The 144179-nt window shown below is 43.3% G+C and overlaps 1 protein-coding gene across 2 annotated transcripts; it reads right to left on the bottom strand.

Annotated features, from left to right (window-relative positions):
* Positions 1–76780: 76780 nt before the first annotated feature.
* LOC149322522 (nuclear receptor subfamily 4 group A member 1-like) lies at positions 76781–127183 on the bottom strand. 2 transcript variants are annotated; one of them, XM_089479088.1, is made up of 7 exons: positions 127083–127183; positions 91090–91925; positions 84507–84636; positions 82547–82698; positions 80060–80262; positions 78662–78840; positions 76781–78251 (listed from the first exon to the last, which is right to left on the bottom strand). In XM_089479088.1, the coding sequence occupies exons 2-7, from the start codon at positions 91921–91923 to the stop codon at positions 77995–77997; spliced, it is 1755 nt and encodes a 584-aa protein (XP_089335214.1). In that variant the 5' UTR covers positions 91924–91925; positions 127083–127183; the 3' UTR covers positions 76781–77994. The 2 variants fall into 2 exon arrangements, with proteins under 2 accessions (XP_089335214.1, XP_089335222.1); XM_089479096.1 differs by lacking the exon at positions 127083–127183 and adding an exon at positions 103979–104085.
* Between the last annotated feature and the right edge of the window lie 16996 nt (positions 127184–144179).

Here is a 144179-nt window from a genome sequence, read left to right as displayed (position 1 = left end):
GAAGACTAGGAATGGGAAGGGTAGCTATGAAAGAAGTAGACAACATCCTAAAGGGTATAGATACACAACTGAGCACTAAATTTAGAATCATCCAAGCCATTGTGTTGCTCATCACTGTGTATGGATATAAGAGCTGCACAGTAAAAAAAGCAGATAAGGAGAAGATCAACTCATTTAAGAATCTGTCCTGGATAAGAGTGCTGAAGATAACATGAACAACAAAAAGATAAACAAATGGGTCATTGAACAGATCAATCCTAAAATCTCTTTGAAAGTCAAGATGATGAATTGAGGCTGTCGTAATTTGACCACATCATGAGACAGTATGGATAATTGGAAAAGACAATAATACTAGGAAAGTTGGAGGGAAGCAGAAAGAGAGGAAGACCACATGCCATATGGATAAACTGAATCAGAGAGGTCATAGGCAACTTTGTTCAAGAGGATGTGCATTGGACTGCTTTAAGACTGCCTTGAACGGGCACTGTGCGGTGCGGCGGTGCTCCATTTCCCTCTTCTCCTCCTCCTCCTGCTTCCCCTGCCGGCTGTCTTCCCTTACCCGGGCCTCGCTCAATTCAGCCATGGCAGAGGGGAGAGGGACTCCCAAGGGTCCCCAAAAGATCCCTGCCATGGCTGGATCGAGCGAGGCCCGGGTAAGGGAAGACAGCTGGCAGGGGAAGCAGGAGGACGAGGAGAAGATGGCAACAGTGCCGGTTCAAAGCACACTCTCTGGCCAAGTCTCAGTCTCTCAGCCGGGGGGGGGGAGGAGGAGGGCCAAGGACTGTTCTGCCCAGGGCGGGGAGGAGCCAGGTGCCTAGAGAAGGAGCTGAGGGGTTCCCTCCCTGGAGCATGTAGCATTCGCATAATCTGTCAAAATGACAGAATAGGTGAACATTCCCGCTAGATTTTTTTTAAAAAGGAGGGAGGAAAGCACTCATGCCTGGAGCATGTAGTATTTGCATAATCTGTCAAAACAAATTACCGGGGGGGGGGGGGAAGCCGTGTGAGAGTGGAGGAACGTTCCGCCCACTGCCCACCCCCTGACCTTTAGCCCTCCCCCTGAACTTGACCCAATCATGATCGATCGGGGCCAAGTTCACATTCATTTGCACCAGGTTTTCCAAAGAGAAATGGGGAATAACCCACTTTCAGAAAACTGGCGCTGAGGGGGATTTGCCCTGGATCTGGTGTGCAAAATCTCGATCCGAGTGTGCAAAACCCAGCGCCAGTGGGAACTTCCCACTTTTAAACCGGGTTGCAGTTCAGTGCAAAATGTAGTCTGAATGGCCCCTTAGAGTTGTATAAATATCTGCATACAGTCGGCCCTTCTTATACACGGATTTTTTATACACGGATTCAAGCATACACGGTTTGAAAATGTTACAAAAAAGTATAAATTTACCTTGATTTTCCATTTTTTATAAGGGACACCATTTTGCTATGTCATTATATGTAATGGGACTTGAGCATACACGGATTTTGCTATACACGGGAGATCTTGGAACCAAACCCCAGCATATAACAAGGGTCCATCGTATGGAGATATGCTGTGCCAGCACTATGCAATGCCTGTGCAGAATAGCAGCATTCATTGCACAATCCTTATCATTGACTGGATGTTGATGCACAATAATGTGCAGTGTACAGTTGCAATACACAATCCACAACTGCAGTGTACAGATGCAACCAGAATGTAAAATGCACAACCACAATGCACAACTGCAATGCATTGTATGTATGCATGCACAGTTCTGCTTCTGCTGTTGGCAGCAGAATATGTCTGTTGTGTTATGACAAATAATTCACCCTGCATGCTTAGCATGTCTTATGCAGGCATATGTGAGGTTGGGCTAGTAACTGGTTGTTGCAGAAAGCCTTTTAATGGTAAATGTGTGCTGTAACTTTATTCTCAGTGTTCTGTTTTAAATGCTTTTCAACTATTTTGTATTAGTGCTGTTTTGGTAGGTTATTTTAAAAAACAACAACCAACAACACACATTTTAAATTGTGACCATTAAAAAAATTTCTATATTATCTCAACATGTGCTGGTAGGTACTTTTAGTTCCTTGTTAGAAGAAAGGTGGGATGTTTAAGAAATAAATAATGGAGAAAATCCAAAAGTAAGATTAACACCATTCTATCAAATACAGTCGGCCCTTCTTATACACGGATTTTTATACACGTATTCAAGCATCCACAGTTTGAAAATGTTCAAAGAAAGTATACATTTCAAATATCAAACCTTGATTTTCCATTTTTAATAAGGGACACCATTTTGCTATGTCATTATATTTAATGGGACTTGAACATCCACGGATTTTGTTATATACAGGGGATCTTGGAACCAAACCCCAGCGTATAAAAAAAGGTTCACTGTAATCCACTTTCTGAATTGCTCTGTTGTCCAGTAGGAGCCACTAAATCAACTGAGCTCAAAGGAACTGAGTTCAAAGGGAGATTAAAATTTGCAAGAATTTTAAAAAACTGGAGCAGCTCATTCTGTTGCAGAAAATAAAGGCACATGCTTCATATCTAAAGTACCTCATTGCTTGATATGTATACAAAGAGACAGGCCCGTTGAACAACTGTGTAGAAACAAACATTTTGGTAACAAGGGCAGCTTTTTGTTCCCATGCATCATTCTGACAGGATTAGCTTGCCCTTGCCTGAATTCCCTGTTCTTCACAAGAGTTAAATAGACAGACGCCTTGTCCTCTTTTGTATCTGGTTACCCAGGCTTTCCACATCTACAATGAGACAATTTCATGCTTTTGTGTGTTTCCTTTAGGCTAGGAAGAAGGAACCCATCATGGCTATCATCTGTCCAACAGAGGGAGCCAGCAGTTCAGGCTTCTGGTGTGTCTTCTCAGCTGTTGGCAAGCAAGGATGAACTATATGAGAATTGATCACAGTCATCCCATTACGCCCTCCTGGCTCAACTATTTTAGGGAGACTTGTAATGCAGGATGGTGGTGGTTTGTTTTGCTAGCTAAGTGGCATTTGTTTCAGATCACTTGTTTCAAACCATGCAGGGAGTGAGTTAGAAAGTTTATGAAAAAGCTTCAAAGGATCAGGCTGGTTCTTCCTATTCCCTGTTAAAAGTTAAGAGGACTCTTTATTGGTTTAACATAATCTGAGGTGTTATGAAGTGGTTTCAAGTGAGTTGTTTCAGGATTCCCCATGCATACAATGTGTGCGCATGTGTGTGCATGTGTCCACATACATGCATGCTGTAACACTCAAAAAATTTATTTGTATGGGCTTGTTGCTGTTGATAACCACCATTGAGTCAATCTCGACTCATGGCAACCCCATGAATTAGATATCTCCAAGACTCCCTGCCCTCCACTCTTCTTCTAAGCTCTTGCAGATTCATACTCGTGACCTGCTTAATTGGGTCCATCGATCATTTGGTGAGAACAAGGGAGAGGGCCTTCTCAGTGGCTGTTCCCAGGCTCTGGAAATCTCTCCCTAGAGAGACCAGGATAGCCCCATATCTGCTCTCCTGTAGGCAGCAGGTAAAAATATTTTTGTGCCGTCAGGCCTTTTCAGACTGATGAGGCTTGGCTTTTAAATGCTATGCAATTCAGATGTCAAGGTTTCTATGTAGTTTTTAATACATTTTAATATTTAAATGCGTAATACTTTTAACTTTTAAAATTGTTTGTTATTTATAATCTCTCTCTCTCCACTTTGAATTGTTTTTTTCTCCACTTTATATTTTTAATTTGTATTGCTTTATTGTTTTATATTTGTATTTGTTATTAGCCACCCTGAGTCCCTATATCAGGAGAAAGGTAGGATAATAGGAAAAAGAATAAGAGTAACAATAGAAGTATTGAAGAGCGTCAGTCCAGGACAAAATCCTGTGGCACTCCAGTTGAGACTACCTTCCAGCTTGAAGTACAGCCACTGATGACAACTCTTTAGACATGGTTTTCCAACCAATTATGGACCCATCTGATGGTGTTTTTATCTGTTCCACATTTAGTCAGATTGCTAATAAAAATATGGGGGACTTTATCAAATGCTTTGCAGAAATCTGTTGGAAAATTTCAGTATTCTTTCTCACCTCCCTCTCTTGTTGTTAGAGCAATTGGGGGTTTAGATAGGACACAGTTTCCAGCATGTGAAATCCCTCTGTTTGTTTTTTCTCCTCCTTTGTTCTTCCTATCCTTTGAAATGCATGGTCATAAATACCTTTTTTGGTATCCAAGTAACGAGTTCATGTGACCTATGAATCTTCCTAGGGTCATTAGTCATATAAAGATCCCCCCCTTCTCAGTCTCACTGGTTTCCATTATTTCTTCATTATTCGGATCTCTCAACAAGATGGCGTATTAAATACTGAAGCTCTTTCTTTTATCTAATCGTTTCATTAGCTAGTTAGGATGTAGGCTCTTCACATGCATATGTAAATGGAAAAGCCAGTAGTAAACTTTTAAAAGTTTGTAACTTAAAACTGCCTGCCTTGTTTATTTTCAGTTCAGGGGAAGCAGTGTAAGATTCAGGCATGCATTATCTGCTGCTCTGATAAAAGAAAGATGATTCCTAATAGTTTTAGCTTTGATCCCCCCCCCCCTCCAAACTAGGGCTCACAGTGTGAAGTCGAAGACTTTCATGGCCAGCATCCATAGTTTTTTGTAGGTTTTTCAGGCTATGTGGCCATGTTCTAGAAGAGTTTCTTCCTGACGTTTTGCCAGCATCTGTGGCTGGCATCTTCAGAGAATGCTTGCCTGGAAAAAGTTGGTGTGTATACACACACACACACACACACACACACACAGAGTGTGTGAGCCTGGGAATGCAGGAGTGGTTTGCATATGTATTGTTCTGTGCTGATGGCAGGCCTCAGGCTGGGAGACTAATGCAAAAAAGGATTAGTGTCTGCTAACTGCTGGGAAAGCCCCTGCAAATGGGAAACCACTCAGAGTCAGGGCTCACAGCATGGGAAACTCTTGTTCAAAACACATCCAGATAAATGACATCCATAGCATTCCCACCTTCTACTAAACTGGTGACCTGGTCAAAAAAAGATATAAGGTTAATTGGGCAGGATTTGTTCTTAACAAATTCATGTTGGCTTCTTCTAATCACTGCATTATCATCAAGGTAATTATAGATGGATTCCTTATAATCCATTCTAATTTTTTTTCTGGCATTGAGGTCAGGCTGACTGGCTGGTAGTGTCCTGGATCATCATCTTCTCCCCACTCCTTTTTTTTTTTAAAGAGATGGATAACGTTGACTCACCTCCAGTCCTCTGACATCTCACCATCAAAATACCTTTGTCCCATCACTGCACAGAATTTTCACTGCCACTAAGTCATTAAAACCAATGTAAATATTATTCATTTCTTATTTTTTTTCTAAATAAATAGGATTAATGTACCAGATGAGTGAATTCTGGACAGTTTTCAGTCACTGATCTTGCATGTTTCAGATGAACCTCTTAAGTTTTCTAGAGTTCTTTGATTCATGCTGACATTTTGAGTGCAAAACGGTTGCAGGGGAGAATGGAAGCACAGGCAAGTAGAGCCCCTGGTTGCACTAAGCATGGAAGGAGGCCCTTGCTACTGGCAAATTTAAAGACCCCAGATAATTATCATAGAAGATACATGAGCAAATAACCTGTTCTTAACTTTCAAGTTTTTAAGCCTATCAGAGACAGATGCCAGTGGGTTTGTGTGATAAAAATAATTTCAGAATTCTGGATATTTTAAAAAGAAATAGTGTTACGTTTCTGAAACTGTAACTACCGCTTCAAATTAAAATATCTTTATCATGATTATATGTTGGAATAAACATATATGATGACAAATGTATGTTAAATTGCCTTTTTAGATGGCATAGTACAGTTGAACCTTGCCTTATGCGAGGGATCCGTTTCGGACCCCCCCACATAAGGTGAATTCCACCTATGCTGGAGCCCCATTCATTTGCATTTGCATGACGCCGTGGTGGCATGCGCGCAGCGGCGTAACAGCACATATGTGCCATGGCCGTGTGCCCCATTCATTAGAATGAGATGCACTGCCCCTTCTGCCCTGTGTGCTCCTGCATGGCTTGAGCGCATACGCTCAAGACTGCGTATAGCACACCCGCGTATAACACGGGTGCACTGTAGTGCTTTACTGATGTTATTTCCTTGGGTGAAAATTGATAGTTTGAAAAAGGTTCTGTGTCGCCCCCTTTTTTGCTCAGGAAGTTTAGTTTTTAAACCCATTCCATGCTTAAAGCTTCAGAGCCCTCAGCACATGCTTAAAATGATATTGTTGCTAACTGCCCTGGAGTTAATCTCGACTCCTGGCGACCCTATGGATGAGACATCTCCAAGACCCCCTGTCCTCCCCTGCTCTGCTTAATTCCTGCGATCTCCTTAATAGAGTCCATCCATCTGGCATGTGGCCTTTCTTTCTTCCTACTTTCCTCCACCTTTCCCAACATTATTGTCTTTTCCAATGAGTCCTTCCTTCTCCTGATGTGTGCGATCATCATGATCTTCTGATTTCCTGACTGCAGTCCCCATTTCTATCAAGTTTGATCCCAGGTATGGGATTTTTTTTTTTACTATTTCTATTTCTTCATTGTCTAGGTTGAACTTGTGAAGGTCCTCGGTGATCATTATTTTTGTTTTCTTTATGTTCAACATTAAGCCTGCCTTTGCACTTTGTTCTTTGATCTTCCTTAGTAGGTGTTCCAGGTCTGTGAGGTTTTCTGCCAGTACTATGGTGTCATCTGTATATCTTAGATTGTTCATATTGTGAAGTCGAAGGCTTTCATGGCCAGCATCCATAGTTTTTAATGGTTTTTTTGGGGCTATGTGGCCATGTTCTAGAAGAGTTTGTTACTGACATTTCGCCAGCAAGCAAAACCATACTCAAAATACCAGCCACAGATGCTGGCAAAATGTCAGGAACAAACTCTTCTAGCCCAAAAAACCCACAAAAAACTATTGTTGATATCCCTTCCTCCTATTTTCACTCCTTCTTCTTCTGTGTCCAAGCCTGCTTTTCTTATAATATGTTCTGCATACAAGTTGAACTGATAGGGTGAAAAGATACAGCTTTGTCTGACCCCTTTGCCAATTGGAAATCATTCTGTTTCTCTATGTTCTATTCTCACAGAAGCCTCTTGTCCTGAGTACAGATTCCTCATCAGGACTATCAGATGTGTTGGCACTTTCATGTCTTTAAGGGCATTCCATAGCCTTTCATGATTTATGCAGTCAAAGGCTGTGCTATAGTCTATAAAGCACATGCTGATTTTCTTTTGGAATTCCCTGATGTACTCCATTAGCCATTGTATGTTTGCAGTGTGGTCCCTAATGCCTTTTCTTTTCCTAAATCCCATTTGAACCTTTGGGATATCTCTCCCAATGTATGGTTGGAATCTATGTTGCAAAATTTTGAGCATGATTTTGCTTGCATGGGAGATCAGTGCTATGGTTCTATAGTTGCTGCAGTCTCTTGTGCCTTCCTTTTTGTGGATGGGGGTATGTACTGATCGCTTCCAATCTGCTGACCATCGTTTTATTTTCTATATCTGTTGACATATGTTGGTTAGCACTAGAGTTGACTCTGTCAATGTAGATTGCAGCAGTTCAATTGGAATATCATCTGTTCCTGGTGATTTATTTTTCGCTATTTCTCTTATTGCAATTTCCACCTCACTTTATAGAATTTGGAGTTCATCTTCATATGGCTCTTCGTTCCATGTGTCCTTCATTTTGTCATCTGTTTTGTATAATTCTTCTGTATATTGTTTCCAATTTTTTTTTATTCTCTCCTGGTCTTGACTTATGTTACTTCTATTGTCATAGAGCATCCCAGGCCTTGGTTTGTCCCTTGATTTCCTGGTTCTTGTGAAATAGATCTCTTGTTCTTCCCTTTTGTTGTTGTCTTCTATTTCTCTGCATTGCTCATTGTAGTAATTATCTTTCTGCACAAGCCATTGCACTGTTGCATTCATAATTCTTAGTTTGTTCCTATCTCCATTTTGTTTTTCTTCTCTTCTTTTCTTTATTGCATGTAGTGTTTTTTCTGTCATCCATGCTTTTTCTTTCTTTTTGTTTACTGAAAATGTCTGTCTGCATTCTTATTTTATTGTGTCCCTGACTTCAGACCATAGTACAGTCTTCTCAAAATTTAATCAAATTCCCAGTGTTTGGGATCTACTGAGATATATGAAGTTTATGCCAGTGAAGCTGCCATTCCAGGTTACAAGTGCCAAATGACAACTAAAATAGACCACATAAGATTCACCATGATCATCATCGGTGTCTGGCTGACACATTTGAGAGCTGGTTTCATCTGTACTACTGTGCCTTCCCCAGCTGAGGAAGATGGCATACATCAGTGCATCTTTCTCATGTGGGGGACAGGCATTTATTGTCTTAATGTGCCAAGGGTAGCATATTGGCTGCAATTGTTTCTTTTTTTCCTGGAAGTTCACCAGGCACCAGCTGAGAATGGCTTGTGGACTGGTCCATGGGCCATCATTTTGAGCAGTAGTGGTGCCAACAGAGACCTGTGTGATTTATCTGGCTCAAGGGAGCTGTAGCTCAGTAAGGAGCTGGCTTTGCCTGCATCGCATCCTTGATGGAGGCAGATGGAGGATGCAATGGAGTGACATGCTTAATGAATGCTCCTTGATCCACACAGCTCAGTCATGAATCAGGTTCAGTCCCCTCTAAGGCACCATTCCTAACTGGGAAGTTTAAGGAGAGAAGGGAAATATGGTGAGGTTGCAAATTCCATCATTATTGCTCATCACTGAGCAGAGTTAACATGGAGGATTAACCTGTATGCTCCTTCCCCTCTTGATTTGGTAGGCGTGCAAACTGGGGAGGTGCTTTCCATGCCAGAGTCCAGGGCTGAGGGATGGACTTCTCTAGATCCTTTGCAACCCAATGGGGAGCTTCAATTTGCCACCCTTAGTCTTGGAGGCCTGGTGGGTCCTCATTCCTGCCATTGGCTCAAGGTCATCATTTGCTACCATCTCAAATATATACTGTAGATATGTTATTTGATTTATTGGTGGAGGGGCACAGAGATAGATACCCAGCTCTGAAAGTGGAGGAAGTTAGATTGATACTCCCTGTGTGGCATACCTCACTATAAATAGCTATGGCAGGACTGGGTGTGAAATCTAGATTTCAGACATGTGCCAAGGGGATGGGTTTTCACTTGCCCTGTGCCAAAGACTCAAAGAGTGAGAAAAATGCGAGTGGGGATGGTGCCTGTCTTCATCACAGAGCTAGGGCAGAAGTACTCAAACTCTGAAATGATAAGGAGACACCACTTTGTCATCGTTTGTCAGCCTTTGCTCATGACTCAGTGGCCTCCCTTATGCTGCCCTAGTTCTCCTGGGAGAGTGAGGTGCCATCCCAAGCCACATTTTTCTCCCTCTTTGGCAATGAGTGAGTGAAAGCCATCCCTTTGGCACAGGTCTGAAAGCTAGGTTTCAGTCCTAGGGGAATTGCCATGGCTATTTATAATGTGCTGTGTCCAGAAGCCACTGATGGAGGAGAAGACTTGAGGATGAGACAAAGATTTAAACTAAATATAAGAAGAACTACTTCTTCATACTTTATCCTTGAACCCAGTCAAAGAATTTTAAAAATATATACTCAAATGTTTAAAAGGTGGATGCATTTCAAAATGCCAGTGAAATTTAGGCCCCATACAGACAGGCCAAAATAAAGCTGCTCCGGGTCACTTTGGAAGTATGCTGTTTAAATGATGCATGCGTCCTAAGAGTATTGAAGCTGCACCAAAGCTGCGCTTCAGTCCTTAGGACTGGAGCACAGCTTTGGCGTGGCTTCTGGGCTCTTGGGATGCACACATCATTTAAACAGCATACCTCCAAAGTGATCAGAAGCAGCTTTATTTTGGCCTGTCTATATGGGGCCTTAGTTTCAGTTGTCAGCAACCAGCTCGCTTAACAGATGCCCTGGAACTACAGAGAAAACGCACCATTCCAACCAATGGGGGGCAACATTTCTCTCCCATTGGTGTGATTTGGGCACTGCCCCTTGCTGTTATATACAGCACAAGGAGTGGGGGAGATGCAAGGAAGGGGAGCACTATAGTTTCTAGAGTTCTGTGGCAATTCTATAGAAAATGCTGCATACCATGTGCTTCAACTGATGCAAGAAATATGGTACTTTCTGCTCCAAGGCGTGGAAGTGTTTCTTTCAGAACTAAAAGGGACCCCTTGATGGAATCCAATTGAAACCTCTCAGCCAGAGTTTGGAAGTAATGTGTCACATATGACACTGTTACTTGCAACAAATTACCTTGCAGATTGGCAGGGGGGCGGGGTGTAACAGGAACATAGATATTTAGTTTAATTGTATTGCAGCTGTTGTCTTAACAGTTTTAAAATTGTATTGTGTTTTTGAAATGTTGTATGCCACTTTGTATCCTGTATTTGCCGAAAGGTGGTGTATAAATAAAATCATACATACATAAGATAACATACGCTTGAGCAGATGAAAATAAGGGTGCATGAGGCCAAACAATATCAGAGTGTGATCAAGTTGGCAAAAGTTATTAATGAGGAAGAACACACAAGCTAGATGTTACAGCAGTTTGCTTTTGCCTGAGCTTCCTAGGAAGGGCAAGACTCAGCCCCCCTCTTCTACTCTTCCTGCTGCTGAATTAATAGGGTGCAAACTACTTTTGCACTTAGAACTCTTTTGCATCAACTGAGGTAACTGAGGAGAAAGTGAGAGGAGGAGAGACAACCAGAACATTTTAAAAGCACCTGATATACTGAGATGACAGAGGATTAATCTGGACTCTCCCTACCAAATTGGGACAGTTGGAGGGCATGCAATACATTTTTGGGGAAAAATTCTGAAAATTTAACTCATATCTATTCTAGGTATATATTTTCAAAGCTGCTGAGAGAATCAGATAGCAGGAAATTAATTGGGACTGCTCAGTCAGGATATTTGAAGGATACAAAGGGCCCGAACAGACAGGCCAAAACAAAGCTACTTGAGGTCACTTTGGAGGTATGCTGTTTAAATGACACACACATCTTAAGAGGCCAGAAGCTGTGCTAAAGCGGCATTCCAGTCCTTATAACTGGAGTGTGACTTTGGCATGGCTACCTGCCTCTTAGGATGCATGCATCATTTAAACAGCATGCCTCCAAAGTGACCCGAAACAGCTTTATTCTGGCCTGTCTGTTTAGGCCCAAAGACATGTTTCTGCTGCAGTATGATGTAATGATTTTTCTTTCTGGAATACTACTATTTATTATTACTTGTTTTGGAGGTGGATAAAAGTGTTACCATCTTACACAACTGTATCAGGTGGTCAGAGTTGTTTCCCATCTATGGTTTTCTGAAACGACAGGTCTCATATTGCTCAGAGAAGCTCAGGACCCTGTCTCCTGCTGGCCTGGGAGGGACGTCTAGGGCAGGGGTAGGCAATCTTTTTGAGCCAGGGGCTGGGTTGCTGTCCCTCGGACAACTGGGGGGCCGAAGCCAATAAATAAATAAATAAATAAATAAATTTTAAAAAATTTAAATAAATAAATAAACCGGGACAAATGTAGGACAACATTTTCAAATGGTGGACACTTTTTTAAAAAAAGTGGAGGACACGCAAAAAAATTGCTGATTTTTTAAAAAATGTTAATATAAATGCATGTTTCTGAGGTGTCTATAGACAATTGCCCCCCTTGCCCCTGCGTGCGAGAGGCCAAAGGCCCCGGCGGCAATCGGCGGCAGGACCGGGCTGGGGCCAGTCCCAAGGCCTCGCCGGGCCGCATCCGGCCCGCGGGCCGCAGGTTGCCTACCCCTGGTCTAGGGTCATTCAGTCTGAATCTTTGGCCACTCTAGTAAGTCCTGAAGGGAACCAGCAACACTTCTAGAGTGGCTGGAGGGTTGCATCATTGTAAGCTGTATTTCTGAGTGATGCAACAAGCAACAGACAGGACTCTGAGCTGATCTACATGTATCAGCAGCACCCTTGCTTTCAAGTGAACCGTAAAGAATGACCCTTTGCCCACCGCATGTAAATAAGCCACATAGCAACGTCCCTCTCCCTGCTCCAATAGTAAGAAAAAGAATGGCAATGCAGGTTACTTCTAAACTCTCCCCAAATAGTAACATTGGAGAACTGTGCTTTTAGACTTACAATGGACAACAGAATTAAATGCATTTTAAATGTAATTTTCCAAGCTCTGATCTCAGCAAGGTTCTGATCTTCCCCCAGGTTCTGCTGACTCAGGTGGGCTTGGCATTACATCTGATAGTATGGTTTACACGGATAAAACATTGGACTAAAGCTGTTATCACCTCTGCGCATAGTACGGCTCATTGCCCGGCAGGGTAAAGCAATACCATGATTGATTAATCTGTCGGGCCCAAAATAATAACTTGCTGATTGCATCACTTTTGAACATGAGATGCTTCTGTTATGCCACCCTTCAGAGGTCACCTTCAGCCTTGGGGCCAGGAGCCAAAGAGTACAAGACTGTTTTGGGATTTGTAGCCTGGGGAGGATCATACAGTCTGCGTGTGGCCACCATCAAATTTGGTGGTAGTTTATCACACTTAAAAAGGTAAAAAGGTTTCCCCTTTGACAAGATTGTCTAGTCATGTCCGAGTGCAGGGGACGGTGCTCATCTCTGTTACTAAGCCGAGGGAGGCAGCATTGTCAAAGACAACTCCATGGTTTTATGGCCAGCATGACTGAATGCTGAGGCACACTTAATGCTGTTATCTTTCCACCAAAGTCGTACCTATTTATCTACTTGCACTTCTGTATGTTTTTGAACTGCTAGGTTGGTAGAAGCTGGGACTAGTGATGGGAGCTCACTCCGTCATGTAGTGCTTGGGCCTTGAACTCCAGACTTTGCGATCATCAGTCAGCATCTTAACTACTATTCCACTGCATCACATTTACAGCACCTTAAAACCATTACTTCACTTTGTCTTAGGACATTACCAAACAAGTCCTGCTCTCGTAGCAATCACTCCAGTTTTTTTAAAAAATGCAAACATACCACTTTCAGAGCAGCTGTCATTGCCCATCTTCTCAACTACGCAACTGGGTCTTTTGCCCCATCATGCTCTCTTCCTAACTCACCCTTAACTCCTGGTCCTATTTCCTACCCAGCATACCTTTTGTTTATTTCCCCCCCACCTTTTTCACATAATTCTGGAGCTCTGCTACTGTGAGTTACTGTATATACTTGAATATAAGTTGGCCTCATATATAAGTCAAGGACAAGTTGTGGGGCCAAAATTATGGATTTTGATATGACCCGTGGATAAGTCGAGGGTAAAACTTAGGGGCATGTAATGAAGGATGTAAAGGACGAAGTAAAGGAAAACAATGGCAAAGAACTTACAAGATTCCAGCAAGCATAACTATTTGTGCACATACAAAAGGATGGATGGATGAGAGAGTAGAAGGGGGTCAGTGCTTCCAGGGCAGATTAAACTCTTGCCTTTCACCATGCATTAAAATACAGTATTTACATTGAACTGTGGATAAGTCAACTCAGGGTTGTTGTTTTTTTGGGTCAATTTTTAACCTAAATTTCTAGACTTATACATGAATATATACAGTAATTTTTTTAAAAAGTAAAGGAATAGAATAGAATAGAATAGAATAGAATAGAAGAGAAGAGAAGAGAAGAGAAGAGAAGAGAATAAAGGGAACCAGGCTGCTTGGGAACAGCTCGGGGCAGGGGACAGGAAGACACTGGCACCATTTCCCTGCCAATATCATAACTGCCCTGGCAATGATGTTTAACACTGGGGGACTAGTGCAATTGCAAGGTTATTGATGGGCTTCCATCCTCAGTGAAAAGAGATGCAGTTGCTACAGGTCAAGGACAGAGCAGCTATGTGTCAGAGACATTTTCATGCAATAAGTATTGCCAAAGCCACATTTTTCTAGTCTAATCAGGGTTTAAAAGCCACTTGTAATTATCTCCTTAGAAAGAAAGCAGTAGTAAAGCCTTAATTCCCCCACCCTCATACATTTACAGACATGGAGTTTCTGCAGTGCATCATAGTACCTCCTTGCTTCTCAGTAGCTCCATTTTAGTTGTGGACCCTGGAAAAAAAGGGGCTCAACACCCCACCCCACCCAGTCTAGGCTGGAAGTACTGATCTCTACCTGAAATGATCCAGCACAATGGACTACCAAGACTCCTATTTAGTTAAGATTCCCCAGGCATTATCGGTCTGAAGGGTACTAAAATTATCAAGCACTAAGGAATATAAAGATAGCTATTGTCATTGAGCCTTCCCAGAAATAGTAAAGGCTGCTTAGTCTGTGCCCACCTACTGGAGGGCAAACTCCACTGAACACCTGGAAGGGCATTTCTTAAGTGTGCATTGTGCTTGTAAGAGTCTTCATATTTAAGGATATTTGAATAATAATGGATGTGGAAAGTAATTCACCCTCCAAAATTAACTCACTTGTTAAAGTGGAGCCCCTACCACCCTAAAAATAATTTCAAAGATCCAGGTTTTGATCACAGTTTGGGAAGTTCTCACCATCTGAGCTTGGTGTTAGTGTGGGCCCTTGGTATCCACTGGTGTTTGGTTCCAGGAGCCCCCTGTGGATACCAAAATCTATGGCTGCTCATGCCCCATTATATACAACGACATATAAAAATGATGCCCCTTATGGCTGGCATGCCTACTTGTTCTATGATAAGGAAAGAGTGAACCGTGATTTTAATAACCACTTTGTGACACAATCTTTAATGAAAGTCTGGAAGAAATATAAGAGGAGAATCTGTTCCAAAATTCCCCTATGGGCTTTTTCCCCATGAGGCTTTTTTTAAAACAAAGCTTTCAAATGGAAGGAAATTGGATTTTGTATCAAGATTTGTTAGTCCTAGTCCTAGAAGGCTTGGATTATAGAATGAAATCGCAAGAAGAACTTAGAGAGGAAGGTTATGATATCTCTTGGTTCCTCTGTAGACAATTGAGAGAACGTTACTTGATGGATAAAAAACAGGAAGGTATTGGGAAGGAGAATTCAGACTTAGAGAAAGAAATAATGTCAAATAAAGAAGCATTATTATCAAGACTGTATAGGTGCGCCTTGAAATTTTTTACAGAGGAGGAGGTAATCAAAGATAATATGATTAAATGGGCCCAAAATTTTGGATTTGTGATAGATTTGGACCAATGGGAAATAACATGGAGGAAAAGACTGAAATACACCTGTTGTCAAAATGTTAAGGAAAATTACTACACAGTTTTTTTCATTGGTATTTAACTCCTGACAAATTAAGCAAAATGTATAAGGATTGTAGTAACTTGTGCTGGAAGTGTGCTAAAGAGAGAGGAACTATCTATCACATGTGGTGGACTTGTGAGAAAGCAGTTAAGTTTTGGAAACAAATTTATTTTGAAATTAGAAAAGTTATAAAACTTAAGAATTTTAGGCTCTCTCCTGAAATATGATTACTTAACATAGTGGATGATTTAACTGAACGGAAATACGGTAAAATTTTGTTTTAATGTTAGCAGCCGTGAGAATAGTCCACGCCAAAACATGGAAGAAGAAGGAGATACCTTGGGTAGAGACTTGGGCCCTCAAATTACTGGATTTGCTCGAAATGGACCAATTATTGAAAGGAATCAAAAATGATCCCTCGGATGTCTACAAAGAAGATTGGAAAGAAATAATAGAATACTTGTCAGATAAATTGGGGAAAATCAGTACTTTAGGAATGGAATTAGACTAATCTGACCGAATCTGTCATTCCAGAAACAGAATTCAAATTACTTGCTAGGTTGTGTAAATGTTTAAATATACAAATTTATGTAATGTACTTAATCAATCGGCATATTCAGTATATTCCAGTGAAGCCTATTCTATTAAAGTGGATCTAATGGATTAACCAAAAGAATATATAGTGGAAAAAACTTTTTTTTATTGAATAACAGAAATGGATGTCATTATTTATGTTATGTAAATTATGGAAAAAATAATTGGATTAATTACTTGTTTAGGAATACATTCCAGTCTGGCAACAAGGAAGTAATGTGAGTGGTGTGATAGAGAATTATGTTATTTATGTAGGTAGATTCACAGTGTTACTGGTATTCTGGTTGTTACCTTTTACCTTGTTGTTACCTATTGTCTTATTTTGTTATGTATGTTTTGTTGTTTTGTTAATGTAGTTAATGTTTTCAATGTAGTTAATGTTTGAATGAGATGTATGAATGTCCAATTTTATATATGTGATAGATTTTAAAAATCCAATAAAAGTTGTATTAAAAAAATGATGCCCCTTATATAAAATAGCAAAATCAGGGTTTGCTTTTTGGATTTAAAAACAACAACACATTTTCAAGCTGTGATGGGCATAATTCATGGTACTGAGGGCTGACTGTATTATAGGACAAGACAACAGAGAACAAAATGGAGTAGTAGATATTGCTTCCTAACAGGAGTGACATTAATCAATTTTTGCAAGAGAAGCCTATAGAGAAGTGCCTGGGTGTATAGTGTCCAAACAGAGAAGGATTTGAGGAACTTGAACCATTTCCCCCCCTTCCCAGGACTCATTCTCACTTACATTCAAACTGGTTTGCAATTTGCCTTCGCTCCATGTTGGTAATTTGATCGCAAAAAGTCTGTCATTCCCATTATGAAAGCGGATCTTTTCATTATTCCCTTGTAATCACTTCTTTTTTGGCATGATTGTCATCCCCACTAGTTTGCCCCACTTCAAAATGCATGTCAATCATTTGTGCATCATCAGTGATGTAAGCAGCAGCCAGGCTTGGGAACTATATATATATATATATATATATATATATATATATATAGAGAGAGAGAGAGAGAGAGAGAGAGAGTTCCCAAGCTGGGCTGCCCCTTACATCACTGGTGATGCTAAAAGAAAAACTGGGGCCACATTCCCACTATGACTGTCCCGAGTTGGGGGCAGGAATCATTACATCAACGCTATGGATGGCAACAATGCCCTTCCTCATTCTGGGAAAATGTTCCTGACAAATTTCACACCCACTCCTGTTAACCCCAGTTTTACTGCTTTTTTAAAAAAGTGGGCTTTAAAGGGCATTTTATTTACATCTGTGTTTTTGATTAAATGAGTGGTAGATTTCTAAACAATCATTTCTCTCTGCTTTAAATTGTAATATAAGGCCTGGTACAGACGGACAGCTCCGTGCTCCCGTTTTTCCGCCTCATCAGTGACGTAGGAGCTGCATTGCGCAGCCAAAAAGAAGCTGCTCTAAGCAGCTTCTATTTTGTGGTGCTATAAAGGGAAAAGGGCGCCGCCATGATGCCTCTTCCAGGAAGTGACGTCCAGATGCCGCATGGCGGTGATGTCATCATGGCGGCCACCGTGTGTTCAGGAGGCCGCCATGATGACGGAGTCTGTACGGACTAGGGGTCCAGAGCATGCAGTTGGTGTGCCCTCCGGAACCCTAGAATTGGCACAGGCATGCCGCTCCCTGCCCGTCTGTGCTGGGCCAAACGTTTGTTGGTCTGAATGAAAATGGTGTTTTATTGCAATTTTAAAAAGATACTCATAAACCAGCTTGAAAAATCCTTTTGTTGTGAATGGCAGCATACCAATCCCTACACAAATAGAAGGATTGAAATAAATAATAGTTAAATTAAATAATAACAGGGTGATAAAGAGTTAGGACCATAGTAAGAGTGGACAGCGGGATACATCTGATTTGGGGAAATGCAAGGCTTGTTCTGACTACCATTTCAGTGAATAGTGGTTGCCAGTACATGCCTGGTTGTTGGCATCTGAGGTGCTGGCTGGGTGTTGCTCTTGGTTCTAGGGTTGCAAACTTTTCAGTTTGCCCTTATAGCCGTGCTTTTGATAACAGCTTGTCACACAAATCTTAGCTATGGATAAACTGACCATTTATTTTGAAACACCTGCAGTTTGAAACACCAGAGCCAGCTAGCTGGTTCTTTTTGCTGGCCTACTTTTGAACACATGAAATGGGCTGCACAAATCTAAACCATGACTGCATTCAAGTTTGAAAATTTGACTTAGGCTGCTGCTGCACTGTAGAATTAATGTAGTTTGATACCGCTTTAAATGTCATGGTGCCATCATATGGAATCCTGGGATTTGTAGTTTGTTATTGCACCAGAACTAGGGTTGCCATATTCCGCCTGGGGGCGGGACTTTCCTGGTTTGGGGTGGGTCCACACGGTCCCGCCCTGGTTTGCCCCCGCCCTGGGATTCCCCCCCCCCGCGACGGACGCCAGGCAGGGAAAGGAGCCTCGCCTCAGCGAGGCCCGTTCCCTGCTTGGCCTCCTCCGCCAGTGACGGAGGCGCCCAGGCAGGGGAAAAGGGCCTCGCCTCAGCGAGGCCTCCTTTCCCTTCCTTGCCGCCTCCTCCGCCGACGAGGGAGGCGGCCAGGCAGGGGAAAAGGGTTTCGCCTCAGCGAGGCCCCCTTTCCCTGCCTTGCCCCCTCCTCCGCTGGTGATGGAGGCGGCCAGACAGGGGAAAGAGCCTTTCCTCTTCTTTCTCCTCCTCCTCTTCTTCTGCCTCCTCTCCTCCTCCTCTTCTTCTTCCTCCTCCTCCTCCTCTTCTTCTCCACCTCATCCTCTTCTTCCCCTCTTCCTCCTCCTCTTCTTCCTGCTTTTCTTCTTCTCCTCTTCCTCCTCCTGTGCTTCTTCCACTCTTCCTCCTCTTCTTCTGGTTTTTGGCCAGAAAGGGAAGCACATTTCTGCCATCTGTCTAGGAATAATGCCAAATGTCCTCCATTTTGATCATGGCTAAGAAACATGCATTTATATGAATTTTTTAAAAAAAATCATCAATTTTTTTGCATGTCCTCCATTTTTTTAAAAAATGTGCCCTACATTTGAAAATTTTGTCCTACATGTGTCCTACATATGTCCCGGTTTGGAGGTCCTGACTTATGGCAACCCTAACCAGAACTCTCTGACAGACAAGGCTAAATGCCTCACAAAACTACAAATCCCAGAATTCCACAGCATTGAGTCATGGCAATTTAAGTGGTGTCAGGCTGCCTTTAAGTGGTGTCAGCCCTGGTGGCGCAGTGGTTAAATGCCTGTACTGCAGCCATTCACTCAAAACCACAAGGTTGCGAGTTCAAGACCAGCAAAAGGGCCCAAGCTCAACTCAGGCTTGCATCCTTCCGAGGTCGTTAAATGAGTACCCAGACTGTTGGGGGCAAATTAGCTTACTTGCTAATTAGCTTACTTGCTGTTCACCGCTATGATCTTTGGTATATAAATAAAACAAATTATTATTATTATTATTATTAATTCTGCAGTGTAGATGCAGCCCTAGTTTCTCTTTCAATTTTTTAAAAAAATTATATTATTTTCCCCCTTTTCCCACTGATGCTGATAATTCTGGAAAAAAACTAATATTAATTTTGAGAATGTAAATGTTTTACCATTCAGTTTATATTTTGACCATACTGAACACTAATCCTCTTTTTGACTGGAGGAGGTGAACAAGCAGGGAAGTCACTACAAGTAGCTTTTAATACAGTTTTGTCAGACCTTCTGTCACCTCTTTTACCACTCATCTTCAGCTCCTCTCTTCTTTCAGCCACCGCTCATGATTTCAAAGAATTACTGCTTATAATTCAAAAAAAGCAAGAGCAGTGAGCCTTCAAAGCAAAAATAAAATATATTCTAACTATGCTGAAAACTAGTTTTTGAGTTTTAAATGAAAATAATTAAACCTACCTGTGCTAGCTCCCCTAAATTCCTACCACCATCCATCTGCACCCATTCTTCTTGTCTCTCACCTATGAAAGTGCTCTTGCTGAAATTAAGGTTATTTCTGACTTTGCAGATGTCTAGCCTTGATATATGGTCCAACTGAGCCTGACGTCCGGGGCTTGTGGAAAGGAGACATTTTTAAACCTGACTGAGAGGTCAGACTTTTCTCTGGGTCATTTGAGTACCTCAGCTGCAGCAAAACCCTGTGAATGTTTTATGTCAAAGGAGTTTCAGGGGCAGTTTTCTCTCTCTTGTATGCAAAGCTATCTTTCATAGTGTTATATGTGGCTGTTAAGCAACTCCAAAAGCAGAACTATGTTTCCCAAGTTTCTTTGGTGGGAGTAGCTGTGCTTTAAGCCACTCTTACTTATGCAGTGTAATACATGCTCATCTCTAAGACCCACCATTTTAAGCTCCCACTGTGGGCACTTGGTTCCACCAAAACAAAATGCTTCCGCATCCTCAGTCTGTGATTCTTTCAGAAGTCAATTGCACTGTGATCTATAAAACCTTTTCGCTCATAAGTTTGAAACATTAAATGTCATCCGTTTCAATGATATCACTAAACATGGACTTCAAGCATTGCCACTCATGGACACCGGACTTATTTGACTTATTCACTGAAGGCCGTTCATAAATTCCTTTATGGGGATCAGAGAGCTCTCCTAGAGGTGTTGTGGAAGATCAGGGAATCCTGCAGTTCTCTTTTAACTCCCAAAATAGGTGTGTTAGTGTGCTACTCTGACCAGGGAAGAAGCAGCAGCAGCAGCAGCAGCAGCAGCGGATCACTATGGGGCAGTGGTATCACTGGGGGAGGTGACACTCCAAGACGGGGTGACATATCACTGCTCCTCAAACATCTGCCTTTTGGCAGAAATGGGCTGTGGCATTCGCCCATGTCCAATTAAAATGCTGCAGAGATGGGGTGAGTGGGGTGAGGCTGAGTGGGAGGAGAAAGGAGAGCTCCCAGATTTATTTTTAAATTAAAATTTCAAGTTTCAATTTTTTTAAATTAAAAAAAATATTTCTAAAACATCAGATTTTACCGAATTTTCATTTTAAGCACATGAAACTATGTATATGTAAATACATTTAGGCTGTGTGTATGACATTGTAATTTAAAAATACAATTTTAATTTGTGCTGGTTGTTTATGTCACAACTATTACCATTACATTCAGTGAGATATGGGAATTATGATTTATCAGTAACATTACTGTAGTATAAAAAACATGACTAAGGGTTATGTATGGTGTGGTATAGGAGGAGGGTGACACCAAACCATAGGGACACCACTGACTAGGGGGAGTGCAGGAGATGCCGATCACACCATGTGACACCCCAAGGGTGTGTGAAACACCAAACATAGAATCATAGAGTTGGAAGAGACCACAGTGGACATCCAGTCCAACCCCCTGCCATGTAGGAACCGACAATTAAAACACCCCCGATAGATTGCTATCCAGCCTCTGTTTAAAGACCTCCAAAGAAGGAGACTCCACCACTCTTCAAAGGAGTGTGTTCTACTGTTGAACAGCCCTTACTGTCAGGAAATTCCTCCTAATGTTGAAGTGGAATCTCTTTTCCTGTAGCTTGCATCCATTGCTCTGGGTCCTGTTCGCTAGAGCAGCAGAAAACAAGCTTGTTCCCTCCTCAGTATGACATCCCTTCAAATATTTAAACAGGGCTATCATATTACCTCTTAACCTTCTTTTCTCCAGGCTAAACATAAACAGCTCCCTAAGTCTATCCTCGTAGGGCAAGTTTTCCAGACCCTTCTTTCAAAACACAACATCTTACCAAATTTTCACTTTAATCATATGAAACCATGTAAATGTCAATTCATTTAAGCTGTGCTTATGTTATTGTAATTTAAAGGTATAATTTTAATTTTTCGAGTGACGCCACAACTATAGCCATTACATTCAGTGATATACAGGAATTGTGATTTACAAAAAACATTAGTACAAAAAACATGACTAAGGCTTCTGTATGGTGTGGTATGGGAGGAGGTCAGTGGAGGGGTGACACCATGAGTTACTGCAGAGGTGATGCCAATCGTAGTGACCCCACTAAGCAGCCGGGGAGGAGGTGTTTAATCCTGTCTCCTTTTGTTATTTTCACAATCTAAATTTCATCTCTTTCCTAACTGCTATTAATTCCAGAAGGGAAAAAGAATAATAATAATAATAATAATAATAATAATAATAAATTTTATTTCTACCCCGCCCTTCCAAGAAATGATCACCCTCTCCTCTCAGCAGTAGTAATAATAAGTGGAGATGGGAGGTTTTTCAGTAAGTTACATGGAGAGAAGAAGGGTTAAATAGCCTTCCCACTGCCCCACAATATTTTCCCCAATGAAGTTAGTAGCTCCATATGGTTGCTCTTCTCTGAAATAAACATGAAAACACAAACAAGATTGTGATCAGAGATTTCCCATATTATGTCTACTGCAACCTTGAGTTCAGGACATCATGTTCCCAGATGGACTCCAGCAGACCAAGGATAACTGTGAACTGGGATTTCCAAATTGCTAGGTGAGTCCCTTAGTTATTCTGTCATTCATCTTCTAGCAGCTTGGAAAAACACTATTGAGAGGCTTCACTCTCTGTGTATGTATGTGCACCTAACTGGTGATACAGACCAATATAGAAACTGCAACAGTCAAAACTCATTCCTTTGTTAATATGTTTTATTGAATTATAATTAATGTTGCAAAATATAAATAGTGTGAAGCCAACAGAAAAGTTCTTTCTAAATTTTTTGTTATATTTATGATCATATTTTGATTTATTATATCGCATTCTTTTACTCACAACATGACTTCTGTTGTTGTTGTTGTTAAGTGTCTTCAAGTTATTTCCAACTTATTACAACCCTAAGGTGAACATATCATAGGGGTTTCTTGGCAAGATTTGTTTAGAAGGGGGTCGTCTTTGCCTTCCTCTGAGGCTGAGTAAGTCAGATGTGCCCCAGTTCACTGTGGTTGCATCCACACTGCAGAAATACTGCCGTTCAACACCATTTTAACTGCTGTGGCTCAATGCTATAGAATTCTGGGATCTGTAGTTTGTTGTGGCACCAGAGCTCTCTAATAGAAAAGACTAAATAGCTTACAAAATCACAAAACCCAGAATTCCATAGCATTGAGCCATGGGGGTTAAAGTTGTATCAAACTGCATTATTTCTAAAGTGCAGATGCAGCCTATGTGAATTTTCATGGTTGAGTGGGGATTCAAACCCTGGTAATGAAAAATTGACAAACCACAATATAAAGTTTTAACTGAATAGCTGTGACTTGCTTGTTGGTCTATATAGCTATATATCTATAACTATACGGCTGGTGCAAGGTGCTTCAAAGTAGACTGTTATCAAGAGTATAGAGTGGGCCCTAGGTATCCAGGACCCCCTGTGGATACCAAAATCTGTAGCGGCTGAAGACCCATTAAATATAATGACACAGTAAAATGGTGTCTCTTATATAAAATGACAAAATCAGGCTTTGCTATATTTTATTTGGAATATGTTCAAACTGTGGATGCTTGAATTCATCGATAAAGAATCCGTGGATATGGAACCTTGTACATCCAGTGCTTAATTTATTTGTCCAGGGGTGTATCTACACTGTAGGAATAATGCAGTTTGATACCATTTTAACTGCCATGGCTTATCCTACAGTATATTGGGATTTGTCGTTTTGTGAGGCACCAACGCTCTTTGGCAGAGAAGGCTAAAGACCTTGTAAAACTACAAATTGCAGGATTCTATAGGATTGAACTATAGCACTGAAAGTGGTATCAGACTGCATCTACAGTGCAGATGTACCCTAGGTGCAGTGGCATCACTAGCAGAGTGTAGAGTGCGTGAACCATACTGGGTGACAGAAGAGGGGTGACACCCAGCTAAGTGGACCCCCCACTTCCGTGCTGCATGCCATCTTACAAGGAGGCAGGGATGGCGGGGCCAAAAGGGTGTGCCCTCGCCTTCCTGTCCCTTCCTGTTGGAGCAGACTCCCTCATGAGTAAAGCAGCGCATGGCAGGAAGTGAGGGTGTGCCCTTTTGGCCCTGCCCCTGAAGCCCCATCCCCTGCACCAGGTGACGCCCAGGGCTGGGATGCCACTGTCTAGCTGAGCTTTAGAAGTGTAGAATATAAAGCTTTGTTCCTAATTCCCTGCTGCAGCTGTCTCTTGCTGTCAGTACAGCAAAACAGGCTAAGGGAAGCATGTGGTAGTTTATGTTGCAGCCTCCCTGAAATAAAGAAGTCAACTAAGGCTCCCCTACCAAGGTTACTCAGCAATGTCATCATCATTGCTCCTGCTGATAAATTTAGCCTTGACTGGCTTATAAATTAATATAAGCTGCAGCTGTAGGATGAGGAAAGTCTTGAAGGCTGCTCCTCCAGAGTGTAAGAAGAGGAAGATGTGCCCTTTCCTCAACACATACTGTCCTAGTGAAAACTGCTACTCTCAGCTGCTTCTAGACCATCACCAAAAAAGGCTGATCCTTTGCTCATAGATTTGAGTAAGAGCCCATGAGATTGAGCAAAACTCCTGTCCCACATACCCTCCAACATTTTGCTGATGAAAACAGGGACATGTGTGGCCCAGCAACATCAGAGTATGTTTAAGATGGCGAACTTAATTAAGGAGGAAGAACACACAAGGTGGGAAGAACCTGTATCAGTTTGCTTTTGCTTGAGTGTACTGGGAAGGGCAAGATGCTGCTCCTCCTTTGCTGAGTTAAGTGTAAACTTTTCACTTTGAATTCAGCAATTGCACCAGTTGAAGTACAGTGGGCCCTCAATATCCCCTGGGGTATGGTTCCAGGAGCCCCTGTGGATACCTACATTTGTGGACGCTCAGGTCCCATTATATATGGGTATAATGTAGTTGCTTATACAAAACAGAAAAATCAAGGTTTGCTTTTTGGAATATATGTATTTCTGGAATATTTTCAAGCCATGCATAGTTGAATCCATGGAGAAAGCACCTGTGGATATGGAGGGCAGATGTAAGCTGAAGACAAGGGGCTAAGTGAGAGTAGGAGGGAGACAATGGGGCCTTCTAAAAGCAGCTGGCAAAGTAGGATGATAGAAGATTATTTGGGATATCCTTGTCAAATTGAGACAGTTGGAGGGCAAGGACCCATAGAACATCTCACAGGAGTATATCACATGGGGCTTTTTGCAGGTCAGATCTGGGGTGACTCCTGGTTCAGCTATGCGAATTCATGTTGTAACGTGAATGTTTTATCACACCTGGTTGCCCTTCCGAATCGAGGGGGAATCGAATCCAAGGCAAGTCATGTGATGTGGATTCATGCAAAGCAGAGTGAGTACAAATTGTATTACCACACCAGTACATACCAAGCGGATTCAACTATTCGAATTGGGACCCTAGCGCATGCTCAGTGGGGGTCTGGACGCTGTCCTCCTTCCCTGCCTCCCCCTTAGCTGTCATCCTTCATTAGACTGAAGGAGCAGTCAGGGGATGATGGGATAGTTCACAGGGGGTCACTGGAGCCAGGATTTGGAAGTAGGAGCAGACAGGGGATGATGGGATAGGTTGCAGGTGGTCACTGGAGCCAGGATCGGACTGAAGGAGCAGTCAAGGGATGATGGGATAGGTCGCAGGGGGTCACTGGAGCCAGGATTCGGATGCAGGAGCAGGCAGGGGATGATGGGATAGGTCGCAGGGGGTCACTGGAGCCTGGATTCGGATGCAGGAGCAGGCAGGGGATGATGGGATAGGTCGCAGGGGGTCACTGTAGCCAGGATTTGGATGCAGGAGCAGGTAGTGGATGATGGGACAGGTGGCAGGGTGGCAGAGAGGACGAGATGGCATGAAAGAGCAGGACGCAGGGGGCCAGGGGGACGACATTGGAGTGATCTTCCACACCAGACCAATTCGAAGTGAAATCAAAGTGAGCTTGAAAGCAAATTCTGTGAATTCACTTTTTTCCCGATTTTACCAAAATGAGGGGTCACTTTGGAAACACTGTGGAAGTGCCACGGAAGGAGCAACCATAAGAAAGGAATCTCATCTGATAACACATTCACGTTATGACGTGAATTCGCATTGTGGACCCACAGTCACCCCAGATCTGAGCTCCAAAAATCTCCAAAAACCTCAGTGTGATAAATGCCACAGTAAAAGTGCAGAAAATGCTGGTGGGATTTTTCTGTGCATCATATTCATTTAGATTAACTGGGTGCCTATGCCGCAACAATTCCTATGTATATAAGATGAGGAAATTCTTATTTTACAGTGCTTTTTAACCACTCCCTAAATAGAGACAATCAGGATCTATTGGTACTTGCCTCCTTTTCTCTCTTTCATTCTTTCTGCTTTTAAAAAGTTGCCTTGTTAATGTTGTTAATCTGATTTGTCATTTGGTAAGATTCAAACCCTTATCTCCCCAACCTCCCAGGGTAGGTACCTCTCATCAATATTGACCCCAGACATATAGATGATTTTTATTTGTTGCATTTGAATCACACCTTTTCTCTTTAAAAAACCAACTAATAAAATTAAAAGCAGAGCAAATTAAGGAATAAAGAATTCAAAACAAATTAAGCAATAAAACCATTACGTCACTTCCAGAAAGCTGGCTGTTATCACAGCTGCCACCTGAGGCTCCAAAGAGAGCACAGAATCAAGGAGTTCTCTCATAGTAAGAATTTGATATTTCAGGATAGAAGATGATCCCTTCCAGAGCAAGTTGAATCCAGATTGCCAAATTGGACTTTCTGCTAATGGGCAGCATCTGTATTGCCAGTTTATTTTCAGCCCTTATCAAGAGCACTATCATTTAAAGGTATTGATTGCCTCATAAGCACATAACCTCACTCCAGAGTTTCAGCCCCAAGTGCTCCATGTACAAATTGAATAACATGGAGGAGAGAAGAGAACTCTGGCCATGCTGTTGAACCCAGCAGCATCTCCTGGGTATGACTCAACAGGAAGGATTGGGACCATAGCAATACAGTGTGTTCACTTCCTAATCCAGGCAGGGGATCCAGAGAGTCCATGCAAGGGTGCAGCTATAGGGATGGGAATTGAGAGATTTCTTCTTCACAAATAAGAACATTGCCCTCAATGACATTTCCTTTTAATCTCCAAATTTCTAGTGCTGAATATCTGAGCATTTGGAAACACAGTTTAGGCATTCAAGGGAAAGGGGCAGGCACAATGACCAAGGGAATGTCAACACAGCAAGAGTAAGAATTCTAGGTATGAACAATTTTTCCTGTTTCACTTTCTCAAATGCTAGAAATCTGGAAATTGAAGGAAAAATTTATTGGGCAGCAGAATTCTTATTTGAGAGGGTGATGTCCTCACCCTTGGGCCCATGAAAATTAATAGGGGCATGCCCCCCTCCAGTCCTCAGTGTGGGTCACTCACCAAGGTGACCAAAACAGTTATGGTCTCCTGACCCAGCCTAAAGCTTGGCAGAAATCAGTCAAGATAATCATGGTGATCCAGGAACATTTGGTGTTGCAGTCCTCTCGCCAAGAGGTTAATCTGAGACTGGTCTTTAGTTGGTCAAGACTTCTAAGCCAACAACAGGTTTTGCTTTGTTGTTGTCACTGTGTACCTTCAAGTTGTTTCCGACTTATGGCGACCCTAAGGGTCATTGTATCCACTTTATCTTGTATCTTGGGGTTTTCTGGGACTGAGTGTGTGTGTGACTTGCTCAATGTCACTTTCCATGGCTGAGTGGAAAATCAAACCCCAATCTCTAGAATCAGACGCTCAAGCTACTACACCATGCTTGGCTTTTAGTCCAAATCCTCCAGCCACCATGGCCACTAGGCTAGCAAGCTCACAGACCATAGGAAAGGAGTGGGCAATTATAGAAGACTAGGGAGCCACTTTAGCCCTCCTGAAGACCTTGGAGGGCTGCACCCTCCACCACACCTGCTCCCACCTGCTCCCCTGGAGACAAAAAAGCATGGTTTTGATCTTCTTGGGCCCTTAGAGGGTGGTTTGAGGCAACTTCCCTCTTTTTGGAAAATTATGCAAAGTTTTGTTTTGATCAGAGGGTGGAGTGTCTAAGGGGATTCCAAATATGGTGGAAATACCCTCCAATTCCCAATCATCTGGGGTCATTTTAGAGCCACAAAAATGGTCCTAGAAAGACCACATTTTGCCCACTCCTGCCATAAGACAACTAATGTCTTAGTCCATTTGCAAGGAATTGACTCTATATCTCCAGAGGGGGCTGGCAAGACTGGGGAGTTTATCACACGGGAGGAATTTCTCTTAATTTCGAATGAAAAGAAAGTGGGGCCAGAACACATTCACATGAATTCGCTAGTTCAGAGAATTTACATGAATTTGAATTGCGTTCGAACTGACTTCCCATTGCCCGAAAATAGCTTGCCATTGCCTGAAATTGCGTGTGGCAGTCTATCACGCAATAACGTTAAACCCTATGATTGTGTTCAGATTGCCATTGGATTATTTTCTCTTGTCTGATAAACTCCAAAGAAAAAGCTAATCTAGTGCTAATAAGATGAGAAGTGGATGCAGGTGGAAGATAGGAGTTCCGTAGCTTTCTTTAGAAAAGGAAGCTTTGGGCAGGTGCATCCTTTCTTATCCCAGTATCATCCTAATGATGACAGGCTTTGCCTGCCAAAATTTCCCCTCACCTGCACAACTAGGAAAGCTGCAGGAGCTCTGTTCTCCTCTGCATTTTGAATTCTAGAAATGCTGCCAGATTAAGGCCTGTTACAGACTGCCAAAATAAAGCTGCTTCGGGTCTCTTTGGAGATATGCTATTTAAATGATGCATGGGTCCTAAGAGTCCAGAGGTTGCACCAAAGCCACACTCCATTCCTAAGCACTGCAGCATCTGAATGAATCTTTTGCAACAATTGAGCCCTCTACAGTCAGCCTGTATTGCCTTTCACACACCCCAAATTGATGCCTTCTCTATGGCGGGATACAGACCACCCCATTCCCCAATGGATCGGGTCCTGAGCTGCTACAGCGGCAGCTCTGGAGGCCCCAATCCGCCGCTGTTCCAGGCCTTGGGGAAGCAGCAAAACGCCGCTTCCCTGTGGCCTGGAAAGGGGTGTCCTTGAGGCTTTATGCCCCAAGGACACCCCGACAGCGGCGGGGAGGCAGAGAAAGGGGCCACTTGGTCCCTTTCTCTTCAGTATCACTGGCGCACCTGTGTAAAGCCCATGCCAGCGATACGTGGCGCAAGAGGAGCTCCGTTTTGGAGCTCCTTTGGGCGCCACTGAAAAGGCGCCACAAGCGCCCTTCAACAGCGCCAGGACGTAATGGCTGCGCTGTGCCATTTGGACGCAATGCAGACGGTATGTCAAAATGGTGGCGCCTGTGTGTACAGGGTGCTGCCATTTTGATGCCCCCGTCATGTGCTAGGGGTGAGGCTGGTATGCACGCTGCATCCTTGGCCAACCCCTAGCACGTGATGGGGGTGCACTATCTGCCGGTACGTACAGCGCCTATGTTCCTTCAGAAAAGTACCAGCGGTGCTAGAAGCGGGATTGTGGGTTTGTCAGGAATAAAAACCAGACTGTAGAAAGTAGCCCACAGAATCAGTAGCACTTGGGTTGGTTCTTTTCTAAAGTAATTTATTGCTGCTTGGTCTGCTAAAACACAACAACGATCAATTCCCATTAACACTGCTCCTTTTTTTAAAACAGGTAATCCATTAATATTGGATCCCAAGAAGGGTTACTTTATGGCTATTAATGGAATCCAAATTTTACTGTCCTTTGTCTTAGTCCGCACATGGCCAACAAAAGTGTGGTCTCTGCCTCCACTGAGATCCCTCCAGACCAAATGAACGGCAGCAGGCAACATCTGATACAAAATGTAGGCATGTGACTCCAACATCGATATTTTTTTCTTCCTTCTGCATTATTTTGTTCACATCTTTTGCCTATGAAGAAGTTACTAGAACATCAAGAGTTTATATAATTTTTTATTTATTTATTTATTTTGCATTTTGACTGGCAATAAATGTATCACTCTTTTGTGGATTTTGTATTTTATTTTACTGTATGGCAGGCGTGACTACTCCTGAATATGTTTCCATTAGTTTTGTGTTTCATTACTTTTTATTATTTGAAACAATACATTTAAAAATCGGAAATCCCACAAAAGTAGTTTTAGGAGTAACAGAGCCAGTGTGGTGTAGTGGTTTGAGTGTTGGACTACAACTCTGGAGACCAGGGTTCAATTCCCTGCTTGGATGTCCTGCTTCCCTTTGTGAGGGAAGCACAGCAGGAGAATATGCACAGGAGTATTCCAGAGTCCAGTCCAAGGGTCACACAATGCCAGTCAATTAGTCATAGCAAAGGGCAGAAGCAAGAGCATGGTCACAAGGAAAGTCCAGAGGTCAGATAACTTGAATCCAAGAACAAGGAAGACAGGAGCTGCAAGACCAGTTGTTGGCTGCAAAGAACCTCTGCAGCTGGAGGTCTTTTAAAAGGCCTCTGTTTCTCTCATCTGAAACCCATTAGCTCGACTCTTGGCTTCTAGCCCAGAAGACCTCCTCAAGGACTCCTTGACCTGCCTTCTCTCCACAGGCCCTAGCACCTGCAGCCTAGAGCTTGTTTCTCCCCCTGCAGCTTCCTGAGCCTACTCAGGGACTGCTGATCCAAGCAGCCCCAAATCTGCCTCTGTCTCAGCCTCCTCCATGTCTTCAGAGTCTCAGTCCCCTGACTGTGCCTCTAAGTCAGGCCCAGGGCAGTCCATGACATTGGCCATGGAAACCCACTGGGTGATCTTGTGTGAGCCATACACTCTCAGCCCCAGAAAAGCCTGTGACAGGGTTACCTTAGGGTTGCCATAAGCTGCAAAAGACTTGAAGATTTAAACAACAACAACAGCAACAACAACAACTGTAAACAATATTTTCCATCATGACCAAAAATTAATGATGCTATCAGTCATTCTGTTATTTTGCAAAAATAACATTGTTGTCTTCTAGTTATTCCCTAAATTCATATGTTTCAGGTAGCATTGTTACTTTGTCATGTGTTATTCCAAAATTCTGACAATGGATTATTACTAGAGCAGTGGATTAACAGTAGGGATGTCAATGCCTGGAAAAAAAATCGGGAAAATTTGGAAAAGCCTACTTTCCCCATATTTTCCTCTCTGTGTGTGTGCATAGAATCCTATAAGGGAAAGTTTTGTGTTTTTCCCCTGGGTTTTCATGTCTCTAATTATCACTGGAAAGTACCTGCACAAAATAAAAGTGAATATGGAGTAGTGGCAGAACTTAGTGAGACCTGGTCTTAAAGAAATCACTGCCATGGTAAAATAAAATGTGATACAAACATGTGCCAGCAGCTGAATCAGTTCAGTGTATTATACTCTCAAGTCAGTATGCATAGGCTTGCACTACTAGAATTTAAACCAGACCAGAAGCCCATTTTCAACAGAAATGAAAACTTATAAGTAAATTGAGAATTTGTGCAGCCATTCTAATTAATTGAAAATGTGTGATATCTTTGAGCAAAATATACAATATTCAAGAAGGATTTTGTGTCACATACTTTTGACTCATAAACAGGTTTATGATCATGTAAAGTAGAATTGTGCTATCACGCAACATCTGTAGTCTCAAGAGGAGAATGGAGATGTAACTATGTCCCCAGTAGTGTGACCCCAGGAGTGTAACCATTGTGCAATAGCAACGTCTCCTTGTGCTTGGCATGTCCCAATGAACAATGTGTGATGTTGTGCAATGAGAGCCCCTATGTGCAGTGCCTTGTTTTGCATCATCATAATTTACTAGCATGGTGGTGTATTGTGCCAGTAATGTAGCTTTGTCATCATAAAGCTATACATTGTAGCCTCTGACACAGGATCTTTGCCCAGATCTTTTCTACCCAGTGGTTTAAATGTTGGTCTCCAGAATCGCAGTCCAGCTCTCAAACCATTACATTATCCTGGCTTTCTTAACTTGGATTTAAAAAACTCACAGTTTTCTCTTGAGTTTGCTTGCAGGAAATCTTGCCAGTTCTTGTAGTGTGGACAATGGATCCACCTTGGATTCAGGACAGGCATGGAAAGGCAGGACAGATCACTGCCTGGCAGATGCCCCATCTACCTCAATGTCCAGCCCAGCCCAGCATGGTTACAGGAGGGTATGTCCCTCCCTAGCCCCTTTGCCATTAGTACACAATTGCTTGCTCTGAGGTCAGAGACCAAGCACCCAGGTCACAGCAGTTCCAAGGAGCAAAAAACATTTTGTAATCTCACCGAGCTGGGAACTGGCCTGGATATTGAGGTAAATGTCAGTGCTTGCCATGCAGTGAACTGTCTTGGCTCTGCCAGGGAGCTGATGCAGGAACGGCAATAGAAAATGCAGCAGCAGTGGGATCTGACAGAAAAGGCAGCAGCGATGGACCAAAGCAACATCTGGATGCAGGGAAACATGCAGACATCTTCCCAATGTCCATGTGGAGAAACAGGTAACGGGGTGTCTCCAGTGTGGGTCCCAGGCAGAATAGGTTGGGAAGTCATTTGGACTTTGCCCCTTTGTGTAGACTAGCCCCAAGAAAACCCCATGACATCTTAGGGGCACCATATATCCAAAATGACTTGATGGCATGCAACAACAACAACAAATAAACATCTAGTCATAGTACATGGTAACATCTCAGTTTCAAACATAGTAACATTTCTCCCTGAGCTCACTCCACATTCTCAGCTTCCCAAATCCTGTTCTGATCTTGCCAGTTTCTTTCTTCCTGATAGCCTGGACTCTATTTCTGACTTGCCCTAACTCTCTTACAGATTAGCCTCTAGGCCCACAGCTCGACCCCTCAGCATTTAATGAGCTGTGATTGGCTTGCCCAGCTTCTTGCTACACAGCAGTATTATTAGGGAGAGGTTTTCATAATGATATAGATTGTGTTTCCTACCAACATATGCAAGCCAATTTTCTCCTTTGCTTGATTTTGTAGTTTTCTACCCATTGTGTCTATCTAGGATAAGTCTTCAATAAGCAGCAGCAAATTTGCCACTTTTATGGTTTCGTTTGTGAGACTGAATTGTTTTATTTTTGGATCACATTCACATTAGTGTACCACAATTCTCCTAAGACTTTGTTCAACAAAGATTCTTTTTCTTCTTGTGATGGTGATTCTGAATATGCCCAATTTACCCCTTCTCTTTAAACATCTGCCTCCCATGTGCCCATCCTGGAAGGATTTTGAAGTCCACGTACACAAAACTCTATAAATATAACTGGATTTTCCATGGAAGATTTTGACCTGGCAGACCTGATGATGGGAGCTGAAGTTGATGTATCCTTGTGCCCAGGAACAGTTTATAAATCAAGTGCAGATGTCATGGAACACGCATAAGATGCCCAAATGGTAGTATAATAGCAGAACACTCAGATCCCACACTGGGTCTGTGACAGAGATAGTTGAAAATCTATGTGGGAAAGATGGCTGTTGCTAATATTACTGTTAAGAATCGTGTGAGAGGTATCTGTGCAAAAGCTGTTGCAGGAGATTTGTGAAGCACTTTAAAGAACAAAAATGGAAATCGTGACACTGCCCCCCCACCCTTATGTTGTTGAACTGAAATTCCCCAGCAGCCTTAGCCAGCATAGCCAAATGTGTGGCATGCTGAAAGTTGCAATCTAGAGGGTTTAAATATTTCCACTCCTGGCTTAGAGGGTCACTCTTACTCCAGAGCACATGTAGGAGATGGAGCACAGCACTCCTTACCAACCGAGACCCCTCCATTTCATTGATCAACAGACTGTTGCCAAATGAGTTTTTATGGACCAGAATCCACATCATCATACATAAGGTTTATGTGTTTATACGTTTATATTTCACTTGTTGACATATGTGGTTTTATTGTAGCATTAGTTATTGGTGGTTTTAGGGAAGTTGCCATCTGTCCTGGCCATCCTGTGTGGAACCGGTACAATATTATTACAATATTATTATTATTTATTATTTATTATTATTTATACAGTGGACCCTTGGTATCTGCTGGTATTTAGTTCCAGGACAATCCCCCTGTGGATAGCAAAATCCATGGATGCTCAAGTCCCATTAAATACAATGGTGTAGTAAAATAGTGTCCCTTATATAAAATAGGAAGATAAGGTTTCCTTTTTGGAATTTATACATATTTTAAAAATATTTTCAATTCATGGATGCTTGAATCTGTGGGTATGGAGGACCAGCTGTAAATCAATATGTGTGTATGTGTAAACATGGGGACAATGGCCTGATTTTCCTGTCTTTCTATAAGAGTTTGTGCATATACCAAAGCTGGGATGATTACACTATTCTCATCAATCTATGAATGGTTCTACAAGCACCTGGACAACTTCAACAGGAAAAATGAAACCATTAAAGTTAGCAAAGTTTGGCTACCAGTTCTGAAAAACATTAAATCAAGACCCAGCAAATGCAAATGAAAACCACCCAGGGTCAGGGGTGTTCCCAGCAAAGAATGGATCTCTAATTAAACAGACACAAATCCTCTTTGCATATCCTCCCACCCTGAGGCCTTGCCATTCAACAACAGAACAATACACAGATTAACATGGAAATCACTCTTCCCAACCTAGGGTCACACAGTGGAGCATATATATGTGCCCCACTCACTTCCATGACAGTATTCTCTGAAGATGCCAGCCACAGATGCTGGTGAAACGTCAGGAACAAACTCTTCTAGTACATGGCCACATAACCCAAAAAACCCACAAAAAGCTATGAATAGTTATTTTGCTTCAGATAGAATTCTGAGAGACAGTAGGGTTTTTTGTGGGGGTTTTTTTGCATTTAATGATCCCATTTTCTCTCTCTACTTATCCACCCACCTTCCCACAGGGAGATAAGATAGGTAAATATGCCTGACAGTTAGGTATAATAAGATTTCCCCCCTAAATGACCTTGGAAATTTCACTGAAGGGCAATCTGCAATCTTTTAAAATAAACGACACAGTATATCTAACAAACAGATTTCTGGTCTGCAAAAGCTTATGCCACAATAAATCCATTACTCATGACTGCTTTTTCTATATCTTGCGATATTGTCCTAGTGAACATCTGAAACCACTTTTCCATCATGTATAGCCACACCACACTTTCCTAGGCAGTTGCTGTTTCTTTTCCTGAATATCTGCTTTGGTACTTGTATGTCTACAGATAAAGCGAAAGGCCTTTTCTGTGACTGCAGTGACAGTGAAGAAACCTCAGGAGATCCACTGTCTCCTGCTGCAGCCAAGTTAGAAGACTTTTTATATATTTCCAAGAACTAGAGGCAGTCTATAAATTTCTGTCATGATGATGATGGTTATATATATTTATTTTTCTTCTAGTGTTTTGCAATTGTATTACTTAGAAATATTTTATTTTATATGTGGTTTTATTTTCTATAGTAGAGAAAAATCATTCAAGAGCTTGGAAAGCTATTTCTTAAAAACAATTTATTTCTTTTAGTGATTAAAAGCTGTTACTAATTGGAAAAAAGAACAACAGCTCATTGTGACATTTGTTCCTTTTCAGTCAGTGTTTATTATTATTTGAACCTCAGGAATGATAAGGAAATACCATAAAATATAAAGACTGTCAAGGTTCTTCTAAAATACTTTAAATGCTGTTTTTAAAATTACTTTGAAATGTAACAGAATTGTTACTTATTACATTCATAAGCATAAATCCTGCTATTAGTCCTGAGTAGAGTAGACCCACTGAATAAATTACACTTACCTATGTGTTGACCCACCATTTGATTATGGATTCAATGGGTCTATTCTAGTTTGGACTAACCACTAGGATACCAGTCATAAACTGTTCCCATTTTTTTCTTATTACTTTTGAAATAAATTGCCAACATTATGACTATATGTGATGTTTCTTCTTCAAAAATAAACTGGTCCTTTTCTATTTGTTTTAATAAAGTGGAAAAAGTATATTACTTTGAAATTTAAATTATGGTGATCTTGTTACTGGAAAAAAAAAGCAACTTGCTCTGGATAACTGTTACTTGAACCAATTACTTTCAAATTCCAAATTTAGAAAAACAAATAGAAAGATATTGGAAAATAAGTGAGAAGCACATTTGGGAGACAATGTGCTGAATGCAAAGCTGAATTTATGAGGAAAGTGTGAACCATTGTGCTAAGTCATATGTTGTGAAGCAGCCCTCATCAGAGTTTTGTATGCATTTTTTTGAGCGTGGCTACGATGTCTAGGGCTTGGGATCTTCTTTAACTGTTACAGTGGTGCAACACACACAAACACAGTTTCCCAACAAAAGAACCCATGTTCTGGCCCAGCCAGGCGGGGGCGGGTTGTATAACAAGGCAAAAACACAAAAGGAGGCTGATGCATTGGGAACTCTGACAGATGCCTTGCAAGGAGGCCCTTGTCTTCTGGGTGACCAAGGATTTCCTAAACCCACACGGCCAAAAACGTGTGGCATCCAGGCCTGGGAAAAAAAGAAGAACAGTCTGGGATTCCATCCCTGCCTTTACGTCAAGATTCCCTTTTACTATTGTACAGCCTTGGAAATTAGCGATCAATATGGAACAGAAAGGCCGTTGTTCTGGAGAGGGCGGCCAGCCAGCTGTTTATCTCAGGGCATGTCAATGCCCCTCTTGTTAGCATAGTTATGGCCGTTCCCTACCCCACCCCCATCCTCGTCCTCAGTCCTCAAGAGCCACTTGCGAGGCAAAAGATGAAGGTCTGTGAAGTTTCGGATGGTGGGGAATATTCCCTGTAGAGATTACAGCCACCAACCAGCATAGGAGCCTTTTGGGGAAAGCAACAGCTTCAGCTGAAAGAACAAACTGAGAAGGGAGGCTTCAGGGGACTGGGAATGGAACTGAAATGAGTTCAACTCTTTGTCAGAGGCAGATTCACTAGGGGTACATCCACACTGCAGAAATAATATGTTTGGGGACCACTTTAACTGCCATGGCTCAATGCTATGGAATTCGGGGATGCATAGTTTCTTGTGGCACCAGAGCAGAGTACTGAGCCATGGCAGTTAAAGTGGAGTCAAACCGGATTATTTTTGCAGTGCAGATCAGCCTAGGAGATGGAAGAGTACAAACAAATTTAAACAGAGAGGAAGCAGAGGGTTTTTCCAATATTGCAATCCTCCCTTCAAAATATTTCTATCCATCTGTTGTGCGAGAACAGATATTCATTTACTTGGTGTTAGGCCATGGCAGAAATTCATAAGGCAGGGGCAGACAGATTTCAAGCTTATGAAATTTACTTGAATTTGTGATTGTTGTTTCTGACTAGGACCCCAAAATCCACTAATTGGAGCCAAGGGCAGACATTTGGAATTAAAGAATTCTAAATCCTGAATTTTGTTTTGATGTAGCTCAAATCGGCTTGCCAAGATTTGTGCCGAAAGACAGGGAACTAGGGTCATCAGAGTGAAAACTGGAGTGGGCTCCCATGCCTTAAATGGTTGTGTAGAAGAGGACACCACATGATGGTGTGAGCCCCCTTCATTAGTCCCAGTTTCTGTCAACCTAGCAGTTCTAAAGCATGTAAAAGTACACCAAGCCATGTTATTTTTGCCTCCTCCCATGCATGCACATCATCTTATGAACACACCACCCCAGACTGTCAGTTACCTTTCTCTTTTTGCCCAGCTGCCTTCCCATCGGATGCTCTGTGTGTCCAGCCACACAGTTGCACAAACGATACACCATCTGTACAATGCATCGGTGTGCCCAATGACACATTGGCAAAGCACAGTCATGGAGGGCCCCAGTAGTGTCACTAAGGCAGTGTGGTCTGCATTGAGTGACACCCCAGAAGGGGGTGTGACACCCCAGAAGAACGGGTAACACCCGGTCAGCCCACCCGCACCATACCCCCTGTTGTGTCTGGTGCAGCTGGTGACTCATGCACCCGCATGGTGAGGAATAGCACCAGCAGCTGGTGTCTTAACTACTAAGCCACCGCACCCCTAATAATTATATATTGCCCATTAGAACACTGACCATCCTGTGGAACAGCTTTCCAAGTCAAATTTATCACATCCTGACATTGTTGCAGCCATCTGCAGCCTGACACCCTCTAGATACCTTGGACTATAATTTCTACTATCCCAAGACAACTTGAACCATGATGTGGCATCTAGGCCTGGAAAAAGATTACTCTGACCCTGCTGACCTAAGATGATGGGAGTTGTAGTCTGACACATGAGAGAGAACAGAGGTTTAGAGGGCTGCTTTATTGCTTCAGGTGACTGGTGAAAACAAGTTTCTTGCATAAAATATTTTGACTCATGCCAGTCCTTCTGTTAGGTAGCGTAAGGCATGTGCCTTAGCTGGCAGACACTCATTAATGTGGTGGAAGTGGCACTGGCCAGTACCTTCCATTGGAGGACAGTGCTGGCTGTATGCTGAAGAAAAAATCAGCAGCCAGTCTGGTCACCTTGTGTAGGTGGCATAAGAAGGCAGCTACCTTGTCTTTGATTTAGGCAGCCAGTGCCCATGCTGGCTGGGGGATTCTGGGAGTTGTAGTTTAGGGCCAAGAGTTGGTTTTCTGACATATCTATGCCAGGAGTAAAAAAGAGATGGAAGCACGTTTATTTTCTGATGTGGCCTTCTCAGAGTCTTTAGCTTTGGGGACCGACCTGGAAGCCAGGCTCTGAAGAGACAGAATCCACCAGCATCCTCTACAGGTGACAAGAAGGCTTTCTCTACCTCCCCCTCTCCTGTCTTTGTACAGCCCTGAAAAAAATGTACTCCATTAACCTAACAGTTCTTTATTCCAGCATAGTGCACCAACAAGATCCCAGTCTTAAAAAGTATTTTTTCCCAATCCTGAAGAAGAAGAAGAAGAAGAAGAAGAAGAAGAAGAAGAAGAAGAAGAAGAAGAATGGTTAGCCACCTTTCCTTGTAATTTTGGAAACAAGCAAAGATATTTCTGGGTTGTTTTTATTTTTTAGACAAACGGTAGGAACCTGCTCACAAGGTTAATTGAATGAGATGGTTGTGTGGTTTTGCTTTTTCCTGCAGTAGCAGATGACCCTGTAGTAGGAATGGCTGGGGAAGCAGGGAGGGTAAAAGGACTAACAAACTAAAGCAGAAGCTGCCTTTCAAAACTTCTCATAAACTGGTAATGAGACTGTGCTCCCTGTTCCCACAGATGAACGACACAAGAGAGGTTGGTGCAATCTTCTAATTGTGCAGCATTTTACTTCTATTTACAAATTATCTGCTCCCTTGCATTGGCTTAATTCCCTTCAAATAAACATTCTCCTTTTTGGGGTGGTGGCAGTTTACGATTGGTACATGTTCTGCCTGACTGTTTCTAAATTTGGTTTTGTCTGGAACACCATGAAGCATAGCTGCTTATCCACCACTTAGTGCTTTCTGTCTAAGGAAGCTTGTGCCCAACATGCTGTTATGCGTTAGTGTGACCAAGAACCCAGAACCCAGGATGAGGCTGTGGTTTGATTCTTAATATCTGGGACAAATGAAGGTTGGGGGAGGAGGACGACAAGTAACAGATCTATTCTTCTCCCACAATAGCCCAGAGAGTATCAATTTACTGGTGTGCCTGTTCCTATTGGGAGGACACTTACTACTCCAATCAGGTTTCTATTCCTTTAAAGCTGTCACCCAGTTCTCTGGACAAGATATCACCAACCATTTATTTCAAACCATTTATATTGAGGTGGGTACCAAATAGGGTTGTCATAATTCTCTTCCACAAAACTGGGACAAAATTATATAGGACTGGATTGGGCCGCTTATCAACAATCCCCCAAAACACGCCCCCCCTTTTGACATTTAACATGGTTTTATTTCAGTTGTTGTTGTTATTTATTTATATATTGCTGTTAATTTATATTCTAGTTTGTTGTGGCACCAGAGCTCTCTGACAGAGGCTACACAGTTCACAAAACTACAGATCCCAAAATTAGCATTGAGCCATGGCAATTAAAGCAGTGTCAAACTGCATTATTTTTGCAGATTAAAGTTATGTCTCTGAATTCTGGAAGGAAATTTAGCAAAGGGGTGTTTTTTTCTCTTTTCACAATGTGTATGGAGAGAAGCTCCCAAGCAGCAACCAGGTCAAGAAGAACTCTCTTCTACTCTGGCAGCTACTTGGAAGAGAAGTACTTCCATCACCTGAAGCAGCATCACCATACAATTAACAGAACACAACACAAACCCTCCTTTGCTCGCCTCCTTTCTTTTCCCTTCCTACCTTCTGGGCTCTGGGTCTGGCACACCTGCACAGTACAACCCAGAGTCTCAGGCACAGGATGGTGAATCTTCTTGCAGTTTCATTCTTGCTTTTAGGAATCTGGGATCTGCTGTTTCAATTGGCCCAGTGGGCCAGGATATTTTTCAGACCCTTCAATCTGGGATTTTCCTGGTTTTCCATGACAAATGGCAAGCCTCACACCAAATGGCTGCTGGCCACATGTTTCCTCGCCTGTTTTGTGGCCTTCACAATTTCCTCTCTTACCACTGATGCTCTGCCACTGACAACATGAGATGTCATTTGTCTTGAAAAGTGGCTGTGTGGGGAGCACACGCTGTGCTTCAAACCAGCATCATACTCTCAGAGGCCTCCCAGAAATGTAGACCTGTTTTAAATTCTGCACATCTTGCATGTCTTGTTCCCAGAGGCCATCTTGTTTTGTTTTGCTGTCACCCTTGTTCTACTGAATTTCAGCAGCAGAGCAGAAGGAGCAAAGTGCGATTATCAGCAGGTCCAGGTGGGCAATTTGGCTTGCACTGGGGTTGTCATGGGCCAGGAGTTGGCTTCCCAGCTGAACAGCAGCCTTCAGTTTGGGAAAATGAAGTGGCTCCACCACTAACTAATTACTCCTCCAGGCCACAGAGGCGAAAGGTACTAATGAGAACCTGCTGGGTACAGCCCTTCTTAAGCAGGGCATGAGGTGGTCCTCAGTAACACCAGTAGTTACTAGCCTGGACCTTGTTCCTAGTATCCTTCATCTCAAACCCCTACCTTCTGTCTCCCTGGATTTCTTGATCCCTGGAATGTCAGACCCTTACATTTCTTGGACATCTGAAATTGTTTTGAATCGTGGAAATCACCCCACAGAGGCAAGCAGTTTCAAGACTGTTATCTGCTGCTGGATACGTTACTCTTTACTTTATTGTTGCCTGGCGACCGGACCTGGGAGGAGGGCTATAACAGTGGTGACTGATGGTTCCCATAGTAGATGGAGCAGTGAATTCACTCTAGGTTTTAATCCAAGCTTTAAATGATCTTTCAAGTGCTGAACCTTATTCCTAAATAAACAGGATGAAGAATGCCTTTAAATCTAGGCAAAAGAAGGAATAAATTCACTGCCCCACTGACATGGGATCCAACAACTGGCATTGGCCTGCAGATATTGCCCATACCCTTCCCAAAATAAATCACAGCTGCTTACAAGTTTAAACAGAATAATGAAACTGATGAGACTACAACTAATACTAGATATGCATACATACATAATAAACAAACAGCATAGTTAAACACACATAATAAACAAACAGCATAGTTAAACAATCATAAGATGGGAATCTGACATCAACTTCAGTTTTAAAAAAATGAAGCAAATAAGGAATTTATTTCCTTTCTTCTATCTTTGGAAAATTAGCAGGAGGGGTAAATTATAAACCTTTCTTGGAAGGGGGTTCTTCATTGTTGGGGGTAGCAACAGAAAATACCATGCTCTTGATGGGGACCACAGTAGAGTCACTAGGGGGGTGCGGACCGCGCCAGATGACACCTTAAGTTTGGCAGAAATGGGCTGTCGCATTCATCTGTATCTCTTTAAAATGGCTTAAGAGATGATGGCAGTGGAGTGAAGCTCAGTGGGAGGAGAAAAGAGAGCCCTCAGAATTTTTTTAAATTAAAATTTCAAATTTAAAAATTTTAACCTTTTTTAAAAATTGAAATTTTAAAATTCTCTTAAAATTTTCTTTAAAAACATCACATTTCAACCAAATCTTCACTATGTATATGTAAATACATTTTGGCTATGCATATGTTATTGTAATTTGAGGGTGTAATATTAATTTTGCTAATTGTTTTATGTCACAACTATTAGACTGAAACTACGTGTGAAAGGGATCTAGGAGTCTAAGTAGACCACAAGTTGAACATGAGTCAACAGTGTGATGCGGCAGCTAATAAGGCCAATGCGATTTTAGGCTGCAACAATAGCAGTATAATGTCTTGGTCAAGGGAAGTAATAGTGCCACTCTATTCTGCTTTGGTCAGGCCCCACCTGGAATACTGTGTCCAGTTCTGGGCACCACAATTTGAAAAGGATGTTGAGAAGCTGGAGTGTGTCCAAAGGAGGGCAACTAAAATGGTGAATGATCTGGAAACCATCCCCTATGAGGAATGCCTTAGGGAGCTGGGTATGTTTAGCCTGGAGAAGAGAAGGTTAAGAGGTGATATGATAGCCCTGTTTAAATACTTGAATGGATGTCATATTGAGGAGGGAGCAAGCTTGTTTTCTGTTGTTCCAGAGACTAGAATGCGGAACAATGGATGCAAGCTACAGGAAAAGAGATTCCACCTCAACATTAGGAGGAACTTCCTGACAGTAAGGGCTGTTCGACAGTGGAACACACTCCCTCAGAGTGTAGTGGAGTCTCCTTCCTTGGAGGTCTTTAAACAGAGGCTGGATGGCCATCTGTCAGGGATGCTTTGACTGAGAGTTCCTGCATGGCAGGGGGTTGGACTGGATGGCCCTTGTGGTCTCTTCCAACTCTATGATTCTATGATTAAATTCAGTGGTATATGGGAATTATGATTTATGAGTAATATTAGTGCAAAAAAAAAACATTACTAAGGATCCTGTATAGCAGTGGTTCCCAACCTGTGGGTCGGGACCCCTTTGGGGGTCGAATGAACCTTTCATGGGGGTCGCCCAAGACCATTGGAAAACATCTATTTCATTACAGTTATGAAGTAGCAATGAAAATAATTTCATGGGTTTGGGTCACCACAACATGAGGAACTGTATCAAAGGGTAACGGCATTAGGAAGGTTAGGAACCACTGCTGTATAGTGTGAAATGGGAGGAGGCCAGTAATGGGGGGGGGGGGGGGGGGTTGACACCATAAGTTCCCACACCAGGTGATACCAACCCTAGGGATGCCACTGGGGGGGGGGGACCTAGCTTGCCATCATGTAGACATCAGAATAATATGTATGCTGTTGTTGCTGTGTGTCTTCAAGTCATTTCTGATTTATAGCCAGACTAAGGCAAACATCATGTTTTTTTAGCATAATTTGTTCAGAGGGGGTTTGCCCTTGCCTTCCTCTGAGGCTGAGAAAGTGTGACTTGCCCAAGGTCATCCAATGAGATTCCATGGCTGAGTGGGGCTTCGAACCCGGGTCTCCCAGTGTTCCTATCCAACACTCAAACCACTACACCACACTGTATATGAGATTGTCTTAAATGCTGGGGAAGCTCATGCTGGGAGGAAATATTTCCTCAACTAAGCAAGGCACAAGACATTTCAGACGAGGGTGAGAAAGCTGTGGTTGAGAACCAAGTTTTTTTTGGCTGCACAGCTTCAAGAAGCCTCATAATACACTAACAAATTGGCCACCACCAATCAATACAATAGGCCCTGGCTAAGGATGCCACAAAGCATCCTGGGGTAGTCAAGGCGTCACCAAATATGAATAAATGTAGTAGAACCGAGTGCCAAAATGCACTACTGTTGATAACAAGCTCAGATAACACTGCAAACGCAATGTGGGAAGAGGAAATGGGAATGTTTTGCCACCATTGCTGGTACTGAGGATGCTCTAACATGACCTCTGATCTGTTGGATTTAGTCCAATTTTTCCTCTCTGCTCTTGTCATTCCAGCTGTCATCTCCCTGCTGTTTCACTGCCTGAAGCCCCTCATCATCACACCTTTAAATAAACATGTCAAGTGCCTGGGCCACCTCCCCATAGCCCAGCTCCCTTGGGTTATCACTGTTTCGTGCAGCCCCATCTCCATTGTTTAGAATTCAGAGACATAGCCATGTTAGTTTCAAATATCAATATGCAAAGGGATCTTTGAGACTAAAGAGATTACTACTCATGGCTTTTAAATCAAGTTTATAGCAATATAAAAGAAGCTTTGGCGATACTTATCACACACCTCTGCCTCTGATCCATAGCTTCTGTGTCCCCAAAAGCATCCCTTTTCATTGATGGGGGAAACCCATTAATGAGCTTCCAATCACATTAGTCCCCAGGTGCAAAACATTACTGCCAGGGCAGTTGCAATATTGGCAGTCATTTGGTGTCAGTGTCTCCTCCTCTTTCCTGGTCCACCCTTCTCCTGGCTATTCCCAAGAAGACTGATTGCCTTCATTTTTTTTCTCTTTCTCTTTCTCTTTCTCTTTCTTTTCTTTTCTTTTTTTTTTAAAAAAGAAAACTTAAATTGCAGTTTCAGAGCTCTGGAACTGGGTGAAAAAGTGTAAATAAAATTAAAAAGCCCAGAAGGCATGCTGGGTAGGGCATAGGGCAGGGAGGTGGGGTTAAATGGAAGTGCAGAAGACTGTATGATGGCAGAAGTAGCCCCAGTTGTGCTATTGTAGAGACATGCAATTTTGGCTTCCCTAAAACAGGTAGGTTTCCAGTTTTTTAAACTGCCGCAATTGTGGTGCGAATGGGGCTCAAGTAGTATGTTCTAACTAAGCCAGGGGTAGGCAACCTTTTTGAGCCGGGGGCCGGTTTGCTGTCCCTCAGGCGACTGGGGGGCCGAAGCCGGGGGTGGAGCTTCAACCCTCTGGGGCGGGGCCACGTGCCGGGGTGGAGCTTCCACCCTCCGGGGCAGGGCCGCGTGCTGGGGGTGGAGCTTCCACCCTCCGGGGCGGGGCCGTGTGCCGGGGGGGTGGAGCTTTCATCCTCCAGGGGCGGGGCCGCATGCCGGGGCGGAGCTTCCACCCTCCGGGGGCGAGGCCTCCCCATCTTTGCTGGCCCCTGACAGGGCCCCAGGCCCCGTCAGAGACCGGTAAAAAAGCTGGGGGGGCCGCCAGCGCTGGAGGGCCTCCTGGAGGGCCCCAGCGACGGCACCGGGCCTCCCAGGGGCCCCCTGCTGCCCTCGGAGCCCTCCTGGAGGGCCCTGGAGATGGCACCGGGCCCCCCAGAGGCCCCCTGCTGCCCTCGGAGCCCTCCTGTAGGGCCCCGGAGACGGCACCGGGCCCCCCAGAGGCCCCCTGCTGCCCTCGGAGCCCTCCTGGAGGCCCCAGAGACGGCAGCGGGCCTCCTAGAGGCCTGCCATCGCTGCGGCGGCTGCCGCAGCCGCCCATCACAGCTTTTTGCTGCTCTGGGCGCTGCCATTTTGGGCGGCAAAATGGCGGTGCCCATAGCCCCAGAGGCCGCTATGGGCACTGCCATTTTTCGCCCAAAATGGTGGCGCCCAGAGTAGCGAAAAGCCGTGATGGGCGGCCGCAGCGGCGGCGGCAGTGGCAACAGCAGCCAGGGCCCGGTCACCAGGCCTCCACGGGCCGCATCCGGCCCGCGGGCCGGAGGTTGCCAACCCCTGAACTAAGCGAACGAAGTTGTATCATAAACTTTCATAGATTTGGTCTACTTCCTCAGATGTGCAAAAGTTTATTCTACAATTTCTTTCACTCAGTCTCAAAGGTGCCAGAAGATCCCTCCGTATTCTGAAAATTTTATAATAATAAAAACCCTGAAAGCTAACAAAGGGGCTGTACACACAGCCCACGAGGGGCAGCCTCCAGCCACCCCTTTTTCAGCCAGATTTGGACCGTGGCAACTGCATGCTGCGGCCCCAATTTGGCCTTTTCAGGGTGCGAAAAGAAGCTGCAAAAAGCAATTCCTTTTTGCGCCCTGGAAAGGGAACAACAGCCGCGGTGCCATGGCTATATGGTGCTCCTTTGGCACTACGTCGTGTGGACACAGCGTTGGAGGAGCACCGCGATGCTGCTCGCCATGTGGTGTGGTGCATGGCATCATGGCACCTTGGGGCGGAGCTGGGGCATGCATCATGTAGACGCTACACCCTGACTCTGCCCCCAGGCCAGCCCAAAGTGCTGGTCTGCACAGAGCCTAAAACTGAAATGGATCCGTCATTGTGGAAGGTGAACTATACCAATAGATTCCCCCATAAATCCTTCCAGAGTTATGATTATTGTGTCTTTAAAACAGGGTTGTGAATCAAGCAGTACTACAGATGTTGTTGAATCATGCCACTCCTAACAGTCCTAGCCAGCATAGCCAAGGGTGAGGAATGCTAGGAATAGTAATGCAACAATCTCTGGAAAGCTGCATGGTTCCTATCCCTGACTGAAAGCATATGGCATGCTGCCTTTGATCTAGTAGCTTCTAGGGAGGTGAACAGCAAATTTAATACCAACTACTATTAGTGATAAAATACAGAGCAGGTTAAAGCATTTGACAAATTAAAAGCTAGAACAGCGGTTCTTAACCTGTAGTCTACAGATCACTGCAGGGCCACAGTGTCTTCATAGGAGGTCTGCAAAGTCTTGAAGAAATGTTATGAGGTTTTATACTTGGAAAAAAAGAAGGAAAGATACCTGAGTTAACTTTGTGCCAAATTTCAGCTTGTGTTCTCCATATTGTGGCACCACATTCTCAGAATGTCTATTATATCCTAGAATTCTGTACCTGTGTCAAGAATTTCTTAAAGAAATTCATGTATAAAAGGAATATTGTGTTTGTGAGGAGAGAGTTGGAGTCCATCAGTGTGAGTGTTTGTACAAATTTCAAAATGACTGTGGATTATTGAGAAAGATTGCATTTCTTGTTTGATTTCTGCAAATAAAAGCATTTGGCTATTGTTGGATAAAGTGACTTTTCAGTGCCATTGTGGTGAGTTTCATAACAGTACATTTTGGCTCACTTTGAAACACAAAAGTACTGATGATGTTGATGAGGATGCATCCTGTTCAAAGCAAAATGAAGCTTCTTCCAGTCATCTTAAAAAGTGCTGCTGTTATAGAAGGAATATCTTTTGACTGGCTTCACGCGTACAGGCCCAGTAGACAAACAACAACCACAGTGTGTGTTATGTTACAATGTATTGTCCAAAGAGGCTATGAAAACATTAAAACTGTGAAGACATCTTGATACCAAACACAAAGAACATGCCACAAAAAGCATTGCTTTTTTGTGGTCCCCCCAAAAAAATTAAGGAGCCAGAGCTTTGGGAAAGCAAGAACATGGTAAAAAGCAAGCAAACAAACAAAAACCCTGCAAGTGGTTGCAATAATATTGTATACAGTGAGGGCCTCCTAAGTTTGAATAATAGCAAAAATTGGAAAATTACATACAGTAGCTGAAGAACTTATATTACCTGCTGTAAAAACCATGGTTTCCGCATCAATCCTTCCAATAAAAACATTATAACAATAGTATGTGCATTTACTTATGTCTTCCTTCTCTCTGATTTTAAGACCTTTGATGAGTAACTTTAAATAACTATGTGATGTACTTTAGGGGTTTAAATCTTGAGTTAAGTCTTGATAGTCCATGGCAACAAGCTGTTTAATCGGGGTCCATGGTGAAGTAAAGGTTAAGAACCACTGGCCTAGAAAAATATAAAATATCTTATCTTGGGCTCGAACAGACAGGCCAAAATAATCATGGTTTTGATATTCATATTTAAACTGAGACTTAACCACAAGCAAAAAAAGTAACCCAGAACAATAAAGTGCTTTGTCTACATTAAGCCATAGTGAACCCATCAGCTGGCCAGATATGGAATGACTCAAGGAAGAAAAGCAATTACCCAACATACTCCAATTAATATGGGACCATTAGCCATATTTCACGCCTTTTGATATCTTCTGCTGCAGTTTCATTCCAAGTGTCTTAACTGAAGTACCTTGCTGTCATAAATAAAGCCCTCTCATTTATTGTTGTCTATGGGCTCGAACAGACAGGCCAAAATAAAGCTGCTTCGGGTCACTTTGGAGGTATGCTGTTTAAATGTTGCATGCGTCCTAAAAGGCCAGAAGCTGTGCCAAAGCTGCCCTCCAATCCTTAGGATGGAGCATGGCTTTGGTGCGGCTTCTGGCCTCTTAGGATGCATCCATCATTTGCAGCGCGGAGGAGCCCCAGCGTCCAAACCGCGAGGCTCCTCTGCGCTGCAAATAAGAAGTGCCAAAATGGCACTTTTCTTTGTGGCGCGGATATGACGCCATGAGGCACCAATGGTGCACTCGCAGCGTCATATGTGCTGTGCAACGTGTGGACGCAGCGCATCTGCTACGTAAAGCTGGCGGCCCCTGTGTGGAACGGGTGCCGCCATTTTGTATGGACTCGGTCCGTATTAGGGTTAGGGGCGTCCGGAAGTGATGCCCCTTTCCAATCCTAATACAGACCCAGTCCGTACTTTATGCCCGTTTGTAATGGGCCATTGCCTGCAGCACCTGGGATTTGCTGGTGCTCTCCCATCCAAGTACAAACCAGGACTGACCCTGTTTAGCTTCCAAGATCAGATGGGATCTAGTACCTTTAGGGTGTTTAGGAACTCTCAGTTCTGAGTCAAAACTTGCAGGAAATTAATTTGTTGGCCATAAATCCTTGCTTTTAACAATTATTTTTGAAGATGTTATTGTAATTATTATAATCCCAACAATTGAATTAATAGGCCCACTAATTATGAACATTTCCAGTCACTTTAAATTATTACTTTAGGAAAGGCAATTTTGGTAAATTTTGGGCCATTTGTAGTAGTTTTAATTGATTTTTAAAATATCAAATTATTATGTTATTAATGCATTACAGTACTAATGCTCTAATTTTTACTTAAAGTTTAAAAATTAACTTGCTTATATCAAATGTTTAACAAGCAGTTTGATTAACATTTTGAACTGATGTTAACATACTACTGTTCTGAGGGAACAAGAGGGAAAGAGGCATTATACCAGTATAATACATTAGAATAACCTATTTCGAGAGCCGGCATGGTGTAGTGCTTTAAGTGTTGGACTACAACTCTCGAGACCTAGGTTCGATTCCTCACTTGGGCATGAAACATACTGGGTGACCTTGGGCCAGTCACAATCTCTCAGCCTCTGGGGAAGCCAATGACAAACGTCCTCTGAACAAATCTGACCAAGAAAACCCTATGATAAAATGTCATAGGGTCGCCATAAGTCGGAAACAATTTGATGGCGCACAACAACAACCTATCTCACTTGCAATCATGGGGACTATTCCCCTAATGGAATTCCCATAGAACTGAATTGACCTCTTCCTGGTCAAGGGTAGCCACTTGGCAGGGTTAGGGGAAGGAAAAGTATCATCTGAGCATGCGCTGGATGAGAACAGGAATTATTCCTCCCTGCATGTTCTCATTGGAATCAGGTTTCTTCCAAGTACAGTATGTACAGTTTGTGCCAGACACACCCTTCATGAAAAAAGCATTCCAGCATCACCATGGCTCATTTTTCATTATCTCCCCACATCCCTTACTGCCAGGGTCACATATTAATGGAAATAAACAGGCATGCTGTAAGTGCAAGGGAGAGAGAGAAAGAGAGGATGGGGATGGCTATGGACTCTTCATTCTCTGCAGAGAGGAAGATGATAAGATCCTACTGTTGAAATCTTGAATCTGAATCAACAGTGCAGTGTTCGGGAGAACAACAAGCAAGTGCTATTTTGGGATGTGTTAACTTACCAGAAGAATTATGTGTAAGTCATGGGGAGCAGGAACAAATCTGCTTGGCTCAGCATTGCTCAGACCCTGGTTAGCAAAGGAGCGGCACACTTGATCCTCCCACCACACTTTTCATCATGGAAACAAAGGAAAGTGAACCTGACTTAGAGGGTGGGTTTCCCTTCCCTAATCCCCCACCCATGTTTCACTCTTTCTCAGAAGACCCAGATCTTTCCTTTTTAGGTCTTCTCCTCTATATTTAGCTATTGAGCTTTGTGTTTCCAGAGCCTTGTGTCAAAACAAAGGAGCGATGCCACACCATTGTGCTGGCAAGAACCTGCCTCATCCAGGGACCCAGGCTTTCTGGCACATCAGCACCAAAGAGCCCTGTGCGTGCGCGTCTGGATTTATGTCCCTTTCTGCCCACGCATTGTTCCACTGAGGTCTCAATGGTGCTACTGTCCAGAATGCAGTTACCAACCAACAGCCCGCCTGCAAAGTGTTCCCCCTTCCTGGCTCGGCTGCTGTGAAATGAGATGGAACGGAACATTCCACACCCACTAGGCTGAACACCCAAAGATGATTCAGGGCCCAGCAACAGAGATACACAAGAGACCCTTTGGGCGTGGAATGTGTTATGTTATATTGTCGCCAACTGGAAGGATGCAGCCGGTCTTGTGCCTTTTCCCAGTCATTCTCTGCCTTCTTACCATAGCGAAGTTGAGTAGAGTCACTGGAAGGCTGCTCTTGGAGGTCTCATGTTTGGGGGTCCTTTCTGCTCATTCTGTTGAGTGTATGATTAAATGTGCATCTACACTGAAGAAATAATTCACTTTGATATCACTTTAACTACTATGGCTCCATCCAACAGAATATTGTAGCTCCATCCTACAGAATCCTACATGAATCCTACAGAATCCTACATGGTGCCATCCTAAAAAAATCCTACAGAATTTTGTAATGCCCCAGTAAATTCTGTAATACCCCAGCACATTTTGGCTGAGAAAGTTAAAGACCTTATGAAATACAGATCCCAGAGATTCCATAGGATGGTCATACATCACTTAAAGTAATATCAATCTGCATTCTTTTTACACTGTAGATTAATGTTTCCCAAACTTTGGTCCTCCATATGTTTTGGACTTCAGCTCCCAGAAACCCTAGCCAGTTTAGCCAATAACCAGGAATTCTGGGAGCCGAAGTCCAAAACATCTGGAGGACCAAGGTTTGGGAAACACTGGGTAGATGCACCTTAGGTTTATGACTAATCATGACTAAGGCGGGATAGTGAATATAAAACAGTTACAGTTAGGTAACAGTTTCATATTCACAATCACTACTTAGTCACAATTTTGACACTATTGCCACGATCATAACTTCCTCCCTGCACCTATTTTAGCAGGAATCAGCTGCGTGGGGAGAAGGAGGTCTGTTCTGCTGAAAACCAGGGCACAGGTGAATGATATATCCATCAGGTTTGGAGGGATCTGGCAAGGATAAATTACTTATTTAAATATTTAATGAAGCATAAACTGATACAGGATTCTGGTCATTAACCACAAGTGTGCTTTCCTGCCACCACAGACATTGATGTACCTGACCTGATCACCAAGTATAAAAATCTAATAATTACATAGCAACCCAAGAGGCATGTTTGTGTATTACCAGTTTATTTATTACAGATGAATTTATCAAGTGACTCATGACTACCTAGTGTGTGGAAGCATGTTATTACAAATAACAATGGTGTCACTAGGGTTGGTGTCACCCACTGCAGTAACTCATGGTGTCACCCCACCATTGACCTCATCCCATACCACACTATACAGAATCCTTAGTAATGTTTTTGTATTAATGTTACTCATAAATTGTAATTCCCGTATATCACTGAATGTAATGGCAATAGTTCTGACATAAACAACTAGCAAAATTAAAAATTATACCTTTAAATTACAATATCACACACACAGCCTAAATTTATATGTACATAATAATAATAATAATAATAATAATAATAATAATATAATTTATTTATATTCCGCTTTTTCATAGACGAATCAAAGAGGATTACATCAGTTTAAGAATAAAACATCATACAGTTAAAAAAATTTCAAGTGAAAATTTTGTAAAATGTGATTTTTAAAAGAATAAATATTTAATTAAAAATTAAATTGTTGTTATTATTATTGTTTTTTTTTAAAACCCTCTCCTTTCTCTTCCCATTGAGCCATGCCACTCTTATACCATCTCTTCAGCCTGTTTCTTCTCAAAGGCAGATATTTAGGGAGCAGTGGTGTCAATTGATCATAAGGGTATCACCTGGTGTGGCTTTCATCCCCTGCATCCCCTAGTGATGCTCCTGACAAATAAGAGTTTGGCTTAATTGTTACAGTTTAAAATAATGCTATTTAGGGTATGCTAAGGGCAGGCCACACTCTCTGAGCCTCAGAGAATGGCAATGGCAAACCCTCTCTAAAGAAATCTGCCAAGAAAACCCCATGATAAGGTTACTTTAGGGTTGCTATAAATCAGAAATGACTTGAAGACACACCACCACCACAACAAATATCCTATCTCAACCATACTTCACAGATTACACTCACTGCCTTGACTCAGCTATTCTGAGTAAACCCAGCTGTACTGACTGCTATCCCTGCTCTATACCAGGGGTTCTCAGCCTTTGATCTTCCAGCTTCAAGTGTACTTTAGTGTCCAGAAACCTCCACCAGCAAGGCCAGTGATGATGCATTCTGGGAGCTGAAGTCCATTTGGAGGACCAAGGGTTGAGGACCATGGCTTTAACTTGACCTAGTCTTGCCACCCACTCAACTGACTTGCCACCCACTCAATTGGCTAACTACCCCACCATTCTCACACAGAAGCATCTTCACCCACGTTTAAAAACCCTCCCAAATCACCATTCACTTTCAACAACCCATACGATTACCCTAGAGATTCCTTACCTCACTCTGTCTCAGGGATGGGTAAGGTATGGCCCTTGGCATCCCCAAGTGTGGCCCCTGAATCCCCTCTAAAGCCCTCCCCAGATCCCAGACCCCCAATTTGGGGGCTTTTCTTGGCCTGAAAACCAACCACAAATATGTTGCTTAACTTCCCCAATCCCCTGAGCCCCCAACCCCCAGAAAAAAAACCCAACAAAAATTCTCCCAAATCATCCAGAATGGCAGCTGGAAGAGATGTGACATCATTTCCAGCACATCACCTGGGATTCCTCAATAATGGCTGGCTAGGGCTGCTGGGACTTGTAGTCCAACAAAATCGATACAATTTCCACTTATTCTTTCCATGCCTCAGCAATAGGAACTATCTGGCAGCATCTGTACCACTATCACAAAGGGGTAGTTGCTCTTGTTTACTCTTGTACTGTCTTATGGCAGCCTGCCTTTCCCACAGGATCTGATACTTATGTACCGCTTCCTTTGTTTCCCTGTCCCCAGAGGATACGGCTGTGCTTTCTTGTTCCAAGAGTGGCCGGATGTGACTGAATAACAAGCACCAGAATACTTCATTCCTGCCAAAAGTTATGAGCAGGGAAGGGAGCAAGCAGAGGACAGGGGAAAGCTTGGTGTTAACATTGCCAGTCACCTCTGACTAATATAAATTGAAGCACAGAACTGGCTCTACCATTAAGCAAAGTGAGATGACTGCCTCAGGAGGTGCCTGCTGACACCAGGGAGTCCTGGTGGCACCATGGTTAAATGCAGTTGCTGCAGTCCCAATGTTACACATTTGAACCCAGAGGGCTCCAGGCTGACTCAGCCTTTCATCCTTTTGTAGGTCGGTAAAATGAGGACCCAGCTTGTTGGGGGCAATTGGTTAACACATTGTAAACCAGTGGGTAGTTCACTATGAAGCAGTATAGAAATGTAAAGTGCTTGCTTGCATGCTGTTGATGGAGCAGGAGGAAGAGGATGGAGGAGAGAGTTGTAGGAACAACTCCACTTGTCCTTTCCTCCCTAAGCTGTGCTGCTACACTAGGGTGCAATGTGCAATGCTGTCCCCCCTACAAGTATTGAAGTAAGATTCAGCTATCCTGGTTGATGTCACTTTGGGCACAACTTATTTTCATCCAATCCTGTCCAGGTGAGATCTTCACAGAGACTAACAAGTTTTTGACCTAGTCAAAATCCTGTTAGACATTCTATGGGTGCATCTACATTGCAGAAATAATGCAGTTTGACACCACTTTAACTGCCATGGCTCAATGCTATATAATCCTGGGACTTGTAATTTTGTTAGATATTTCTCCTTCTCTGCCAGAGAGCTCTGGTGCCACAACAAACTATACATCCCTGGATTCCATAGCATTGAGCTATGGCATAGGTAGCCCAGCTCTTACATAGGTTTGATCAGGTGGACTGGTAGCTGACTGGCTGGGGAACTGGGAAGTTGATCTGGTCCCTTGAGGAAAGTCTTATTCTTTAAATGTTTCTATTGAGTTATTAACAATATGACATAGTGGCATATTATAACTATTTTTTAAACAGAACAAACAAGTAACCCACTGGGCCTTGCATATTACCTCCCCCTCCCATAAGATTAACAGTATTTATATGAAATCTTTGGTTCATAGGAGCACAGCATGAAAAAATAAATCACTATTCAACAACAGCATCACTACATAGGTCCAGATGTGATGGTGGTGGACGTATAAACTTCCCACTTTTGTTGATGAGATTAATAAAAAGAATCCATGTTGAAGAGAAGCTTAATTCTGGCTGCTCATTCCTATTACAGGATGAAATTTTATGTTGACCCTTGTGAATGGTTGAAGCTCAGATTCTCCTGGCTCATCATAACATCAAAGGCAACCTGGCATTTGAAGCTAGTTTGAATGCACTTTGAATGCACATGTTTTTCTTCAGGGAGTTATTGAGTGTCAGGACTGGTGGTGCTGAGGAAGGGAGAGAAAGGTCAACAGAAAGGGAAAAGCCCTGTAATTCTCCTGCTAACCATTTAGAGAAATCGCCCCAAACTGCTTCAATCACAGGGTGGTAGGTGTCCCAACCAGCTTGTTGCATCCTCACCCCAAGATTCATTTGAAAACCATATAACTAGGCTTTTCTTGCAGCCAGAATCCACTGATATACTTGAGAAAGCAAGGGCTGGGTGAAGAGGCAACAAATGTCAGAATCCACTGGCCATGCTGGCAGGACAATTCTGGAAGCTATAGTCCAAAAAAGGAAACTTTCTAAGCTCTGGCATGGAGAATTGATAATGTTCCAGCTTCCATGTGCACATGGCACCATCATTCACCCTTCAGACATTGCCTTGTCCTCAGGTCAGCTCACTGGGACCTCATGTAGTCCACCACGCTCTGCTCTGAGCCTCTGACTAGTAGCAGGTCTCCAGGTTTTCAGGCTGGGAGAGATCTTTCCCATCACCAGCTACTTGATCCTTTGACCTCGGATTGGACCTGGGATCTTTGGCATGTCAAGCTTGTGTTTTACCACCAAGCTGAGTCACTCAGCACATGACAGTGTGGCTAAATGTCAGCTGCAGGCAGCTTAATAAAAATGGTAAATCAGAAGGAGACAGGAGGGAACAGGTCTCCAGAGGTGGATCTGGATGCCTAATAAAGTGGGCCTGTGGATTGCATTGCAAATGCAAGCCTTGTTTGGTTTTGATTTTTATAGGAGTGAGATCCTATTTGCTCATGCTACATCCATCCCACCAGGCAACCCACTTATACCTCATATCTACAGTGAAGGTTACATTGGTTTTGCACCTCTTTAGTCATCATGACATCCAGCAAGGAAGCCTGAGATATGCAATCTGGAAAAAATGCTGACAGAGGTGTAAAGACTGGGAGTGGGTTTAAAATGAGGGTCCTTCCATGTTAGAATTCTGTCATCCCCAATAAATTTTTCCTTCAGTCCCCAAAATTCTAGCAATGCAGTAATGTCAGTTGAGCCTTTAGGAATACAGTTTAGGCATTCAAAGAAAAGAGGTAGAAAAAATTACCAAGGGGAATACAAACACAGCAAATAGAAGGTGTGAACAATTTTCAAGGGTACACTCTCTACAATGGTAGACATTTGGAGATTGAAGGAAAATTTCATGGAGGGGGCAGAATTCTTATTTGAGAGGAAATGTTATTATTTTGCAAAAACACACCACCTCAGTAGTGACACCTTTGACTGAAGGTTCTCTGAGCAGCTCTACCCCCTTTTTGTTAGGGAATTCTGACTTTCCTCTTGCAGAACCACCCCATCCCAGTTCCTTGGGAAATGAAGGGAATTAATGAGTGCTAAACCAATCATTGCACTTATTGTGCTTTACACATACATTACCTATCATACTCCTTTACCATGACTGTAAAGTGGGCTATGAGGAAGAGGGAGAGATGTACAGAAACCTTAAGAAGCAGAGCCCTCCCTCCAATCCATCTGCCTTGGTCCAGGCCTCAGAGGGAGAGATGAACTGCTGGACCTGATCCCCTTCCCCTTCTCCATCACCAATCCCTTCTCCTTTTGTGTCGTGTCTTTTTAGATTGTAAGCCTGAGGGCAGGGAACTGTCTAATTAAAATAATAATTGTAAGCCGCTCTGATAACCTTTAGGGCTGAAGGACGGGGTATAAATACCATAATAAATAAAAAATAAATAAAGACCAGTGCAAGATTGGAAAGAAGATATATCTGGATAGATCTCTGAATAATATGTGTTAAACTGATACGGTTTTCTGGTTCCCAGTTGTTCAGTAACAGCTAACAATATGGCCATTACCATAAATTATACTGTGGAGATCAAGGAGGTTTGAGGACATCTGGAGCACAATTTGTGCATTTGTTTGTTTTGCAGAAGGACTGTGAATTCCATACCCCAGACCAAATTTCTGGGCTTGGAATTCTCTCTACTTTTTGCTCCAGGCTCTGGTTGATGGTTCTAAGGACTTTATTACGTGGGCCTGCTATCCTGTCACAATCATGCTAGTTTAATAACAGAAGCATATTGGCTTTGCATCAAGCTTTATCACATCTTCTCTGTTATTAATGCTTTAGTGCTGCTTTGGTGATCCATGTCCGTGTTATTTGCTTTACACAATACGGCCATAATGCTGCCTTCTGACCCCTGCATGCCCTCTGAATCTACCAAAAACTACTGAGAGTTCCTTGTTAAACCTGCAGGGGAGCGAGAAGCTGGCTGTGTCCCTCCACTCATCAAAAAAGAAATGAGAAGACTATCATTTCTTCCTTGGTGGGGGGGGGGGGGTGGAGGGCAGAGAGAAATAAAATAAAACAACTCTGGAATAGTGAGTGGGGGGAAAAGAAACACTGATACCATGTGACTGCCCAGTACTGTAATTGCCTATTGCAGCTAAGGACACATGCTATAGCAGGGGATTTGGAAGCTTATTGATGGGTTTTCCCCATCAATGACAAAGTGCACTTTAACAGCGCTTGGAGGACGATGCATCAATGAAACAGTGATAGCATTGTGGGATAGGTATCGCCAAAGGGCTATTATCTACCTTTAATGGTGGTTTAAAAGCTGCGTGTGATAAAGTCCTTAGTGTTTTAGTGAAAAATAACATAGATCATATAAGCCTGAAGTCTGCCTACTTTGTGCATCATTCAAGAGTGGGCAACTGTGGTGGCTGCAGAGACTGTCAAAAATGCAATTTTTTAAAGAAAGTGAATACACATTTCTGGAGGCTCAGCCAAGAAAATCTACTGTTTTGCCTTGAGCAAGTCGCTCTGCCAGTCTCAGAGGACGGCAACGGCAAACTTCCTCTGAACAAATCTTGCCAATAAAAGCCTTGGATAGGGTCACTATAACCCAGAGTTGATTTGAAGGTACATAAGAATGGCAAATAGAAATTTTAATGGGAAGATCCATAATCCAATTTCTTCCATGCTACAGTGCTTTCCACAAAACAACCCTGTTCCACTCCAGCAGATTTCATCGTTCTTGTCACTCTATCCCCCTCTCCCTTGTCAACTGGAAAGGGATCAAGCGGGTGAGTCACATATTCCTCAGGAGACGGGACTCTCTCTGCTTCCTCTCTGTACTTAAACACCATTCTTTCAGCGACCTGATGAAACCCTTACCCAGAGAGAGAGAGAGAGAGAGAGAGAGAGAGAGATATCTGCAGCAGGCAGGGTGGACACTGGGTGCCTTTGATTCTGTGCCAAGTAGAGAATTATTCCTGCCAGCCGGGAGAAAAGTGGAGAGATCATGATGCCTGGCCTATTCTGGGGAGAACAAATCAACAGCACAACAGGTGTCCAGTCTCTCAGCTGCCGCTTGAGAGATATTACTTACTGTTCAAGGGCATCAGAGTTTCCACAGGGGCTCTCCGTCCGGCAGTCCCACCCACCTATTGGCATTGACTGAACTGCTGCCCCACTGTAAAGGCTTTTGAAGTGGAGGGTGAGTGGGCCTGGGGTGGGATGAGAGGCTAGATCTGTCTCACTTTGCATGGAAAATAGAGAATCCAGTGCAAGATTTTAAAAGGCAGGGGTTTAAATGAGGCAAGAGACCAGAACCTGGGACAAAAGTTCACTGCCAGCGTAGCCAGTCGTTTTGCTGGCTGAGAGGATTTGGGGAGTTGTAATCCAAAAACTAACTTTGTTAAGATATATAGGAGATGAACAGATGGTAGATATCCATGCACTGAAGGTAGTATTGGACTAATAGTTATTTTGTTCTAAACAAGGATCCATGTTCTATTTGTAGCCTCTCAAGAGGGCAACATGCAGCCTGCCAAAGGTTGAAGAGCCTGAGTTCAACTCCCTGAGTTAGATTAAACTCGGGAACTAGGCAGAAGGCAGCAAAATGGTATCTTCCACTCCTGGCTATTTGTTTCTAATAATAATAATAATAATAATAATAATAATAATAATAATAATAAAATTTATTTGTATCCTGCCCCTCTGAGAACAATCGGGGTGGCTAACAAGATTAAAAATACAAAACATATAAAATCCCTGATACCCTCCCTTGCTTTCTATTGTTGTTTTGCCTACCTATAACAAGCCCATAAGAGTATTTGAAGGGTGAGGGGATATCCTTGTGGTAACTGGATGTAGACTTGTCCACAGCTGCATGGTATGCGGTAAACTCCTGCGGCTGTGAGAGGGTCTCTCTGGTCCTTGGCTGCAGACAAGTCTACATAGGGGCCACCAAACGCAGTGTGCAAACAAGAATCAAGGAACACGAGAGACACTGCAGACTGGGTCAGCCAGAAAAATCAGCAGTAGCAGAACATGTTACAAACCATCCTGGACATAAAATACTGTTTGAAAACACTGAAATTCTGGATCATGCCAACAACTACCATGTCAGGATGCACAGGGAAGCCATTGAAATCCACAAACACCTGGGCAATTTCAACAGGAAAGAGGAAACCCTTAAAGTAAACAAGGTTTGGCTACCAGTCCTGAAAAATAGCTAGATAAAGACTCAACAAATGCAAATGCGAAATCTCCCAGGGTCAGGGGTTTCCCAGCAGACAATGAGCACTAATCAAGCAGACGTTAATCCTCTTGTGCAGACCCTCCCACCCTGAGGCCTGCCATTAGCAGCAGAACAAGACACATGCAAGTCACTCCTGCCTTCCCAGGTTACAGTACATATATACCCAACTCTTTTCCAGGCAAGCATTCTCTGAAGATGCCAGCCACAGATGCTGGCGAAACATCAGGAAGAAACTCTTCTCGAACATGGCCACATAGCCCGAAAAACCCACAAAAAACTATGGATGCCGGCCATGAAAGCCTTCGACTTCACATTTTGACACTAGCATCACTTGCTTTGCTTGCTTGTTAGCTCACTTGACAACTAGCTTTTTTGAAAGTTCACTCTAAGGAAAAAGGTTATCTAGGACCGGTACACACAGGCAGAGAAACACTGCCCCTCTTTGCTGCACAGCTGTGCAGCAGCATCTACATGTGGCTGCACAGCTGCACACTCAAAAAGGAGCTGCTCCAGGTGGCTCCTTTTTTGCACTGTTGTAAGGGCTGCGATGCAGCCCTATGATGCCGCTTTTGCTGACAGGCATCTGTATGGGGTGCCACAGCTGCGCAGCTGTGGTGCCTGCTGTGTGGATGGGTGTGCACACCTGTGATGTTACTAGGGCTGGGTGCATCTGGATGCCTAGCCCTATTGAGCCATAATATCGCCACAACGTGCCCGTCTGTACTGGGGCCCTAGTTTCTTCCATTTTTTAAAATTTGTTTTTCTTAATGGGATTTTTTGAAAGTTTTTATTGAAATATACATATAAAAAACACACAACATAAAACAGACATTACACATTTTAAAAAATTTGTAGTGGTTACATTGATATCTTGCTTGTTCTTCATTGAGCTCAAGGCAGCAAAATAGAGCTCTTTCTTCCCATTTTATTCTCAAAAGAACAGCTCTTTGAGATAAAGACAGGTTGACAGAGAGTGTGTGACTGGGCCTAAGGTCACCTGGTGAGTGTTCATGGCACTATGGGGGCTAGGACCTAGATCTCCCACATCCAATCATTATAGCATGCTGGCTATCTAACATGACTATCCCCTCCTTTTCCCAAGTGGGCTGTCAGGTGACGCTCCCATGAATTGCATGGATCGCATTGATGCTCCATCTAGTGGAACCCATCCCTCAACTTCCCACCATTGTCTTAGCCCAGATGTGAGAATTATATGGGTTTCCAAATGTTTGACTGCAAGTCCCAGTGGCCCTAGTCAAACATCTTTAGCATTGCATGTTTCCCTCTCTTGGTTTTGTCAGGTTTCTTAAAGAAAACACTATCTCGCTTCTGTTGTTAATCCCATCCAGCCAGTAATTCATTTTCAGGGATGTGTGTGTGTGTGTGTGTGTGTGTGTGTGTGTGGCTTCAAGTGACCTGTCAATGTATGGCAACCCTACACATTTTGTAAAGTTTTCTTAGGCAAGAGTTATTCAGATATGGTTTTTCCAGTTCCTTCTCTGAAATATAGCCTGTAGCACCTGGTATTTATTGGTGATCTCTCATCCAAGTACTAACCAGGGCTGACTCTGCTTAGCATCCAAATCAGACAGGAGCTGATGCCTACTGCCCCTCTATTTGAGGATGCCTTCTGGATTGGCTGATGGACAATGAAGCAGCACTACATAGGATGTAAATATTGGCCTCTATACCACCTGTTACTCCTACATAGGGACTATGTGTATAGAAGCAAATGTTCTACTATTAACACAGTATCAGCCACCCCTTCCCATACATGTCACCCTTTAGGAATGATGGAGGTTATCTGCTAATACATTAGGAGGACATCAGGCTGTGGATGGGTATAAAATCCACTGGTATCTGAAGGGCACTTTAGAACATACCCCTCTTCTATTTGGAGTTACTCCATTCATTAGCAAAGCAGTCCTTTGTAACGTCCCAGTTTTAGTACATTGATCCCTCTTGATAAAAAACTGCTATCAGGAACTGCAAATAGCAGATGCTGCACACATTTTGAAAGTACATTGGTAGATGGACAAGAATATTCTGTGTTCCACCTAGCATCTCTTTTACTCTGCAATTTCGTCTTATTATTTCACCTTACCTACTATGGCAACGTCCTGTAGAATCCTGAGATATTTTAGTTTGGACAAAGGCACCAGAGGAGCTCCCTGGCTGAGGATTCGAAGTATCTCCCTACCTAGCCAGTATGATGTTGTGGTCTGGGCATTGGACAAGATTCTGGGAGGCCAGGCTTCAAATCCCTACTCAGCCACATAGAAACTCACTGGTGATCTTGAGCAAGTTAGGAGGAAGGCTGTGGCAAACATCCTCTGAATGAAATTTGTTCGTCAAGAAAACACTATCATAGTGTTGCCACAACTTTGGGTTAACTTTAAGACATGCAATAAAAACAACAACAACAACAACAACCCCCAGGAGTCTGTAAGATTTTACCATGGCTGTTAAAGTGGAATCATACTGCTATAATTGCATAGTGTTTAAAGGCCTGTTGGTGGTGAATCTTTCATTTGAGCCTTCTCTGTTCCCCATTTTGAGAAGCCATGTGAGTTTGTAAATATAACCTGGTAACAAAACAGAAACTATGGCCCTATTCAGACTGACCTTTTTGCGCTGGAAGGAACTGGGAAGATTTGGTTCCCCCCGCCCGAATCCCTCCGGAAGCAAGTGCTCACTACCTCATCAGGGTAGTTTAACCCTGAATGCCCTCTCGGAGAAAAAATCGGGTTAAAATGAAGGCGCCTTGCTGTCAGTCAAATTTACTTCTGTGTTCGTCATATGTGATGTTTCCTGCACTCATTGGGCAATTGGAAGTGTGTTTCCCCCCTCCTTTTTTTAAAAAAAACAGGTGCCAGTATACGCATATTTTGTCAAATTTAAAAACCTCCTGTGTGTATGTTGTAGGTATTGTGGGTATTTGAGTTGTGGGTCAGTGCAGGTTATGGATCTTCCCTTGGCCCCGTTTTCAACCCCAAAATGCAAGCTGATGCCATCTCTGCATCCTGTATCCTCCCTCCTTGCCACTCCAGAATGCCTCATACACATGTAATAATAATGATGATGATAATAATAATAATAATAATAATAATAATAATAATAATAAATTAATTCCTCACCTCGGAATGCCAGAAAAGGATGCCATGCATTCTTTGCTTTCCATCAGCTACCACTGAATTCCTTAGAGACAGTAGCAAAAGCATTCTGTATCAGTTTGCCAAATTGGAAAGAGAAACATTGTAACATTCGCATTGTAGCATTTGCAAAGGAAAAAAGCCTCCTGCAAAGTGTCCTTTGCAGCATTTCCTTTGCTGGAAGCAAGAAAATGAAAGGGAAAGTGAACAGGCAGGCAGGCACATTCTATCTATATATCTGTCTACCTATTGCAATAAACATGCGCATCGTTTGTAAAAAATAATTTAAAAAAGGAGAGAAAGCTGCCTGGTGCGAGCTCCATCCTGTGCCCTCCCTCTGACCTGACCTGAATTGACCCTTCGTCCTGCTCCTTCCTTCTCCTCCTCCTGCTCCGTTACAGAATGCCCTCCATGGCCCCTTTCTTCCCCCTGGCTCCTTCATCCTCTTCCTTCCTCATCACTTTCCTCAGTTCCCCCCTCTGCCCTCCCTCTGACTGCCCTTTGCATCCCCCGTCAGTCACCCCGATTGCCCTTTTTGCAATCCTCTGGCTCCTTCCTCCTCCTCCTCCTCCTCCGATGAAGGGGAGGGAATGCTCTGCCCACTGCCCTCCCTCTGACCTAAATCCCTCCCCTGAACTTGCCCTGATCATGATCAGGGGCAAGTTCATATTTGCCAAACCTGTTTTTTTCCCAAAAGAGACGGCTTTTACCCTGATTCCAAATGACTAGCGCCAAGGGGCATTTGCCCCGAAACGGATGTGCACGCCTTGGATTCGATTATGAGAGATTCGGGGCCAATATGAACTTCACGTGCAAGATTCGATTCCTGATGCGGGGTAAAAGGTAGTCTGAATGGCCCCTATGCAAGAACAGCAGCTAGGTGATACAAGGCAGGTATTTAAGAAATGAACACAGGCACAAAAAGTGACGTTCAAAAATATGGAGAAAAAAGCAGTTAGCCATTTGAACCCACACTTATCTAAACTGACCTATCTGAATTGAGATTTCAGATTAGTTAAATCCAACACAAGGTTGTCAGAAGGCTTCCACAAATTCACATTAAAAATGTGGCAAATTCACACTAAAAATGTGGCAGAATAGACTAATCGGTGGTTTACCCATTTGTCATGTTCACAAAAGCAATATTGTCCAAATGCAAGAGAGTGGGCAAAGCCTGACAATGCAAGCATTCCCACCTGGAATACTGTGTCCAGTTCTGGGCACCACAATTCAAAAAGGATGTTGAGAAACTAGAGCATGTCCAAAGGAGGGCAACTAAAATGGTGAAGGGTCTGGAAACCATGTCCTATGAGAAATGACTTAGGGAGCTGGGGATGTTTAGCCTGGAGAAAAGAAGGTTAAAAGGTGATATGATAGCTCTGTTTAAATATTTGAAGTGATGTCATATTGAGGAGGGAGCAAGCTTGTTTTCTGCTGCCCCAGAGAACAGAGCCCAGAACAATGGATGCAAGCTATAGGAAAAGAGATTCCACCTAAACATTAGGAGGAACTTCCTGACAGTAAGGGCTGTTTGACAGTGGAACAAACTCCCTTGGAGTGTAGTGGAGTCTCCTTCTTTGGAGGTTTTTAAACAGAGGCTGGATGGCCATCTGTCAGAGATGCTTTGATTGAGAGTTTCTGCATGACAGGAGGTTGGACTGGATGGCCCTTATGGTCTTTTCAAGCTCTATGATTCTATGAAGCCGTTTGCTAGTTCCCAGGTGTTTGTTTGCATGAACTTGCATGAACAGCTCTAAACTTAATGATATTCTGCATTGTAAATGCAGAGCAATGATCCTCTTCAAGATAAATAAGAATTCTCTACAGCCAAATCTCTGCTTTTTGTTTTTTGTTTGGGAAAGCATCATAATATTTGATAAGGCCAGATGACAATTGCAGATACAGAGTGGGTGCAGTTGTATTGTCACAATATGCAAGTCAGTCACACCACATTAATCATACATCTGTACAATCAAGAATGTGTCCTGTTATCAAGTTGCATCTGACATCTTGTAATGTCAAGGCATTGTCAAGCACAGCAATACATGCTGAATTTATCTAAAATATTGCTGGATTTTGTACCTGCCTACAAACTGTGGGCCATACCGCAACATACATTTGCACCATTTAGGTGATTATATTCCAGGGCCAGAATTCTGGTGCTATCTTAGCCCTGAGTAGCAGTCTGTAGCACTGGCATTAGGCATGTTTTTGAGGAGCATTTAGCAGCAGTGGGGTGGGGCAGCAAAGAAAACTATTTCTGTTGCTGGAGAATATGGCTCTGCCAGCTCCGAATAGGAATGTAATTCTTTGCTAATTTTCTTCTCAAGGGAAGCAATGAGTAATTTTAGCAATTTTCTTTTCACTGCAAGAAACTATTTGGAAGCTGCACAGTGTTCAAATACTATTCACAGTTCAGTACTTATTCTGTACACACATACACACAGAGAGAGATCTCATGTGGTTGTTTTGCACACAAAACAACATTTTCTGTGCAAGGACCAGCATTTTCAGTGCTGAGCAGCATGTGCAAGAAATGCTGGACAAAATATTCACCTGAATCCTATATAACCCTTTGTATAATGTAGCTCTATGGCTGCATCTGCAGGGCAGAACTAATCTAGTTTACACCACTTTAATGCCATGGCTCAGTGCTATTGAATCCTGGGATTTGTAGTTTTGTGAGATATTTAAACTTCTCTGTCAGAGAGTTCAGGTGCCACAACAAACTACAAACCCCCAAATTCTATAGTACAGAGCTATGGCAGTTAAAGCAGTGTCAAACTGGATTATTTCTGCAGTGTGGGTGCAGCCTATGTAAACTTAGCTAAGTAGCAGAGGTGTTAAGAAACTATATATGCATTTATTAAAGAATGTTGTTGTTGTTGTTATTCACCACTCTCGAGGTGATATTGACCCATGGCAACTATGGAATGCCTTTAAAGATGTGGGAGTACCAATGTATTTGATAGTCCTGATGAGGAATCTGTATTCAGGACAAGAGGCTACTGTCTGAACAGAACATGGAGAAACAGAATGATTTCCAACTGGTAAAGGGGTCAGACAGGGCTGCATCTTACCACCCTCTCTGTTCAACTTATATGCAGAACATATTGTAAGAAAAGCAGACTTGGACACAGAAGGAGAAGGAGTGAATAGGAGGAAGGAATAACAATCTAAGATACACAGAGAACACTAGAATACTAGCAGAAAACGTCATAGATCTGGAACAACTACTGAGAAAGATCAAGGAAGAAAGTGCAATGGCAGGCTTACTGTTGAACATAAATAAAACAAAAATAATGACCATGAAGACTTACACAATTTCGAACTAGACAATGAGGAAATAGAAATAGTAAAAGAATTCTCATACCTGGGATCAAACATTGACATTCTGTAAATTTTATTTTGTTCTGTTAAATTTTGTTACGTAGTATTTCTTTCAGTTTTTTTTATAAAAACAAAAATCCCCTTGTTAATAAATCATGAAGATGCATATCGGGACACTGACAAGAGTGCCCAATGCACATTGGTGTGCTATGGGCATTAGTTTGCAATGCGCTGTGGTGCTTAATATGCATGAGGCACTTTGCTGGCTCTGCTATGCAGTAACATAACAATAGCCTTCTCCTGGATATAGATGTTACAAAACTGTCCAGTTTCAAATTTTTGCATATGTAAATCTACATAAAAAGACATAACTCCCGTGGAGGATCCTGATCATTGTTGTCTACTCAGAAAAATGCTGTTTTCTGCACAAAACAGCCATGTACAAATTTTGTATAGAATATGTCTCAAACTGCAAAGATTCTGGTCAGTCTAGAAATCAGAGGCTTTTGACATTTGGGAAACACATTTTTTTGAATACTTTGAAATATTTTCCCCGATCCTACTCCCTTTGGGACTCAACATAGCAGCTTTAACTCATGAAGAAGGTGGCTTTCCTTGTTGTCTCCATCCACCCCTTGGAGTCATGCCTCAGGACATTTTAATTCCTGCGTCCACCTAAATGGTTACACCCGAAAGCTTTCTGTACATGCAGAGAACTACCAAGCACAGCCATCAGCACGAAAAGTGCTCCAGCACCCGTAAAGCCTTGTCCTGCATAGGAGTTTATCACATGGGGTACAATTGAAGTATAAATGGTGATTAACTAATGATAATACCACAATTGTGATAATGGTTTTCACATGACGTTGTGTTCAAACCGCTGTTATCCCATGAATAACCCGTGATTATCCCGCAATTGTGCTAATGGTTTTCATATGATGTCAAGATGAAAGGTGATTAAAGTGCCATTATCCTGTGAATAAATAACCAAAAAAGAAACAGCAGCAAATCCCGTGAATGTCTTTCTGCTATTTATTGTCTTGTTATTCTCTGGTTATTCACGGGATAATGGCTCTTGTGTTAATTTCATTTTAACTGCATTTTAATGTCAATTGCATGATTTTCATGGGTTAATCACTGTTTAAACTCCACATTTTACCCTGTGCAATAAACTCCATAGCCACAATCAAGACTTAAAACATGATTCTTTTAATATCATTTAATATAGGTTTTTAACACTTCATACCAGCAATCCACTTACCCACTTTCTTAAGCAAGGGGATATCATCCTTTGGTCTAGATTGCAGCTCTGCATTGTTTTTGTTATTGTTTTGTGCTTTCATGTCATTTTGACTTGTGGAGACCCTAAGGCAACCCTATCATGGGCAGAATTTCTTTGGAGAATTTGTTTAGAGAGGATTTGTCCTCTGAGGCTGAGAGAGCGTAACTTGCCCAAGGTCACCTTGTGGGTTTCCATGGTTGAGCAGAGATTCGAATCCTTGTCTCCCAAGGTCCTAATCCACTCAAACCACCACATCACACAGCCAGTTTTTACATACCAGCTGTTACCATGTGCACAGAATCAGTGAGTTTGCAATGGATGTAGTTCTTCTTGAAGGCTAATCACATGTGGTCTGGGAAAGTTGACGCTGCTGCTGCTGGTGATGGTGTGTTTTCCCTGCAGCTTATCCTTTTTCTGTCTCTAGATATTATGCCTATATACACATTGGGGAGGGGAGAGAGAGAGAGAGAAAGTGGCTTTTTGGACACATCCCAAAATGCTGCCTGGGGGAGTCTAAATTTTGTTGTCCAGATAAAAGATACTTTTGCAAATGCTGCAGAGGGATCAGCCCAAAATGAGTAGGTGCTTTAGAGCTTATCCTAGAGACATCTCATGGTAAATAAAGTGTTTTGTGATCATTTCCAGAGGGGGGCCTCCTGATCCATACTCAAGCCCCCAATGAGCCATAAAATTCACAGGATGATCATTCTCAGTCTGACCTTCCTGATAGGGTTATTATGACCATAACATGAGCAGAAACAGGAAAGCCATGTATGCTGCTGAGAGCTTCTTGGAGGAATGGTGAGTTATAAATACAACTAATTTATACAGTATTTACATTCCACTTGGTGGAACCACTGGTGTTTCCTATGGAGGGGGCAGGCTAAAAAGAAATACATTTATAAATATAAATGATGAGGTATAAATACAACCAATCTATTAATTGAAAGCCAGCATGGCATAGCGGTTTGATTGTTGGACTATGATTCTGGAGATCAGGGTTCAATTTCCAGCCTGGCCATGAAACCCACTGGGTGATCTTGAGCAAGTCACACTCTCTCAGCCTCAGGGGAAGGCAATGACAAACCTCCTGTGAACAAATCTTGTCAACAAAATTCCATGATAGGTTCACCTTAGGGTCACCATAAGTTACAAATGACTTGAAGGTACATAGCAACAACAAATCAATCAATCAATCAATCAATCAATCAATCAGACTACTCAGTTTCCCCCTCCTTTGCAGATTTTCTGTGATAAGCAAAAAGATGGGTGAAGTAGAGGAAAGACTGTGAGTTGGGGTGTGTGTGCTCAAGCCCTTGTAAAAGTCAGCAAATGAGTTAGGGAATGATGTGATGAAAGCCTCTTCTGAAACTGCTACTGGTGCTGGGTGAGGGTGGAGAATATATTCCTGTTGAAGACAGTGAGAATCCACCCAGTTGGTATGCAATGAGGAACACAGGGATTGTTGCTGACAAGAGCATGCATACACAACAGGCCACATATCAACCAGTCTCTCCCTCTTTCTCTTCATCCCTGCAAGAGACAGACATCCAAACACACACATATATCAACTTCATTGTCCACTATGCACATGTACAATAGTGTGCATGCTCCCACCGATTCCCTCACATATAGACATTATGAGCTATTTCACACTACACAATGATAGCACCATGTTTCCTCTATAATTGTCATGACTGTCAGGAAATGACATTGGTGTGGCCATTAGGGGGAGCTGTTGTGCAGATAATTTACAGTTCCAGTGGAAGCTAATGTGTCAGCATTCAAACAGGGCATCATCGGAATGTTGATGCAACTGTCAACTGCCAGTTCTCAACTGTCACTGAGGGACAGAGAGACAGTTGGTGCCTGAGAGTGGGCTGTGTCTGTTACTGAGAGGCAGTGAGATGGTTGTGTGTTAATGTGGCTGCCTCAGAGGTTGTGTTATTGTTGGTTGGTGTAAATAGTGTGTATTAGAGACGGATGTCCAATACACTGTGTATATCTATGTTGTAAATACTGCAAAGGAAGATTAAAACCCTCGTTTAGAGTGAAGACTTGTAAGAGTCGTTATTAGTTGAAAACATCTTCACAGATTCCTTCTTCTTGGAGTCCTGTCGACGTGATTGAACTCTGCAGGTGGTCGTGGTGGACACTGCGCGTCATTTCCATAGGTCCCAACAAGGGTTATGGGCGCAGCACTCAGGCCACAACAATGACAGTGTCATATGGAATCCTAGGATTTAAGTTTAGGGACAGGCCTTTAGAATCCTCATCCAGAGAGCTCCTCTGGTACCCCTCATTAAACTACAAATCCCAGGATTTAATTGGAAACAGGTATGACAGTTATAGTGGAATCACTGTGCTGTAAATAATTATGCAGTATGAAAAGGCCCTATGGTGGAATCCTATCGGTTCATCCCAATTAGAGTTGATTTACTTGTTGAAGGGGGAGTCAACACTTCTCTAAATCCCATTGAATTAATGATTCTTCTCTAATCCTAAGAAATAGGATTCAGGAGTATGCCTAAATGGAGGATGGGATGCAGGGATAACATAAGAGAAGTTGCATGCATGTATTTCCAAGATACAATAGCTTCTCTACTGGAGGAATGGTATTGCATTTCGAGTAGTTTAGAGGAACTGACCCTCCATGCTGTGGAGGATGAAGTGAACGTGCTCCTCTCCCTCTATCAAGGACTGGAGCCATGGTGTGGTCTGGGATGCCAGGGTGGGTCCAGTGCCAAGCCCCCACTCTGAGCCATCTGTGTGAGGATTAAAGAGAGGCTATTTGGGTGGCAGAGATAAGCTTGGCATTTGTCAGTTCAGCAGCTCCCGCAAGGGAGGGGGGATTGTCCCCCTCCCTTTCCGACCATTGATAGCCAGGGCTCAGCCACCCAGACCTCCTCCCATAGGAAACACCAATGGTTCCACCAACTGGAATGTGCAGCCCACAAGACACAGAGAGACAGCTGTCCCAGAGCACACCAGTACTGTGCCATGTCCATTGGCTAGCCTGGGAGAAGGATCAGCACTAAAATGCTTTGGAAAGTTTTATCACAGTAGTGTCAGAATAGAACTTGCTACTTCCTGCTAACCAAACCCTCTGGGCAGATTAAGGTATTAAACAGACGGGAAGAGGATTCTCACACCTACGGGGAGAACATTCAATCTTTCATGTTTTGATGGGCTGTATAGTCCACAAAAGCATATGCCATAAGAAATTCTTTAGTCTTTAAAGGGACACCAGTTTGTCAGTTTGACATACTATATGCCCAGAAATAATTGTCATGGAAGTGTTTCAAATTAACAGCATGCTGTGGAAGAAGGCAAAACAAATACCTGGTATTGTTGTTGCTATATTAAATTTCACCAATTTAATACAGCAACAAGTCTGAAATACAAGGTTGCTATATTAAATTTCATTAGGTATCCTGATAGATTTCTCTTAGTTTTTAAGGTGCCAGAGGACTCTTTTTTATTTTTTCTGCTTATTCAGAAATAACTTTAATGGGAGAGAGTTTTAGATTAACTTTGCTGTAAAAAAGCAAATACCTTGTATTTCAAATCTGTTGCTATATTGAATTGAATTGTCTGTCTTTGTTGAACATGGACTTTTTTGTGCAGCCTCTGTGTGGATATGCTACCTGAGTAAGTGCTGAGTTTTAGAAGAAACTTCAGTGCTTCACAGCTTTGTAGCTGCATGCCTTTTGTGGGCCTTAACTATGAGATGGCTTAACATGGGACCTTATCACACGTGGGGGGGTTTGCAGCTCAGATCCGCAGTCACTCCTGTTCTAGCAATTTAAAGCGTGATGTTTTTTTCACATCAGATCCAGAGTCACTCCTGTCTAGCAATGTGAATTAAGGTTAAAACGTGATGTTTTATCACACCTGGTTGCCTTTCCGCTGCCCTTCCGAACTGAGGGGGAAGCGGAGTCAGTTCTATGCGGATTCAAGCAAAGCGGAGTGAGTGCACATTGTATTACCACACCTGAGGGTTCAACGATTCGAATCGGCACCCTTGCACATGCTCAGTGGGGCTCTGGATGCTGTCCTCCTTCCCTGCCCCCTCCTTAGCTGTCATCCTTCATCAGGGTGAAGAAGCAGGGGATGATGGGATAGATGACAGTTTGGCAGAGAGGGTGAGATGGGGATGCAGGAGCAATCGGGGGATGATGGGATGGATGGCAGGGAGTCACTGGGGCCAGGATTGGGATGCAGGAGAAGGCAGGGGTCGATGGGATAGGTCGCTGGGGGTCTCTGGGGCCAGGATTGGGATGCAGGAGAAGGTAGAGGCTGATGGGATAGCTTGCTGGGGTCCCTGGGGCCAGGATCGGGACGCAGGAGAAGGTAGAGACTGATGGGATAGCTTGCTGGGGGTCCCTGGGGCTAGGATTGGGATGCAGGAGAAGGCAGGGGACGATGGGATAGCTCGCTGGGGGTCCCTGGGGCCAGGATCGGGATGCAGGAGAAGGCAGGGGATGATGGGATAGCTCGCTGGGGGTTGCTGGGGCCAGGATCAGGATGCAGGAGAAGGCAGGGGATGATGGGATAGCTTGCTGGGGGTCCCTGGGGCCAGGATCGGAATGCAGGAGAAGGCAGGGGATGATGAGAATGATGGGATGGGTTGCAGGGTGGCAGAGAGGGCGAGATTTCATGAAGGAGGAGGAGGGGCATAATGGAGCAGGACGCAGGGGGCCAAGGGGGGTGACATCAGAGTGGTTTTCCACACCAGATCAATTTGCAGTGCAATCGAAGTGAGCTTGGAAGTGAATTCTGTGAAGTCACTTCTTTTTCGGTTTTACCAAAATGAGGGGTCACTTTGGAATCATTGCAGAAGCACCTTACAAGGATCTCCCATAGAAAAGAATGGCGTCTGATAACACATGCACATTCTGACGTGAATCTGCATCGTTGGAAGTGCAGTCACGTTGGAAGTGACCTGCAAAAGCTCTAAAAATCTCTGTGTGATAAACCTCATGCTCTATGCAACTGTAACTCACACCAGCTCACTGACAAAACATGTATCAGGTCTTGGGTTCAATCTCTAGCATTTATAGATAAGAAAAATGGGATAGAGTGTACAATGGGATGGAGTGGAGCTGTAGGCTGTCATTTTACTGTAGGAAACATGGAGCTAGACAGTCTTGAGCTGCACACAAGGCAAAACCTAAATACCTTGAAGGTCCCAGATCCCATCTGATCTTGGAAGTAAAGTCAAGCCTGGCTAGTACTTGGAAGGGAGGAAGACCACCGGGTGCTGTAGTTTATATTCAGAGGAAGGACATAGCAAACTGCCACTAACTATTCCTTATAACCCTACAAAATTAATGGGGGTCGGCATAAGTCAGTAGGTGATTTGAAGGGTGTATGCACACACACACACACACACACACACACACACGTATACATAAGTACATAAACATAGAGCTCCCACACTAAGCACTCGTGTTGTGGTAAAGCAGGGTAGGCTTTACTGTGCTATAAATAATTATGCAGTATGAAAAGGCCCTATGGGCCCTCCAGATGTTGGTCTGCAATTCCCCAACATTGGTTATGATGGCCAGGGATGCTAGGAGTTGCAGTCCATCATATTTGGAGGGCTATGTGACTGTGATAAAGTCACATTTTAAATTGCTTTGGTATCCTGCAAAATTAATTTCCCTTGGACATCTCATGAATGCAGGGCAAGGGATCATGTGCCTCTGGTGATGCTGTTGGATTGCAGTTCACAGATGCCTTAGCCAGCTTAGACTATGGTGAGCAATGCTGGGAGCTGCAGTCCACTGAGATTTAGGCTCAAGCACATGATTCCCACATGTGCTGTGGAGACAAACTACACCATAGTCTTTGCAGGGCATGCATTTTTGAATATGAAATATCCTAGTAGCATCCTTCTCCAATTTGGGGCTCTCCAGTTGTGTTGGACTATAACTCCCATAATCCCCTTTGCTGGCCAGGGATTAATAGGAATTTCAGTCCAAAACATTCAGAGGGTGTTAGTTTGGGGATGGCTGCCCTGTTTGTTTCATATTTTAGATAACTTAGATTGAACCCACATGGAAATCAAGGACCTAAGCTTGAGTTTTGTTGTTTTTTTCTTCATTAATGCTGCAGCACTTGTGGGCAGCCATGCAATGGTCTTACAAAAAGCAGATGTTTCAGTGTATGAAGACAAATGTGAAGCATGATGTCAGTGGAAAACCCATGAACCAAAAGGGCCACGGGCAGCTGTGAAACACAGGCATTCCAAGTGTCCCCTATTATGCATTGCAGGGCACATGTGACCCTGTGGAAGTGGTTCGACTGTAATTCCAAACATCCCTCCCTATTGGCTTGAGATGATAAGAACTGCAATACAAGCAGAACAACTGGAGAGCCACCTGTTCCTCATTCAAAACATATTATGTGCTTTCAAGTCAACTTTGGTTTATGGCGACCCTATCATAGGGTTTTCTTGGCAAGGTTTATTCAGAGGTTTGCCATTGCTTTCCTCTGAGGCTGAGAGAGCATGCCTTGCCCTAGAACACCAAATGGATTTCCATGCCTGAGTGGGGACTCATATTCTGAGCTCTCAGAATCCTAATTCAGTACTCAAACCACATAATGCTTACTTGGGTAATCTCAGAAGTTTTCATTTCATGAGCCATTCTAAATATCAGAGCAGTTCTGGAGGACATGTAGCCCTCCAGATTTTGTTAGTCCAAGCAGAAAAAGCAATGTCAAAGGGAGTTGTAGCTCAAAAAGTTTTGGCTTGTAATTTTTTTGTATTGTACAATTTCAAGATGAAAGGCAACGCATATGTATCATTTCCTGTATTGCTATGTATTTTATATGTATTATCCTACTATTTCTTAGATTGTACACCATAGGCAGGTTTACTCTTTTATATTTATTGTTTTTATGTACAGCGCTGTGCAAATCTACAGCGCTATATAAATAAAGAATAATAATAATAAATAATAATGTATGTGTAACTCCATCAAGTATACAATGCACCTCTATGGAGCAACCTTGCATATCATGGAGGATGATAGAAATCTGGGTGGGACTCATATGGTCTTTCTAATGCTGCTAGACAGCAGCTCCAAGCATCCCTTGTTACTGGGATGTTGGCCCAAGCTGCTGGAAACTACAATCCAACATTTTGAGGGCTGCAGAATCCCCCCCTTCCAGTCTAAATGTAGCCTCTCAGGTATGTGAGAATTTCTGTTTCTAGCCTGTTGTTGGAGGATTCCCATTTCTGATGCATATGCTCTTCTTACTTTGCTTCTAATGAAACAAGCTCTTGTAATTTCACAACAATGGAAGAAACCATTCTCTATATACCTTCTTTTTTTTAGTTTTTGAAAGTCTCATCTGTTTCTAGCCTTTACTGCACTGCCTGCTATTCAGTACCACTTTCTAAAGAGGCGCAACACAATTTGTAAAGCTTTTCTTAGGTTCAGCAAAGGGGGTGGTCTCTCGCTGAGCAGCTGTTGAAGCCCACACCTCCGCAAAGCGTTCATTATCACCATCACCTCCTGGTCCCATTTTTGCTTTTTCATTTTCACTACCTATTAGCCTGCCCTCACTGTGCAGACAAACAATGACAAGAGTGAGGAGACGTGCCCTGGGCTCTTCCCTGTGTGGTGTACACACTGGACCCAGTGAGCGAGTGTGTGCATGTGAGTGTGGAAATAGGGAGCAATGAGGAGAGGGATCCCCAGTGATGTAGCCTTGAGTCAACTCATTAGGAGTCAAGTCAGACTCAAGTTGCTTCAATGACTCCACTTGGACTCCACTTTGCAATAAATGTCATAATGACTTGGCCTAATTCAATTTACGAATTTTGCAGTTGGCCCTCCATTGACACAAGAGCTTCCAGCTTTGGGAGTGGGGTGCATGAAGAATCCAGGGAGTCTTTATCTTCCCAACTCCAAAAGTAGGAAGGAAGCTGCTGTCTCTCATTGGCCATCTTGATAAATACAATTAACAGCACAGCTTTAAATAAAGCCCTGTTGAAGTCGAAGGCTTTCACGGCCAAAATCAATAAATTTTGTCAGGAATAAACTTCCAGAACATGACAACATAGCCTGAAAACCCCACAAAAAGCTATGCTTATGATATTATTTTCCCTTACTTTGTGCACTTCTTGATTTTCTAGTTACTGAAACTCCAGCCCCTCACTTCCTTTTCTTCTGACTTGAGACTTGACAGTGTCTTGCAAGGACTAGAGTCTTAACTTGAGACTTGATCCCAGGAGACCACTTTGGGGACAAAAACCTAGCAAATCACTCCAATCCCTGAAACCAGAGTTTATTATATTTTGATTAAATCCTGTAAGGAACAATTCCTGTAGATTCCTTCTGCTTTTTATGATGTCAGGGAAGTTTTGACAGCTCTTCTGAAAATTCCATTTTGTCCAATAAGACTTGTCTCAAGAATATTTAACCCTGGGAATTCAAAGCTTCTGGGCTATATGTCTTGTCTCTAATCTCCTTATACCCCCCCTTTAATCACAAGCTCTTTTGAGACTCTGAGGAAAGCTATAGATTCTAGTCCCAGAAAAAAGCACTTGGACACAAATGTTCAAAGTAACAGGAAAAAAAACAAAAGGAGAAAAAATTGGGGAGTGCTCGGTTCACATGGCAAATTCATTTATAGCAGTTTCACTTACCTATGTCTGAAAAAATGTGCTCTCTCTAGGCATTTTCCAGGTCCTCCAGTGTGATTCTATGGCATGCTTTGTGCTGGAGGACCTAGAACTGACATGAGAAGCATTTCTCTCTAAGAATCGCCTCAGTGTGTCTCTACGGTCAATTTCTGCCAAAAGTCGTTCATTTCAATAGTTTGCTAATATCTGCTGTTTCATGCTTCCACAGTAAGCCTGGGAACATGTTCCCCATGGATACAGGGCCAAAATATACAAAATATATTCTGTGTATGTATATTATCTGTGTGATACTGAAACACTGCTTTGTGTTCTGAAATGTCCATGTTTAGTCCCTGTCACTTTCAGATAGGGAATACAAAAAGGAGTATATCATAATGCTTGAACTATTCAGAACATTATGATCCTGAATATTGTATTCATTGGTTTGCAATTGAAGGTGGGAAAAATTAGATTTCCCTTCCTCAACCTTTCTTCTTGTATTACTTCTTGTATAGTCCTGCATGGCAGGGGGTTGAGTAATTTGTTTTAGTACGTATGTGACCCCTTCCAACTCTATGATTCTATATCCAACTTGACTGAATGACAGATTTCAGTATTATAGGGAAGAAAACCACATCCCAGTCCACTTTCTCCACCCAATTTTGCACACCTTTGTAAAGTTCCTCCCCTTGGGTTTTTCTTCTGAGCTTAAGAACCTTAAACACAGTAAGAGTTCTGAAGTTTGGCTGTTTCTGGAGGAATGCTCCCCCCATTTTACGTGGGGTTTCAGATTGCAGCTCACTGTCAGAGCCTGTACTTTGCATGTAGAGATCTCAGGTTCATTCCCCAGAAATTCCAGCCAGAATTAGAGAAAATACTTCTTTGAAAGCCTGGAAAATTATTGAGGTAGCTCAGGGTTGGGGAAGGAGTGACCCTCCAGTTGTTGTTGGACTGCAGTTCCCATCAGAACTAGCCATCTACACCAATATAGATGGAAGGTAGGAGCTGCCACTCAACATAATCAGGAGGTCCATGTTTTCTAACCCTGGAACTAGACAGACCAACTGCCTGGCAGGGTAGTGATGCAGCTTCGTATGTTTAAAAAACATACATCTGTTTCCCACTAGACAATTTGATTTCACTTCAGCTGCCATGGCTGCATCCTATGGAACCCCAAGGTTTGCAGTTTAGAGAATTTTAAGTGATTCAAGAAACTGCAGATCCCAGGATTCTGTAGGCTGCAGCCATTGCAGCGGCAAAGTGCTATAATTCTGTAGCATGAAAAGAGGCCACAGGCAAGAAGTAGAACAGAAGTGTTTACACAGCATGGTACGTGATGTCTGTCTCTGACTTTATGCCCCCCTTTCATCCTCTTTAAAATGTAGGATACTTAACCTAAGTCCCCCAGCACAAGCAAAGAAAGAGAAATTTTCTCTACAGAAGCTGTTTCAAATAGCTTGGGTTGCCCTGGAATTTGAACAAGTCTCAGGATCAAGTACACATGCCAATGTGGGAATGAAAGTTACATCTAATCAGGATACTTTTTTTAATTCAATATATTAAATATATATTAATAATTGGAAAAAAGTCACATACTGGAAATTGGAAAGCAAGAATAGACAAATATAAATGTCAAAAAAATTGGTGGACTTTACAATACAAAGTTATGTACACAGAAAGGCAGAAGGTGTCCAGCAGGCATAGGGCATTGCACGATTGTCAATGGCTCAAACAGAAGAGCCTCCCTCCCACCACCTCTGCCATCCATCCATCCATCCATCTAGTCATTCACTCACTACTTCATTCGTATTTACAAAGCAAATATGCTGTTTGTCTTATATACAACTTGTACAAAAAAATCCAGACATCCAACAAACACTCAACTGCCTCGGATGAAGCAGCAGGTGGGCAGCAGCAAGCTGTCCAATAGTTGCGTGCGTATGTACGGCAAAACCACTTCCCTCTCTCTCCTGTTTTCAGGATGCAAGCAGCAGCATCTATGCAAGAGACCTATTCCCATACCTGGGAGGGAATTCTTAGCTGGGGCTAAGACTCAGGGCCTGATTATGTGAATAAAAATAAGAGGAGGCAATTCTTCCCTCCCCACTTTTTAAAATCATGAACTTTGACAGTATTTTATATATATATGTGCGTGAGTGTGTGTATATATATATATATAAAAACAAATATGGAAAACAGAAAACCCAACATATTCCACACTTATTACAGACTGCTGATCTGTGTACAACTGTACAGAATCTAAGGTGTCAGACTGCACGCAGAGCTGTTGGCAGGCAGGTCATAGGGAAGGCAGCATCATTTAGGGATATTGTGCATGTAACTCTAGAAGGCACACTGGGATTTCCCCCCATAAGGGTTTGTTTTTTTTCCAAAAGAAAAAATAAAGAAAAAAAATCCAAACCCAAGATGTTATCCCAAGTTCAGAGAGAATTACATGGCAATTCTGAATGTCCCAGTAACCTCTAAATATTGGGTTTGGGGGAAACAGATAGGGCATATGGTGCTCTAGTAGTCTCCAGTCTGAACATCGTTCTCAAGTGTCCCTGGAAATGTTCCCACCATCTCCCCTCAGGATGCTGAATGGCAGGGAATTTCTTTCCTCCAGTTTTGCCCCATCTGGAGGAGAGCAGGAGTGGGAGAAACAAATCAAGCCAAAAAGGGGGAGGGGAAAGGAAGAAGACACCCCCTGACAAAGAAAGCATTGTCCATTCATGGCAGTTTTCCAATTTCTCAGAAAGGTAGCGTGTCCATGAATATTTTATCCACAATTGGAGGTGGGGGCACCAGGTCCTCCAGTTTCAGGTAGAAGATGCGCTGCAGGCCTTGAGTGCAGAGGGTGCGGAGCTCAGGGAGTTTGCTCAGCAGCTTTGAGAGGCAGTTGGGATGGGCCTGTTCGTTGGTGGTGGATGTCACGTGGTCTTTAAGGCAGCTGACAATGCGGTTCTGGAGGTCCTCAACCTTCTTTGGCTCCTTCAGCCCATGGCGGTCTGGATGGGAGACAAAGGAGTGGTGGATGGGGCCCGGTGTGGGGAGAGAGGGGAGAGAAAAATGAATACCAAAGGAGCCATTAAAAGAAAACCAACCAAGGCCATAGTTTAAAGCAGTCAGGGATGCTGAGATCTCTAGAATGTAAAATTCATGACTCCCTGCCCAACTAGTTTTCAAGCTGATCATTGGCTGTAAATGCTGCATCAGAAGAACCATCTCCAGACCTGAAGTGCTTGGAGGCACCATCCACACAACCTGGCTGCTCCTGTGGATACCCTAGGATGCCTCCAGGTTCCCATGAGTTAGCTGTATTCTCTCAAATACCCTTTATGTGCTGGAACCTCCTAGGCCCTGCCTCCCCATTCCCCTGGCATGTCCACTCCATCCAGAAACCCCACTCTCCACCTACCTGTGATTATGACCAGTGCTGCAAGACAGGAGAAAGAGGGTACATCAATGTTCATGCGATGAAGGTTCTGGGAGAACTCAATGATAGAGTCTATCCACTCGCCAAAGCCCCGGACACATTGCATGCGATGCAGCACCACACCATTGCAGAAGATCAGTTTGCCTTCTTCTGGCTTGGACCTGCAAGGTAGAACATGGCATTGATATACTGGAGGTGACTCAGGGCAAAGCTTGATAGGAAATTTGTTTGGAACCCTCCTCTCCTCCCTGCAAACCTAGTGTCATCTTACAAGAAGGAAAGCCATGAAATAAATGGGGAAAACAAAGTATAAGCCATTGAATATCCCACCCCATCCTTTACAGTTGTGAAGCCTTTTACCAAACATTTTGCAACAGCCCCACTAATTCTGCCTTCCAGACTGATTTACTGGATCCTCTGCAGCCAGTGAAGGGACGATAACAAGCCATGGGGTGTAAGCGCATGGCTGGCTCAAGTAATCCCCCTTCTTCTCACCTCTGTCCAGAGGAGCAGCAAAACACTCCTTTCCATGCATTGCATTCCAGTTAAACATACTGCCACCACAGGTGAATGGTTGAAAAACTCATTCTGCATGCTCAAAGCCCTGAGTTCAGTCTCTGGGCATTTGTTTTGTCATTCTGGTCTATATGTGTGCATGGCAAGAGAGCTAAGTATATTTAGCTTGGAGAAAAGACTGAGGGGTGATATGACAGCTCTCTTTAAATACCTTAAGTGATATCATGTAGAAAATGGAGTGAGTTTGTTTTTTGTTTTTTTGTTGCTCCAGAGACTAAAATACAAAACAATGGATTCAAATTAGATTCCACCTAAAGAATAGGAAGAATGTTCTTACTATAAGAGCTCTTTGCCTCAGAGGGTGGTGGACTCTCCAACTTTGGAAGTGTTTAAACAGAGGTTGGATGGACATCTTTCTGGAGGGCTTTAGCTGTGCACTCCTGCAAGGCTGGGGCTTGGATGCAGTTGACCTTGTGGTCCCTTACAACTCTGATTCCATATGGCTGGACTTCCAACTTCCATTATCCCCAGTCAGGGATTATGGATGTTACAGTCCATCATCATCTGGATGAATACAATTTCCCCATTCCTGGATCATATGCATTTTGCACCATGCATATGATGATGCATAGCATGCCTCCCTCCAAAACCTGGAACCTATATTTAACTCAGGGGTGAGAATCATGCAGCCTCCCAGATGGTGTTGGACTGCAACTCCTGGCATCCCCTACCACTGGGTATGTCAGTAAGGACTGCTGAGGGCTGCAGTCCCACAACATTTGGAAGGTCACACAGTTCCCACCCCAGATTTATGGGTTAAAAAGGCGAGCGTTCACTTTAGAGTACAGAGGTGCCACATGTTACCTGTATGCTAGTCGGAGAATGAAGAGTTCCAAAAAAGCAGATTCCAGAAGCAGGTCTTGATCTTCTTTTGGAAGCTCTAAGAAGCCTTGGATCTTCTCTGCCCATTTCCGAATCACATCCATTGATCCTGTTAACAGGTCATAGAACTGCTGCACGTCCACACAGTCTTCCTTCTCAAACTGGTAGGAGGCTGATTCCTGGAACTGGTGGCACAAAGACAAGCAAGCTGTTAAAAAAACAGGCAGGATCAGGGTTTCCTTTCTGTCACCTGCCTCTTTTCAGGGAGGCAGGCAGAAATACAGAAACCAGTACAATAATGTTCCAGCCACCAACACTCACTTTACAGAGAAGGGAAATTAAAAGAAATCTACTGAAAGTTCTAGCTGGAGTATCAAAGCTGTATATATTCCAATTCATAAGGTGACTCATGCTCAGGAACAACTCTGCTTCTAGACTGCTGATTTGGAGCTGGCAGGTAGTCAACAAGACCTCTGCAAGTGTAGTCTGGTTCTATGTTAGAGTCAGTACCACTGCAGAGCAGAGGCTCCTGCATAGGAGTGTTCTCCAGATAATTGGGATTACAACTCCCATTTGACCTGGCCAGCAATGGCCTGAGATTATAGGAATTGTAGTCCAAAATGTCTGGAAGATACAAAGTTCTGTACCTTGGCTCTTGAGCACAACCAGGACATTGTACATAAAACCCAAGGAAAGATGCAACACAGATTTTCCTCCAAAAACTGAGAAGAAAGAGTGAAATGAATTTGCCTTCCTTTTGATTCACTGTTAAAATTCGATAGGGCTGTCAATAAAATAGGAACAGGGGGCCATTGTTCATAGGTAAAGCAGATGCTTCATATGCAGAAGGGTTGAAGTTCAGTTTCTTGAACTGCCAGGTAGCAATTGTGGGGAAAGATCTTTCTTTGTTTGGCATACTGTGGACATTTCACACCTGATAGTCCTGTGTTGGACACTCTAGTGGACTGATCGGTTATAAGGTAGCTTCCTTTGTTCGAGAGAAAAGGGGCCAGATCCTAACCAACAGTGATAATCTGGTTAATGGGGTGGAAGTCACAGGATCTTTAGGTGGGAGTGACCACATTCTCCTGGAATTTGTTATACAGTAAAAAGGGGAAGCCAAACATAGGTGCACAAAAGGAAAGCAAATTCACTTCATTATGCAGGAGAATCTCATATCAGCAGGTAGTGGGGAATTACTTTCTTTCTCTCTGCTTCTTGAGTTTCACAACTCACTAGCCAATTTGGAAAGGAAACCCAGAAGAATTTGGGAAAGGTTCTTCTATTGGCCTGATTTGAACCAACAGCATCTTTTAAGATATCTTGAGTGTATAAAGAAAGTGAAACAGTTTAATATTTATTATATAATTCTAGACCTTGGGATACTCCAGTAAAACCGACTGATACAGATTTTGAAGGAATTCCTTTTTTAGCTGCCTTGAATCCCAGTTTTTGGGGAAAGTGGGTCTAACACTAACAACAACAATAATATATCCACTGCATGAACAAGTTGAGACTGCCCCATGGTGTGGTGATCACCACCAACTCAGGTGGACTGAACTGGGAGTGAGAGATCTGTTGCCCTCTTTATATTGTTGGTCATGCTAGTTGGGGCATATGGGCACTGAAGCCCAGCAACATTTTAAGAAGTAGCAGGTTCCCCATCCTGGCTCAAACAAAAGGATTACACAGAGAGGATATTAGCTCACCAACTCACCTGAAAACTAGTCTCTGAATAGCTAGTGATGCGGAAAGAAAAACAGGGGCCCATTTACACTACACAGTTATAGCTCTCTGATTCCACTTTAACTGCCATAGCAACATCCTATGGAATCTCGAGATTGTCATCTGAGAGCAGGGCCTTTAGCTCCTCTAGTGCCTCTGACCAACTAAAACTAAAACTAAAAATCCATGATTCCACATGGTGTTGCCATGGGAATTGAAAAGGTATCAAGCTAGTATAAATTCTCTAATGCGAAAGGAAACCAAGAGTGGAGACTGGTGCCTTCATGGTCCACTCGTGTGACTCTCAATAGCATCTGTCTGACCTGTACTTGGAAATATGCTACTGGTCAGATCGGCCTTAATCTATTCTAGTCACTTCCATTACTGAAAATCATTATATGGCAGGGGCAGTTAAGGTACAATGGCATGAGCCTGGCCGTCAAAGTGGCACATGGGCAAGATACTTCCTTCTGTACTAGTCCATTCCATTAACAATGACAAAAATAGTATCCCAGCATATGTTCAGAATGTTATGGAAAACAGATCTTTCTCTTAGGACACGCCTTGGGCTCTTTGCTGACAAACATAGCAAGGCGCTGGAACTTACCATGTCTGGGCTCTGCCTTACTAATGGCATTAGGATTTGGCCTCCAAAACATTTGGTATGCTGTTCCCTTTATCAGTTCAAGACATTCCTCCAACCCCACCTAACAACAACAGTTGTCTCAGAAGGTAGATTAGTACCTTGGAATAGTCAAGCTTAGTGGCGCTGGGTATGGAATCTATGTGTGCTCTCACAAGAGAGGAGATGAGGCTGACCGGAGAAGTATCTTGAGCTTGTTTTGGTTTGGAGGGCAGACGACCTCGGCGGCCTTTCAAGCTGTCTGTCCGCACCACTGAGGGAAGAGAGGGAGGGAGAAGTAAAAATGGAGAGGTGAGAACAGACTTAGGAACAAGCAGGAGCTACTGACAGAAGCAGCATGTGGTTTAGGAAGGTTTTTAATCAAGGCACACTATGTAAAACCTAGCCAGAGGAGCAGCAGCAGACGTTGGACTAATTACCACATGCTGACAAGTTTTACACACACACACACACACACACACACACACACACACACTCTGTACTACATGGTCTAGCTCAGTCATATTTTGTACTTAATAACTGCAGTTTGGAAGTGTGAGGAATGTGATACTGGCCACAGAGTTTGCCATTTCAAGAGGACCTTTAGAATATTCAAAAGAAACAATGTAATATATTTCCACTTCTTTGCAGGTCTTCCCTGGAAGAAGGGATTGGAAGAAAACCCATCTTTCCAAGGAGCAAAGCTGCATCATTTCTCTCTTTTCTTATTACTGATTATTTGACGTGGTTCTGCATACCTCAGCATATCAATTCCTCCTCCTGCTAAACACGTTGGAGAGTGTGCTGGCCAGCAGAAGAGAGTGGCAACCATGCCTACAATGGCCACTGGCCAGATCCTCACCTTTGCTATGCATTCAGCCACAGAGTGGCCCAGTGTCCATTTCTTGCTTTGCTTAGCACCAGCAGAGCAGTAGATGACTTAGTCCTGCTGGCAATTTACAACTAAAGAATAGATTCCCAGCACATCCACTCCTTCAATACCTCTTTATGACTATATCCACCTTTCTAGTAGCTGCAAGTTCTGAACTAGGAAAACTGGCTTCCTTAGATAACCAATGCAGGTTACAAAGGTGTCATCTTTTTTGGAGTTTAATTTATCAGTTTATCACACCAGGAAGGTAAATCACAACTAGAGTAGGGTAACAGTCCCTTTGACTGGGGCTTATCCCATAACATCACTCCGCTTCTGCTATTCTCCCATGGAAGACTGTTTTGAAAGCTTTATTATTATTACTATTATTATTATTATTAAACTCAAAAATCAATTACAGTTGGCCCTCCTTATAAACGGATTGTTACACACAAATTCAAGCATCCATGGCTTGAAAATATTCAAAGAAAGTATAAATTTCAAGTAACAAACTTTGATTTTTCCATTTTATATAAGGGCCACCATTTTGCTATGCCATTTTATTTAATGGGACTTGAGCATACATGGATTTTGTTATTCACGGAGGTTCCTGGAACCAAACCCCAGCAGATAACAAGAGTCCACTGTAATAGCCTCCTTTTCCTCTACTGTTTTACTAGGATTTTGAGTGCAATAGTTGATTCTGCTTTAATGCTGATTTTGGGTGGTCAGTGGGTATACTTTTGGAATGGCTTAGATGTTCTAGTGACAAATTAATTGCTATGTTAGCTGCTAGCTTTCATCTGTAAGTGATTAATTAAGCCTATCCAGCATCAAAAAGTCCCACCTCACATAAGGAAAAAAATGTCTTTTTAAAAATAAGGCTGTTTTCATTTCATTTTATATTTCTGTAGGGGGAAATCTTTGTGTGTGTGTGTGTGTGCCAAAATAGGAAAAGAAGCAGGGATAGCCTTGGAAGAGGTATTCTCAAATGTTGTGTGATAAGCTTTTAGCACAAATAAAGTCTGCAATGCCAGAACAGGGAAGAGAGCAATCCCGATTGCATAGTGTTTTCGAAAACAACGCTGTACTAGTGGGAGAAGAGACTTGTATGACAAGCCTCTTAAGTCACCCATTAGCTACTGCTTAACCTGCTCAAGACAGAAGGAAAACCTAGACGCAGACAACTAATGATATGGAATGTGCCTCACCTTCTTTCACCATTCCCACAGCAAGGCACTTTTGGAAACGACAGAACTGGCACCGGTTTCTCCGCCGCTTATCTACAGGGCAGTCTTTGTTGGCTAAGCAGATGTATTTGGCATTCTTCTGCACTGTGCGCTGCAAGTAAGAACAAAAGAAGGGTGGTTTAACTATTGTGTTCTTCCACAGGACAGTCCACTGCAACCTTGGTGACAGAAAAACAAAGGTCTGCCTCCTAGTGATTTATGTATTTGTCATGTTCCTTTAACCTGTGGTGTCTCATTTCAGAAGGGCATTATCCCAAGCATATGACAGAAATCTCATTACCCATGTGGGTGGGTGCACCTTGCAGACACATCTGTGCTGGCACTTTTCTGCATGTGGGTAATACTACTCTACTACCACAGAAACATGGTGATGAAAGATGGAAATGGCATCAAGCTTGACAAGAGAAAATGAAGCATCCCTTTCTGAAACCATTTTCAGAAATGTTTTTGTTTCAAATCACAAGCAATAGGTTTTGGGTATATGAATGTTTACCAGGGCCTGGGTAAATTAGTTCCAAGGGCTACAACTCCCAAGAGATTCTGGGAGGTGTAATAAGAAAAAGTAAATGTTCCAAATTTCAATGCTCACACACCCTCATTTCCAAGTGATTACCAGTAGTTGGACATTTCAAACACTACCACTGTCAATGGCTTCTGTTAGGGAGGGGTAGTATGTCTATTATGGTCTGTTCACAATTAAAACTATTCAGCATTACAGTCATTGAATGATGATATATGCATGATCCACTCTTCTAATATAACATTTCCTTTTGAACACTTTGGAAAGGGAGTCCTTAATGCCACAAACCAATTCCTTCCCCAGTCCACAGTTGGTATCACAACTTGAATCTTTTCAGATGCAACTGAACACACTCACCCTCTCTAGCACACATTTAAAAAGGTAAGCTGTGAGTAGCAAATTTCACCAGTTCTGAAGAAAGTCTATTTCAAGTTTCTCAAAAGGTTTTCTGGAGACTTCTAGGGACATGATTTTCCATTTGGGGGCATTTTTTGTGGCCATGAAAGGGGCAGGATTTGAGAAAACAATTCCAACTCCTGTTGCATTGACAAACAGGCATAGTTCAGGATGAAAGTCAGATGTATATCTATGTGTGGTGAAGCAGCTATGAGATGGATTTGCTTTATGTCCAGACCATAGCTCAGCCTACATTTAGATACATATTTTAAAGGAAGTTCACTAGGCAACTACTTCTGGATGTTTTATAGGAGCAATGGAAATATAATTCTGAAGGGGGGATACAGATGGGCAGAAAGGGATGGCCAGATGGCATCCCTTTCTGCCCCAAATGGAGGCTGCAGCCTCCGTGAGGCTTAAAAAGAACCCACTCCCAACGGCGCAGGGCACCATTAGCGTGCATATGTGCAACAATGACACCTGTGTGGCACTGCACTGTTTGGTTGCTGCGCTGCGTGGACGTCATCGTTGCGTGTCCTGAGTAAGATGGCACCTGAGGCACACTGTAGGGCTCTGTAGTGGCCCCAGGCCAACACAAAGCACTGGTCTGTACTGGGCCTAAATTATTGAATACCGCACAGTCACACCAAAGCCAACATGGTTCTCCAACAATGTCACCATGTCAAATCCCTGCTTAGCCATGGAAATCCACTGGGTGATTTTATGCAACTCACAGTCCCTCAGCCTCAGAGGAAAGCAAGGGCAAAAGCCCTTTGAACAAAATTTTACTAGGATAACCCTAGGAGAGAGTCACTCTAAGTCTACTGCCACACTGCAGAATTAATCAGTTTGACATGGCTTTAACAGTCATTGTTCATCCTATGGAATTCTGGGATTGTAGTTCATGGTGGTGCCAGAGTTCTCTGACAGTGAGGGCTAAATATCTCACAAAACTACAAATCCCAGAATTCCATAGCATTGAGCCATGACAGTTAAAGCAGTGTCAAACTGCGACAACTGGAAGATACATAACAACAGTAGGCTTAATTCCAGAGGTGAGCTAAAGATTCCCTACGTTTGCTTAATTACAGCTGCCATTCAGGGAGTCACAAAAATAAATCACTACTGAGCAAGTATCCATATCGTCTCAAGAAATATTCTCTGTGTTCTGAGCTCTGGCTATTAGGTTCAGGCACTGTCTTCTCTTTTTTTGAAAGATGTAAAGACCACATAGTTATGAACTGTGCTCACTAGTCAAGCTCTATCTGCATTCACCAGCACACGCACATGGCTTGAATGAGAGACAAAGGATGGATTTCTCTCATCTGTATTTCTTACTCCCACTGTTTCTCATTTTCCCCAAACCCCACTTTGGGACAGGGATGTGTGCTGATTAAGGGACCTCCTTTCAGAAGCACTTGCCCAGCAGAACAGATTTGGAAACTCTTGGACAAGTGAGCACAAGGAATGTGTCCACTGTTATAGCAGCAGAGTCAGCATGGCGTAGTGGTTTGAGTGTTTGACTATGACTCTGAGAGCAGAGTTTGATTCCCTGTTTGGCCAAGGAACCCACTGGGTGACTATGAGCAAGTCACACTTTCGCAGCTGCAGAGGAAGGCCATGCCAAACCTCATCTGAACAAATCTTGCCAAGAAAACCACATGATACATTTGTCTTAGTGTCGCCATAAGCCTGAAACAAGTTGAAGGCACACAACAACAGCAGTTGTTAAATTCTCACAAACAAACTCCATCATGATTCCTGTCCTCCTTGGTATGAAATCAACTATGAGATCTACACTGAGGGCTATAAACACAGAGGATCTGGTTCCCCTAAAGAATTTTTCAGGCCTCTTGGTAATTTTCAGATTTCATTATAGAATCCAAAAATCTTATAAGAAAAAAGAAAAAGAAAAGAAAAAGTAGAGCCTAATCTTTGTACTTATCGAGATATGGAAAAGTGTGCATGCTGCATTGTGTCCCACATATATGAATATTAAGTCCTTTTGTAGCCAAAACAGCAGCCCCACATTCATGATGCAGGTATTAATAGGTTTGAGGGAATCCTGAGGTTTTCAAAAGTCTTTTGGCAGGGCAGAGGGAAACGAAAATAACTTAGTGAGCACACTCAGTGGGCAGGGAAGGTTGAGTGACTCCTAAGGGTGAGAAAATCCAGAAAGTTGGCAAGCTGAGCAAGAAGAGTAATAGAATGGAGTATCCTGGAAAGGGCATGACCAACTAGAACCTCTAAAGTAGCACTCAGCCACACCACATTTTATTGCAGGTGTCATACTTTCTATCATACTGTTCACCAAAAAGTGATCCAACTTGAGAATGTCAAGATATTGTGGCTATCTGTGTAAGGTCGCTGTCCTGCAGGGATTCCTAGCCTATTTATGAACACTTTCTGGCTACTGGCCTCTAGACCAGTGCTTTTCAGGCCACATTCACACTACGTTATAAACCGGTTTGGAAACCAGTTTAAAAGCGGGCCACTCATACTTTCCCAACCCAATGTTTTGGGCGGTGGGGTGGTGCAAATCCCCCTTAACCTGATGCTTTTGAAACCGCGTCATTTACCATATCTTTTCAAAAGCACAGGGTTTTTTTTAGGGAGCCACCAATGGGGATGCACTGCTGATCCCATTCTGGGCACCCAGGAGGGAGGGGTAATGGGCAGAGGGGCAGAACATACTCATCCCATACCACAGGTCTTGGTTGTGTTTTTCCCCTCTCAGAGCTCATGGTTGCCAAAGTTGGATAATGTTTTTTTGGGAACATGGTGTGGCTTGTTAGCTTTTTGTTGTTGTTGTTGTTTTAATGTTTTGACAGCTTCTGTGCACTGTTGCATTTACATGGCTTCCACCGAGGTTCTGTTACTGGCACTGGGGTTTGTGTAGCTGGCACTGGAGGTTCATTACTGGCATGGGGGGGGGGTTGTTGGAGGGAGAGGAGTTGTTCCTGGCATTGGCCTCTGAGGCTGAGATAATGTTCCTCCCTCCAAGAGGGACTATTCACAGGGGTTCTCGACAAGGATTTATTCAGGGCATGGTACCCAAAAAAGAACTGTTGTGTTATAGTGCAAGTTCTATAGTGCAAGCTCTCATGCGAGAATGTATCAAAAAATAAAATAAAAATTGTGTAATTACTTTCCACACATATCAAAAAATGCATGAAAACACTTTAAAATTCTCTGCAGTTTGCTCACTTCAAATTCCTCCATACAGCAGAGGAATGCAATTTATTGTTGGACTTGACCTGCAAAACATCACAGTGACAAAAATGTGCGTCACTAGATTGACAATTTTTTTTTTTAAAAAATGCCAGCTCCAATCGAACTTGTCCGTGATGGAGTATCCATTTTGAATCGGTCAAAAGCTAATTGTGAATGTGATGTGGGTTAAATTCCAACTGACCTTTTTGATAGTGGCAAACATAGTCAGAACTTCTATTAGGGGTCAAATCAGTGATGAGGTTTGAATGTCTTCAGTGCAAAAATATAAGTGTGAAAGGGCCCTTTGACTATCTGATGTGAAGGACGGGGTATTACTTGTTTTTACCAGTGTGTCAGAGACTAGTACTGTATTTGTGGCCATTGCTCACAACTGTTTTCCCCCCTTTTAGGTAGCTTCACAGCACCAGTCTCTGGATCACCACTTTGAGTAGCACTACTTTAGATCACTGGTTCTCAACCTTTGTTCCTCCAGGCCTTTTGGCTTTCAACTTCAGCTAGCAATGCCAATGGCCAAGAATTCTGAAGGACCAAAGGCTGAGAACCACTGCTCTAGACCATTATATACTTGTGGCCTTCGCAGTGATCCTTGTTGGTGCAGCTGTGTGCCTTCAATTAATTTCTGAGTCATGGCAACACTGGAATGAGACTATCCTGGGGTTTTCTTGGCAAGATTTATTCAGAATAGGTTTGCCACTGCCGTCCTTTCATATAGTGAATGTGTGTGACTGACCCAAGATCAAGGACATTTCCATGGCTGAATAGGGATTTCTTTTCCAGAATCTTAGTCCACCACTCAAACCACTACACAACACTGTTTATACTCCTTGTAAAGCATCTAGTGAGAGTGCTAACACCTGCAGGTAAAAAGAATTTGTAAGCTGTAAATTTTTCATGGGATGAGCAAGTTACTTTTTTGGACCACAACTCTCAGATTCTTCAGGGGAGGATACAAAAAGTTTTGAACCAAAAAGGTAATACTCTCTACTTCTTTCATTTGGGCAATTCTTGCCTGCCTCTGAAAAGCACAAAAAAGGGTCACATTGGAAGTACAAGAACAATCAGCAACCGCTGGTATGGGTCTTTTCATCTCGGAACATACTAATCATTTGCAATGGGAAGGATTTCCATCCATGAAGGCAAATTCATAGTTATTGTAGGTAAAGAGTTCTCTGCAGCTAATACTGGCTGGGAATCCTGTGGCCCTCCAAGTGGTGTCAGATTGCAAGTCCCAGAAGAACCACAACAAAAAAGGTCTGCTTTCCCTTCATAATTGGAATGAGTTTGGAACAAAAACTTCTGAACTACAATAATCTATTATTATTTGTGCCTCACAGTGATGTTCAGGTTTACCTCCTGGCAAGACAGCCAGCGTGACGTAGTGGTTTGAGTGCTGGATTATGACTCTGGAGACCAGGGTTCAATTCCCAGACTAGCCATGAAACCCACTGGTGACCTTGGGCAAGTCGCATGCTCTCAGACTCAGTGGAAGGCAAATGGTAAACCTCCTCTGAACAAATCTTGCCAAGAAAACCCCATGAAAAGTTTGCCATAAGTGGGAAACAACTTGAAAGCATACAACAACAATGGCATGCTGCTCTCTGAAAACTGTAAGAGTACTGCTTTTTCTTTCCAATATCCTCTTAAATTATTTACATTGGGGAAGGAAGTGTGTGGCCCTCCATGTTTTCACACTAGAGTTCTCAGCAGTCCTACCCAATATAGCCAGTGGTTGCTAGGAGTTGCAGTTCATTTGGAGGGCACATGATCCCTCTCCCCCAGTTAACTAGTGGAATGACTATCCGCATCTTACTCTTTATGTGAAACAGAGAACATCACAAGGCTGCTGGAGCTCACCAAAGGCTAATTTCTAGTCCCCCAAAATGTTCTCCCTGCCACCTCCCTCCCTCGAAAGGGAAGTAGCTCTACAATGGGCTTCTTTATTCATAGAGGGGCCAGTGAGTCATCCTTGGAGCAGTCAACAACAAAGTCATCCACCACTACCATCACCACCACCCACCTCATTCTACAAAAGGAGGTCTTGATGGTCCAGCATTCTTTGCACTGGCTGCAAAAGCACAAAGAAGGCTAGAACTTGTTTGCTTGGCTTAGAAATGACAGTTATGGGTATTAATGGGCCTGTACAGACAGGCCAAAATAAAGCTGCTTTGGGACTTTGGAGGTATGCTGTTTAAATGATGCATGAATCCTAAGAGTCCAAAAGCTGCGCCAAAGCCATACTCCTGTCCCAAGGACTGGAATGTGGCTTTGGTCTGGCTTCCAGACTCTTAGGACGTATGCATCATTTAAACAGCATACCTCCAAAGGGACCCGAAGCAGCTTTATTCTGGCCTGTCTGTACAGAGCCTATGTGAGAAAGGAAAATGCTGGCCTTACCTTGAAAAAACCCTTGCAGCCTTCACAGGTTCGAACACCATAGTGTTGGCATGAAGCATTGTCCCCGCAGACAGCACAGCGCCCTTCACTGGATCCAGGGCTGCGTGCCTTGGTTGGTGAGAGGGAATTGTCCATCAAGCCAGAGCTATCTAAGATGGGCGAAGCCTGGCTGAGCGGCAAAGGTGAAAAACTGACAGAAGGGGAGGTCTGGGGCAGTGAGAAGACATCACTGTCCACCAAATGTGGGTGGGATGCTGGCTGCATCTTCAGGGGACTCTGGGGAGGCACACTGGGACTGTGGGCCGAGTGGCTAAAGGAGAAATACGAAGGTTGGGTAGAACTGTTTTTGGGAGGTTCTGTTGTCGTTGCTGCCGTCACCCAAGGCCTCATGTTGTCATAGGTGTGTGTTGGGGAATAGGCCCCAAAGGAGTTCTCCCAAGATGGTCCCTGGGAAGTCTGGAAGCTTGGTGTGGAAGGGGAAGGGACAGAACAGGGGCTGCCGTAATAGTCTGAGCCACTTGAGGACATGGTCTCATCCAGTTGGCTGCTGAAAGGGCCTGGATAACAACCATACACCTGGAAGTCTTCCAGCTTGAAGGAGGTCGCAGTGGGGTTGGCAGCTGGGATCTGGTAGAGGAAGGCGTCAAATTCACCCGTGTAATTGTCCATGAAGGTGCTGAAGCTGGGCAGAGAGGTGGTGGCAGTGGTAATCTCTGTATTAACCAGGTCCATGGTGGGCTTGCCAAGCTCTGAGGTCAAGAGGTCTGCTGGATAGCGATCGCAGGGTCCTCCGCTCTGAAGCAAGGTCCCATATTGGGTTTGAATACAGGGCATCTCTAGGAGAAAAAGTGGGGAGGGGAGAAACACTGTCAGTTACTGAATATTCACTTATAAGTCCTCCAAGATGAGGCTGTGAAGGTGTGTTTTAACTCTGTCGTAATGGCATGGCAGGAATAGAGCTTGGGATAGTTACTTTTTTTTGCTGCAACTCTCAGAATCGCCTAGCCAACACAGTCACTTATCCAAAGTGTGACAAAAAAGTAACTTTTACAGCAGGAAATTGACCAAAATGTTCCTGGGAGAGGAGTGGAAAGCAGTCCCAATTTCTCCTACCCACTCCTAAAAAAAATGCCCCCCTCCAAATCTTACAAAGGGGTTTTCGCTGATTTTAACTTCTTGAGATCTTGGGCAGGAAGCTATTTTAATTTTCAGACACATATACACACCCTAGGTCTTAGCACCCCTAAGCCAAAGTCCACCTAACCCAGGCGTGCCTTCCAACTGCTATGGCAACTTCCACTAGGCTCAACCAGTATGCTCAATGGTCTGGAATAATGGGCATTGTAGTAGATGGATGTAGGGTACCCACTCCAACTTCAACCTCTGCTCCTATTTTTTTAAAATGGGATGTATGTCAAGAAGAAAGATGTGTTTTTAGTTAACATTAAAAGAGGACTAACAGTTCTTATGTTAATGGAATTAGCAGGCGTAGGAGGAACAATAGGGTCCAGCCACCCCAAGAGGCTTCTCCCTACTGCACAGAGTGGGGATGTTTGCACTGCAGAAATCACAGCTAGGACCCAAACACTTCTGCATATACTCTTCACAACATGTTTCTTCTCTGGGTAAAAACAGAGTTTATGCATGTGTGTCCTTTGAAGTTGCCCATCAATTTATGGTGATCCCATAAATTTCACAGGGTTTTCCTAGGCAAGATATTCAGAGATAGTAGTTTGTCATTGTCCTCTTCTGAAATACAGCCCACTGTATCTTGGTATTACCCAGCAGACTTCCTTCCAATTACCAACCAGACCTGAGTCTGCTTAGCTTTCAGGGTTTGGTGCCTTCAGGGTATATAGGACATTTCCGTGTTTATGCACTATTTGCTAAAATAGCTGGAGATGTGAAAAACCATTCTCTCTTTCCTGACCTGGAACTCCACAAGAACCAGCATTCTCATCTACAGCCTCAAGTTGACCTCATAAGAAGACCTCTGTGTACAGGTAAGGGGCCAAATGGGAAAAGCCAATTTACCTTTGACAATACACATGGCTTTCTAGCTATCTTAGCTCACATCAGGCACTAGGCATATAAACTGGTTCACAGTCAAGGGGGGAAGCAATCTCTTTTTACAGATGTTTTAACCTCTTTTTATGTTTCTTTTTTTTAATGGTCATTACATGCCTTTAGTACTATGTTGTTGTTATTGTTGTATGCCTTCAAGTCATTTCTGACTAATGGTGACCCCAAGGTAAATTATCACAAAGTTTTCTTGGCAAGTTTTCTTGGCAGAGGGGGCTTGTCATTGCTATCAGCTGAGGCTGAGAGAGTGTGACTTGCCCAAGGTCATCCAGTGGGTTTCCATGGCTGAGTGGGGATTCAAACCCTGGTCTCACAAAAACAAATATCACAGTAGGTGAAGATCATCATGCTCAAGAGTAAAAAGTTCCAGTCCACATCATCAGAACATTGCTTATTTTCACTTAGCCTCAAAAGTGCTACAGGATTCCTTTGTATTTTTTGATGCAGAAAGAAACTAATAGGGCTATATCTTTAAATATGTCTTAGATAAAGGTTCCACTTCCTAGATAATATGAACACTATGGATCATATAATCGTTGCTTGAGTCCACCCAAGTAGTCTGTTAGCATGCAGATACTCTTGCATGAACATGTACACACAGACACATATATGCCAACAGAGGATAAACTTCAAAGGGAAGACATCCCTCCTACCCAGCCAGCAATTTTCTAATTTCTTGAGATGCCCCTGGATTGCACCAGAGAGGTAGCCTCAGGTCTTGAGAGCATGCCATGAGGTTTAATAGTGAAAGGCACCCTTTAAGAGAAGAGATGTAACTGGAGTTTTTGGCCAAGATGAAAGCCAAGAGAGTAACAACCCTTGTGGCAAGTTGATAATGTCATGTATATCGCAGACCTTTAAAGGTTAAGTTCAGCTGGTCAAGGAGCCGCTTGTTTTAATGGGCAGTAATGGATTAGGGAACGTTGAGACACACTGAATTCCACAGAGACTTTACAGGGTCGCACCATTGGAACAAGGTGAAGGCCCTCTTCTGGGCAGAAACAGGACTTTGCTTTCCAATTTAACTCCAGGAATCAGAGAAAGCATCCCTTCCATCTAGAATGGTACTGGAAAGACTGCAACCCTGGTGTAAGGACACGGGTGAGCTGCAATTGTACAATAAATGGATAACTGATCCAGTAATTAAATAAAAAGAAAATGCACGGTGTAGTGATTAATAATGTTGGCTAGAGGTTTGGGAGATGCAGGTTCAAGTCCACACTGAGCCACTGAAATTCACTGAGTGAACTTGTCCTGGTCTTTCGCTTTCCTTACAGGCTTGTTAGAAAGACACAATAGGAAGGAACAGAGCCATGTGTACCACCTTGAGCTAACCAGAGGCAAGGCTGGATACAAATTACACTAACAAAGTTGTCCCATACACTAACAAATAACGTTATCTCACGCCAGGCTCGCTCTCACTCTCTCTCTCATTTTCTTTTCCCTCTCCCACCACAATCTGTCAAGAATCTCACATACATGACTGAATACAGATACTGTGGCAGAGGGAACAGGGATATAGAAAGCTCTTGGAACAGCAACAATTAACATGTATAATGCTGCTTATACAGTCAGCCCTTCAGATCCATGGATTCAACCATTCACAGCTTGAATATATTCCAAAAGGATATAAACTCCAAAAAGCAAACCTTGAATTTGCTTTTTTATATAAGGGACACCATTTTACTATGCTGTTGTATTTAATGGGGCTTGATCATCTATGGATTTTGATATCCAGAGGAGGGTCCTGGAACCAAACCCCAGTGGATACCAAGGATCCACTGTACTATCAGGCTTCTGTCATCTTATTATTTAACTTGTTGTTCCCATTCACCTGTAAATGCTCAAGATTTCTGTGCCATTCTTGTCCCCCACCACAAACAGATAATGAATTCCGTGTTGGGCATATCTGAATAGATACCCAAACAGGCCAGACATTTTCCCACTCCTTCTAGGAGAGAAAACAGAATAAGAAACAGGCTTCTTACTATTTAGTGGTCCCAAAAGACCTGCCATGAGGGACAAGTATTCCATTTACCCAACAGTTGGGCCAGCCCAGGTCAGTTGCTTTCCTTGAGAACCAACTTATTTTTTATGCCTTCTGCTCTTCCCATTGCCATCTAAGCTTGTTATTTTGCATTCCTAAGATAGAAACTTGGTCCCTTAATTGTTAGAACCTATTATGATTTACTGTGTTCAAATAGAGCAACAGATGCTACCTAGGGCTCTCCATAACACAGTATTTATTAGTTTTTTGCCTCCAGGGGAAGGTCTGACGCCTGCAAATGTGAGAGGACCAGTCTCCTGAGGTAATGCAAATCTAAGTAGTTCCATTACACTGCCTAGAGATCTAATCTTGGGGACTGCTCCAAGGTTGGAAAGTACAAGGACAGATTTGAGAGCAGGTTTTTAGCTACTAAGAAGGGTCCACTGCTATGGCACTCAACTATTGTGAATCTCTCAGAGCCAAAGCAAATACTACTTGTCATGATGTTAGCCCTGGCGTATAGGTTTTCAGAAATAAGTAGCCAGTGCAGAACTTTTAACCTAGTTTGGGATGGTGACTGAGGTAAGAGTGATTAACATGTTATCCTCTGCTACTATCCTGATTGGGACGGGGGGGGGGGGGGGCTTTGTATTGGCTTTGAATATATATATATATATATATATATATATATATATATCCCACATGCCAAGCCTGACCATGTGACAAACATCACATTGGTTCTCTGCTCAAAAAGGAAGACAGAAATAAAGATATGTCTCAACCAATAATAGTAACTTCCCCTCTATGCTTGAGGGCAGAAGTATCAAAATGGATTTTAAAAAAATGCGTAGGGAGGATGGGGCACAGCTCATTTCAAGATCTCAGAGTATGAAAACCACCCCAGTCTCATCCACGGAAAACATCTGCCTGCACAGATCTAGGAAACCCAAAGAGTTGGGACACGCTCTAGTCACAGTGCTCTGAAGGCTTGCAAGATTTTAGGAAGATTTTCCACTGCAGGGCTAGACAATCTTTGGCCCTCCAGGTGTTATAACCACACTGGCTGGGGTTTCTGCGAACTGAAGTCCAAAACATCTGGAGGGTATAGGTTTCCCCAGATGTTTTGCTGCCTCCCCCAGCCCTGGACCTCCATAAGCAGAAGCTGGGCAACTGTGGCCCACCAGATGTATTTGGACCACAGTTTTCCCCAAACCCTTTGGCATTGGTCACCTTAGATACAGCTGGTGGGAAATGTAGGCCAAAATCATCAGGAAGGCTGCCACTGCCCACCCCTGCCCTTAGGGAAATTAACAGTAGTACATATTCCTGGGGAGGCAAGGAGATTATGGACTTCTGCTCAGTAACAGCTTTGCATGAATTACTGCTGTACTTAGAAGAGGGGTGGGAATCATGCAGCCCTCCAGATACTGTTCGACTGAACTCCCAGGAGTCCTAGCCAGTATAGCCAATGGTGAGGAATGGTGGGAATTGCAATCCAACAATATATGGAAATGCTAACACAGAAACATTAGCAACCAAGCATGGCTCTCTCAATGTCTTCATGACAGCTTTGCTTACTGATTTCTCCCCATTTAGCTAATATTCTGAGGTAGAAGAGCAGGTTAGGCAAGATTTTCTGCCCCTTGGGAGTCCTACTATGGAATACCGACAGCACACCACCAAGGCCTTGCGACTTCCTCTAGACTGGCACAGTGGTAAATACTGTAGTCACAATTTTTTAACAGCTGTACGTCCATGGAAATCTATTTCTGCACTATCCTCAAGACTAGAGGGTAAAGTTGTTTCCTCTCCCAGGAAAAGAGATACTTGTTGCTCAGTTTTATGTCATAAATATGCAAAGGGTACTTGCCTATTTCAGTTTATTTCTTAGATCCAGAACAGAGGGTAACGTTGTTTGATGTCCCAGGAAAAGAGATACTTCTTGCTCAGTCTTGTGTTACAAGTATGCAAAGGGCACTTGCCTATTATGGTTTATCTCTTAGATACCACAACTAGAAAGAAAAAAATCACTGTTTGGCTAGTAAAAAGTAAAAAAGAAAGAGAAGTGGCAAGAACTGAGGTAGATAGCAATATAATCCATAGGGGGGGGGGGAGTAACTTTCTGCATGGGTGTATTTGTGGCACCCTATTAAAAATGTCTCTCCTGACCACTTGAAACGAATGGAACCTAAGTTGGGCACGCCTGGCCAAGATCCCACTGTTTTCAGTGGGTCTGCTCCAAGTTTGATGAGAACCATCATCCATCTTTCCAACTCAAACCCTTGTTTCCAACTGCTGCTATAAAGTAGTTTTTGAGCCCTAATTACTGAAAGAAGGCATCCCACCTCCCAGGCCCCCCAATTCTTTTGCTACCCTATATTCCACCTACCTGGCTGCACGCTGCAGAAGAAACACTCCTACTCCTGCCTGGGGAGGGGAAGGGACCAGCGTTTGCTCCTGCCCTCTTTCCACAAAGAGTCAGGGTCCAGACATGATGGAGGTTAGCATCAGTGGTCTGCAGCAGAAAGCTTTGTGGCACACGGCAGGGAGTGCCAGTCCCTCCTGCAAAGGCCTCTGAGGATGAGCATCTTTCTCCTCCTGTGGGCAGTGCTACCTATCAGCCCCTTCCCCGTCTCTCTCTCTCTCATGCTGCCCTGCTTGCCACCCAAGAACAGCCACGGTGCATTGTTGCTATGACAACGGGTGCAACTCTCCACCTCAGCTGCCAGCCCTCCTAGATTCTTGTTGTTCTCACGCACAAATGGCTCTTCTCGTAATGGCAGGCCGGCAGCCACAGTCACGCCACCCCTCTCTCCAGCCCTTGACTCTATGGACAATAATGTTGCAGTGAGAGTCACCTCCCTGTGTGCTTCTCTTCCTCTGACAAGCTGGGTTGTTTGGATGCAGCTCCCCCAGTGCTCCTCTTTCAAAATCAGGATGGGCAAAATGCAGCTGCTCAGAGGGTTTTTTTGATTACAGATCCCAGCATTCTTCAGCTTTAACTATGCTGGTTAGGCCCTGCTAGGCCGTGAATCATAGAATTGGATGTTTGGATCATAGAATCATAGAGCTGGAAGACCTCAAGGACCATTCAATCCAACCCCAGTTCTGCCATGCAGGAACTCACAACCAAAGCATCCCTGACAGATGGCCATCCAGCCTCTGTTTGAAAACCTCCAAAGAAAACCTCCACTACACTCCTAGGGAGTTTGTTCCACTGTCAAACAGCCCTTACTGTCAGGAAGTTCTTCCTAATGTTGAGATGGAATCTCTTTTCCTGTAGTTTGAATCCAGTGTTCTGTGTCCTATTCTCTGGAGCAGCAGAAAACAAGTTTGCTCCATCCTCAACATGACACCCCTTCAAATATTTAAACAGGACTATCATACAACAACTTGTTGAGAGCTGCCCTTTGCTCACCTTCAGCTTAAAATAAGAGTGGAAAACATTTAGCTCTTCAGATTTTACAGGGAGCATCCAAACAGCATAATCATAGCATGTTGATTCCACTTTAATTGCCTTGGCACCATTCTATGCAATCCTGGGAGATGTAGTCTAGTGAGGGAATTGGAATTCTCTATTGCATTCCCTTGAACTACAGCACCAGAGCTCTCTGTGAGAGAATTATCTCACAAAACGGCAAATCCTAGGATGAAAGTGGTAGAAAACTGATATACAGTGGTCCTTCCATGTTTGCTGGGGTTAGGGGTGAAGGACACTTCCCCCCCCCCCTTGAATGTGGAAAAACTGCAAATTAAAAAAAACACACTATTATTTGTACTTAAGAGAACACCTTTCTAAGAATCTCCAGGTCCTGCAGTGCAACTATATGGTCAACATCTGCCAGAACCCGATCATAGAATCATGATGGAGGACCTACAAATGGCTAGAGAAGTGTTTTCTCTAGGAACGTCTAGGTTCCTCAACCTCTGGCAGAGTTGTGCTGGAGGACCTTGAGATTCCTAAAGAGCACATATTAATCAAACCCACAAATAACCAAATCTGCAAAAGTCAAAGCCACAAACGTGGAAGGCAACACTACCCTACAGTAATGTAGAGTACAACTCCCCCAGTTTCCTTACTGGGTGGGTTTCAAGGAAGCTGATCAGAAATAGCTGGAAAATCCTCACCTGTTTTAAAGGTAGAGCCAAGCACAGACACCAAACTCTCTCACACACACACCCTCACTCACTACCAAAGCACAGATGGAGTTACCAACTGACACAAGCCAGTTATTCCAAAGATTTCTGCTTGCTTGTATATCAAAATAGTTGCCTCGGGTGAGACAAGTCACCTGAAATATGGCATACGTTTTGTAACAGCAGTCAGAAACACCTCAAAAGGAATTGGGGGCTCCAATGCAGCTGGGGGTCTCCCAATACAATTTTCATTGTAGCTCTGTCCAGTTTGCTTGCAGACTCCTTTAGACATCACAGGCTGCTCAGGAGCACCTCCTGCTGGAGTACCAAAGCAATGCTGATGGGTCAATGTCTCTGCACTTGATTGTATTGGAGCAAGTTTAACAGTAAAGCCATTGAAAGAAATCCCTCACTAACTAGTAAACTAAAACACATGCTGCTCCAGCGCTTTGACTACCGTGTTACTTCTGAGCAGGCAAGGCTGACAGTTTAAAGAGGCTTGCAGCAAAGACTATTACTGCCACTGTGAAACACATGTTTTTTCTTTCCCTAAAAGCAAAACATTATAGAGCGAATTCTTGCTAGCCAAACCATTCCAAAGCTGACTACCAAAAATATTTGCTTCTCTTCTGAACCATTTAAACAGAAGGGAGGGAGGTTGGCCTTGTCCCAGATGCCAAACTCTTCTGTTGTATGCAGACAAGGTGGGCCACCTCTCTCCATCCTCCACTCACGACTTTTAAGTTTGTGCCTTTAATAACTCCTTGTGCAGATTTACCCAGGAGTAAGCCCCATTACATTCAGTAACTTGTCCTTCTGAGCAGACACACCTGCAATTTGCTACAAGAACATTGCATTTTTTTGAACTACCATATTACTGAACAGCATTTTATTGCTTCTCTGATTGCACAGTGATTCAAATTTCTATTTTGTATCCATAAGTGATGGACATATATATGTGTGTGTGTAAGTTGTGCGTACTAACAAACATCACTGTAAAAAGCAGAAACAGGTTTTGTGCTTTATTAACACAGCTTTTCAAACATATTTTCAATGGCACTTCTAAAGAATGAATCTGACATCACAATCCTAGGTACATCTGCTTGCTCCTAACACCAATGAGGCAAACTTGTGACTTGCTTAAATCCTACTTCAATGGCTCTATTCTACATATCTTGGATCAAACATTGATCAGAATGGAGACTCCAGTCAAGAAATCAGACTAGTAATGGGAAGAGCAGCCATGAAGGAACTAGACAAGATCCTAAAGAGTAAATATGTACAAGTGAGCACCAAAGTTAGAATAATCCAAGCCACTGTTTCCACATCATCGTGTTCAAATGAAAAGAAAGAAAGCAGATAAAAAGAAAATCAAATCATCTGAGACATGGTTCTGGAGAAGAGTGCTGAGGATACCAACAGCCAAAAAGAAAACAAATAGGTCCTTGAACAGATTAAGTTGGAAATCTCCCTGGAAGCCAAGATGACCAAACTGAGGCTATTGTACTTTGGTCACATCATAAGAAGGCATGATTCATTAGAAAAGATAATAATGCTAGTAAAGGTAGAGGGTAGCAGAAAGAGAGGAAGACCGCACACCAGATGAAGATCCAATCAGGGAAATGACAGGCCTGAGTTTGCAGGACCTGAGCAGAACAGTGGAGAGCAGGGGGTCATGGAGACCCCATGGATGAGACATCTCCAAGAGTTGAGGCTGACTCAAGGGCAAACAACAAAAACAAGAACTTAAGTATAATGTAGGCTGGATCCAATCTGAAGCAATAAAAGTTATCTATACTTGTCCATCCCCAGGTTTGCAGAAGTTTCCCATCCCTCTTTACATTTTTGATGTGGCCAAGACTGTAAGGCGAGGTGTCTGTGGTTCCATTTGGAAGAAGGATGACTGAAAACACACAAGTGCAGCAAGTCGGCTGTGCCAGTCTTTGAAGCTCTGTACATGAACTTAGAAACAAGAGGAGCCTTGGGAGCTGTGAAGGGTGGAGGGGGAGAGTGGGCTGCCAGGTGCTCGAATTTGATGCTGCACCTGTTGCTCAGCACATGCCAGGAACTGCAAGCCCACATGAAAGAGGCCAGGATGGAACCCTTCCTGATTTATGCCCTTCACCACCTGTGCTGGTACCAAGCTGCTTTGTAAATCAACCCCCCCCCTTTTTTTTTTTTTAGTGAAGAAGAGCATCTCTTTTGCGATGGTAATGGTAGTAAGAAATCAGACAGCTAGAAAAAAGAAGGCTTCACGTCTTCCCTGTACCATCCAACACAACCCACCCTTCACAGAATGAAGTGACAATTTTCACACTTTGGGAAATACAAAAGCAGTAAGCTTGGACATGTTGGTTTGGGACTATTATCAAGATAAGTTTACATCTTAGAATTTCAGTGAGTCTAAGTGTCATGAAGGGCGCAGCCAGTAGCTGTAGGGACTAGGGGATTCTGGAATATGTACTCTATAAAGGAACCTTTTATATTATGTAGTAACGCTTTATAAAGTAACTGTTCCATGATCTGGTTCGGATCAGCTCTCCTGGTGGACATTTTCTAAGGAGGGAGCTTTACCTTGCAGACCTGAATGTGGCACCATGAGATCCAGTTGTCTTCAGAACAAACCAACCAACCTGAAACTCTCTCTCTTGCTTTGTGCAGAAGCTTGCAAGCTTGCAGGTTAGGCAGAAGTCTTTACCAGGCAGGGGACAGTCAGCCTGATGAAGCAAACTTCTGCGTAACTTGAGAGCTGCAGATTTCTAACAACCCAAGGGGCCGACATATATTGCTAAGATATTTATCTCCCTCTTCTCTCTCCCCCCAAAACATGGGTGGAACAAGGAAGCACTTGCAGCCTTCCGGTGAAGCCTTGCAACTGGGTGGTCTTTATTAGATGTATTTCATCACAACCCACCGGCTGCATGTTGTACTTTGCCTCTCAAACATCAGGCTGAATCCTGAACGCCACCAAAACCCTCCCATCGCTTTTGATCCCAAGCTGCAGAACTTTTCCTGCCAGGCTGTTCGGCTGCCACCATCAAGGCTAGAGAAGATAAAAACTGTAAAAACAAAACCCCTGCCACTTGAACGTCACTTTTGGACGGCATCTGCCAAAACTCCCACTCAGCTCAGGTTACAGCAACTTCATCCTTTAAAACGCAAATGCGGACGAGGAAAGCTGGCACTTTTGAAACAAGTGCACCATTATGGATCCTTCCCACCCAAAAACCACTTTGCACTCGAAGCCTTCAAAGCCCAGGAGGAAGGAAAATTCCACACCCCTCCTCCCAAAACGAAATTATTTCCGCTGTCCCCATAAATGAATCCTCCCAGGCAGATTCAGGGGTACGAGTTTTCTGAAGTTGTACACCACCATGCTTTAAATCCTATCCTTTATAGAAAAGGAACCACCAGGAAGAACCTGACAGGCTCCGCTTTCTCCAACCTGCAAGCCCAGACACACCTCCTTGGGCCACATCCACATTGCAGAATTAATCCGGTTTGGCACCACTTGAACTGCCGTTGCTCAGTGCTATGGGATTTTGGGAAATATAGTTTGTTGTGGCACCAGAGCTTTAATGAACCATGGCAGTTCAAGTGAAGGTGCCAAACCGGATTAATCCCGCAGTTTGGATGCCATGGCTGTGGTTGAAATGCTCCCTTAAAATGCATCACTGAGATATATCCAAGTGACACAGTAAGGATGTGGTGGGGAAAAGTTTTCAATGCGCAGCCATAGCCGGTGCTTACACTTCACCTGCCACAATTCCTCTTTGCTATCCAGAAAAGCTTTATGGGCTGCAAAGCTCCATGCATGAGAGGAAGAAACATATATATTAACCAGGCATCCCCCCCCCCCCACAAACCCCAAATCCCTTCCCGCAGAGTAACTTTTCATTGTGCAAGCTCCCTCTGCCCATCCCCACAATCTGCACAGAGACCAACTTCTGAGATTTGTCAGCCTGAGGGCAGGGAACTGTCAAATCAACAAGTGATTTGCTCTGACAGCAGCGCTGGAGACAGGGGTGTAAATACAAGACAGACAGACAGACAGACAGAGTTCTCCCTGCTTCTCAACATTGCTTCTCCATCGTGCCAAGCTAGCCAGTTCCCATCTCCCTTCTCTCCGAAACTCATCCATTGCACTGCCCTGCAGCTCCCCTCTTTTGCACAGGGAAAATAAAAGAAATAACAACAACAACAATAACAATAATAATATAAGCCCCCCCCCCCAGCCTGTCAATATTTCTTCTCTCTCTATTGCACAGGCTAAATCCATTTCAAGTTCCCTTCTCCACCAAATCCATTCATTGCAACGCGTTGCAGCTCCCCCCTTTTTTTTGCAGAAAGAACTTGGGTGGAGACATAATAATAATAATAATAATAATAATAGTGTGCCTTCAAGCCATTTGTGACTTAGGGCTACCCTAAGGCATGGGCTTTCCTTGGCCAGCTGGGTTCAGAGGAGGCTTGCCTTTGCTTTCTTTCCTCTGAGGCTGAGAGAGTGTGACTTGCCCAAGGTCTCCCATTGGGTCTCCATGGCTGAGAGGCAATAAATAATAATAATAATAATAATAATAATAATAATAATAATAATGACAATAATAATATAAGCACTATAAGTAATAATAATATAAGCACTGTAAATAATGAGGAGGAGGAGGAGGAGGAGGATGGACGTACCCGATCGGAGTCCCGAGAGAGAAAGAGAGCGCTGCCTGCCCTTTCCTGCTGCTGCTGCTGCTGCAGAAGGCGAGCGGAGCGGAGCGCAGAGCAGAGCGTGGCGTCGGAGAGGGTCTCCCCAGCGGCGGCGGCGGCAGCGTCAGTGGCGTCGTCGCGCGGAGGGAGATCCTCTTAAGCTCTCCTCTGTGACGCACAGCGGGGCGGAGGGGGGGATCCTGTGACGCACGCGCCGGGCTCCGGCCTTCGCCATATAAGGCGAAAAGGGGCGGTCTGTTCCGGCGCCCGCGGAGGGAGGGGGGAGGGCGCGGAATGTCGGCGCGGGTGACGCACGCGGGGTTCCATTGACGCACGCCTCCCAGCCCTTTGATCTAAAAATAGGGCCCCGGATCATGGCCCCCGGCTAAAAATAGCCCCGCTGCCCGGAGGAGGAGGAGGAGGAGCAGGAGCAGGAGCAGGAGGAGCAGGAGGGGTTTCAGCGCTGGGCCAGGACTCGGCAGAACTGGGTTCCAATCCCAGCCCCAAGTCACACTCTCTCAGCCTCAAGAGGGGAGACCTGGGTTCGAATCCCAGCTCAGCCACGGAGACCCTGGGCAAGACCCTCTCTCAGTCTCAGGGGAAGGCAAGGGCAAACCCCCTCCGAACAAAGCTAGCCGAGGAAACCGCATGATAGGGCTCTCTGAGGGTCTCCGTAAGTCATAGAATCGTGGAGGCCATCCAGTCCAGCCCCATTCTGCCATGCAGGAACTCTCAGTCAAAGCATCCCCTTTGACAGATGGACATGGCTTGAAGACACCCGAAAACAACAACAACAACGACAACCGTCTTGGGTCCCTGTAATGAGAGGAAGGTGGGATATAAATAAGGAAATAAATAGAGACATGCCTCCCTGCGCTACAAAGGCGACATCGTGCTTGCGTCCACACGGCAGAAATACTCCGCTTTGGCCCTGCTTGCATGGCCCTGGCGCCACTTCCTCGGGGCCCTGACCGGGGCTGCCCTTTCCCACGGCCTCCGGAGGGAGGGAGGGAGGGAGGGAGGCGGCCTGCCTCTGCTGGGCTCCAAATGCAGCCTTCTTCTCCTGATAGGCCTTCAAGGCATTGCCCACCTCTGGCCGTTTTCTTGGCTGGTTTCTTCAGAGGGGGTTTGCTATTGCCTCCCCTGAGGAGGCTGAGAGAGTGTGACTTGGCCAAGGGCGCCCAGTGGGTTTACACAGCCGAGCTGGGATTCTTATCCTGGTTCCCCAGTGTGTTAGCCCAACGCTCAAACCAATATGCCACCAAAAATCCCAGTTCATACCCAAGACACACACAGAGCCCACTGCAGAAATCATTGAGACCGCTTTAAAGGCTTTCGCTCAGTGATGGAGAACTCTGGGAATTGCAGTTTTTATTGGCACCAGAGCTCTCTGAGAGAGAAGGCTCAATGTCTCACAAAACTACAGTTCCCAGAATGCCCTAGCATTGAGCCAGGGCAGTTAAAGCAGTCTCAAACTGGATCTACCAAATATATGGACTTGGACTCAGGTTCGCCCAAATTCGGAAATGACTCGAAGGCACCCAACCACCACAACAGGCAGGCCGATGCTTTAAATCATAGCAGAGGTGACCCCCAGGTTACCTTAGGCAAGTCACACTCTCTCAGCCTCAAAAGAAGGCAAAGCCAACCCCCCTCTGAACAAATCCTGTCAGGGAAAACCCAGTGACAGGATTGCCTTTGGGTTACCCAAATCAGAAATAACTTGAAGGCACACAGCAGCAGCAGCAGCAACAATAGATAAGAGCAGGGTTTAAACACCCTGAAGGCCCCAGATCCCCTCAGATCTTGGACACTAAGCTGGGTCAGGGCCAGTTAGTACAGTATCCACAGACTCTGCACCCACAAACTCAGTCATCATCCACAGCTTGAAAATATTCACACACAAAAAATTTCCAAGACGCACACTTTGGTTTTGCCATTTTATATTTGAGACTCCATTTTACTATGACACTGTATTTATTTTATTTATTATGGTATTTATATCCCACTCTTTAGCCCTAAAGTCTATCAGAGTGGCATACAATTACTATCTTTAATTAGACAGTTCCCTGCCTAGAGATTTGGGTTTCCACAGGAGCTTCTAGAACCCAACCCAACCCAAGGGCTACCAAGGGCCCACTGTACTTGAATGGGGGGCTACTGAGGAATACCAGGTGCTGCAGGCCATTGCTTCTCAGGCTATTTGAGGGGGATTGGCAATTTCTCTGCCCCCAGTGTGTCAGAAAGTGGCACCATATATGTGCCTGTTAGCTATAATGGTTTCTTTTTTGTGTGTGTTGGAAATTCAGAGACTGGCATGGGGACCAGCACTGGCCCAGAGACCACCACTTCAAGTAGCACTGCAGTAGGCTGTATTTCAGAGGAAGGCAATGGCAAACAACGTCTAGAGGATCCCTTGCTAAGGAAATCCCATTACATTCATGAGGTCTCCATAAGCCAACTCAATGGCACACAGCAGGAACACCACATTTGCAGCTTTGACTTTTGCAGATTTGATTAATATGTTCTCTCTCGGAATCTCTTAAGTTCTCCAGCACAACTCTGCAGTCAACGTGTGCCAAAAAGACACACGGGAAGACCTAGAGAGGAAAGACTTCTCTAGGTATTTGTCAGCCTTCCAGCATGATTCTGTGGTCAGCTTCTGGCAGATGTTGACCATAGAGTTGTGCTGGAGGACCTAGAGATGCCTAGAGAGGTGTTCCAATGCTGGTTTTTTATTTGCGTTTTTTCCACTTTCATGGGTGTCCTGTGCCCCGAACCCCAGCAAATGTGGAGGGCCCACTGTACACATACAGAGACAAGGATGACATTTTGTTTCCGTTTTACTGGCCCTACACCTACGTTTTCTCTAGTAGCCGAACACACTGGAGTGGGTGTGTTACACTTTTTCCTGGCGTGGTGATAAAGTTTTGATCTCCTCCCTCATATCTGTGTGCCCTGCTGCTGCTAAAGACACCCAGTGATGCAATCCTCCAGAGTTAATTTTAGCCGACCAGTCATTGCCCTGTCTTAGCCTCATTTAGCAACACAGAGATGTTTCCAGGTTTTTGGCTTTCTTGCAGCACGGTTCACTGGTCCTCAGCCAGGCCTCAGTCTAATAAACTAATAAGGCACATGTGGAGCCACATCGCTGGAGCTAAGCAGGTCAGACAGTGTGTGATAGGACACTGCTTGGGAACCTCAGCCTTTAAAGTTTAGCATAAGCTTAAACCAGCTGCTATTGTAAAGCTTTCCCTATGAGCTGTATACCTTTGATACAATGAAGTAAAAGGCGGTGTGTACCTTTGAAAATCCAACATCAACAAACCAACGAAATCAACAAATTAACAACAACAAAAAGAATAATATCATGCCACAGACTGATCTGTTATTTAAAATCATATACATTCTAGCTGATTTCACAGATGGATCCATTGGCATTTGGATACACAATGTGTATAGGCAAGTAGAAAACTGGGGTCCCATTCACACTGTACAGTTATAGCACTTTGATTCCACTTCCAACTGCCACAGCTCCAGCCTATGGCATCCTCCTGGGATTTGTAGTTTGGCCAGAGGCACCGGAGGAATTCCTGTTGAGGATCCTAAAAGCCGCTCCCACAGCTCCCAGTTGCCATGGGATGTTGCCATGGCAGCTAAAGTGGAATCAGAATGCTATAACCATCTAGTGTGAATGGGCTCTAAGTTTTTAGGTGATGCATACTTTTCTGTCAAGTATCCTCACTTCCTACACAGGGGAGAAATAGCTTTTCTAAGATGATGATTGCTGCTGAAGCAGTTTTAATTTTGCCTTTAAAATTCACTTTCCAATGAAGGATTCTTTGTGTTGGCTTTCCTTCTAAAATGTTTAGTCACTTAATCTGTTGCATTCCTAAAAAGATACAGTGAGTGATTGAAATCAACCATGACAAGCAGGAACGAAGGGGGAGGAGGGGGAAAAATAAAGAAATATGCAACAACTTTACTCTGTGATGCATCTCGAAAAGTGGGTTTATACCCATGAGAGCTCATGCAAAAATAAAAAAACAAGTCAGTCTTAAAGATGCTGCTACATTTCTTGTCCCCCCTTCCTTCCTTTTTTTTAATGCTGCAAGAGACTGACAGGGCTACTTCTTGAAATCAACCATGTGGATGAAGTTCACTGGAACCCTAAAGTGGTTAATAATAACAGGCCCACGGAAAAGGACGGCAGAGCCCAATAAAACAGTTCTCCTCCATCCCCATCTCTAGCTGACTGGCTGTTTTGGGCAGGAGCCTGCTGGAATCCCTGGTGTGCAAAAGAAACTAGAGACAAGGGTGACTAAGAAGTCCAAAGAACTAGGTCAGCTCCCGCACGTGCCGCTGTGCACCTGTCCCTGGCGGAGTGGCTTTCATTGCCTGCCTCATCCATAAATATATTTTCAGAGGTATTTTGCTGCCTCCCAGCGAGTTTCCTTAGAGACATATCTCTAACATTCGGGGGGAGGGGGGTGGCAGTAAAATGCAACCTGGGGGCTGTACATGCTCACCCACAAAAGCTACTCTTGAGGACATTAACTATTCCAGATTCCCCGGACTGACCTTTTTCTGAGCAAATATAGGAGTGCATTGTTTTTCCTGGAAGCATTGGACCTATTAAACAGGTTATAGCCTCTCGCTGCACAGCTAAACATCAAAAGATACTAGTTTTTCAAAACCAGAGGTCACTTTGGGACGCTTCCGGTTTGGAGGAGTCATTTTTGGCAGTCCTTGCTACCCCTGGAGAGTCCAGGGCAACCATAGCTGCCCATCTCTGCCCTCCTACAAGGAACCTTCTGGCCACTCTCCATTCTCCACACTACCCTTTCAGGGAAGGCACAAGTTCACACAACTTACTGTAAGTTTGTTCTGGAATCTTGACCTCTCCTTTGTATCAATTTATATCCTGTTTACCGATAGCAAGTCATCAAGGCAGATTATAACAGTAAAACAAAATATTAACACTGAACTAGTGTGGGCAAGCTTCATTCTCTGAAGATGCCAGCCACAGATGCTGGCGAAACGTCAGGAAGAAACTCTGCTAGAACATGGCCACATAGCCCCAAAAACCCACAAAAGACTATGGATGGCAGCCATGAAAGCCTTCGACTTCACATAGCATGTTTTTGCATAAAAATCAACATATACACACAGATTTCACTTTCCTTATATTGTACCTGTATGAAACCATACGCAAAGAAACAGCATTTATCTTTCACTTGAACAACAGACTACCAAGTTTTCATAAGACCAAACACTATGCAAGTAGTCTCAATGTACCACCAACCTTATTTATTTATTTGATTTCTATCCCATTTTTCTCCCAAATGGAACTCAAAGCGGCTTACAATATAATATTGTTTACACACACACACACACACACACTTAAAACAGAACATCTAAAGCAATGCTTTGTAAAAGCATTAAACCATGCATTCAATTAAAACACTACTTTGAAAACATTAAAACAATTAAAAAAACCCAACAACAACCCAGCACTCACAATTGCAAAATCATGTTTATCTCTAGAAAGAAACAGAAGTATAGTTTTTGTGGGGTTTTCGGGCTATGTGGCCATGTTCTGGAAGAGTTTATTCCTGATATTTTGAATAAACTCTTCCAGAACAACGCCACAATGCCCCAAAACCCCATAAAAACTATGGGCTGTGAAAGCCTTTGGCTTCACACAAACAGAAGCATCTTCGCAGAAAGCTATGTGCTACAAATAAAGTGCAGCTAGTGTGCTGTAGTACAAGCATGGCCCATGGGTAAGGGAACTTTAGATTCACAGGAGCATACAAAGGGCTCTGCTGGACCAGTCCAAGGGTCTGTCTAAAACAGCTGATGCTGAGAGGCATATGGCCTTCAGTACAAGAAGAGAGAACCCTTCCACTGGCAAATAAAGATCTTACTTCAAAACGTTTTTGTAAACTGATTGTTTTATTACTGTGCTTTGTTATTGTTGTGTGCCTTGAGGTCATTTTCCAACTTATGGTGACCTTAAGGCGAACTTATCATGGTGTTTTCTTGACAAGTTCCTTCAGAAGGGTTTTGCCACTGACATCTTCTGTGCTATGCTATTTTTAAAAAAAATTGCTGTTTAATGGGTATGTCTTAAATGGTTTTTTATTCGATAGATAGTTTAATAAAATTTCAAATGTAGCTTTTTCTATGCTTTTAGCTGTATACATTTTTGTCTCTCTTTCTATTTTATAAGATGATTTGACTCTCAGCTTTGAAGAAACGGTGGAGTATAAATAAACAAATGTCATACACTAGATACAGTAGCTATCATCACTGGTCACCACTGAAAGCCATGGATTCTTCTAATCTTCTCTTAAAACTGTCCACATTGGCGGCCATCATATCATGTGGTGAAAAAGATCTCAGTTTTATTATGCACTGTGTAAAGCAATGCTTATTTTTATCTGTTCCGAGTCTTGCACTGTTCAGCTTCATTGGAGGATCCCCAGATTCTAGTACGGTAAAAGAAGGAGGGAGAAATGACTCCCTGTCTACTCTAGTGGCACCCTTCATAATTTTACACACTTCTGTCATCCTCCCCTTTCATCTAAATTGAGTATGCATCTACACTGCAGAAATAATGTAGTTTGAGACCACTTTAGGTGCTGCAGGTCCATCCTATGGAATCCTGGGGTCTGTAATTTTACAAGGTGTTTAGCCTTCCTTGCCAAAGAGTGCTGGTGCCTCACAAAACTACAAATCTCAGAATTTCTGTAGGATGGAGCCATGGCAGTTAAAGTGGTGTCCTACTGCATTATTTATACAGAGTAGATGCCTGTGTTTTCAAACTGAATAATATCCATTTATTCAGGTCCAATGACCAGAGTAGTACAATAGTATTCAAGGTGTGACCACACCATACTTTTGCCCAAAGGTATTAAGATATTGACAGGTTCTTTTCAGTTTCTTTGACAATAATTGGCAATAATCGGGGGGAGGGGGAAGGGATAATGGGTGGGGAATAAATAAAACATTACAATCCCTATGGTCCACTGACAGTGGAACACACTTCCTCGGAGTGGAGTCTCCTTACTTGGAGTTTTTAAACAGAGGCTGGATGGCCATCTGTTGGGGATGCTTTGATTGAGAGTTCCTGCATGGCAGAATGGGGTTGGACTGGATGGCCCTTGTGGTCTCTTCCAACTCTACGATTCTATGATTCTATGATTTTATATAATTAATTCCCAGAGCAAGAGCACATACTCTGAATTCCTTACCTATCCTGTGTTAAGTGATCCTGAATATATATCCTTACTTTCCTGAAGTAGTCCAGTACTCTGTGCAAGAATCCCCACAATCCAAAAGCGCTAGGCCAAAGATGGCTAACTGAGGTCCTTCCAATATTTTTGCCCTACAACTCCCCCTTGGCCCATTATAATCAGCATAGCTAATGCTGAGTGCAGACAGGGATTGTAGTCCCACATCTGGAAGGCCACTAACCAATAACAATACTGGGCATTTGTCTCCTAAAAACTGGTATGCTCTGTGCCAAAAGAATGTACAGTGCAGAAATATGCCCCTTTATCCCTAGATGCTAATTCACGCCTTCTGGAGCCGCGAGGAGAATGGATCCCACACCTAGAGTAAACCACATCCAATTGTCCTGAATTGGCAGGAACAGTCCTGATTAATCCTATGTCATCCCACATTTTCAGCTGCTTCTAAAATATCACGGTTTCTCTCTCTTACTCCCATTTTCTCCCTTTAAGCTCATCTTACTGCAGTAGCTGCAAAGTGAGTTCAAAGCTCAAAAGTAGTTTGTATTCCATTCACTGGGGGAGGGGGGATCTTGCCCTACCCAGAGGGCTTAGGCAAAAGCAAGTTGCTGCAACCTCTCCTGCTTTGTCTGTTCCTCATCATTACAGTGGGCTCTTGGTATCTGCTGGGATTTGATTCCAGGGGACACACACACACACACACGGATACCAAAATCCATGGATGTTTGAGTCCCATCGATTACAGTAGCACAGTAAGATGATGTCCCTTATATAAAATGTCAAAATCAAGGTTTGCTTATTGGAATTTATATATTTTTAAAATATTTTCAAGCCGTGGAATGAGGATGCTTGATTTCATGCATAAGAAATCCATGGATATGGACTGTAATAACTTTTGCCATCTTGACCACACTCCAATGTTGCTTGGCTACATGTGTCTAGTTTTCATCTATAAAATGTTTGAGGGTATACAACTGAAGGATGAAACTCTCTGCATGCCTAAGTCAAACTGAATTCAGTTCCACTGTTTAAGTAGACAATTTTAGAATCAAGCTGCAAAGTTCTGCCTCCCCCTCGAAGACCATTGTTTTAGTAGTGGGCCCCAAAACACTAAACAATTCTGTCATTGTAAAGCTTTTCGTTTAAGTGATACAAAAAGGAGACCACTCCCTGCCAGTTTTTAATCTATCTAGCCTCCACACTAAACCCACATGCCATCCCAAAAAATTCTCCAGCTTGGCAATACATTAGGCCTGTAGCCTCCAAGTGGAATTTTATAGGGCAACCATAAAAAACACTGAAAACTCAGCAGCTGGAAAGATTGATGTATTTTCCTATTGTTAAAAATATTTTTAGCTTGGGCAGCCTCTGGGTTTGCTTAAAGGCCTCACGTTTGTAAAGCCGACTGCGTAACAAGATGCGTTTTTATTGCATGTTGGAGCTGAAGTGCCTGGCGGGAATCCCAACACAGCAGCTGTGAAGGGGAATCGGCCCTTGGTTCCTTCCATCACTTTCAAAACATTGGCTTTTTAGGGCAAACCCTAAAATTTAAGGAATGTAGAATGGAACTAAGGATGTCCTGGTTCCCCCCCCCCCGCCTCCCTTCCAAGTTAGGTTGGTAAATAGATCACTGGTTGTGTATGTGTGGGGCTATCCAGGAATAGTCAAAGCCTGCTTCTAAAAGAGATTGTGGGCAGTCTTTTAGTTAAAAATAATTAGTAATAGAGGAAGCTGCCTGATGCTGAGTCAGAACACTGGTCAACTCTGACCGGGGGTCTAATCTGCGCTGAAGAAAACGTTTGATACCATGGCTCAGTGCTATGGAATCCTGGGAATTTTAGTTTTTTGTGGCACCAGAGCCCTCTGACAAAGAAGGCTAAATATCTCACAACCTTAGGACTGGAGCGTGGCTTTGCCGTTGTTTCCAGACTCTTAGGACACATGCATCATTTAGACAGCATGCCTCAAAGAGACCCGAAGCAGCTTTATTTTGGCCTGTCTGTATGGAGCTAAAGTCAACTCCCTGCCCCCCACATCTTAATGGTTCAAAGTCTCAGTTAATACCAACATAATACTAAGGTCATGAAAAGAACTTATGCAAAGGAATGATTAGGGCTTGGAAAAGTTACTTAAAACATGCAGCTGAGGAAGCAGGCTTAAGTTTACGAAATCTCATGCTACCAATTTCTTTCTTTCCATTAGCCTCAACGGTACTACAAGATCCCTTTGCATACAAAAGCAACACCATAAGTCAAAAAATAGGCCTGTCACTCTAACACTGTCATTTTCTTCTTGTTCTGTATGATATTTAACACCTCTGTTTGAAGAAGCCAGTGGAGCTTTGCAAACTTGCACAATATATTTTGTGCTTTTCAGTAGGCTCTATAAATGTAACACAGTTTTGTGGATTTTGGAATTTATTGTATTTTGCTGTGTGGCCAACATGGCTATCCCTAAATTATCAAATAACCAGAAAGGCCCTGTGATGAAAAAAGGATAGTATTTGGACCACTGTGACCCTGCCCCCCCAGCTTACTCAGACCTTGGGTAATATTTCATAGGTGTTGAAGGGTCAAAATAACCTAGCCCCCTGTAAAGTCATTGTATGCTCCTTGAAGAAAGGACAGAAATCTGATATGATCTATCAGAAGGAGAATGACTGAGATGATTTGTAGAAAATGATTTTATAAATAAAATACAATTGATGGTGATTCCAACTGAAAGAAGAGAGTAGCACCATAAAAGGTAAAAAATAAACTGGCTAGGTGGTAGACCTCACAGAGATGCAAAGAAATAACGTATTTCAAAGGCGTGTATATGCAGCAGCCTAGACCTTCCATGGCTTCAATGGAAAGTTCCACTGAAGTGAATAAGGGCACCTCAGAGTGAGTAGTGGTTTGAGGCTTGCAGACTTACTGATGTCTAAGGATGAGGCAAGATCTCCCCCCTCCTCCAGACATGGAAATGTGGCTTGCCACTCTGGGGGAGGAACAGGGGAAACCTAGTCAGATCTCCCTGCGTTTCATGAGCCACCCTTCCTCCCGCATCCTCAAAGTACAGTAATTGCTAAAAGTTGTCACAGGGAGAAAGGTGTTAGGTACACACCCAGTACACTAGGTTCCACTCTTGACCGATATATAACTGCAAAATGGGAACTGTGTATAATCAAAGGCTCACTATATAACAGCAACAAATTCAAGAATTTGTGTTGTGTGCCTTCAAGTCATTTTTGATTTCTGGTTATGAGGGCCTGTTACAGACTGCCAAAATAAAGCTGCTTCGGGTCTCTTTGGAGGTATGCTATTTAAATGATGCATGGGTCCTAAGGGTCCGGAGGTCGCGCCAAAGCCACACTCCATTCCTAAACACTGGAGTGCAGCTTTGGTGCACCTACCGGATTCTTAGGATGCATGCATCATTTAAACAGCATACTTCCAAAGAGACCCAAAGCAGCTTTATTTTGGCAGTCTGTAACAGGCCTAAGTTTTCCTGGCAGGATTTTTTCAGAGAAGGTTTGCCATTGCCATTAGGCTGAGAGCATGTGTTGCCCAAGATCACCTAGTGGGTTTGCATGTGGAAATCGAAACCTGGGCTCTAGAGTCGTAGTCTAACACTCAAACCACTACACCATACTGGCTCAGGAACGTTAGGATCACAAAAGAAGACCAAGCTCAGAAGGCAGCTAGGATAAAAATCTGAACTAATCTATAATCCCTTACCATTGTCCACCATGAACAATAGTAAGGGATTATAGAAACTGGTGTCCACAACATCAGGAAACCCCCCAAAACTTTCTAGGAGGAAAGATAGAAATCATCCAGCATATCTGGCATAGTTAAACAAGCTCCCTTTCACACTACACAATTGCAATGTTATAATTGCACTTGAAACTGGCGTGGCTGCATTGTACAGAATTTTTCTGGGGTTTGTAGTTTGGTCAGAGGCACCAGAGGAGCCCCCTGGCCCAGGATCCTCTAGGTGCCTCCCTAAACTGTCACTCTCAGGATTTCATAGGATGGAGCAATGGCAGTTAAAGAGGAACCATAGCACAATAACTGAGTAGTGTGAATGGTGCCCAAGTGAGACTTGTAACGTAAGACTTAAGATTCTAGACAGTCCCTTCCAATCCCCCTCCCTACCAGTATTCTGCAGGTGCGGAGCATGCTCAGTTCCCATTAGCTGGGTTTCTGCAAAGAGTGAATGGGGAGGATGCATCCTTTCAATGTTGTCCCCTGCATGTTCTTTTTTTGGCTACTCTGAGCCCTCCTTAGATCCCATTTCAAGCTGGCTGATACTTCTAGTCTTGCACTATGGATGTTGCAGTCTAGGCTTCATAGATACTAGTCCTTAGGGAACTGAGGTTGTTATTAGTATATATAAAAAGACAATGATGGCATCTCTTTAAATTGCAGGTGGTAACTGTGTGGCCCTACAGATATTGCTGAACTACAATTCCCATTATTCCTCACCACTGGCTCTGCTGGCAAGGGCTACTGAGAGTTGGAGTGGAAAAACATCTGGAGGGCCACAAACAATTCCCACCCCTGCTCTAAATAATTTTAGAGGATATTGGAAAGAAACACTTTTTAGATTTTGGAGAGCAGCATGCCATTGCCTGGAGGTAAATCTGAACATCACTATGAGCCATAAGTAGTAATTGATTATAGTAGTTCAGAACTTTTTGTTCCAAATGGATGCCAATTATGGAAGGGAAACAGGCCTTTTTTGTTGTGGTTTTGTTAAACTAAGACGACCATTCCTTTTACTAGTCAGCTGAGTGCAGCAAGCAAGTGACCAGCCCTGCCTCCATTGCTGGGATGAACCCCATGTTAACATCCGCAGCAACACCATGTACTGCCAATCACATTGAATTGCCCAGTAGAAAGGAACTCAGCTACGCACCCTGTTCCGGCACAGTCTGGTTCTAAAGAAAAAAATAAGTTGCAAGCTTGGTACTCAGGGTATGTTCTCAGACAGCTTTTGGTTTCAGAATGTTCCTGATTTAAGCATCAGACTTAATCTTGGAATTGGGGGTGGCTGAGACTCACCAGAGAAGGCAATAAATTAGTCACTGTCACTAAAATGATTTGGTTTGCCCAAGAAATCTATGCTGCTTTGTGGATTTTGTTACTAAAAGTGTTTCTGTACCAGCTATCTTTTCCTGATTTTCCACCATCAAACACTCATTTTGTGTCTTTCTTTTTCTCATGCTGAGACTGGGATCCCAGTCTGTTGGGATTGAAAGTCAATGCCTTGTTCAAGGTATCACTGTCAAGAAAGATCTCAAGGAGCTGGGCCTCCTGGGTAGTAGCTTCATTTCACATATGAACTGTTTAGAGGAGGTACTGCACTGTGCATCATCATTAGCATTTAGCAAAATTTATATAGTGTGCATCTTTTTTTAAAGGTAGGCTTTTGGTTAGTTAAGACAGCTAATTTAAGTGTTTGCTAACTGGATTTTTTTTTTAAGTACTGTAATAGAACTGAATATTCTGATTTGGCAGGCAATTTCAGCACAGGATTCATTTGAATTGCAACATGGGTGATGGGAGATCGGAAATCAGATAATCTACCTTGAATTGCCCCTAACAGGCTCAACCAGCCATTGCAAGGGAGGAAGGCTCCAGAATCCTTTGGACCACCACAAAAGGACTCTGTGGCATTGTTACAATTTGTGTTGGTCAGGCAGTTGAGCCAGAAGGGACACAAACCTTTTACGTGCTGTTTTGAATCTAGCTGGCCTTGAACAACCACTGACCTTCCAGCTGTTGTATATTCCAGCTGCCAGAAGCTTCCTTCAACATGGCAAATGATGATGGGTTCTGGAAGCTGAAGTGTAAAACGTTTGGACAACTAAAGGTTGAGGCTTCTGTGATTGCAAAGGGCTGCAGAACACATCCTCTTTCTGACCACCTCTCACTTGACTTTTCTCATATTCATGGGCACATTGACACAAGTCTTTTCAATGGCTGTTGGGTGAACCTACTTAGCTCTTCCACAGTGAAGGCAAATTTGGCTCCAATGCCCAGTTTATGACAGTGAATGGGTTTAGTTAAGGATTTTTTGGTTCTCCTCATACATTCTATCAGGGTATGCAGTACCTCCTGTTGAAAGCAGGAACCAGTACCTGAGCAACCTACTGGGTGATAATGCCCCACCTAGTCTCTAAAAACTATATAAAATGCCTTGTTAGCCTTTGAAAATTCATCATTAGCCACACTAACTAGGGAATTCTGCAGTCTGAAAAGTAAGTTTTCTAAGTTCTGCTTATGGTCATGCACCATCTTGTACCTTTCTCACTTCACAACAAATTCAGGAAAAACTGTACATTAGTTCTCAAGTGCCAAGTGGGAGGAGGAAAACTGGAAGTCTCATGAGTACTGGGATTGCCAAATGGGTGGCCTGTATCAAGTATACACAGTCCTTTGGCTCTTGAGATTCCCTCTTCACAGTGAAATAGTTTCAGGCCTGTTGTGCTTAAATTCTAACACACAAAAGCTGCTTTTCCCCTAGATCAGGAACGGGCAACATGGGGCCCTTGCAAATATTACTGGGCATCAACTCCGATCAGCTGTTGTCAGTGGCCAGGCTGACTTTAGGGCAGATGGGAGTAGTAGGCAAAGAAACATTGGAAGGGCCACCATTACCTAGCCCTGCTGTAGATGGAGTCAGATCCCTGCAATTCTGCTTTGACCATATCAGCTCAGCCTACTGGCTCCCTTGTTCGCTGCCTCTCACTTTACAGAATAGACAGAAAGTCTGATCTCATGTTGATCTTGGAGCTTCAGGAACCAAACTGAACAGCTGAGAAACAGACAACTGTGTGCCCTGCCCAGCAGTCCAGGTGCAGATTAGTAAAAAGTACAAAATCCTCCAAGCCAACTGCTGTGTGTTCTGGACAGGAATGTGTCAAGGGGGCTTGGAGTTCCTGGCTAGGACTGTGGCTTGTTGATATGCTCTAGATAGTACAGAAATGTCCAAGGAGCCAAGACGGCATTCCCAGGAGAGCAGGTGCCCCACTCCGTTGAAGTTACCAAACATGTTCAGGACCAAGAGAGGCTCCCAGTTCCTTTGGATTCCAGGAGACTAAGTGGGGAGTCAGGATTCATGACCTGTGCCCAAATTTAGGACTATAAAAGCTAGTCTAGTTTCCAGAGCTTGGAAAAATTGCTTTTTTGGATTACAATGATCAGAATTCCTCAGCCACTGGACATGCTGGTTAGAAAATTTTGGGAGTTGTAATCTCCCAAAAGGGTTTTTTCCAAGATTTGCTAGTGTCATAAACACAGGATGAAACTTGGATCAGGGAGGCCCAGGTCTGATCTCCCTTTAGCAAAGGCTGCATCTGCACTGCTGAAATAATGCAGTTTGATACTGCTTTAACTGCCATGTCTCCATTCTATGGAATCCTGGGATTTGCAGTTTATGGTGAGTCCGGATCTCTCTGACAAAGAAGGCTAAACAAATCTATAATTCCATAGCATTGAGCTATGGCAGTTACAACAGTGTCAAACTGCATTAATTCTGTAGCTCAGGTGCAGCCAAAGAATCACATTCTGATTTTAAACCAATTTCAGCCCTCCAGATGTTGTTGGGCTACAACCTCCTAGCCAGCATAGCCAAAGGTCATCAGTTCTGGAGCTGCAGTCCAACAACATGTGGAGAACCACACAACTTCCCTCCCCCACCTAAACTACTACACAAGTTTGTGAGGATATTAAAACCTAAATCCTATACGTACTTCCAACCTCTGGATCAATTGTCAAATAGTGAGCCAACACTAGAGTAAATTACATATATTCAATAGGTTTATTCTGTTGCAACTTTAATTACATTAATATCATGAGATAAGTCCTAAGGTGGCCAACCCCAAGGTCTTTGAAAGAAAGATGGAATACAATTGTGATAAAGAAAGTAAGTTGGGTGGTGAGCAGAGCAAAATACTGTAGCTGGTTTCTAGGACATGGGCAGTACTGTTGTATCAGAGGAAGATTATACTTGTGTCCTGGTTTCCAGTGGTTTTATAATGTTAGTTCTGAACCTTTTCAGTTTCTGGTTCACAGTTCATTCGCCAGTATATCAACTATATTAAGATGAATCTTGAATCTTCTCATCCATCTTGTTTACTGACTCACATCAAATTGGTCAAATCATTCCAGAAAGCCAGTTGATGTTTATAAGAAACCATCAGGCCATTTCAAGACCTTCTGTTCCCAATGGCAAAGAAGAAAATGGCGCCCCCTTCCTATTCTATTCATAAGAGGCAGCATGACTGGCAGCTGAATCCTTCTCCAATACTGGTGATGGGTGTGTGTGCATCCTTCACTATGTGTGCAACACAGAAGGCTGCCTTAGGGGGTGCAGACTTCTTGGCACACAGCTCTCTCCTCTAACACCCTGCTGTCATATCTCCCAGAATTTGCCACTTAGGGCAGTGTTGTACCTTAGGGCCAGGGATCATTATGACAGAATTCTCCAAGGTCCTTGCATGCTAAACTGGTTTTTATTTTGAAAGAGAGAAGCCTCTTAAATTATAAGTTTTCCGCAGGTTATGGATTGGGGAGAAATCCCTTCCTAATTATGCAGAAGGGAAAATACTGAAAGAGACAACTGAAAGAGGCTTTACCCTGGACAGCATCCTGACCTAAAATTACCTCTTATTGTTTAACTAGTTTCTCTCCACACCCCCAAATGCAGGACAATGTACACCTGTGACACATGCAGTTAGGAGCCCTGCCAAAACCATTTCATTTGGCAGAGAACCAGCTTCATAGTAAAGCATCTTTCCTGGCACAGCCCAACAGGTGAAGGACAAGGTGTACAAACGTGTCCATCTGAGGACCGAGTCTGGTGATGCCTTCCAAAAAAAACAACAGGATTAGAGGAACAACCCAATTCCACAAGAAAGACAATTTTGTTTTAAGAATTCACCCACGTCTTTAAACAAAAGCATGAGAATCAAACAGCCCTCCAAACACTGTTGGACTGCAAGTCCCAGCAACCCCAGCCAGCATAGCCCAAAGCTGCACTGTGCTCATCTCTGATTTAATACAATGTAACCAGGTTTCTGACAGGTGGTTGAAGTGTCAACCTTCCCCTTTAGCCAGTACTAGTTTTGGAGACCATTTTGAGCCCAGTGTTTATACAAACCACAAAATCCTAAGAGGAACCTTGCTAGATTATTAGACCCTAAGCCTATCTTCTTTAGCATTGTGTACCCACAGAGGCCCATCAGAAGCCTATGGAAAGCCAACCAGCAGCACAGGAGGGCAACAGCATCCACCCCAATTTAGCTGTCCAGTAATTGGTATTCAGGGACATCATGTTGTCTTTGATATAGGAGGAGTACTTGTGTGCAATTCGTTATTCCAGAACAGAGTTTGTAAACAGTTCCCTGCCACATGTTTTATCTCCTGGTCTGGTGCTTTAACCTACTGCTGAAATCAGCAGTGGATGTTTAGGCCAATGTTCCTCAGCCTGGTGCCCTTTAGGGAGTTATACCACAGCTTTCATCATCCCCAGCAAGTGGGGCCCTTGGGCTGGTTTGTCTGTGGGTGATGGGAGTTCTTGTCGAACACATCTAAAGTGCACAAACCCGGGAAAGGCTGCTTAAGCCATTTTGGATCTGTGAAATTCCAACCCAACAAACAAACAAAAAGTATCCAGACCTCAAATAAAAGAAGAGGTCTCTTCCTGTGCCCCATGATGTTACACCCCAATCTAGACAAATATAACTCTCTGACTATGGAAGATCACTTACTTAGCCCAGAATGTTAGAGCTACAAGTATTTCCAGGTTTTCTCTCTCACACACAAACACACAAGGAAAGGGGGGGGGGGGGACTTGCTATGTGCTTAGCAAAAGGAATCTGCCATGCAGTTAGCTCTTTGCTGCACAGAAAGAGTGTTCCTTTTGATCAGCTTAGACTCGGACTTGTGTCTCCTGCTCCCTCTCCCTCTCACACGCACACCATGCACAAAGAACACCTGCAGGTGCAGCAAACACCTTGTGCAGGAGCCACCTGGCCACTTGCCAGCTGTGGTGGAAGGCACCAGCCCACAGCTGGTTCCAATCATCTAGGGCCGGGCCGGGAACCCTTCCTAGAGAGGTTTGGCAAGCGGTACACTCGACGCACGCATGTTTGTGTTTCAGTGGAAGAAGCCAAGCCCACAGGGGCGTCAGAGAAAGCGTAAAGGGTGTCCCACCCACCCCTGGACGTCAGCAGCTGGATGGGGCCCGGCTCACGTCAGCAGGACTTGGAAGGACACGCAGGCCTCCATATATGGGCCATGTGGGGAATCCCTTCAATACCAAGGGATCTTCCCCCTTCTCCCCCCACCCTTCACCTCTAAATCCTAGACCTTCTGGCTAAAGTCTGGGAAAAGAACTTGGAAGCCCCCCAGCAGGGCTGATGCCAAAATCCTGATGTGGCTGAGCAAACACTGACTGTGTTCTCCTCCTTTTAGCACAGTTATGAAAGAGAGTTTCTTTTGCCAGAACAGGAGGCAAAGCTCCAGGAAATTAACTGATGTGTACGACAGGAGTGGCGCTTATCTAACATCCATGCAACTCAAGTCCTTTTAAAAAGGATGCTTTTTAAATGGGGAGGGTTGACATACGCAGGCTCCCATAAGGATCTGTGACAGCCCAACCTGCCATAGAGGTCCAGTCAATCCTGAGATTAGGATGGCTACTTTGCCACTCAAGAAAGTAGATTCTAACAAATTCAAAGTGTTCCTTTGTGGGGAAGATCAGGGGTGCACAGGTCCAAAGGTGAATGATTAACTTTGCCATGCACCTAATGAGTCTTCAGGAGGGGGATCCTAGAAGGAGCAGCACTCTGGTATGACCCTTACTGTGAGCTAAGCAATTCTAAGTATGTCTAGACAAGGGTGACCAAAATGGTGGCCATTCCCTAGGAGGAGAGACTTAGAAATCTGAGTATGTTTAGCCTGGAAAACAGAAGGTTAAGGAGTGATATGACAGCTCTGTTTAAATATTTGAAGGGGGTGTCATATTGAAGATGGAGCAAACTTGTTTTCTTCAGCTCCAGAAAATAGGACCTGGAGCAATGGATTCAAAACTACCTCAACATTAAGAAGACCTTCCTGACAATAAGAGATGTTCAAGTGTGGTGGAGAATCCTTCTTTAAAAGTCTTTAAACAGAGGCCGGATGGCCATCTGTCAGGGGTGCTTTGATTCTGTGTTCCTGCACGGAAAGGGGGTTGGACTGGATGGCCCTTGTGGTCTCCTTTAACTTTTCTATGATTCTCCTATGCAACAAAAGGGATGTTCCCTAGGTAAGCCAAGCCTTCATTCTCAAGAGCCAGGGTGAGAGGAGCAGCTGCAGCCTGAGTTTTCATAAAGGCACATCAAAGTAGACACTCTCATATGGCTCTAAAGCCCATATGCAAAATATTGGGTATTTTGTGCTAATTCTCTGGCAGGACAAACAACCAGAATTCAATTTATGCCTTTATTACTTAAGGATTTGTTTATTTTTTAAACCTGTGATAGGGAGCATGTTGTCCTGTAGCTACAATTCTCACCATCCACTATTGGCTATGATGGGTAAGGTTGGACTATAACTCGCAATTGTCTTAGCCATCATAGCCATGGTCGCCATAGCCATAGCCATAGCAACATCTGGAGGGTAGAGGACTCCAAAACCTTGGTTTAGACCCTGAACTTCTGCACTAACACACCCAAGGCAGCTAGAAGGCATGTATCATTACAAAGCTGATCAATAAAGAATGTACAGTCAGCCCCCCCTCCCATACCCATGGATTTAATAATCCACAATTTGAATATATATATATATATCCAAAAAGCAAACCTTAATTTTGCCATTTTAAATAAGGGACACCATTTTATTGTGCCATTGTATTTAATGGGATTTGAGAATCCATGGATTTTGGTATCGACGTGGGGTCCTGGAACCAAATCCCAGAGGATACCAAGGGCCAGTTGTATGTGCAAACTACAGTTTCACTAGAAGGGATACAGGTGCAGTGCTGGAGTCTCACTACCCCAAGTCCTATTTGGTCTTCACTTGTACTGTTAGTATTTTACTGAAGAGTTCACAGATATATAGTTTCAAGTTTAACTTCATAGCCATGAGGACTAGAGGCTTCTTTTCTCAGTTTAGAAGGGCAAGACAGTCTATGAGAGACAGCACATACCATGCTGACCTGGTGCAACTGCAGATTTGCTAGATCTCTAGCAAACCCAATTAATGGGTAATAAAGCAAGAGAGCATGGTTGCCCTGTTGGAGAAAGACACAGCACTTAAAGAGGTCTTCTGAAGCATTGGCTTCAGCAATGCTTTGAGGTTGTCATTGAGTGTTCTGTGGAAAGCAGCACTGTGATTCACTCTAGCAGGTGAAAATAGGTTTCAGAGATGATCTTATATACAGTATATACATCCAAATCTTTAGATTCCAGGAGGGCAGCTGGGGTAGGGATGTTAAGCATATGGTTGCTCCAGTCCCAACACAACCAGAAATGATACCAAATTTGCCCCAAAACAAACAATTCCTAAGATTTTGGAGAGCTCTGGGGTAGTGAGAGCAAAGGAATTCAAACTACCAGGTTTTTGTGGTGGTGCAAGTGTTGAGTGTTTTGGCTGAAAAAGATCAAGGTCTGGGAGACCTCTCAGGTCTCCATGGAAGGTCCAAGGATCATAAAATAGACCCCCCCCCCAGCTTCAACTGATATTCTGCGCATCTCAGCAGGCAGGTCAGAGTTCACAAAAAAGTGTGCTGTGTGAAATGGGCCAGCCTCAGGGCTCTTTATTGTTTTAGGTGCAACAGAGGAACATGTGGACCAGTTTGGAAAAGGTCCAGATATGGATCAATTTTTACTTGTGATGCCAAGGTGGGAGCACACCTGATAGAAGAGGTAGAAACCCAGCCCTACTTGGAGATCTCCATTTGCACAAGAGTAGGAGACAAGACACTTCTAATTCATCTGACTGGAAGACTGTTTCAACTTCTTCTTTTTTTTTTTGAAAGAGTTGAAGTAGCCTGTACTTTCCAAGAAAAACCTACAGTGCCTAGAAGTGGCCCAGTGTCTGTAGAAGGAAACTCTTTCAGCAGCATCTATAGCCCACAGACTGCCCCCTCCCACACACAATCCAGTTGTCAACAATGTGTGTACATGTGTGTTTCCAAACCATCATGATCCATCTGCTCAAAGAAGGCAAGGAAACAATGGACATGCCATCATCTTTCAGAATCTAGAGAGAACAACTCCCTGGTACCATCCATATCCTAGTACTCTACAGCAGTCAAGCCAAGGGAACACAGTCAAGTTTCCTCCCAAACAAGCTTCACAACTTTGCAGAATAAAGATATATAAGAGGATATGTGAGTCCCCAAACCTCCTTTTAACCTTATTTACATTCCTGCGTGGGAAAGAACTAGGAAAGCCTTGATACAATATATAGATCAGAGGAAGGGCGTACAACTCCCTGTCCACAGGTTGAAAATATCCCTGCCCCCCCAAAAAAACCAAAATCCAAACATTGATTTTGCCATTTGCTATAAGGGAGACCATTTTATTATGTAACGGAACTGTAACATCTACTGATTTTGATATCCATGGGGGTACGTGGGTCCTGGAACCAAACCCTAGCAGATTTGGGCCTATTATGCTGTGTACTTTCATATTCTGGAGATCAGGGCTTGATACCCCATTCAGCCATAGAAAGCCACTGGGTGATCTTGGGCAGGTCACACTCTCTGTGTCCCAGAAAATCCCAGGAGAGGTTCACCTTTAGGTTGGCATACATCAACAAGAAATTCCTCTAACTAGAAAGCCAAGAGAAATTCAAGCTTCAGCTGTCAAGTCCACAGCTGTGAAGCTGGCTGAACTCAAAGCTGACTCCCACACAGGAGAAAAAAGGGAAATTAATATGGAAACACCATCCCCAGGGTGGGTGGCAGGGAGTAATGGGGCAATATGTAAAGGAAATATTATGTATGTACTGTATATGAGGGATTAGCTAATAGTTGAGCATAGATTTGAGATAGGATGTGAATAATTTCTTGGTATGTAAGGTAACCTGGCGTAGGGGTTTGAGTGTTGGACTGCAACTCTGGAGAGCAGGGTTTGATTCCAAGTTAGTCCAGGAAGCCCACTGGGTAACCTTTGGCAAGTCACACTCTCTCAGCCTCAGGGGAAGGCAAAGATAAACCACCTCTGAACCAAACTTGCCAGAAAAACATCATGATAGGTTCCCCTTGGGGTCGCCATAAGTGGAAAACCACTTGAAGGCACACAATAACCACAACAAATGGTAATATGTTGTACAGTGAGCCCTTGATATCTGCTGGGGCTTGATTCCCCCCCCCCCATGGATACCAAAATCTGTGGATACTCAAGGCCCATTAAATACAATGACATAATAAAAGGTTGTCCCTTATATAAAATGGCAAAAATCAAGTTTACATTTTGGAGTATATATATATATATATATATATGCACACAGTATATATTTAATATTTTAAATAAGTGAGGCCTGAAAGTATTAATAAACTCATTTTTAAAAGTACTCAAATGGACTCCCAAGACCACTTGTATAGACTGTGAGTTTAGAAGGAAGAGGGAGGGAACAAAATCAACAACAACAACAACAACAACAACAACACAACTTTTGTTCTTTCCTTTCCCACCTCTCTTCAAGGCAGGGCACAGCAAGTTAATTTTAAAACACACACACACACACATAACCCCACAGTTAAAACACAAGACTCTAAAAACCTTAACATAAACCCATAAGAGTTCATCAGTAATTTATTACATCTTTATATCAGATTAGGTTATTCAAATCAGCCTCCTTTTCCAGGTCCTGTCCTACCTTTCAACCTCCTGTCCAGGAGGAATGTCAAAAGGCCCTCCCTTTAGAGCCTGACTAAGATGCATGAACTTCCCTTTATACATGAGTGTTTCTTTAGCTTTTGTTTAGTCATGTCCTCCATATTTTCACTGAATGTCCTACACTCTGTGTTGCCTTGTCCCCTTTCCGGTGAGGAGGAATTCTGGCCAGCCTGAGCACATCTTGTTAAAACCCCAATTAAAAACACATAAGTTAAAAAAACAAACAAACCAGGACTCTGAAACCATTCAAACAGATTCCTAGACTGCTAGAGTTGGAAGAGGCCCCCAAGGGCCATCCAGTCCAGCCCCTTTCTGCCATGCAGGAACTCACAATCAAAGCACTCTCAAGAGATGGCCACCCAGCCTCTGTTTAAAGGCCTCCCAAGGAGGAGACTCCACCACTCTTGGGGGCAAAGTATTCCACTGTCCAAAAGTTCCTCCTAATAATTTTTTAAAGATACAGTTTTTTTGTTAACATAAAAAAACACCTGCATCCATCCATCCAAAGTTACACCCATACCTATACATACAAACAGAAATAATGTCCAACTTCCTCAACTAGAAGAACTCCGTCTTCCCATGACATACCTTTTCTTTTTCTTCTAAACTGTTCTTATCTTATCATCTAGAACGCTCAGTCTAATTCTACTCCTACAAAGGCCTAACACTTACTATCTAGATTTTTAGCTCTATTTATAGAACATCACATAACTATTCAGTAATCTTAGATATCTAATTGTATCAACAGACTCCCCCATTGACCCCTTCTGTATTTCCGTATCTGTTCCCATTCCTTTGCATATCTTCCCAAGGCTTCAACGTATCCACTTGTGCCACAGACCTTCCTCCTAGTGTTGAGGTGGTCTCTCTTGTCCTGGAGCAGCAGGGAACTCCCCAGGGGCTTCCCCCACTGAGGCAGCAGGGAACCCCCCCCTTCCCAGCCACTCACCTGCCCAGCGGTGCTCTCTCTCCTCTGGGGCCAGAAGTCCTGCCCAGCCATGGCTGACCCAGGGCAAGGGCAGCAGCGGCAGCAGCAACCTCCCTGCCTGCCTCTGGCCACCCTTTGCCTGGCCTGCCTTGCCTTGCCTTTCTTTTCATGCCTCTCCCTGGCGCCCCGCCCCTCCGACCCGGCCAGGAAGGAACCTCCGTGACGTCAAAGCCCGGCTCCATTGACGTCGTCGTCGCCCTCGGAATCCCAGCCATCAATGGAGCTAAAAATAGAAGCCGCCCGGAATGCCCCCCTCCTCCTCCTCCTCCCCCTCCCCCAGCTTCCAAGGGAAAGAAAGGGCTTCCAAGGCAGGGACCAGGCGCCTCCTCCTCCTCCTCCTTTCCCAGGACCTCTCCTCTCCTCTCTAGTCCAGGAGAATGAGGAGGGATTCCAAAAGGGCATCCATTTTGAGAGGCACCAAGAAGCATAGATTGATATTTATATCAGTGTTTCGAGCTGTCATATCCTCGTGTCCTCCATTTTTTCCTGGAGTGTCCTCCATTTTTCGCAGCATCCCCCTTTCTCAGAACCTGTCCTCCATTCCAGCCTTCTGTCCAGGAGGGGTTCCAAAAGGTCCTCCATTCTGAGCAGGACCAAGAAGCAGGGATTTACATTTCTATATGAGAGTGTTTTAGCTTTTATTTTGTCATGTCCTCTATTTTTATTGAAGGTCCTACATTTTGTGGTGCTTTGTCCTTCCTTTGCGGTTAGGGCATCTGCTCACCCTGAGTGGGAGGAACCCTAGAGGCGGTGTGACCAGAGGTCCTCCTTTTCCAGGACCTGTCCTACATTTCAACCTTCTTCCAGGAAGGATTCCGAAAGGTCCTTAGCAGGACTAAGAACTGTAATTTACATCTTTATATGAGCATTTTTTAGCTTGTATGTGGATGTCCTCCATTTTTCTTGGTGGTCCTACATCTTACGACACATTGCCTTCCTCTGGTCAACCTGTGAGGGAGGAACCCCAGAGGTAGGGTGACCAGATGTCCTCCTGGTCCAGGACCTGCCCTACATTTCAGCCTCCTGTCCAGGAGAGATTCCAAAATGTGCTCCGTTTAGAACACAACTAAGAAGCTAGTTTTTAATTTTGGAACATCCTACATTTTTCTTGAGTGCCTTACATTTTGCCATGTCTTGTCATCCTTTGCAGTGAGGATATCTGGTCACCCTCTTGGCTCTGCTCTGGTGCCACAACAAACTACACTTTCCAGAATTTCATAGCATTGAACCATGGCAGTTACAGTGGTGTCAATTATTTCTGCAGTGTGGATGCAGCCTTAGTCAACAGATGAAGGAGTGGCTTGCTGGGCAGGAAAAATAAGGGGTGGACCTCTGCCCCTACATTTAACGGTGCTTTGGAAACCACTGGGAAGAAAAGGTTATTCTTTTATAGTTTTTCCTACTAAGAATGGACCCGCCAAGGCAAAGAAAAGGGCCGGCAGCCAAATTCAGAGATCACGAGATCCTTATTTTGCAATTATCTCCCAAATCCAGGCCTAGTCCAAATGTCTGCAAAGTTCTGGGGTTTTACAGGGTTTGAATTTTCATACGTGAAGGTTAAAACGGGTTAAATTCCTACCTAATGCAAATGTTATAAAGCTATATGGGCCAGTGTATCTCTCCTGCCTTTTGGGGTGCATCTTCTATCTACGCTGTAGAAATAATGCAGTTTGATACCAGTATAAGTGTTGCACCTCCATCTTATGGAATCCTGGGATTTGTAGTTTTGCTAGGTCTTTTTAGCCTTCTCTGCCAAAGCGTACTGGTGTCTCACAAAACTGCAAATCCCAGGATTCCATAGGATGGAGCCATGTCAGTTAAAATGATGTCAAACTGCATTATAGATGCAGCCTGCTGCTGCCACATTGCAGAACTAATGCAGTTTGACCCTGCTTTAACTGCCATGGTGCCATCTATGAGATCCTGGGCTTTGTAGTCTGTCGTGATAACACAGCTCTCTGGCAATGTCATACTGCCTTAATTCTGTGTCCCAGTATCCATTAAAAGTTATCACAGCTGCTCACATAAAGAGGAGCAAAGATGCTTGGATGGGAAGTGAGTCTCGTACCTTCTAAGGAATGCTAACTTAGCCACAGTTCCCTCACTAAAATGGCATTATTTCTCTCGTGGTGTGTGTGAAATTTATCCCTATGCCTGGATATGTTGGATATAAAACTATGGTGTGTGCGTATCAATACAGGCAAACAGGATGCTGCCTTTTACCAAGGCACATATTTTGGCCACCTAGGCCAGGATCGCCCATTCTGCTCTCTTGAGTTTCAGGTAAAGTTGGCTATTTCCCAGAAGAAATTGGCAACATGCCTCAAGATGCCCAAAACATTCTTGAGTTCCTGGTCCAGAGATTTCTGAAATTTGATATAAAATAGGTATGTATAGGCCATAGGGAATGTACCAGTGTGATTATGACTTCATGTAATGCAGCCTCATGTATGTACATGTTATTCTTTTATAAATTTATATAGCCTGCGAGGAAGGCCTCAGGAGTATAAATAGACCAAAATATGTTGAGCTTTTTGTGCTAATAAAACCTTCAACTCTTGTGCATCTTGAAACATGTCTCCAATTTCTTCTGTGGATTCCATTAGATGTTTCCCAGTTTCTGCTTCCAGAGTCCAGTTTATCCCAGCACCTCCTCTCTGATCTAAACCCAAACTTTGCTTCTCCAAAGTGTTTTGGACTTCAGCTCCCAGAATTCCTGAATTTTGGCCAAGTAGGCTGGAGATTCTGGGAGCTGAAGTCCAAAACACCCAGAGGACTGAAGTTTGGGAATCACCTTATCTAAATGTTTGAAACCTAAACTTTTGTGGCCATGTTCAAATAGCAGACTAAACCCTAATTTAGCCTGATGAGACTGAACCACACCGGGATTGTGTCTCCTTCTACTGTATGGTAATGCTAAGACAGCACAGTGAGTAAATCATACATAGGCTGCATCCACACTGCAGAAATAATCTGGTTTAACACCACTTTAACTGCTATGGCTCAATGCTATGGAATTCTGAGAATTGTGGTAATTCTGGGAATTTGTATGAAATTCTGGAAATTGTAAATGACACAACAAACTACCCAGAATTCCATAGCATTGAGCCATGGCAGTTAAAGTGGTGTCAAACTGGATTATTTCTGCAGTGGGTGCAACCGTAGTTTAGCATAAGAAAGACCAGCTGAATCAAGGCTTCAGTTTGCATTCTCCTCCTCCACCCCGGCACAGCCATGAAGAGAAATTTGTATGCTTTTAGCTTTTAGGTTTGGTCAACTACAGCTTTCCATGTCACTTGAATCCTGCAAACTGGGGTTAATTCTAACTATAGTTAGTTTCAGAAATACCAATTTCAAACAATGGTTAGGAGGCTGGCTTGTTTAAATTAGGCACAGTTGAAATTAAACTTGGTTCCTGGTCCAGATGACTAGACAAACTATGGCTAATTAAAAATAGAAGCACCTACTTTCATACTCCTCTTTATGGCCACTATAAATAAGAGGAGGGAGTCTGAAAGCACAAATCCCACCGCGTCTCATCTGTACTGTGCAAAATGCAGAGTAGAAACCATGGGGCCCTTCAGATGTTGGAACACAACTCCTATCAACTTTTGCTGACACACCCTGTGGTGGGGAATGCTGGGAGTTGTAGTTCAGCAGCATCTGGAGGGTCTCACTTTGTTCCACTCCTCTGATAAACTATAGTTTAACTAGATTTTTGAAGGTAGGCAAAGAATGTATTCTTCTGCTGAAGTACGCACTGCGGTGCGGTCCCTCCAGTGAAAAAAGGCAACTCTAGATTTATTAGGATTAATTATTAACTTGATTTATACCCTGCCTTTCTCCCAAAATTAGGACTCAAATTTATATAGGGATTGTGTTTGTAGGGGTGGGGAATGAATGTTTATATTGACGTGAGGAGTTGTGCATGCATAATGATGTCAGCTTTCCAGGGAACTGAAGATGCACTAGAGGACCCATTGGGTGACTGTGGGCAAGTCACATGCTCTCAGCTTCAGGGGAAGGCAAGGGCAAATCTCCTCTGAACAAAATCTGCTAAGAAAACCCCATGATGGGGTCGCCATAAGTCGGAAATGACTTGAATACACCCAGCAACAACTACAAGAGGACTGTCAGAGAGTGATCCAGCTGTATAGGTATCTGCTAAAGGTTTCTTCCTCAAGACTCAGATAAAACTGTTTTCATCTCTTGTTAATTTATAGAATGCTTGAGAGATGTGCCATGAACAAGATATAAGAATGTGGCTGAAGACTACATTAAAGAAAGAAAAACGGTAAATGAGAAACCTCTAAACTCTGTCGGATAACTCTGCTGTATGTATGTATAATAGCTGATGAGAGCCAGTGTGGTGTAGTAGTGCTGGGTGCTGGATTTAGGGTTGCCATATCCCGCCTGGGGGCGGGACTTTCCTGGTTTGGGGCGGGTCCACATGGTCCCGCCCCGGTTTGGCCCCGCCCCGGGACACCCCCCCCCCACACACACACGCGACGGACGCCAGGCAGGGAAAGGAGCCTCGCCTCCGTTCCCTGCTTGGCCTCCTCCGCTGGCGAGGGAAGCGGCCTGACAGCAGGAAAGGGTCTCACCTCGGCGAGGCCCTTTTCCGCTGCCTTGTCGCCTCCTCCGCTGGCGAGGGAGGCGGCCTGGCTCTGCCCCCTGCTTCCCGGCCTCTATGGAGGCCCAAGCCTCCACAGAGGCCGGGAAAGGGAGTGGGGGCCGCCCGCGATTGCCGCGATCGTGGGTGCCCTGCTCCCCCCTTCCCAGGCTTCCCTGCTGCCTGGGAGACATCGTCTCCCAAGCCCCAGGGAGGCCTTGGAAAACTCCGTGGTCGGAGCTCCGGCCACAGGGTCCTCCAAGGCCTCCGTGAGGCCGAGGAGGCCGCTTGTCATCGCGGCGATTGCCGCAATGACAGGCGGCCCCCACGCTCCTTTCCAGCCTGGGAGCAGGCCGAGGCTTCCTCCCAAGCCGGGAAGGAGAAGGAGGACAAGGTTTAAAAATGTAGGACCTTAAAAAAAAAAGGTCCTACATTTTTAAACCTTGTCCTACATTTGTCCCGGTTTGGAGGTCCTCAGCTATGGCAACCCTAGCTGGATTATGACTATGGAGGTGGGGTTCGAATCCTTGCCCAGCCATCGAAACCCATAGCAAGTCACACTGTCTAAACCTCAGGAGACAGTCAAGTTCTGTTCATCTTTATTACGGTCATAGACCAGCACAGAAAAGACAGTAAAAACAAACCCTCTCTAAACAAATCTTGATAAAAAAAACGTCACTTTAGGGTTGCCATAAGTCGGAAATGACTTGAAGGCATACACCACCAATAACTGAGGGTGTCTGAGGTGGAACTTGACAATGGAAGTGAAAGAAGAAAGAAATCTGAGGAAAAAACTGAAACTAAGAGAGAAAGGATTCGGAACAAGTTCTGTCTTGCGTGAAGGTAGCAAATCAAGTGGAATGAGAAGCCAAGGCCATCAACGAAACTTGTGTGGGTGGGCAGTGGTTTTCCTCCCAAATCTTCCATATGCTTTCATGAGATACCAATACAGTGGTTAGAATACCTGATCTGAAAGGAACAACATTGCCAGCTAACATACACTACTTGGTACATTAAGAATGGAACTATATGTTACATATCATTATGATCCATCTCCTTCTTTTTTTATTTAAAAAAACCCCATCCTATACTACTGTGATTAAGATTGCAACTTGGAATAAAAGGCACAGGGGAGAGAAGCTTTCAAAATTATTTCCATTCATATACTTCTCCATTGAAAAGTATGCTAAGATTGTCCTTTAGAGACTGAAGTCTCAGCAGCTACATTATTGCTCTAAATTGCCAAAGAGAGCCACAGTTTATGTAATCCACCTCCAGATGGTATCCAGATGGCTTGGCAACTGGGCTGAACCTGGAAGTAACTGGTTAGAAATAACTTGTAAGATTTGTTGTTGTTGTTGTTGTTGTTGTTGTTGTTGTGTGTCTTCAAATCATTTCTGACCTATGGTGTCCCTATCACAGGGTTGTCTTGGTAGATTTTTTTCAGAGGTGGTTTGCCATTGCCATCCTCTGACTTCCCCAAGGACATCTAGTGGGCTTCCATGGCCCAGTTGGGATTCGAACCCTGGTCTCCAGAACCGTAGTTCAAGGCTCAAACTACTACATCATGCTGGCTCTGTTTGTAAGATACTTGTAGTTAATTGCCTTTTCAAATAAGGAAGTCGACTCTAAACTGGAGTAGCTTATGATTGTAACTTAGCAAGCGACAATATCACTCCTTTTGCTGTGTAATAATAAGCTTTCCATTCTTTTATAGTTAAGGTTCACACGGTCTCACTACACAGTTCAAACACTGGCTTGTTTTGAGGTCTCTTTCAGCTCGACTTTGAGATTTAATTTATATAGCAATGGTGTAGTAGTAATTTAATTTAGTAATAGCAATAGCAAGTACATTTCTATACTGCTTACTGATGTACTAAAGGGTTTACAAAGTGTAAGCTAATTGCCCCCACCATGGGTACTCATTTTAGTGATCTATGGAAGGATGCCAGGCTGAGTCAACCGTGAGCCCCTGGCTGAAATTGAACTCACAGCCTTATGGTTTGTGAGTGTGGCTGCAGTACTGGCATTTACCCACTGCACCACCAGGGCTCCTTTTTAAATTGATTTTATGTAGCAGTAGTGTAGAGCCAGTGTGGTGTAGTGGTTTGAGCATTGGACTAAGACTCTGGAGAGCAGGGTTCAAATACCATCTTGGTCATGTAAACCGACTGGGTGACCTTGGCAAGACACCCCCTCTCAGCCTCAGGTGGCAAACCCCTTCTGAAGAAGCTTGCCAAAAAAACCATGTGATAGGTTTGCCTTAGGGTCACCATAAGTCAGGAATGACTTGAAGGCACTCAGCAACAGCAATAAGCGGTGGTGGGCATGGGGTGATGTGCTACATTTCTTATCTTTCATTAGTAATTAAGTATTAAATGTGATTTTAATAGTTTATAACCATTTTAAATGAATACTTGTAAAATAAGAATATAATGATTTTGTTTTAAGCTCCCTATTAGATCTCACCTTGGGAGAAAGGAAAGGTATACATTGAATAAGTGCATAACTTTCCAAGTTCTGTACCTGGGCTGCTGGAGGGCTGCTTCACATGTTGTTATAGGACTTCAGCACTAAATAGAAATGAGACAAAACAGTTTCTAAAGATAGCTTCTGGCATATGGCTTCTGGGCCTCCACAGGTTCAACTCTCACCCTTCCCTGGTGGTGGAACAGTAAGCTCTTGCAAAATGTTCCCTTGAGGCTGGAAAGCTGAATGGATAGATCTATGCATGACTGTGCACTCAACAGAGTTTATGCCAATGTGCTTTCTCATTAGGCTGCTGCCCCTGCCCAGCATGATGGCAAAATTACTTACAAGTGTTGCTATGTTTAAACTGAAAACCTTACATTATTTTTATACTGAATATGGAATGGTTATTTTAATACCATTTATTCTGACCTGGCATTTACATTCTCATTAGGCTATTTCACTAAAAACCATACAGGAAAGCAGGTGAAAACTGCCATTCATGATTTCAGGTGTCCCCCATTCTACTACCCTTGCCCCTATTGTGAGTGGGTTGTATTCATAATGCTTAATACTGCTCTTAAATTCTCCTTAATTTTATTAGACATACATAAATGCCAAAGCAGTTCTATTCCTCTTAGAAAATACATTTTTCTTTAAAACTATTAAATTGGGATATACCTATTTAGAAATGTAAAAGACATTTCAATATACAATACTATTTTCTCTTTCTGGGCCTAAGTGGTCTTGCTAAAATGTTGATAATTAACCATGTCGCCTACAAAACTGATTTTATGAATCCTTTTACTTTTTGCTCAGGAACGTTTGAAGCCCCACCTTCCCTCCTAGCTGCTCTCCTCTTTCAAAATCTTCTTCCTCTCCCGTATTTTTGGTAATATTTGTCTCACTGCTACCCATTTTGGATGTCCCGTTTCTCCAATCCACCCTCTCTATCTTCCTCTTAGTAGTTCTCCATGTCGTGGTTGTGGACAACTATCATCTATATCTGTGCCCTGTTGTGTCATTCTTTCCCCCTTTCTCTTTGTGTATTTAATTTTTTATTTCTCTTTGCTCCCAAACTCCTCTCATTTCTCTCTGTCTCTGTCTCTCTCTTTCTCTCTTGATCTCCATCTCCACTCTCTCTGTTATCTCTCTTCTATCTGTGCATCTACTCCCACTCTTTCTCTCATACTCTGTGGCTTCCTTTCTTCATAGACATGTAGGCAGAATACTGTGGATTCCCTTGTCCTCCTCCTCCTACTGTCTTGTCCTTCTCTGTCTAGAGATAGGCAACCAAAACGGTGAAAGGTGTGGAAACCATGCCCTGTGAGGAATAACTTAGGGAGCTGGGTAGGTTTAGCCTGGGGGGAAAAAAGAAAAGAGGTGATGTGATAGCCATGTTAAAATATTTGAATGGATGTCATATTGAGGATGGAGCAAGCTTGTTTTCTGCTCCTCCAGAGACTAGGACCTGGAGCAATGGATTCAAACTAGAGGGAAAAATATTCCAGCTCAACATTAGGAGGAACTTTCTGACAGTAAGATGTTGGACAGTGGAATACGCTGCCTTGTGGAGTCTCCTTCTTGGAAGGTTTTTGAAGGGGCTGGATTGGATGGCCATCTGTCAGGACTGCTTTGATTGTGTTTTCCTGCATGGCAAGGGCAAGGTGACCAGGCAACCTCCTTTTCCAGGACATGTCCTACATCTCAACCTTTTGTCCAGGAGGAATTCCAAAATGGCCTCCATTTTGAGCATGACTAAAAAGTGTGACTGCGAGTGTGTTTAGCTTTTATTTGGTTATGTCCTACATCTTTATTGAATGTCCTACATTTTATGGAGCCTTGTCCTTCTTTACAGTTAGTATATCTGGTCAAGTGGCCAAGAAGTTGAACCGGAAAGCTTTTGTGGTCTCTTCCAACTGTATGATCCTATGTGTTTGTGTGTTGTGTATATAAAAAATGCAGTTCATATCATTAATATGGATGCATGGTTTACAACAACTTTGTCTCTCCTCCCATGACCCCAGCCCCAAGTTCATAGAAACAAGTATTATTTGACAAGCACTCTGCCTTACTGCTCAAAGGACTTTTTGAGTACTCTCAAAAGCAGCTGATAATCTAAGCTAAAATGTAGAGCTGTGTATTTTCCTAATGGAACAAATGTTCTTATGGCTGGTATTAAGCTAAACGTTTGATTTATGGTGTTAATAGTTTCAGTGGAAATTGCATCCTTATTAAAATAGAATATTTCACCTTCCATTTTGTTCTGCTTCTCATTTTCAAACAAGATGGCTCAAAATCATTTTTCAAAATTAGTAGGGTGGTGGACTAGATTTTTATTTGGGGGCAGAGTTTAGGTGGTACTTTATATTTTAGCATGAGTATTGCAGTTGGATTTTGTACTTCAGTTATATTGTGTAATATTTAATTGTAAATGCTTTAAAAATAAATAACACTTTTATTTACATATTTCTGTATAACAGCTTTTGTGCCATGCCTTTTGAACCTCACAGCTGATGTGCAGTCATAAAGTAATAGTAGTAGTTTGTCCTATGTATATTTATTTGGGAATAAGAAGCACTAAACATATGGGCCTTTGCTTTTAAGGATATATCAGTCATAAAGAATGGGAAACACGAGTCACGACGGGTGTTGCAGCTCCAATCTGAAGTCACTCCTGGTCCAACCATGCGAATTCATGTTAAAACGTGATAGATTATCACACGTGATTGCTTTCTATGGGGAGTATTTCCAAGCCAGATCCAAAGCCAATCCAAAGTAACTCCTGATTTTTGTGAATTCAGTAACAAGCGAATTCACAAAAATTGTTTTCCAAGCCCACTTCGATTTCAGTCCGAATTGGTCTGGTGTGGAATGCAACTTTGCTTCTGTCCTGGTACACTCCCCCCAAACCTCCAAGGTGGCAAGTTTCCCACGATGCAGCGCTGCAATTTTGCTCCATTTGTTTCTGGTACTCCTTCAAGAATGGAGGCTGAATAATATTTCAATAATAATAATAATAATAATAATAATAATAATAATTTCTTTCCTCTCCTCAAGGCTGGAGGCAGGGTACCCAAAGGAGAACAAGGCAATAATAATAATAATAATAATAATAATAATAATAATAATAATAATACTTTAATAATAAAATAATAATTTCTTTCCTGCCTCTCCTCAAGGCTGGATGCAGGGTACCCAAAGGAGAACAAGGCATCCTACCTCCAGCCGTGAGGAGAGGCACGAAAGAATATTTTAATAATAATAATAATAATAATAATAATAATAATAATATCTTTCCTGCCTCTCCTCAAGGCTGGAGGCAGGGTACCAAAAGGAGAACAAAGCACTGCAAAATAATAATAATAATAATAATAATAATAATAATAATAATAATTTATTGAATTGCTGAAGCACCAGAGCTCTCTGGCAAAGAAGGTTCAATGTCTTATGACACTACAGTTCCCAGAATTCCATAGCACTGAGCCAGGATAGTTAAAGTCAAACTGGACTATTTCCCTAGTGCGGAGCAACCTAAGAGAAGGCAACTGTTACAAAGGGAAGGAGAGTGGATTGGATTCAGGGAGGTGGTATTTTAAGGAGCATGGAGAATAAGGGAAACCGGATCATTTCTGCATTCCTCCAAAATGGGGCTCCTTCAGATCCAAAGGATTTACTTCCAAGTAAAGCTGCAGCTTCTACACTGATTATTTTGCAGTGAAAGATGATGATGATGATGATGATGATGATGATGATGATGATGATGATTATTATTATTTTAATAATAATAATAAATGGATGGGGGCTCTGACATGGAGGATACATGTAGATGTGGCTGAAATGGATGAGGAGAATGACAGGAGGATAGATGTAGATGTGGCTGAAATGGATGGGGGCTCTGACAAGGAGGACACTGCTTGAATTTGGCTGCCAGGGATGGGAAAATAGAAGGGAGGAAGAAACGTGAAGCTGTCATTCACATGAGGGTTGCATTCAGGTGAAAATGGAACCAGGAAGTGGCCCCCTGCTTTACCCCGGAAGTGCAAAGGTTCACGATACGTTCAGAGCCCCATTGAGCATGCGCAAGAGTGCTAATTCGAATTGGTGACTCTGCATGGTATGTACTGGTGTGATCATTTATTTTGCGCTCGCTTCGCTTTGCCTCAGGTATGACCACAATTCCGCTCTTCACGTGAGATAATTAATCACGTGAATTGCCTTGGATTTGAATTGACTCTGTTTCCCCTTCCATTCAGATTTGCTTTGGATTTTAGTTCAAATTTCACGTGTGATAAACTCCATAGTCTGCCCTCCCCTTGTAAGGAATTGCAACTAGGCAAATTAGTACAATATACCTGCCAGTATTGAGCCCTGCCACTTTAAAAACAGTTCCAGAGTCCCTGATGTTAGTGATACAACCTACAAAAATTTTTGTAACTTCATTTTTCTTTCTATACCAAGGATTGCTGGCTGCTACAGAATTTAAAACTGCTTCCTGTGTGTGTATGAGCTGCCACTGGCTCAGGAGGTTTAAAGAAGTAGGTTAGTTCATGTGGGAACTAACACTCCCCACTGACTCCCTTGTCCATTACCATGGGAGAAGAAATGTGTAAATTTCTGCAATCAGTGAAATTACCAGTGCAATCTGAAGCATGGAGCAAGCCTCATGCACCACCAGTCCTGAGCTTGGCAAAGTTCCTTTTTTTGGAATAGAACTGCTCAGACTCATGGCCAATATTGGCACCAGCTCATGCTGGTGGAGTGTTCTGGGAATTGCAATGAAGAAACTTTGCTGGTTCTGCCCCTATGAGAGAATATTTTCATGGTGTCCAAAGACAAGTCCATTCTATTCTTGTGTACTGTACATACATATGTATAAATCCAGAAATTCAGGTCAAAAATTGACCCAACAGACCTGAGTTGACTTATCCATGGGTCAGTGTAAGTGCTGTACTTTAACTCTTATGAAAAAAACATCCCCTGGTGAAATGCAAGAGTGTTATCTGTCCTGGAAACACTGACCCCCCCTCTACTTTCTCATCCATTCAGCCTTTAGTATGAATACAAACAGTTATGCCTGCTGGAATTTTGCAAGTTCTTTGCCATTGTTTTCCTTTGTTTCTTCTTTTGACTCCTTTGTTTCCTGCCTCCAGGTTTTACCCTCAATTTATCCACAGGCCATATCAAAATCCACTGTTTTCGCCCCAAACCTGCCCTTGACTTATACGTGAGGTCAACTTATAGTCAAATATATGTGGTAAATACTATTCATTTCACAGAAGATATGAGCTGGGGATGTTTAGAGGTGATATGATAGCCCTGTTTAAATATTTGAAGGGATTTCATATTGAGGAGAGAGCAAGCTTGTTTTCTGCTGCTCCAGAGACTAGGACCCAGAGCAATGGATCCAAGCTGCAGGAAAAGAGATTCCATCTCAACATTAGGAGGAACTTCCTGACAGTAAGGGCTGTTCGACAGTGGAACACACTTCCTCGGAGTGTAGTGGAGTCTCCTTCCTTAGAGATCTTTAAACAGAGGCTGGATGGCCATCTGTTGGGGATGCTTTGATTGGGAATTCCTGCATGGCAGAATGGGGTTGGACTGGATGGTCCTTGTGGTTTCTTCCAACTCTATGATTCTATGATTCTATGAAGAGGAATCTTCCTTGCTTATTGGGGTTACTGTATTTGAGTTTTTTCAGGGGGAGGCAAAAGGTATATCTTCTGGTCCAGGGGGCTCATGGACTAGGGGATGTTGAGACAGGCATCAGATAAAATACTGTGAGTCTCTGGGGTTGTGTGCATGGGGAGAATGAAGTGGGAAAGATAAGACAGAAAAGGAGGAGAATAAATGATGATGAAACATTGTGGGCTTTATTGAATGTTCAACATCTAACACAGGGTTTCTCAACCAGAGTTCCCTGAAACCCTAGAGATCCACTAAAGGTTTTGCTAGGAATTATAGTTGAAAAAAATGTAACTTTTAGTTTTAGCTGTAGATATAACTGTTTTTATGCCAGGGTTACCTGAGATCTGAAAGTTATTTCAAAGAATCTTTTAGTCTAGGGTTGAAAGGTTAAGGAAGGCTACTTTAACCAACTTGATGCAGGCCTACCTCAGATAACAAAGCCTCTGACAATAAATCTCTTTTTAACAGAGTTTTAGTGGGAGCCCAGCCTGCCCCTTTCTTGTTTTCTGTCTAGCTGGAAGGTTTATTTGTTTTTTGCAGTGTCAGCATTGGGAAGATGGTGAAGGAAGGATGGAGAATGACAAACTTTCAGTGCTGGATTGCAGCAACCTGTCAGGAATAATGCAAAAAAGCTTGACCTGGCAAAGAATAGGATTATGTTCTAGGCAATGTTACTGTAGATATGCATGCTTACATACAACAGGCTAGATGCCTCTAGAATCTCTTATTGAGTGTGCGTGAAAAGCAGAACAGAAAGAAGGGAAACAGATTAGCCTGCTTCACCAGCTCCCCTGTCATGTTGAAAAAGCATAGGTCAACAAGTCTTGACCCCCAAAATGGAAATCATAAGAAAAGTGGAGGCTGTTGAAAGAAACAAAAATTACCATGGGATGCATTTTGGAAGCAGTTTTCAAAAAATTTTTTTTTAAACTCATGATAGGCTTACCTTGCCTAGTTTCCTTTCACATGTGCCTAATGTTAGTTTTGAATAAAAAGATTGTTGAAGCATGTTGAACAGCTCTTTTTTTTATGGTGTAAGAATCTTTTCCTATTATTTCTATGTTACTTCTACCTCTGGTACCAAATTTTCTGTTAAAGAAGTAAAGCCCAGAAACAGTTCTTCTTGGTTAATTGAAGTATTTATGCCTGATACTCAAGACTTTTCTGGTTTCTGCAGGGCTATGCTATGCTGCCCTCGTATGGACAGAGCCTGCATTAAAGTGAGCTTTGGGATTTATAGAAGCAATTCTGAATCATCCAAAAATGACAGCAGGATAGTAATGTCTTTGTTGGAATAAACTAAAACATAACAAAGTATTTTCTGTCTGTGGGCTCATCTACTCTGTAGAAATTATGTAGTTTGACACTACTTTAACTCCATGGTTTCATCCTTCAGAATCCTGGGATTCTGTAGTTTCGTGAGGCACCAGCATTCTTTGACACAGAGAAGGCTAAAGATCTTGTAAAACTGCAAATCTCAGAATTCTGTAGGATGGAGCTACAGCTCTTAAAGTGTTATCAAACTGCGTTATTTCTACAGTGTAGATACACCCTGTGATGCAGCCAGAGAAGTTGTTCTGTCTGTCACTTATTCATTACAACTGTTTGCATTTACCCTGTTTTGCAGGAGTAGTTCCAGTATAACCATGTTTAGTCCTGGTATATTATCCGTGGCTAGTTTGCCTCTCCATATTTCTTCTCTATCTGTTGTCCATATTCCCAATAAACAAAGTTCTGGTTCTGGTTGAAACTTAAGCTTCAGGATGTCTTCCATTGTAGAATGTATCTGAATCCATTATGTTCTTGCTTTGTCACAGGTCCACCACTTTAAAAATTCCCCTCTTTATGCTTACATTTCCAACATATGTTAGTGGAACCTTTATACATCTTTGAGAGTCCTTCTGCTGTCAAATGCCACTGGTACATCATTTTTATAAAATTCAAATCATAACTCAGAGTGAACTTCAAACCTTTAGTCTAAGTTGTCTCTCATTGCTTCATTTGGATTTTATTACCTATATTTTGGACCCATTTTATCATGCATTCTTTAACCTGTTCTTCCTCCATGTCCATTCTTAATAAAAGCTTATACATTTTTGCAATTAAATGTTCATCATATGTATATAATTGCTGATTTTGGCTTCAATGAAGGGGCATCGAAAACTATGATTTCTACTTTCTAGAGTGGGAGAAAGGTGCTTGTGGGATTTTCTTCCTCTTATGCCATCAATATACAAAGCACCTTGACTTGTGAGGGACTTGGCTTTTGCTGGTCTTCCTCAGGCAGCACTGTATATTGGATCTACGCTATCCATTAAACTTGTGGGAACAGCCTATGATTTCTTTCCTTAGGGTAAAAAAAATTAAAAATTCACTCCATGGACCAAATCCAGCCCTCTGTGGCCACCCTGTGTTGTTCTTCCTTGGCCCAAATTTTCAGTGTGTGTGTGTGTGTGCGCGCGCGCCTGTGCCTGTGCCTGTGCCTGTGTCTGTGTGTGACTTGCGATGCTCCAGAATTCTGGCTAGGGTTGATGGGACTTGAAGTCCAAGAATATCTGGATTGTCACAAGTTGCCCATCCTAGTTCTATCTAATAAATAAAAGCTTCTTGGTTCTAGCTAATCTTCCTATTGATAGATTCAGGAGGGCTGGGAAAACATTGTGACAGAATTTATTTTTCCCACATCATCCTCCATCTGTCTTTCCAAGGTGGGCCACACACAAGCTGCTACTTTTTATGTATAAAGGAGTGAGTAAGGGATCATGCTAACCAGTCGTTGTGTACCCATTTCACTCACTCACTCCTTTGTATGTGAGATCAACAAGTTCAGGATCTCCATATCATTTACCCTCTTCATTTTTTGTTCATGAAGCTTTAATCTGCTTTAATTGCCTTGGTTGCATCCAATGGAATCCTGGGATTTGCAGTTTAAGTAATTTAGAACAGAGAGTTCTAGATACCCCCCCAAACCTAGGATTCCATAGGATGTAGCCATGGCAGTTAAAGGAATCATAGTGCTATACCCTTATTTACCTTCAAGTGGATTGCCTGCATGGACCTACCAAACCATCCCCCCTCAGCCTGTGACAACTGGGGGCTTGTTTTCTACATTACAGTTAAAAAAAATCAGTGTTTCATTAGAAATAATGTGCAGCCCAAGTTTAGACCATCAAATGTGAGACTCATGTACACAGTCAGCCTTCTGTATCTATGGATTCTGCAAATTGATGCCTGAGGGGATTGCATGTGGCATGTGGGCTACACTTTCCCCACCCCTGGTTTAAAGCTATGATTCTCATCCTTTGGCTCCCCCAGATATTTTGGGCTTCAGTTCTAAGAATCTCTGGCTGGAGCTTTTGGGAACTGAAGTCCAAACCACCTGGAAGACTAAAAGTTGAGACTACTGTTTTAAGTGGTTCTGAGCAGTTCTGCTCACCACATTTCAAGTGGGATATTGACAAGCTGGAGGGTGTTCAGAGGAGGGTGACTAAAATGGTGAAAAGTCTGGAAACCATGCCCTGTGAGGAACAGTTTAGGGAGCTGAGTATGTTTAGCCTGGAGAAGAGAAGGTTAAGGGGTGATATAATAGTCATATTCAAATATTTGAAGTGGTGTTACATTGAGAATATAGCAGTCTTGTTTTCTGCTGCTCCAGACACACTGATCAGTGGATTCAAACTGCAGGAAATGAGATTCCACCTCAACATTAGGAAGGTCTTCCTGACAGTGAGAGCTGTTGGACAGTGGAAGATGCTGCCTCAGAATGTGATGGCATCTCCTTCCTGGGAGATTTTTCAATAGAAGCTAGATGGCCATCTGTCACAGGGAATCAGGGAATGCTTTGACTGTGTGTTCCTGCATGGCAGGAGGTTGAACTGGATGGATCTGGTGGTCTCTTCCAACTCTAGGTTTCTATGATTCTATAAAGTTATTTTATATCTGTGGTCACTGACCTGAATTCTGAAACATAGCTGTTAGCCTGGAATATCAGCCGCCAAAGGGATCTTGTAGCACCTGTGAGACTTATGAACAAAATACATTGTAGCATATGCTTTTGTAGACTTGGTCTACTTCCTCTGATGTAGGGACTTGCATGCATCTGAAGAAACAGACCAAATCTACAAAAGCTTATGCTCTACAATCTTTCACACAGTCTCAAAGGTGCTACAAGATCCCTTTGTATATTCCAGACTAACATGGCTGTGCTTTTGAGTTCTGAATCTTGTTGGTCAGCCCCATCTAAAAGAGACCCACTGAGTCCATTGTTGAATGATGAATCAAATAAAATT

This window comes from Sceloporus occidentalis, unplaced genomic scaffold, assembly GCF_023333645.1.
Source record: "Sceloporus occidentalis isolate IW3139 unplaced genomic scaffold, rSceOcc1.0.p SCAF_1, whole genome shotgun sequence".
NCBI classification, from domain to species: Eukaryota; Metazoa; Chordata; class Lepidosauria; order Squamata; family Phrynosomatidae; genus Sceloporus; species Sceloporus occidentalis.
The sequence above is the reverse complement of the archived record's forward strand: the minus strand, read 5'-3'. Positions and strand labels throughout refer to the sequence as shown.

Bases quoted from the DNA above. Each gene is read 5' to 3' on its own strand.
- LOC149322522 (XM_089479088.1), bottom strand. From the start codon at position 91,923: ATGCCCTGTATTCAAACCCAATATGGGACCTTGCTTCAGAGCGGAGGA. The intron at 80,263-82,546 runs GTACTAATCTAC...TTGTGCCACCAG, and splicing joins CTAAGCTTGACTATTCCAAG to TTCCAGGAATCAGCCTCCTA. The intron at 78,841-80,059 runs GTAACATGTGGC...TCTACCTTGCAG, and splicing joins ATTCTCCGACTAGCATACAG to GTCCAAGCCAGAAGAAGGCA.